The 144,179-nt window shown below is 39.7% G+C and overlaps 5 protein-coding genes across 9 annotated transcripts; 2 read left to right on the top strand and 3 right to left on the bottom strand.

The window, feature by feature from the left end:
• Window positions 1–20,460: 20,460 nt before the first annotated feature.
• Window positions 20,461–36,301, bottom strand: tfap2c (transcription factor AP-2 gamma (activating enhancer binding protein 2 gamma)). 4 transcript variants are annotated; one of them, XM_037772552.1, is made up of 9 exons: window positions 36,239–36,301; window positions 34,721–34,882; window positions 28,552–29,013; window positions 27,043–27,094; window positions 25,595–25,666; window positions 24,825–25,047; window positions 23,573–23,691; window positions 22,191–22,332; window positions 20,461–22,046 (listed from the first exon to the last, which is right to left on the bottom strand). In XM_037772552.1, the coding sequence occupies exons 2-9, from the start codon at window positions 34,748–34,750 to the stop codon at window positions 21,752–21,754; spliced, it is 1,395 nt and encodes a 464-aa protein (XP_037628480.1). In that variant the 5' UTR covers window positions 34,751–34,882; window positions 36,239–36,301; the 3' UTR covers window positions 20,461–21,751. The 4 variants fall into 4 exon arrangements, with proteins under 4 accessions (XP_037628480.1, XP_037628497.1, XP_037628472.1 ...); XM_037772569.1 differs by lacking the exon at window positions 25,595–25,666; XM_037772544.1 differs by lacking the exons at window positions 34,721–34,882; window positions 36,239–36,301 and adding an exon at window positions 30,865–31,276.
• A 1,115-nt stretch (window positions 36,302–37,416) lies between these two features.
• rtf2 (replication termination factor 2) lies at window positions 37,417–63,586 on the bottom strand. The gene is made up of 9 exons (XM_037772597.1): window positions 63,378–63,586; window positions 63,134–63,228; window positions 61,562–61,655; window positions 61,253–61,392; window positions 60,777–60,855; window positions 44,188–44,298; window positions 43,855–43,909; window positions 40,926–40,997; window positions 37,417–38,670 (listed from the first exon to the last, which is right to left on the bottom strand). The coding sequence occupies exons 1-9, from the start codon at window positions 63,444–63,446 to the stop codon at window positions 38,474–38,476; spliced, it is 912 nt and encodes a 303-aa protein (XP_037628525.1). The 5' UTR covers window positions 63,447–63,586; the 3' UTR covers window positions 37,417–38,473.
• Window positions 46,843–57,605, top strand: gcnt7 (glucosaminyl (N-acetyl) transferase family member 7). The gene is made up of 5 exons (XM_037772583.1): window positions 46,843–48,315; window positions 50,270–50,522; window positions 51,909–52,650; window positions 55,062–55,157; window positions 56,311–57,605. The coding sequence occupies exons 2-5, from the start codon at window positions 50,319–50,321 to the stop codon at window positions 56,550–56,552; spliced, it is 1,284 nt and encodes a 427-aa protein (XP_037628511.1). The 5' UTR covers window positions 46,843–48,315; window positions 50,270–50,318; the 3' UTR covers window positions 56,553–57,605.
• Window positions 63,587–103,647: 40,061 nt separating the features above from the next.
• eya2 (EYA transcriptional coactivator and phosphatase 2) lies at window positions 103,648–137,077 on the top strand. Of its 2 annotated transcripts, none has more exons than XM_037782333.1 (16): window positions 103,648–103,815; window positions 115,952–116,031; window positions 116,877–116,918; window positions 117,398–117,523; window positions 118,072–118,188; window positions 122,286–122,362; window positions 123,133–123,316; window positions 124,103–124,236; window positions 124,365–124,448; window positions 128,918–129,007; window positions 131,628–131,686; window positions 132,478–132,638; window positions 134,362–134,476; window positions 134,605–134,726; window positions 135,403–135,503; window positions 135,881–137,077. In XM_037782333.1, exons 4-16 carry the CDS (start codon window positions 117,421–117,423, stop codon window positions 135,959–135,961), a joined length of 1,428 nt encoding a protein of 475 aa, XP_037638261.1. In that variant the 5' UTR covers window positions 103,648–103,815; window positions 115,952–116,031; window positions 116,877–116,918; window positions 117,398–117,420; the 3' UTR covers window positions 135,962–137,077. The 2 variants fall into 2 exon arrangements, with proteins under 2 accessions (XP_037638261.1, XP_037638270.1); XM_037782342.1 differs by having other exon boundaries at window positions 117,403–117,523.
• Window positions 137,078–137,314: 237 nt separating this feature from the next.
• On the bottom strand, window positions 137,315–143,305 carry tgm5l (transglutaminase 5, like). The gene is made up of 14 exons (XM_037782319.1): window positions 143,148–143,305; window positions 142,825–143,007; window positions 142,485–142,718; window positions 142,046–142,164; window positions 140,973–141,101; window positions 140,422–140,599; window positions 140,052–140,187; window positions 139,787–139,890; window positions 139,449–139,688; window positions 139,286–139,348; window positions 138,983–139,192; window positions 138,672–138,829; window positions 138,331–138,467; window positions 137,315–137,847 (listed from the first exon to the last, which is right to left on the bottom strand). The coding sequence occupies exons 1-14, from the start codon at window positions 143,152–143,154 to the stop codon at window positions 137,694–137,696; spliced, it is 2,052 nt and encodes a 683-aa protein (XP_037638247.1). The 5' UTR covers window positions 143,155–143,305; the 3' UTR covers window positions 137,315–137,693.
• Window positions 143,306–144,179: the final 874 nt, after the last annotated feature.

Here is a 144,179-nt window from a genome sequence, read left to right on the forward strand (position 1 = left end):
TCAATAGTTTTACAGACGTCTCTTTTATAATGGTGGTCTAAGGGGAAAATGCTTTTTGGGACCACAAGCAACAAACAACACACATGTGTCCTGCTGATGTGCTGTGTGTGTTTACGTTTCTCATCATACTTTTAAAACCATTGCAGTTGGGGCACCCTGGTGGCCTTGGAGTTTAAGGCTGTCCATGAACTGTAATGTCCCTGGTTCGAATCTGACCGGGAACTTTTTTTGCATGTCATTTCACATCTCTCTCCTCCCTCATTTCCTGTCATCTCCCCACTGTTGGCTACCTAATAAAGGCATAACATGCCTACATAATCATAAAAAAACAATTGAAATGTATATCTACAACATGCTATGATGCAGTGTAACAGTAGCACAAGAAGAGTAATACAGGTGACAAACTGACTCAGTAATATTTGTTACACAGCAATATCTATCTAAAGCTTTCATAAAAAAAAATCACAGATTTTCAACCTTACCTCTATCTGAGTTGAAGATATAGTGTGAAAAACGCCTGCAGTTCTTGGCAATGTCCTCTTTGTCTCTGGGGCGCAGCTGCAAAATCTGTTGTTCTTCCTGCATTCAGTGACGTCAAAGTGACGTTGTTCGTGGTGAGGAAGAACTACAGAGTGCTATATTGGGGCGCAATTGGGTACAATGCCATTCAAAAACATCCTTGTTTCCCATGCTAGTTATGTTTCCAAGTGCAAGGCAAGGAAGGGCTGAGCGAAATGAATCAATTGCTGCGTGCAGCACTACAATGTTTAAGATTGAGTCATGTTATGTTACACTTGTTGTCTACTTATCTCTACTTTCTTATGAAACTAAATATTAAGCAGTAAATAGTGGCTTACAAGATTTCTTAAAAACAATCACTGGGGGCTCTGCATTGGAACGAACCTCGTTAAGTGTGTCACTAAAAGCCTGTCAGTCCAACGAGCAGGGAAGCACCCAGTGCTTCAGTGGGAACATTCTCCATGCCGTGCAGCCCGTGGAGCAGTCCATCGCCCATACCAGGATGAGTGGAGTGCATCAGCACGTCGGGCCATCACACGCCACATTTGTCCCACCGTGAGTCCTGCCAGGACAGCGGAGGCAGGGAGAACCGAGGCTGTGCCAGCAGAGCGGAACTCTTACTCCACTCCCCGACGACGTCCTGCCGCCACTATGTACTTGATTGCAGATGCCGTCGTTCTCTTGGACAGATAAAAAATACAAATAAAAAATGGCAAAATAGGTCGCCAAATATACTTGGGCGCAGTGTTCGAAGTGGGCCAGTACTCACCGGTACGCAGTACCGGCACTTCTACAAAGAGTGAAATCTCTTTGGCGTACTGTGACTTTTTCTGGAGTATCAGCACTTCTCACAAGCTGCTAGTACTCTTTCCTGCCCTCTCCATGTCAGGTTCTCCGGGCGATTCATAATAAATTAATGAGATTTAATAATATGACGCAACGTCAGCATTTTTACACCATGCCTCATAAACTGTATGAACATAAAAACAATGTTGAAAGCATCTGGAAGAGGCGACACACGGCATGGAAGAGAGGGGTTGAGAACGAGGGTGCTGTAATTTATCAATAAAATGTTCACGTCCTTTTTGTAAAATAATTAGTGAACTGTTCGTCATAACTTTTTATTTATTTAACTTTTTATGTGTGTATAAATATTATGAATGAAACATTACTGGCAAACATTTACAGAAGAATTAAATGATCAGATTAAGGCTGTGATATGTGTAAATAATAAAACAATTCTTTAACTTGCAATAGTCATTTTCCGAAATTATGTGAAATTGCATAGTTTTGAGTCAAAAACCTACATTCTGAACTAGAAATTCAGAATGTAATAAATTCAGAAAGTAATAATGATTGATGATACCGGCATGTGAATAAGAGGAGTACCAGTAATTATTATTTTCCACTTCAAGCATTGCTTGGGCAACCGTTTATATACATGGGTGGCCCACCCAAGTAAGGTCTATGTGTGAGAAACACTGCGGTGCGGCACGGCATGGCACGGCACGGCTACGCGAGCAGGAGAAATCAGCTTTCTCTGTCAATATAGCACGCACTGGGGGATTTATTTCTTCAGTGGACCATCAGCACTTATTGGACATCCACATAAAAGGTGGCAAATGTTTCCTTTAACATTAGCCACCATGAGCTACCGGCTTCAAATGTTACATGGTCTCACTTTAAAATATGTGCAATCTGATTTACGTAATTGTTTTGTAATTAATGTAATATAATGGAAGTTTTGACTACACTGTAATATGGTGTGAAAATATACAGGTATTACCGCACCCTGCATATTTATGTATTTTTCTATTTGTGTGCGTGTTGAGCACTTTTATGGCTTGACTTTACAACCATGGTTTGGATGCCAGCGTTTGTGTAGTTATGTGCAAGTGTATGCATGCATAGCAGCAGTAGCAATGCAGCGAGCAATACAGCGTGCCTCGTAACTCCTTCCCGCTCCACCGTGGTATGTTCACCAATAAAAGGGGAGTTGCTAATTAGCTTGTTGTTTTTATTTTCCCCAGCGGTTGATAACAGTGTAAGAGGTGCGAGAGCACAGAGAAGATATTGCTATTTGTTATAGTCTTACACGGCTAAATGAGAGTGATTTAGTGATGATAGCAGCAGCTATATTTGATTTCACAATAACAGCCGGGTTTTTGTTACATGATCTTTACTAGAGCGTTAAAATGTGTTTTCCGGTTGTATTTTGAAATGTGTAAATGCTAAATGTTATTTAGGCTAACAAGGTTTTCCTGCAACACAATGTGAAATGTACTATTCGCTCACTATAGAGATACTACTGTATGACTTTTTAACAATATGACATTTTTACAGATGTACAATTGTTTAACTTTACAATCCCCCAAGGGTAACTGATCTGCCGCGTGGGGAAAAGAAGAAACATCCACAAAAAATTACACAAAAGCACCTCAGAGAAACTGAATCAGAAAAAACACAACAATGTACAAGAAAGAAAAAAAAAATTACTTTGTTTTTGTGCTTTATATCCTAACCGCCATTGTGGATGTGCATCATCTCAAAAATGTACATTGGGGCTACGTGGACAATAGGAGACCACAACAACTCTCCTAGGGCTGCTTTGTGTTTCCTCCGGTAGTGAACATGACATCGTAGAAAGGCTCATTTTCTCCTTTTCAGTAACTCTAGACATTTCAATCTTGTGACAGCTATTTCCACCGCAATTGCTTCCCCCAATTATAAACTGAATTAGAGACTGTAAACACTTTGGACGTAAGATGAATGCACAACACTGCCTGATAACACACACCGCAGCAGTCTACCAGTTGCAGCTGTGCTACAACAGCAAATAAATTCTCTGCTAACTCAATTCTTGCAGGCCTCTATGGTGTCACCACCGAAACACCACGATAAGGAAGCATAATTCATCCTTCGGTATCTTTTTCGACGTCTGTATTGGATCCCCTGTAGGGAATCTAAACCTCACAAACCAGGCTGCCCCGAGCCTCGCCCAGGGTGAACCAACGTCTTTATCATGGCATCTTCCCAGAACGATAATTACACAGAAGAGGAAGAGCCTGGCAGGACTCAATCCTGAGCCATGTGGGAGAAGCCAGGAAGTTCTTTTAACCATATTTGACTCTCGAAAGTACTGGTGGGATCTGATCGCAGGTCAGCAAGGACACGTGTGTGGCTCCGATGGCGGCAGACTTAACTGCTCCACTGTCTTTAAGCGAGAGAGGGGTGCCAAAGTATAAGGAGAAGTTGAGGATGCAGACATCCCAACTTCGCCACAGTGTCTTAAAGAGGACCGATTATGCTCATTTTTGGGTGCATACTTGTATTTTGGGTTTCTACTTGAACATGTTTGCATGTTTGCATGCTTCAATGTTCAAAAAACACTTTACTTTTCTCATACTGGCTGTGCTGCAGCACCTCTTTTCTCCCTCTGTCTGAAACACTCTGTTTGAGCTCCTCACCGTGACCTCTGACCTAACCATAGAGAGCATGTCATCATCATTGATCTAATACCATAATATCACCTCAGATGTGACCTCTCACATTTTAAATAAAGGCATCAGAATAAACAGTTAAGGGCATACACGACGTTGTCGAGGGATACAGATTTGGTTCTTTAAGGGAAACCGCTTTCAAGGGGACACTTTAGAGGAAATTGGAGTCAGATGGAGATTAGACAGTTAAGAATATGTTCCCTTAGAGGTAAGGTAAGGAGAAGGGACGGTGCGGGGGGAAAGAGGGGTGTACTGTGTTGTATAGCTCTCGGCACCGGTGACCTGTGAACAGAGGAAATGGTCTTATGTTGTAAGCTCAGCTTCTCTGGAGAGCTAATTTACCTATTTCCCTTCGGACATTTACCTTCATCTGCAATAAATCAGTGCATGCTGACTGGTTTTCCCTCTTTTTCTCTTTATTTAATGACTTTATCCAAAGTCTCCAAAGAGACCTTCAAAACAGATAAACAAAAACTTCAACAGATACTTTACAGTCTCTTTCTTTTCCTTTCTCCCTGTTGCTGGGCGGGTGTCTGGGCTGAATTCTCTGGTATTACTTTCACAAATGCAGAGACTTTTGGTGTCATATTCTTCATACCGACTTGGCTTTTTTGGCATGAGAAATAAAGCTCCATTACTATCTAAATTGAATGATTTTGACTACATATAAATGGGAGTAAATATTATGTTAGGGCTGTCAAAGTTAACACAATAATAACACGTTAACGCAAATTGGTTTTAAGGCCACTAATTTCTTTAACACATTAACGCAACTTGCGATTTTTAAATATCCAACGGGCCGCCAATCTTTCAGAGGTTGTAGCAGGCTCATGTTTAAAGCTAGAGCTAAGACACTGGTATCATAAAACTAGAAAAACCTAAGAAATCTATTGGTACCAACCATGTCGTACTAGCTTGTCACAAAGGAGGCTAAATAGCGCTCCAAACTTATGTTAAATTTTGGCGAAGAAAAACTGTAAGCCATTTTCAAAGGGGTCCCTTGACCTCTGACCTCAAGATATGTGAATGTAAATGGGTTCTATGGGTACCCACGAGTCTCCCCTTTACAGACATGCCCACTTTATGATAATCACATGCAGTTTGGGGCAAGTCATAGTCAAGTCAGCACAATGACACACTGACAGCTGTTGTTGCCTGTTGGACTGCAGTTTGCCATGTTATGATTTGAGCATATAGTTTATGCTAAATGCAGTACCTATGAGGGTTTCTGTACAATATTTGTCATTGTTTTGTGTTGTTAATTGATTTCTAATGATAAATATATACATACATTTGCATAAAGCAGCATATTTGCCCACTCAAGTTTATAAACGTATTAAATACTTGACAAATCTCCCTTTAAGGTACATTTTGTGGACAATCATGCGATTAATCGTGATTAAATATTGTATTCAATCGACAGCTCTATGTTATGTATATGATATTTTAAGAAACTTTTAGATCTTTCCAGTTTTTTGATGAGCTGGTGGTGTGAATTCACTGCTGCTGTCAGGCTGTTCAGCAGACAGCTGTGCTTTAAGTGAGGCGGTTGGCGTAGAGCAGAAAATGATGAGACGTGTCAGAACAGGACTGATATTTTCGAGCTGCACATTTTTCTCTCCGCTTGAGACTTCTGTCCGTCTGTTTGCACAAAGCACTAAATACACACACACACACACACACACATAGTCACAAGCATGTGTACACCATTCAGACTTATACACTTACACACACATGTAATCGTAAACTCAAGGTCTTATTCATACTCATTCATGCATGCACGGATGAAACCACATAGACACACACGCACACACACACACACACACACACACACAATGAGGCTATCAAGGTCTAGTTTCATTTTAAGAGTTTGTCTGTATTACGTTACATTTTTACAGATTATTATTCTGCATATTGTTTTAACAGAAGGGATACAGCAAACATGTCTGAACTGAGGTATCATAACTCAGTAAAAAATTACAATTTACATATGATAGCTCAGAATATTGCAAAGGACTGTTATCCAAGATGTGAGTTGTCAGATTGATATGCTATACTGTATGGAAGGCATGTTACTAGATATCTAGTGTCTCACTCACACACACATGCAGAAACACATAATTCACACACACCCAAAACAGGTGCTTCCATGCCAGGATGTGCACATCGCAAGGTTTTAAGAACTCCGTGTATCTGATTTCCCAACTCCGTGACCGATCCTTGTTTAAATATGAACGATGAAATGTGTCACCAGCATCCTATTTGTCTTTCCCTAGCTTTGGCAGAGCTTCTTCCCCGTTAATAAAAACAAGACTCTCGTGTGGAAAATTATGACTGAGGGATTTTTTTTTTATGGGTTTGACACCCACGGTATGAGAAAACGTGGTGTCATATCCTGGATCCAACTGTACAATGATTTCATCAGAATTTATGAAGGAATACGGATGAAGGGTGTTGAAAGAATGCCTTGTTAACCGTGACACCTCTGTTTCTCACCAAACAATCAGATAGCGGGCCGTACAGCAGCAGTTCTCGGAGTGTAAACATGCTGAGATATGAGCTTTATCGCCCTCATATCACTGACATCTGGGATCTCTCTCTCTCTCCTTCTCTCTTGTGCTCTAAATGTTCCTTTTTGTTGCTCCTTTGACGTGCCCGTTCATCCGGCAGCGGTTGCATCAGCAGAAACGCTGTCCGTGGCAGTCACGCTAATTTAGCTTCTTCTCTTTCTTTATAGGCAGGTGCATCACTCTATCCCTCACACACACACACACACACACAAAACCCATAACTATGCAGGATTGACACCCAATGCTTTTTGAATAACTGTGTTTGGAGTGAATGGATTTACCAAGTTCTAACACTGTTCAAACATAATATAACAATCTCAGCCAGTTCAAACATTTGAGATTTTATTGAAATGTGTGTTTGCCTGAATTAACGCACACACACACATACACACACACACAGTCTGCACTTTAGCCTGGAGACATTTGTTTTCATTCATGCCGGTTCCACATCCAGTCATCATCATATCCCTCTTTTCCTCCACCCATGATTTCTCACTGCAGTTTGGTAAGTCTGTTTAAAGGGGAATTACGGACATTTTCAAAATTCATACATGTTACTCTTATGGTCTGAGACAGTCCAAAAATATTAGTAAACATGAACAACTCTCTCCCAAATCCAAAAACTAGAGTGCTAAAAGTCAAACTTGTGAATGAAAACGGCTTCTATGTTCTACGGTATCCTGTTGGTACAACTGTATTTTATTAAAATGTATCTCATCTATAGGCTACAAAATCTACAGACCATCTGTCGGGGATGTGTCGGTTGTTCTGGTGCTTTGCACGGAGCTGACACCTGCCGACTCGTCCGCTCGCTCCCTCTCATCCCCGGCTCTGAAGCTCTGTATACCCCGCTGTTGCCTGGAAAAGGCGGCAGTGTCGGAGACGCGGAGGTCCCTGGGGGCCGCTGGTACAATAACCTTATATTTTCATGTTAATAAAATGAACCAGAATTTAACAATATGTAGGATATTGCTACTGAAATTCCTCTAATATTACGTCACAACATCTGCTGTATTAGCCGTGTGTTTATTACGTGTTTATTTGCATATAGAGCGGGGAAATGAGTGGTCACTGGAGACGCATGTGGAGACGCATTCTAATGCCAGGTCTGAACATGGCCACTGTCTCCTATTTGTTGTCTATGAAGCAGCTCCATACTTTATACCCCATGACATCACAAGTTTGAGATTTACTTCTCTGGTTTCTGGCTTTGAGAGAGAGTAGCTCATGTTCACAAATATTGATTGAACTTTTCTAGGCCATGGAAACAACATATTGGAATTCATAATTTAGGCGGTGTTCCCCTTTAATGCCTCCTTTCTCCACATCAAATGAAAATGACCATCATCCCTGCACTGATTTGAGATATCTTTATTTTTTCACTTTCCATACGTGGACTAATATCAGAAGGTTAAATCCCCTCTGCATCTTTCACACCGTCTGTCTCTAAACTAAAACCACAGCACAAAATAGCTCCGCTGTTCCACTTTCTTTCCCCTCTCTCTCTTTATCTGTTGTTTAAAGAGGAGGTACGCCAATCTGACAGTGGACACACTGACACTTTTCATCACCACCTTCCCTCTTTATGCAGACACAGCCTCGTGGCCGGATGCCACGGGTAGGTACTGTAAACATCGCTCCCTTTCTCTCCCTCCCTCCAACACAATAGCGTCCAGCATAATTGAGGCATGCAAGTCTGTGGCTGCCATATGCCAAACATGAGCTGGATAGATTGCCGGGAAGGAAGGAATAAGCCGAGGGAGGAGAGGAGAAAACGGCTCTGTGTCTTTGATTAAATCATTCGTGAGAGATTCATTCAAATTTAGGAAGAAAAACGACGATCCTTTATTTATATTCTTTAATTTTGGTTTGTAAATGAAAATGGTAATTCTAAACAATAAAGCCTGGACTGAACGCTGCTTGTTGCTATATAAATATATACAGTATTTCAAACCAGTAGCCATGAGGCTGTCAAACTACTATTCCTATATAAGTGTTACTACAAGTTGTTTAAGTATGGCCTTTCCCTGTCTGAGATGAGAGCATCTCCCCTTCTGTACGCTATTCTGCACAGCACACTGCAAACAAGTCTGGACAGCTTTGTATCTCATCCCTCTTTGGATAAACACAGGCAGGAAATGAATGTGGTTTTACAATGATTCACTCCATACTGGAAGCATTTGCTTTCAAAGAAATCCATTCAAAGCAGCTTTGGCTTCACATGTTTACTATTTTCTCTTGCTTTGGCAGATATGTATCTTTTCATTTGGCTATTTCCTACCTCTAAAACGCACCTTACCATGTTTGGTTTCTCCCCTCGAACTTGGATAGTTGTGTCTGTCGTTTTTAAAGAAGTTTTCCAAGTACTGTTTTCAATCGTTTCTATTCAGTGGAAATTATTCAAAACTCAAGTCTCTCATCCTCTTCCTATGCAACTCATGCCAAAGTGTGTGATAGACACGCTTTGGTCCATCAGAGGATAGTGTATCAGTGTCACGTTTTGCCTTGCCTAGATATGAATATTACACAGGGGGCAACAAAATCACTCACTTATGTTTAGGCAACAAAACCACTTAGGTTAGGTTTAGGAAAAATATCACGGTTGGCCTTAAAATAAGTAAACTAAGTCAAATGCATACGGAAACTGTGTGACATCAGTACAGAAAACACGTCACAAACATCACTAACGTTACTTACAAAACAAAACACCGGTCTCCTGGTTGAAAGTCCTGTGTTTGTTAGACCCATCCTTCTCCCCTCCTGCCCGCCATAATGATCTGCCTGAAGAGCTCAGGATTGCACCCAGTCTCCTTGGTTTTAAGAGACTTATTAAAACACACCTTTTTAAACAAGCTTTTAACAACACCTGTTAGAAATCTTGACGTCTGCCACTGTGACGTCCTGCAACGTTACGTGCTTTTACCAACCCCATTTCACGGGAAGGCACATAAATAGCACGACATTACAAGGACATTCTGCGTGTCATGTTGACGCATTTTAGACTTTTCACTCGTCATTTGTCACTTGTCACCTAGGTTTAGGCAACAGAACCACTTGGTTATGTTTGGGAAAAACATCATGGTTGGACTTAAAATAAGTAAAATACGTATGGAAACAGCGTCACAAAACAGGTGCAAACGGTAATGTAACTTACAAAACACATCCACCTCCCCATCCCGCCCACCATAAGTGGACTTTCTCAATTTTTATTCTACGTCACTAACTCTGAGCGTAGCATATTTACGCGGATGCGTTTATGTTGCAGTCAGTACAGACTACATGGCGTACAAATGACTCACCTTAAGCAAGAATGGCGTTTTTATTGCATGCTAAATGCCTTGCACATTATTGTGTCATTCATACGCCTTGTCGGGCAAAAAGGCTGGCTTTTACGCCAAATGTTTTTGTTTTTATCTGGCTCTTTGGTTCTAGAAAAGCGCTTTACAAATACAATTTATTATCATTATTAATATTATCACTATTATCACTATTATTATTATTATTATTATTATTATTATTATTATTATTAATAGTGATATTATTATCTATCTTTAATTTAGTCCATTTCTTGTTTTATACTTTTGTTCTTTTTTCTCTGTTTTTTTTTGCTTCATCCTCTCCCCCTTTCTCTGCAGAATCCCACATTTCTACATGTTTCTCTTCTGCTCTGCTATCTTTATTAGTGGAAAGTCAAAGTGCCCGAGGCCAGAGCTTAAACCATGCAGTACAGCTGGTTAGGGACTGCCGGAGTAATGAGCTTTACCTTTAGCTGAACCATAAAGGCTGGTGCCTGCCTATGGGCATTCCTGCTCTGAAGTGAGGACAACACACAAACACATGGACGTGTACACTCGACGACGCACCGTCTCCCCGGTTGCTACGACTCCCATTCTCCAGTTTTAAGTGTTTCCCCTCAACACGTACGGCTGAAGACAACAAAACCAGAGTTTGTTTGATTGTTGAGTGACCGTGAAGAATCATAAGAGGCTTGAGAGAGGTCAGCGAGTGCAATCTCAAGGCGTTCACTCGCCAAAATATATGTTATGTTTGAAATGTTATGTCAGTAAAAGCCACATGATGAGACCGTCCAGCCTGATGACATACAGCGGGAGATGATGCATCATGAGCTGCATGGAGGATGAAATGTTAATGGGGAATAGACGTATAGCGAGATCAGCAAGCGGAGCATGACTGAAGCGGGTAGCTGCTTTTGATGTCGTAACAGTCAAGTCTTGTGATTGTTATTGTTCTCTCCCTGTAATTCCATGTAATTCGTACACAATACACATGACACTCTTTCCAGGAAATAAAAGACAAAGGCAAAAGAGTGTAATTATATTAACTGCTTGTTTGATCCAGTTAAGTACATTTTTCTTGCACTTAATCCAGGGTTTTGTGCCTTGTTTTATAACATAACACATCATCATCATATAATTATAATATATTATAATATTTTTTTCATAGTGTTATGTTTGATTACTATTGCCCAGAAGTCAATGTAGATGTTTAAAACAATATCCCCCTCACAAACACACAAACCATACACTTAAACGCACATGCACATTTGCTTATTCACATCATGTACACTTGTATTTTTTTTTTATATATATATTATATTATTATATTATATTTTTTTAAGATATTATATATATCTTGTTCTAATTGTCTGTCATCACTATTCTGCACTATATTCACTTTTTTAATAGTCGTGTATCACAAATGTTACCCTGCACTATATTCAGTTTTAACAGTTTTCTTCATCTCCTTGTATTTTTATATCTGTTATATTTTTTTTTGTACTTTGTACTTTGCATACTAACTTTTTTACTGTCTTTTAACTAACATGTTTTGCACTATGGAACTGTGATGCTGGAAACTTGAATTTCCCTCGGGATCAATAAAGTTACTATCTATCTATCTATCTATCTATCAATCTATCTATGTAGTCATATTATTTATGTATCTTAATCTTGTCTATAGGTGGAGGCTTCAGATGCAGATCATTTTTTTTGCCTCTTCCTGCACTGTATATTTGTGCATACATGTGCATACAACTGATCAATTGTCATATCAATGATATAAATATACAACAGCCTTCCTCAGTGTATATACCCTCACAAGAACTAACCAGAAAAGAGACAAAACTCAGACAATTAAACAAAAATGAGCTACAATAAATAAAACGAGCCATGGATACAACTGTGCCTGAAACTTATTTTAAAATCAGCATTACAGTAGAAGCCAATGATCACCTCCACAGCCTGCAGCCACAAACACTCATAACAGCACAGGTGAGACCGCATAGTTGTCACAAGCAGCGGAGCGCGCACACACAACTGTATGTTGCTAGGAAACGTCATTGCCAGGCAAGGAGGTGGTTGTTGACGTTCTCATCAGGTAAAAGAGCTCAGCAAGGTGTGTTGTTGTTGGTTACTCACCTGTCTGGACTGTAGGACTCAGCTACAGGTCACAAACCTCCTGAGTGTGTCAATTAGCGTAGCTACTAGCGGGCTGGTGCATTAAATCACTCATTTTGTTTAACTGTGCTGAGGTACAATAATGCAAATTATAAGCACACCCCAATATGTGATCTTTAATGTGATTGTGCTGGAAGAGGTCGTGAACTCGGTCCGTGAACGCAACGAACGCATCACGCATAATTTCCGCAGTGACGCCAACGTGACGTCACCACTCTGGATCATGGAGCTCCGCCCCCTAGCGGCCGCACACACACCTGCAGCTTCTTACCTGCTGCAGCTGCTGATTTATCGCCTTTCTTCTGTTCCTTTCTCACACAGTTTAAAGGGACTGTTTGTAAGAATCAGAAATGCTTGTTAACAGCGACACCTGTGGCCGTTAAGTCAACGAAAGTCATCGTCGGGCTCAGGCTTGTGCTCGCTCTACATAGACATGAACGAGCATCGCTCAAAACAGTGAGGCGACACACATCAGCTAAAACCACAATATCACTCTATATTTCACCTTGGTGCTTCCGTGTAGTTTGTGTTGGAGTCTTGTCTGAACAGCGTAGCCACACGCGAGCGCGCATGGGACCCGGGTGATTTATACGTGTAAGAAGTTACTATTAGTTCCTTTAATTGATCAGGATACAAGATGTGCTATAGAATCTTAGTGATTTACCACCTTTGCTAAACAATTTCCTGAAGGAAACTGTTGTGTTGTAGCATGTCCTCCACTGTAGAGTGATTACCACCCGTACGAAAAAGTAGTATACTTCAAGTTTATTTTATGAAGTAAACTTAAGTAAAGTTCAAGTATATTTCCCAAGTATACTTTATGTAGTAAGTATACTATTATCAATGTACTAGTAGTATAATTGTTAGTGTACTTCAATACTTCTTTGGACTAAATTGGCCCAATTTTTTGTTTATAAAAGCATACTTCTAAGTTTACTTTAAGTGTAAGAATTGTAAACTTTAATTGCGCACTAGTTTACATCTAGATTGTATTTTGTACTAGAACTATACTATGAAGTGAACTATACTACAAGTGAACTTCTAGTTATATACTGTTAGTTTAATAGTTATATACGTGTAGCCCACTTTTTGGTTTGTGAAAGTACACTTTAAAGTATACTTTCTGTAAACTACTAGTTTAATAGTTTTTACTGCAAGTATACTTGTCAGTTTTCTTTAACTTATTGTACTTAGCCAATGATTTATGCATTACACCAAGAGACTTCTCCTTTGGATGTTTTGTGATGAGATTAAAAAAAATATATAAAATGTGTTGTTCTCGCATGCCTCCACAGTGAACGGAGAATGCAAAAATGTAAATTCATATCAAAGCATACGTTTACAAACTCTCACACACTTAAATAGGCTACTCTATCAAAAATTAAGCACAACAGTATCAGCGAAATATACTTAGACTTTTCTACACTAAAAAGTAAACTGAAAGCGGTCTCTCTTATTTTAAAGCTTAAAAGAAGTTTACTAATAGCACACTTGAATAATATTGAATAATATCCTCTGATTTAACATACAGATCATGTGTTGTGAGAGTTTCTGAGAAACTCTTTAATGCTTCACCGATGTGACGTGGCCTTTCTGTGGCATTAACCCCTGCTTTAGCCATACAGTCACTCACAGCCGCCATTCACTGGGCCTGGGAATCAACCATGTGTGGGCCAGTGATGAGAAGAACTGATGAACAGCGAGACACAGACAGATCAATAATCCCTGCTAATCCATAATCCCATTAACAGTGACAACAATGAGCAACAAATGTTACTTTTCGAGACTTATCCATTTTCTATTGATCCATGATAAATAACAGTTAAACCTTTTGAGAAACAAACACCTGAGTGAACTGTGGCACCACGTATGTAATCTTTTTGTCATTGTACCCCTTACACACTCGTGATTTCTGACTCTGGTATACGAGTAAAGAGTATACTGTGCGTAAAGCTCAGTACATTTTGTGTTTACAGGCCTGTTTGTTGACCAAACAGCTTGTTCCCATTACTGTGCTCGGGCCTAGGTGAACAAGACTTGCTTGTATGTTGGTTAGCAGGGGGAGACGCCAGATGCTTTTCATTAGGATAGATCAGCGGCAGCAACCATCCTGTGTAATTTATCTGTTTTTGTGTCAGGGTAAATAAGAAAGAAGAAGAAGGGGCTCTCACTGGCGTTGGACTTTGTTTGTGTGCGAACGAGCCTGTGTGTTGGAGAGCATCTTGGCCTCCTCAACAGCTAATCTCTTTCCTGTTAGCTAAGAGTTCTGGGATGTGGCAGGTTTGGAGAGACGGGGGGTGGGGGGGAAGGATTTCTTTTTTTTTTTTTTATTTTGCAGCAGAGGCTGCAAGAGGCCAGCAAAGAGATGCATGTTCCCTGAGAAACCAAGACATCTGTTGTCTGTGAGAAGACAGCACACAGGGAGGAGAGCATGGGGATTGAGAGGTCCCTGCAGTCTACACTGCTGACTAATTGGTAAGAGGCCTGTGCGTGAGCGAGTGAAGGAGGGGTGTCTGGGTGGCAAGCCAAAGAGGAAGGAAGACAGGCCACCTCATTCCCACAGGATGAGGAGAAAAGAAAAGAAAAAAGCAGCGACCAAAACTCAGAAAAGGACAGGAGTAATGGCTGTTTCCCCTCGTCCTCCCCTGTCTCCCTCACCCTCCTTCACTTCCCTCTGTAGCCCTTCCAGACCCAGACTCCAGACTAGCCTCATCCTTGTAATTTAGATTAATTTCTTCCACATTTTCCTCAGGGATTAGGCTGCAACCCACCGAACCCCCCCTCACACACACACACACTCTGCTCACCCCCTACCATAGCTGCTTAATGCTCTCATTATTGAACTACGTTCCCCACACAGCTACGCCCCACCCCACCCCACCCCACCCTACCCCCAACCTCCACACACACACAAACAGAAATACAAAGCTCTCAGCTCTGACGAGTGTTGATCTTTTAAGGTCATTAAATGATTCCTCTCATTATATGAATGAAACAGTTATGTCTTATTTAACTTCTGCTTGTGCTGTCACCAGATGTGTAATTAAGTATTGTACTGCGCTACTTTTTGAAATGGCAGCAATTATCAACTGAAGTGGCATGTTATGGAGCAATCGGGAGGAATTTTCATTTTTAGATTGAGCCTCTTTTCCCTCATCTCTACAAGATTTTCTTATAAAATAAGGTGGTGAGAGCGTCACTGAATGGGACAGGGCAGGGTAAGGAAATGTTTGTCAGGATGTTACAACAACCGATTCACAGTTAACATGTGTATGGCTGGCAGCATCCTCCAGACAAAACCTAACTCGCCGTGTTCTCTGACTGCTGTAAAATACAGCACAGCGGGCAAATACCAGCTCAGTTCACTCACTTTAACTCCAGGTGTGTTTTAATGCCACACAGGAGCGAGTCACGCTGGGAGCAGACACGACTCAAACCTTCCTCACAACAAGTCAACACTAGAACCAGGAAGGTATAAAGCAAAGACAAGGCAAAGGAAAGGAATATTTATTTAGGTATTTTTCTGTTAATTGCATTTTCCTCTTTCCGCCAAATTGAAATGGCTAATTCCCCCTGCATTGCATTCCTTGTTGTGCAGTTAACCCCAGCTGTTGGCCTAGAGAGGAAGTCTCAGATCACATCTTCGAAAAGCCTCTTAAAACTCATTTGTTTTCTTTATATGGTGCATTGTACACTAAATTCTGTCTTCTCTGTCTCTTTTATATCCCCCTTTCCCCATTTCATTCTTCCTGAAAAGCACTTTGTAACTGCTATAAAGTGTTGTATATTTAGTTATTTACTGTGTTATTTATTGTGTAGTACATACAAGTGACCAGCACACAAGGCCATGTAAGACACCAAATACTGTTTGAGTAGTGAAACGAGAATATAACTTATAAATTGCAAACAAAGAACTTCGTCTTGTCTCAAACTTGATGAATAAAATCTGCCACAAAAATGTTCCTTTCCTAAAACATAAGTCGTTTTTTTTAATAATGATCCACCCAGAAGAACTCCTCAGAAATGAAAGACATTTTACTAAAAAGTGTAGTATTTATTATTATATATTTATTATCCTAGAAGTGTATTTTGTGTCTGTTGTAATTGTCGGACAAATTCAACAATTACAATTAAAGATAGACAGTCCTTAAATCATCATATGATGAGCAATAAAACAAGAAATGTACTTTTTTTTTTAATCAATCTTGCCTAAATCATGTAACAAAGTCAAGAGACCATTGGCTGTTTCTAAAGCTAATAGTAAAGCACCTGAATATAACACAGAGATCTTTGATTTTTGGTTAAATTATAACTAATATATGAATTATGTTTGCTTGCTTGCTTGCTAGATAGATAGCCAAATGTTTCCTCTAATACACACTGCATCATTTTAAGGGTGAAATGTATCTTTAAGTGTCCAATCTAAAGTTGGACACAGCTGAACGTCATTCTATGAGCCTTTCTAAATGAATTATCGTGTGTCACCATCCACTTTTTTCACCTGTCAGGGTGATGAACAAGAAACCTGCATGAATGGAGACAATTAAAGCCAAATACCGCAGTTATTTTTGGTCGCAAAAGAGCCTTTTTCACTGTGAAGTTGCACTTCAGAAGAGGTAATGTGATTTCCATCATAAGTAAACATGAGTAATATTTAAGTTGCGTAAAAGTACTTCTCCTTGGGCAGTATTTTTTTCCTCCTGAAGATGCTGAAACTTTTATTGGGTTTCACCACTACAGTTGCAATCATCTCTTCATCTTTCACTCATTTCATCCATTCTTCATCATTTAATTTTAATTCCTGAGTCACAAAAATGGCAAAATTAATTAGCTTGAAATCTCATTTTTTTTCTCCAATCAACAGAGAGACACATATTTTGAATTGAAACGATCATCTGCTTCCTGTGTGTTTACTGATCTGAGAACGGCCTCACCTCCTGATTTACACATGAGAATCAACTGTCGTCTGTATGACTTGTCGCTTGTGACATGGGATGTTAAGACTACGGTTTAACTCATAAAGTGGTTTCAGTGGTTGGGAACTGCAACCAAGCGATTAGTCTGACTGCAAATGAGCCTTAATGTACAACAGATTGTAAAGGCTGTCACTGAAGGGAAGTGGTTGGACTAAACGGAGGGGGTGAAAGTAAAGTGCTCAGTATCTGGGAACATGTTGGTCAAAATGCTGTGACAGTCAGGGGTCTATTGAAGTCAATATATGTTAAGTTTGTTGTCAGAAATTGATATGTAATGTTCTCTGTCTTGATTTTTCAGTTTTTGATATGCTAAAAACAATTATTAAAACAGTCAGGTTGAAATGAGAGTTTAAAAAAGTGAATATAACATCAAGTTTTTACTTTTTGCCGCCTTTTTCCTCTTCCCTGACAGCTTTGTCACGTGACTTGATGTGACCTACATAGAAAGGTCATTCAGTCAGAGCTGGCATGAAATACTACAGTTCAGTGAATCTGGAGTTGACAAGTAGCCCCGGGCGTCCTAATGAGATCAAAAGAGTATATTAGCACGTCAGATATAATCTCTGAAAATAAAAGAAGTATATGAGTTTCGTTTTTTTTTTCATTATGGAAGAAGAGGCGAAGGTAACGGGTAAGCTCAACAAGTCTGCGCTCGCCTCCTTTTCCCAGCTTTATTAGGTGTGTCAGAGGTGAATTACTCATAGTACTGTCTCACAGTTGATAGGAAAATGTTTGACCAGTTACCTTGTTGCTGTGTTTTGGAAAACACATGAATGACACATAATAAACAGACTGTCTGGTAGGATGAAGCTGTCTAAATGTCTAAAAGTTTTTTATTATAGTTGTATACCTGGTTTACCTTGACTGATGGAAATACTCATAAAGAGACGGTTAGCTGTGTCCAACTTTAGATTTGATACTTAAAGGAATACTTCTCCCTTAAAAGGATCATTTGTATATTAATTACATGAGACGTAGTGGAGGAATTGTTTTAAATAGTACGATTTTGGTGAAAATGCATGTATGATTGGATGAATGAGACTTGGATTATACTGCACGAGTTGTGTGAGAGTTCGTAAACAGATTTTTGGTATAGTTTTGCTGTTGTTAAACCTGGCATCCGTTTACTTCAATTCTTTAAGGATTTATTCTGTTTTCGCCCGTTTCTGGCTTCTCCGTTCACCGTGTAGGCACGCCAGAAAAACAATGTTTCCTCAAGAATTCAAGGTAACACGTGGTGAGTAATTAATATACAAATGGTCGCTGCAACACGTTCTTATCCCAACTCCTCACATACTGACGCTTTGTCAGACCCCACGGTGTCACTTTTCAGTCTCAGGAAACACATGCTTAATGTTGTGAATTAATCAAAAACACTTGCTTAGATTTAGGCAAAAAAACACCAAGTTAGGTTTAGGAAAAAACAACGGTTGGCCTTAAAATTCCTACGTTTTTACAGTGAAAATGTGACTGGACGTTGTGAATACGGGACACGAACGAACAGCTGATTGTAAAATGAAAGTGAAACGTAACGCACTGGACACGAACAGCGGCCTCCTGGATGAGTTCCACCTCCCCTCCCGCCCAACCGCTGTATCTCTTTCGCTCTTTGAACTATGTCACTACAGCACTTTCCCTGTGCGTGGGGCGGCTGTAGCTCAGTGGGTAGAGCGGGTTGTAACCACAAGGTTGGCGGCTCCTCATGTCCACAAGTCGAAGTGTCCTTGAGTGAGACACTGAACAAGTTGCTCCCCGGCTGCTTCACAGCAGCCAACTGCTCCTATACAACGCTTTGGATGGGTTAAATGCAGAGGTCGAATTTCATGTATGTACCTGCATGTACGTATATGACGATTGTCATAAAGTTTAAATTTACTGTTGCCGTGGATGGGTTTACATTGTAGTTAATGGAAAGCCCGGTGCATCTCATACTGACGCTAAAGGGTGCCTTGTCATAACAAAGCGTCGCTATTTGACGCCCTGGGAATGAGAACGGGCTGGTCATTTTGTGGGTGAAGTATTCCTTTAAGATACTCATCTGACAAGCTCTAACTCGGCACACTTGCTCAGAGGGGATCTCCTCCGCTGAAATGAAAAGGTGAGGAAAGTGTGTGTGTGTGTGTGTGTGTGTGTGTGTGTGTTTAATAGCTCACGGATGCCAAAACAAAGCGAAGCGATGTGACTGACAGAGTGACAACATGAAAGAGAGTCGTGAGAAAAGGGACAGAGCAAATAACTTCCAATCAAAGCCTCAGACACAGGAAGGCTGTCTCAACCGCGTTCAACCGCGTTCAACTGCATTCAACTGGTCATCAAAGACACTCAAAGTACACCGCCTCTTTCTCTCCCTCCACCAGCCTTCACCAATACCTCCTCCTCCTCCTCCTACACCTCCTCCTTCTATTATCGCCTCTCTCAGGGCCAAAGACGCGTACAAGCTGCAAGTAACTGAAGGCAGTTAAAGTCAACCGCTGTGAGGGCAGCGAGCCACCAGGTTGACAGGTCTGGTTGAACAGGTTCTGAGGGGAGAGGCTGATACTTGTTTAACTGCTAGGTTCGGCACACTGCTGCTGCTGCTGCTGCTGCTGAGGCCTCTCTATATAACATGCAGTCTTTGTGAAACACTGGTTTCACCTACTGACCTCCAAATCTGGATACATGCAGCACACATGAGGAGAAAATGTATATTGAAATTGATACTACCCATAAATCCAGCTATACAGTATGTCACAAATGTGTCTGCACTGGTTTGTTGTCACTCTCAAGCTCCTGAAACACATAAACAGACAGACCACATGAATCAGCAGGAACCGGCTAGGCGAGTGATGATTAAGCAACCTCGCGCCACACATGTAAATCCCATCTGCAGTTTTGCACCATTTTCTTTTTTCTCACAGACATCAAAGGAAGTGTCATCTGCAGCGTGAAACTTGGAGCGCTGCCTTTCAATAGACAAAATACACCTTGAAACTAAAAGCAGATCGACACTTCACACCTACTCCAAAGGCAGGAAATAGGAAAGAGAAAGAGGAAGTATCGGTGAACAGGAGACAAGCATGGGAAGAAAAGATATTAAGTCAGTGTGTGTCAATATTTTTCTGTTTGAACATAGAAAGTCACTTGTCTGCTCTCAGCTGTGCATCTTTGTTCATCACATGATGTACTCTTGAGGTCTCTGCCTTCACTGAGCCACACAGCCTATTTGTGAAGCTAAGTGGGAGCAGATAATGATGACTACTGTTCCTATTAGTTTGGGGGGTTTTCTTTGCTGTTTATTAATAGGAAACTCTTCCAACACATGACTTAACCATCATCTGTGAACTACTGCCGAAAAGGGGGCTACGGAACAATAGCGCACCAAAAAGATATGTGTGTTTGTGCTCAGCCTTGGCAACATCACCGACTCACTGAATCAGGCTCGAGTCTTTCATTTTATTTTTATTTTTTCCTGAAACTTTAAAACATTTTTTTTTTTTTTTTACATATTTTCAAAAAAGTATATCATGCCCACTTCCTAACCTCTACTCGATAAAAAACTAACCCATTTATAAAAGTTAAACATCATATAATCAAAACCGTACACCAGAATGATACCGTTATTTACACAAGCCCATTAAATTACAACATAAATTAGAAAATATTTACATCCAGGACAAGACACTGGATAAAATTATTTGTTTGGAATTTAATGTCTAATTAAAAACATTTTAAAAGAAAGAAATATATACATTTACACATGTTCTCACAACATACATACATACATACACACACTCTGGCAGGACTGACGTGGTTGGTAGGTTGGTGGTAACTTTTTAAATACTAAGAATGGCCTAACGCGGTCACCAAAATGACGCCGCCAGGTTTAAAAAAGATGGAGTAACAATGGAAGCATTGCTATGCCTGTAATCCACATGAACACTGGAGAGGCTGTAACGTCTCTGGTTTCTGACCAAACACAGACTGACAAACCCCCCCCCAAAAAAAATCGTCTTTTCTCATTCGGGCCTACATAAGATTCAAATCATCTTTTCATGAACAAAGCACAATAACACTGGAGCCATTTTGAAGTGGTTGTACAAATCGAGCACACACAAAAAAAACAGAAAGAAAGAAAATGAAGTGGATTTTCTTCTCTCTCTTTCTCATATAAAAATTGTCCTTTGCAAGTCCATTGAGACACAGGAAATCAGTGGATTTGCCTCCAGACAGAGCAGGAGGATGAGGTTGGGAGGTGGGGGGGGAGCTGAGAGGAATTCACAGCCACAGCAACTCATCTTGAAATGATGTCCTTTAGGGAGAAAAAAGACAGTACGCACTTTGTTCTTTTCCTCCTCTTGTCAACAGAGAGCAGGTCCCATCGTTGTAGCATCAGCACATTGGCAACTGCATAGTGGTTAGTGTGATATGGTGCGTTCGGGCTCCCATTAGGACCAGTACACGGGCGTCCACCGTAGGTGCCGGACTGATTTGCAGCCAGCATGTGACAAAATTCTTAGAAATCATCAACTCCTCAAAAAAATATGCTATAAATTCAACGGTGTGAGTAAACACACACGCTCACACTCACGCACAAATTCATCTCTCATAATGACAATACTTATTGATTTTTTTTTTTTTTAAAAGTCCAAAAAAAGGGCAGACAGGGCGGCAAGATGAAGGGGACTCTCAAAGGGGTTTCCGAGTTCGTAAGGATTCTCCGTTCTGAGCTCTCATTTCCTGTGCTTGTCCATTTTGTCGGCAGATTTGCTCCCACTGTCTGAGGACCCCTGGGTGTCGCTGCCGGAGCTCAGGTACATCTTGTCCACTTGTTTGAGCGCCTCGTTCAGGTAGTTCTGGAGCGAGGTCATGGCGGCGCAGATGGCCGGAGAGCCGAAGCCGTGAGTGATGAGGCTAAAGTGGGTCAGGCAGCCCTGGATCCCGGGCTCCATGATGGGGGCCGGCCGAGAGTTTCCCAGAGGCGAGCGGTCCTGAGTGAGCAGGTCGGTGAACTCCTTGCAGATTTGCCTGAAGGTAGAAAACCAGAATGATTTAGGAAGGAACACACGTACTGTATTCTCCAGTAATGAAAGCTCTAGATATGGTGCATTCATCTTCGCTAGAGGTGTACTCCCATGCAAATTAAAGGCACCGTACAGACAAGACACTTACTTGGCAGCAAGGAGCATGTTCTTGCGAGAGTTAACCTCGTTGCGTTCCACGTGCGGCCTGCCCAGGTATTCAGCTATCGCCTTTGCAGGGAACTCTGTCTCACACACGTAGCCAAAGTCTCTTGCTAAATGAACAGCTTCACCTAAGAGAAGAAGAAGAAAACAAACCTTGTAAGAGAAAAGGAAAAAGTCCGAGACACTTGGCTCTTGGTCTCGAACCAAATATATTTATGAAAGAATAAAGATTATTATAATTTGCACAGACATTATCACTGCATGTCCTCCGGCAACACTGGGCAAAGATCAAATAGCAAGCTGGCCGGCTTCGGCAATTTATCAATTCAGAGCGTTATACGATGCAGCGCCGTTTTGGACCCGACACACACAAGCATCAAGGCACATGAAGTGAAGCAGCTGAACTACAGAATAATCAGCTGTGCTCAGTCTCCTAGCTCAGGGGGAAGAGGAGCTAGCGAGATGAATATATTTCCGTCTTGAGGGTGGTTTGACTTGCATGGTCATAATGGGCTTATGCGGATAAATGCTAGCAGAGAGCGCCCGCGGCGCCAACAGCACCGCTTATTGATAGGCACGCACATCACTTGAGGATGCGGGCGGCTATTCAGCAGCGCAATCTTTAAGGTCAGCAGGCCCTCCTGGCGAGCCGAACACAAGATAACAAGGCTTAATTCAGCTTTGAAGGTCTCTAAATAACACACGCCTGCAGTCATTCTCCTGCACAGAATCATCAGCCCCATTTATAAAAAATTAGACGTGTAGGGAGCAAAGAGAGGGAAAATATTCTACCTCAGCCCGCGGCAGGTAGATGTGGTTAACGCGATAACGTTTGCGTGGCGAAGTGTCACTGTCTGGCTACGGTATGATGACTGATGTTTTAGTATTCAAGGCACTGACAAAATGGAAGTGAAGGTGTCGTGCTGTGTCGTCATTATGACTACGTAACTTTCTGATATTATAATAACTGACGATCATGTTACATGATGCAGACATTTAAAGGAAGAATATATCAGACCATGTCAAATAATACAATCGTAACAGTGGTAGAATTGGTGCTGAAATGTTTTGTGAGTGTTGTGCAGCTCACATTCAAGCAAATCTGATTTTGTCTAAATGGACAGAATCACCGTGGGAACCAAAAGAAACAGCTAACATTCCCCAAGAAAGAAAACTTTACTTCAAGTATTTCAACAATGAACAGTGTTTGGAGAAGAAAGAGTTAAGATATCGCACGGTACTTAAAACACACACACATGCTATGTGAATGAGATTGACGTTCTCACACTAATATGGCGACATTCCAGCCGCCGCAAACAGCAATTACACCCGAGAAGACGCTGTGCCCTAGTGAGTGACATGTCCTACCTTCTACTAGTGAGGTAAGCAGGGTGACATTGGCGGCCTTCCTTCTTCCTGCAGGCAGGTTGAGCCCGATCTTGTCCAGCTTTTCTCTCAGAGAGCGACCTCCGTTTTTTGACTTGGCTCTGCAGAAGAAGAACACAATGTTATTGTCTACATTATTTATGTTTGTGGTAAATTGGCAAAGGAGCATTTGCCAATCCCTTCACACATTTCCCTTTGATTAGTATCTGCATAAGGGCATTTCACCCATAAATCCAGACTGCAGACATAACCTGTCAGAGGAGGTCTTGCCCTCACTCCTGCACTCTTGATAACAAATAAATCACACAAACAGGCCCTCCTGACCTAAAAAACACGAACACAAGTGATGCTTCCGCTCAAAAAGCGCGGCAGAGAAATCCCTCGTTTGCAGAAACACTTAAACTCCCCACTTGCGTTGGCCGATCCGGTTTTACGCATGACTGGAGGGCGAGCTCTCCCTCTCCACGGCGGCGGGTGAGAGAGGGAGCATCTTTAAGGGAGGCATATGTGTGTACGAGTGCACCCCCACCCCCACCCCCTCTTCCCCCTGTCCCTCTGCTAACGATCCCCCTCCTAGTGCTATATGACCTACTTAAAAATGTCTGTGATTGTGCATGTGTGTGTGTGTGTGTCAGCATTAACAACACAGGCACATGGGAAGTGGCAAACGTGCACTCCAAGCACAAAACGCTCCAGTCAGGGGTGTTGGGTAGCACATACTGTAACCTCACAGTCCCTCAACAGACTGCCACACTAACATATGTGCCATAAGGTCAACTGCGCTTGCCACGGATAAGCCTACCCACGACGAATACACAAATGCACACACACCCACAGATTGGTACGATTGGTACTAACTGTGTTGATGTAACCTATCCCTGGAGGAAGCAGAGAACCAAAATTGCAGACCACACAAAGAATGTCACGAACCTTACGCAGAAAAAACTGATGAGCCGGAGCAACAGAGCCGAGCTGTGTTTTTAGAAAAAAAGCCTTTTCCCCATGGGCTGCTGAGCTTTAGTCTAGAGCTGCGACTCCTCAGTTTGATGAGTATTTATATCTGAGACGACCTTATCAAAAGCTTGCAGATAACAGATATTTAAAAAACATGGAAATGAATTATGTTTGAGTTAGTTTCCCTTGTTTTTTTTGTGAATCTAGTGTATTCCTGTTATGTTGAAGACTTTTACAAACAGCAACAACAGGGACATATCATTAAATCTTGAGCTCTGACCTGCGTAAAACACCTCCCAGCAGCGATGCGTTGAGGCACTCAGGGGGCGACAGACGTCTCTGGACCTCGGCCACGGTAACCTTGTACTTGGATGTCGAACTCAGCAAGGAGAGGCGGCCCGGTACGGAGCAGAACACCTCTGTGGGGTTCGACACCATGCCCAGGAGGGACTCTTTCTGGTAAGGAAGACCCAGCGCGTTGCCTTTGGGTAGAGTGACAGGCCCTGGAGGGTGAAGGAGGAAAAAAAGAATGTGGGTAAGCTGAAGAGTGAAGAAGAACAAAAGCAAAAAAAAAAGAGATTCTGGTTGTGCAACAGAAGTGGTTTATATGTGCACTTTTCCTGTGTATGTACATAAGCTCTAAATCATCATAATCCTTTCTGTGCAACAGGGAATCTGTGTTTTCTTGTTATCACAAGCAAGAGTGTGTATGCAGCTCTGCACGACTGAGAAAACCAGTAAAGACTTTTGAAATATTGTGTAGTTTTCCAAACATTGGATGCCCTCATGCCAAACACCATCCACAAACAGGTACACACATACAGCCCCTCGTCTAAGCCACAGATGCACCTCAGAACCATTTATTATTTGGTCTCAAAAGGCTATTCTAGACGATGTGTGAGTGTTTTTGCTGCTTCTAAAGTCAGACGAAGTCTTTAACCAAACACCCACCCCCCCCCCCCCCCCCCCCCCCCCCCCCCTCCCCACAAAAGCACTCGGACAAACAAAACAGCACAGCACACTAAAAAACAGAGCTATCTTCATCCTCACCCGCAAGAATGCCCCCCTGATAATAAGTCCTCTGTAAGCGATCAAGGTTCCTGCCACCTCGCAGTCCTAATACTGAGACAAAAAATCACAGAGTCACATGGCTGCTTTAAGGCTCCTCTGGGGCACATGGCTGGGGAATGACATGCCATTGTTTACAAAGTGGAAAACCTAGATTGCCCAGAGCGTGCCCTTGAGCATGGGAACAATATAATGAGCCTTCACTTGTTTCCGTAACAAATAATGAATGAAGACTGGTTGGTTTGTTGTGCCGCGCAAATGGCTTCCTGCATGTAACTAGTATCGTATTATTGTCACAGTTTTTTGCTATAATGCTTTCGAAAACAAAAACAACACAATATTCACTGTAAAATATCACATAAATAAAAATCATTGAATTAAGCACACTGCTGGGATATTGGTCAGGCATGATAGTGAGAAAATAAAGCATGAGGTTTACAGTTTAAAATGAAAGGTAAAACCTGTATTTCATAATACTTTTTATAGATTTTTGCAGCATTTAATCTATCTATCTATCTATCTATCTATCTATCTAACTAACTATCTATCTGTCTAACTAACTATCTATCTATCTATCTATCTATCTATCTATCTGCCTGTGTATGGTTTGAATAAATGTGAAAAGAAAGATAAGCAATAGAATAACGTTGCTCTAGCTGATCTCTGGCTCAAAGTCTGTTTAATGAAGCCCTGGTGACAAAACAGCGGGAATAAGTTCTCCCTCAAAACAGTTCATGTCCCGACAAATAACTAAACTGTCCTTCACATGCGAGCCTAATGCCACACCCTGCCAAAAAGCTGGTTCTGCAGAGCCAAACACTGCTCCAAGATCATCTCATAATTTCCTGTTAACGTGCACTGAAAAGAGCTGCAATTGCACAGCTTAACCAGCCTAAAGATGATCCAAAGCTTTCCTACTCTCTCTCTCTCTCTCCCTCTCTCTCACAGTCAACACCGAGAGTTGTGAGATTGCTCAATTTTCATGTCTTGTCAGCTGAAGCCTGTCGTTTTTTTTTTTTTTTTTGAAAGGGATCAGTTCTTTCCCACTGGGCACCCATTCAAGCACCTTCACCAACAGAATAGGCCAAGGATCACATCCAGCTTAGATAAGTGCATCTCATGGTCTATGAGGATTATCAGTGTGTGCAGTGCAAGTACAAATACAAGACTGTACTCTCGAACTGAGTGCCCTGACATGCCACTATAGAAGTAATTGTTATGACAATTCCAAGTATGTAGAGAGTGAGAAAAAAAAAAAAAAATGACGGTGCTTACAGTAAATTTCCAGCCCTTGCCAGTAATTACTGCATCTCAATAGGCACATGTACCCCAGGCAGCATTTTCCAAAACTTGTTTTTTTTCTTTTCAAATGTGGGTTCTTTTTAGGATTGAAGATTATTAGATTATTCATAAACATGCAATAAACTCACCTTTTTTGATGACTGTCTGATCTGCCATAATAACACTGTGGTCATCTACATGCTGATAAAAAAAAAGAACAGAAATAGCAATAAGCAATCCTATGCATTATTTTAAAAAACACACACACCAATTATAGAGACATAGCTATAGCTGAAATTAATTCATGTTACAATAATCAATGTCTGTTTTGTTTTTTTGCCTCTTTCATGCAAAACAAAGAAAATAATATGGCTATTTCCAATATGGAAGGCTATATTAATATATTTAATGAGTTGATGGTGATTGTTTTTTTAACTTCCAATGTGATCAGTATGTTTGATATACAATAACAATTAATTTTAGCTTTTATTGTATACTTGAATCAAGTCCTAAATTGTATTGTGGTATTTGGCTATACCTGTGTCAGCAAGTAAACTCTGCACACACACACACACACACACACACGCACACGCACACACACACACACACACACACACACACACACACACACACACACACACACACACACACACTGACCTCCATATCCTCTAAAAGTGTAATTTCAAGTATCTCAATGAAACCCACTCACTTGAAAAGAAAATAATATGGCTATTTCCAATATGGAAGGCTATATTAATATGATATCTTTAATGAGTTGATAGTGATTGTTTTTTTAACCTCCAATGTGATCAGTATGTTTGATATACAATAAAAAAAGGAATACAATTTAGCTTTTATTATATACTTGAATCAAGTCCTAGTCCGGCTCTCTATATGGTGGGCGAATAAGGAAAAAGTACCAAGCAATAATAGATATATAGATATTTGTGTAGGTATACACTATATAGAGCCTATATTGAAAACCTTTTTCCTGCCTTTGAGTAAGAGATGTTGTGAATGAGGAAATAGAGTGATTTAATATGACATTTGTGTTGTGTTATTGTGATATTTGGCTATACCTGTGTCTGCAAGTAAACTCTGCACACACACACACACACACAGTGACCTCCAATATGGAAGGCTATATTAATATGATATCTTTAATGAGTTGATGGTTTTTGTTTTTTTGTTTTTTATTGTTTTTTAACCTCCAATGTGATCAGTATGTTATACAAAAGGAATATATTTGAACTTTTATTGTATATTTGAATCAAGTCCTAAATTGCATTGTGGTATTTGGCTATACCTGTGTCTGCAAGTAAACTCTACACAAACACACAGTGACCTCCATATCCTCTAAAAGCGTAACTTCAAGTATCAATATTCAATGTCTGTCTTTTTTTTTTTTGCCTCTTTCATGCAAAACAAAGAAAATAATATGTCTGTTTCCAATATGGAAGGCTATATTAATATCTTTAATGAGTTGATGGAATTAATTTTAGCTTTATTGTATACTTGAATCAAGTCCTAAATTGCATTGTGGTATTTGGCTATTCCTGTGTCACCCAGTAAACTCTGCACACACACACACACACACACACACACACAGTGACCTCCATATGCTCTAAAAGTGTAATATCTCAATGAAACCCACTCACTTGAACATCCTCCAGGCCGTGCCCCATGTCGTGCATCCCCATGTTATCCCCAATAACAGACGCCTCTATGCTGTGCACATGTGGAGGCAGCAGCTCCGGCCTCCGGAAGCCTTCCCTCCTCACCCCGCCGGATCCGCCATCCAGGCCGAGGATCTGACTCGCCAGGCCGCCGCTCCTCCCGTGAGCTCCCAGCCCGTCCTGGCCCTGCCGGCCGGGCCACTGCTGCTGGTTGGACGACGGCGACTGGTGGAGGGAGTTGATGTTGAACGGGTCGCCCAGGTGGGAGTAAGGGTCGCCGGACTGCTGGTAGGAGATGGGCTGGTAGGGAGGAGGGAAGTAGGGCGGCTGGAAGTCCGAGCTGGCCGAGTGAGAGAGGGAGGGAGACGGGCTGTAGAGGTGCTGACTGACCGCTGGAAGGTGAGGCAGCCGGGGGTTCCCATTGCTGCTGCCGTCGTGTCTCTCCTAAAGGGACAGGACGAGAAGAGAGACAGGAGACAGGTCAGCTGATGACAAGAAGGCAGGTAGTGATGACGTTTATTGTCCCTTAAGGGGATATTATACCCACTGGCATGGTGTCCACTAAAGATGCAGATAATGGTTTAGAGAAGAGTGTGGATATATTTAGACTATTATTTTATTATTAGAATCAGAATCAGAATCAGAATCGTGTTTATTGCCAGGTGTAAGAGGTATACACTAGGAATTTGCTTTGGTTTTGTTGGTGCAAGTTAAACAGTATAATAACAAAAGAATAGATACAAACGTTAGAATAAAATAAGAATACACATATTGAATTTCTACCAATATACCATATACAAAATAAGCTATAAACAAAAATAAACATGTAGGGCATATAGGAAAGAAAGATGGCTACTTTATTATTTGAATTGTGATGACATTTGTCCCTTAAGGGGATAATATTACCCACTGGTATGGTGTCCACTAAAGATATAACTAATGGTTTAGAGAAGAGGGTGGATATATTTAGACTATTATTTGATCATAGATAGATGTGTAGTAACTTTATTGATCCCGAGGGAAATTCAAGTTTCCAGCATCACAGTTCATTAATATTTGGTTTAAAAAGAGCTGGAATATATTTGTCTATTAATCAAAGAGCTGTTTTTCAATTTTTTTGTTCAAGTCAAAATCAAGTCACAAGTCATTGAGGACAAGTCCTTGTGAAGCCACAAGTCATAAATAAAGCAAGTTTCTAGTCAATTTCAGGTTTCACACAGACTAGTAGATCCTATTTCAACATTTTCCTTTAAAAGCTGTTAATATTGTTTTTTTTTTTTTGCCTAATTAGAGCTGAAAAGATTTGTCCATCAATCAAATAGTAGACAGATCAACAGGAAAATGTATAGACTGTATAGAAAAAATGCCCAAAAAGGTCATAGGTTTCTCTCAAATGCGAATATTTGCTGTTTTGTCTTAGTTTTTTAGTTATTATTTTGTCATATCAAGTCTCAAATCCTTGGGGGCAAGTCCAGGTGAAGTCATAAAGCAACTTTCTAGTCAATTTCAGGTTTCACACAGACTACATAGATAGATAGATAGATAGATAGATAGATAGATAGATAGATAGATAGAAACTTTATTGATCCTGAGGGAAATTCAAGTTTCCAGCATCACAGTTCCACAGTGCAAAAAGGCAGTAAAAAAAGTTAGTAGTGCAAAGTACAAAGTACAAAAAAATATACACCAGATATAAAAATACAAGGAGATAAAAGTGAATATAGTGCTATTATTAGGGCGTACAGGAAAGAAAGATGGTTACTTTATTATTTTTGAATGAAATTCAGTTGAATTATTTAATTTAATTTAATTATAGCCTATATAATATTATTCTCACTTGTTAGTAAAGATTAATTTGTTTACTTTACTTATTTATTTTTATAAATTATGCTACCTTTGGAAAATACATGTTGTACTATTATAATAATAATAATAATTATTATTATTATTATTATTATTATTATTATTACTACCGTTGTTGTTGTCATCGAAATAATTATTGTTAATTTATTCTGAATTTAATTTATTTTAATTTAATTTATTATTTATTTACATTACCAAACTGACTTTTTAGCTGCTTTTTGTCCACCTAGTGTCGTCTGTTATGCTGACCGTTTATGATTTCCATTTTATCTTAGTTATTATCTTATCTTATCATTATAGCATAAGATAAAAATCAACCTATATAGTCAGTCACCCTTGCTGTTGTTGATTGATACACTTTAGTTGGATGTCAATCATAAAAGGCACTTTTTTTTTTCTCCTTCGTTTTTGTAAACTCTTATCGAAACTCACCTCACAGTCATCCTCGTACTTCACGTTGTCGGCTAATTTCCACAACATCCTCACAGAGAATAAAGGCTCTCCGTTATAAAACAACAACAACAAACAAAAAAAAGAAAAAAGAGTAAAAGAAAAAAGAAATCTTGTCGCCTGCGAGTTAATAATCCAGGTAAGAAATAAAACCCAAGAGCTTCCTGGTGATCATGAACCACCACCTTGTTCTGCAGCTGCTTGAAGAGACGGAGTTGTGTCTGAAGTGACCGACTGACTGACTGACTCTCCAACCTCAGAGAGGAGTTTCACAACAGCCACTATGGGAGAAAATAATCAGCAATATTTCCCCCCCAGTCCGTCCGGTCAACGTGTTGTGTCGTTGTGTTGTGGAAGCGACTGAAAACGGCGCATATAAGAAACTTGACTCCCTCTTATGGACGAAAAAGCGATGTTCAGTCTTATTGGTGCGCATATGAACACTGTACAGCCGCTCCGAGGGGGCGTCGCTCTGCGTGATGACGTCAGAGAGAAGGGAGAATGCAATTAGTGCTGATTGGCGGGACAGCGGACCAATCAGAGCTCTGTCCGTCTGTACACTGTCACACATTTATTAAACCCACTGACTTTACTTACTAGAGCACCACGTTTAGTATCTCAACACCTACTAGTTTGTTTCACTGTGTTTGTTGTTGTTATATCCCCTCAAAGCTCCATCAGTATGAAAGCAGGGCTTTCTTTAAATGTGTAGGAGGAGGACACCTGTAGGCTCTGTTTGGGATTATATTCCTTTCAGACATAGCCTATACTAAAATGATGGTTAACGGAGAGATTCAAAATTATAGTTTTCTTTTTTAAACAATATTCCTCAAATTATTGAAGAAGCAACTAATTTTCACTTGTTTCTGCTTTTAAAAAAATATATTAAAAATTATTATTTACTATTAAATTATTCATTACGAGTGCCATACAATTTGTGTCAGAACCAACACAACTCGGATTAAAATTATATATATATATATATATATATATATATATATATAAATAGAGAGAGAGAGATTAAAATATTCCTCCAATTATTAAAGAAACAACTGACTTTTACTTCTTGCTTTGTAAAAAAATATATATATAATAAAAAGCTTTAATTACGAGTGCCATATAATTATGTCAGAACACAACTCGGATTAAAATTATAGTTTTTTTTATATTCCTCCAATTATTAAAGAAGCAACTAATTGTCACTTGTTGCTGAGTAAAAAAAAAATAAATAAAAAAAGCTTTAATTACAAGTGCAATACAATCTGTATGACAACCAACACAACTCGGATTAAAATATATATATATGTTGTTTGTTTTGTTTTTTTGTTTTTTTTAAATGTCCCTCCAATTATTAAAGAAACAACAAATTGTCACTTGTTGCTGAGTAAAAATAATAATAAAAAGCTTTAATTGAGATTGCCATACAATGTATGTCAGAACCAACACAACTCTGATTAAGTAATGTTGCAGTGATGGGTTGCTAGGTTACTGAGTACCCCACGGTGAGGTTATGACGCTCAGTGGAATGCCTCTCGGCCAATCACAGGGCAGGTGTTCTTAATTTAACAATAAAATAGACGCGACATGTTCTGTTTATTATAATAGAAAAAAAAGGCCAACATTTGTTTCAGAGTTTTTAAGTAGGTTAATAAAACCTATTAATTGTATTAAAGTCAGGATATATGCCTAACAATATAAATAACTGCATTTATTGCAATTGTTATCAATTATTTGAATTGCACGTAATCACGTAAAGTTGGCCTCTTATTTTTATTTCCTGTTTTTAAATTATTTTTTATAAATTATTATTATTATTATTATTATTATTATTATTGTTGTTATTATTATTATTATTATTATTATTATTCGCAGTGGTATTCACATTAACTGTTATCACACGTATAGTAGAATAACAGCCTATACTGTATATATGTTCTTTATGCATGCTACTTAACTTGGCTAAATCTTTGCACTCATCGTGTTTAACGACTCAAATAACATTGGTTGATTTTGAGTTGCAAATAAGCAAGATATTAAGATAATGCACCTCTCCTATGTGAATGTATAAATAGAATCATAGTGATTCAAATAAAGCCCAAACATTGTGATGTCGGTGTTTCACAGTGGTGGTTAAGTGGCTGTTTCAAACCGCATTAAGCCCGAGGCTTTAGCAGCATCATTCTCAGAAAAACCTCTAAAGCTCAAAGGAGCTCAACAAACAACTCTTTCTTAACTTCATTTACATTTTTGGTGGAGACTTTACAATGTACAAAACAAGGCTGCTTTCTTTGAAGCTTTGATATGCATCAAAACCCAAAGTAAGGACAAAAGATGTTTGTTTTTCTTCTTTTTTTTTAATTATAACGAACCAACTGTCCATTTTTATGTTTATTTTATTTTATTTTTTAACCTTTTTTTAAATTCAGCATTATAAAAGATCTCCTTCCTCAACAGAAAACAGGCCTATACTGTAAACGTCCATTATTTTGGAATCATTTCATAATTGGTTTTGTATCATTTGACGACTAAATGTCAGATTATAATTTGTGAGATTAATGGACAGAGCTTTGTGTTTTTAGGATAACAGCCTGTGGCGTCAATGCACCCAAGCTGTGATGATCTGATGGGAACAACAGGACGTGGACGACCGAGAAGGATTATCTCTGTTTTATTGCGTGTTTGGTCCTTGGCTTGTTGTGATGCGAGGCAGAAGTGAAATGCGCGCTGATTAAATGTTATTTTACGTTGAGACTGAGCAGCAGACCTAAAGGGAGTTAGTCACGCTTGGCCTGACTGTGATGATGTTTTCAACAAATCTGATGCTCAGCTTGTCATTTTAATGACAGCTCCACTGCAGTGACAACCCACTCAGCTGATGTCAGGTGTAAAGATTAAATGGATCCATGCCCAGACAAACTGAAACATGTCACCCAAATCAAGGATTTTTCAATTTGGTTTTCCTATAAACATACTGCCCATATATATAAAACAAATAATTGTGTTTTAAGGCTGCTTTTGATGTGGCTTTTCAAAATAACTACCAACAGGGCACTATGTTGTGAAAAGAGAGAAAATCTATTTTTAATACAAAATATACAAACAACAGTTTCTATTTACATAGTAAAACCAAATATTCCCACTAGACCTTTTTAAGATCACTCAGTTGATGACCATTTAATATGAATGGTCTCTTGTGGTTTTTCCAAGCATTATGAAGATAAAACAAAATTGAATTTCCAAAACAGTTCCAGTCAGCAAGTCACTATTCAGATTATATTCACATGATTATGTTATATGACCTATATTATGGTAGGCCTATAAGATAAGATAAGATATTCCTCTATTAGTCCCACAGTGGGGGAATTTGCAATAATATTAGAGTATGTTTGTTTATTATTCAGTGGCATAGTGACTTTAACTGCATTTGAATCACTTATGATATCCCTCTATTCCTGCAGGACTTTTATAATTCAACATAAAAAAAATAAACATGTAGTTATTTTGTAGAAATTATGAGAGAAATGTAGAGAAGAGAAATACACCCATGACTATTATTTTTATTGAAGGTCTATTTCAGTTTAAAAAAAATAGCCTCAATGGTTTGTAATCCAGTATAGCCTCAAACCAAACTACTCTGAGTTTTTGAGATAATAAAGCCTCCTTGGCCTTATTGGCATTAATCACGGGGCTATTCAGACGCGCCATTTCAAACAGGTGATTATGGTGGAAAGTAATAAAACAAATATAGGCTCAGCAGCAATAAAGCGATAAAACACGATGCAGGTTGAGTTAAACTAAGTCAGCTGTATAAGAGTGAAAAACACAGGAATGTACTCACCCTCCAGTCTATCCTCTCCAGTACAGACATCTGCGAGGCTCCGGTCGCAGCAGTAGATCCAGCAGAGACGCAGCAGAATGAGTGAAACCATCAGAGAGCTGCACGTTGAACCACTTCACCTGACGCTGGCGCACTGCGCATGCGCCATCCGGTGTAATACACCTGAGTGGGATAAATCAAAACAATCCATCTATATAGTTCCTCGATAAAAAAAACACGCATTTATGATGTTTTATATGAAGCAAGATGTATATTAAAATGGATTGAGGGGAGAAAAGAAGCGCACAAATGTATTAAAAGAACATTATGTATTTTTTTTAAATAAAACAAACTGAATAAAGATAAAGATAGAATTATTGTTAATCTCATATAATTATCTGCTACTGTTGAGTAAAAAAAAAAGAAACAATGTCATAAAGTGTAAGAAAAGGTGAGAATAAGACGTGGGGAAATTTTCAAGATGAGGTAATTCCACCCACAAAAAGCCACATCGCCTCAGGCTGACCAAAAGAATCTGCTTTCAAAACCACTGAGGCTTTTTAAGGCCTAAAATGGCTCTGGTTATCTGATCTCCCAAATACTTTAGCTTAATCTAATGAACAGATCAAAGTGTCTTCGCTATGTGGTGGAGAATGTAGCTTACACATCTTGTTCTGAGAAAAATAACCTGCAAACACCTGCCATGAAATAAAGCCTCATCAAACAATGCAAATAATTAGGACTTATAATGGAAACAACTGTGCGTGTTTATAGCCTATTAACATTTTCACATTTCTAAAAATAAATAAACATTTTAATTCCTATGTCTAATGTCTTTTAATCTATTTTGCCTTACTTGCAAAAGACCAGCTCTATTTTGTTTCTTGAAAAAAAAAAAATAGCTATTAAGCCCATGATTTCCAACTATATTTGAATTAAAATATTTATGCTATGTATATGGTCTTAATGAATGAAAGTTTAACATCAATGCTATTTAAATGTTATTGTAGTTTGTTACAAATGTTCAAATAAATCTATTTGAAGATGCGTTCAACAACTGCAGCTACTATAGTTCTTTTATTTTTAGGCCATCACATTCGCTCTTGCAGGATTTGGTAAATGAATCTTTAAAAACATCCATTCAAATAAAAATGTATCTCCCAAAATTATAGGGCCACCTTAAAACCAATCCTGTGCTTTGAAAAAAATGTTATTGAAATATATAAAAGCAACGAAAGGGCAGCTAGAAAATGCATCTGTCTTTGCTCCTGCTGCAAAGACAAAGAGTTTATATGATTACTATAAGAGATCAATTAAAAAAAAAAAAAACTTCCATGAGCTTATGTGGTTCTTATTATTGATGCATTATTTCTCTGTAAACCACCTATTCGATGATCTAACGTGCTCAGCAAGACATATATATATCAACAACAAACAGAAAAACAACATGCCATAGACTGCTGCTGGATGAAGACAAGAGTACACAGTGTTTATTTAAATTTGAGCCACAATGATTGGATTATTTATGGTGTAACTTACATTTAATGAGAAGCAGGCAGACTCCCCTTTGTATGTTTTCTCTTTCTACCCTTCGACCAGCTCCAGTCTGTAAAATCACAGAGTGATAAAGACGACTCTGCTGCTGCCTGCTGGCTGCATCCTCACATTACCACAGTTCAGTATCAGTGGATCTAGTTTATCTTAACTCATATAGACAGTAAAATATTCATATATTTTACCAAGTACATTTACTCAAGTGCTGTACTTAAGGTCATATTTAAGGCACTTGTACATTATTTGAGTATTTCCACTGTATACTTCTACTGCACTACATTTCAGAAGGAAATATAATGTACTTTTTACTCCCCTACAGTGAATAAAAGTCAAAATTAGCTGTACAACTGTTAAATGCTACACATTAATGCAAGATGTAGGTGTAATTTTAAGAATACATATCTGTCGTTAAAAAATCCTGAATGTATAATTATATAAATATTAATTTAAAAAACTTTAACCTGACACAAGATGTCACCAAAAAGTCCATTCTCAGTGTTTGTGCCAGAGGTTTCAAGTTTTCAAGTTTATGCAAGTGGCATATTGGACCATGATTGGATTGTAAACTTGTCCTAATGTAACAAAGTCCTGCTCATATACACGTACATGTTTTAAACTGAGATTTACAGTGAGTTTGTAACATTTTCAATGCATTACTTTAACTTGTAATTGAGTATTTTTACAGTTTTGCCATTTTTACTGAAGTAAAAGATCTGACTAGGCTACTTCCTGCACCGCTGGACGATCTGATTATTTTGATCTCCTATATTGTAAGAAGACATTAGTGGACATCTGCCCAAGACTATATGTGTGGCAGCAACCTAGCAACTGTTTTAGTAATATTAATTGATAGTTAGATGCTGCCAGCTGGGCGTCTTGATCAACACCCTGAACACTAAACCTCATAACAGTCGCCGCTTTCACACCTCGTACATGTAAACACGTCAGCTGCCGCACATGAGCTTTATATAGTTTGTTTCTGGAGTGAATTTTCCCTTGAAGGGCACAACAGGGAGTTGTTGCTGCTGTCATCACAGGTAATTATTGCCCTTCCTTGCATGTAGAGCTTTGTGTAACCAAGCTTTACATTACTGGCAAACTTGCTGTGCATTTTACTTGTAATACAGGCTGCACAAATACATAGTGAGGGAAAAAAAATTGAATTGAGTAGGACTGAATAGAAATTTATTTTGGTATTTGCTTGTTACATATGAAAAAATAAAAATAAATGGAGGAACACATTTTGTATCTTCTTTCAAAAAAAAAAAAAAAAACTGTCTGAAGAAGAACATGTAGAATATATGATAATTCAATGTCACTGCATTTTGCTATTAAACTGGGAGCTAACAGAACATATTTTGTTATTTTTCATTTCAAATCTTCCAAAAAGGAGAAAAACAGTGAAGTAAAAATATTGAAGCTTGTGGTGCTCCAGAATGAGAAAGATCACTGATCTAAAACAATGTTCCTATTGTCCTGTCACACTACAGCTACTATGTTGTGTGCTTTTGTTCATTAATGAGTATTAAATGCTTCAATAAATAAGCAAGACGCTTTAATCTGTCTTCATATTGTTAATCTAATTTTTTAACAGACTTTTCAAGAAATCAAATAACTAATATGATGAATACAAATTACTTGATTGTCCTCTCCTAAATGTATTAAATATGTTACATAAAGAACAAATGTGGGAGATTGCTGGAGCTTATAAGGGAAAAAAATAATGTGTTCACAGAAAATAATTACTGAAGACTAGGGAGCTGCTTTAAAGATGTAGAGCTGTTTTGCCTTAACTGAAGAGTGAAATCAAGCCTATATACAGTATGATCCGACACCATGTAGAGATCCCTTTAAAAGCCTGCTCTCTGTCCACTAGGAGACAGCAGAGTGACAGAGATGATAAAGTCACCCTGGCATCAATTCTCAGAGCTCTTGTGACTAAGAACATGCTGAGGGAATACATGGGGGAGTCTGAACAGCTTGGGGAGTCATTAACAAAATGTTCACAACATGTAAACACTGAGCTACTGGGGACTGAGGAGACAAGTTGGGAATGAGTCCACACGTTGGTGACTGTATTAGAGGTCATGTGGGGTAATGTGTGTGTGTGTGTGTTGGAGCTGGGTATGTAGAATTAGGTTTATCAGTAATGGGTCTTTAATGGGTCACAATTTCTGGAGCAATCTAAAAATGGTGAATCTTGGCTCTGAGTGGTAGATACTAGAAGTGATACGGGGTGTGGGTGACCCAGTTGGATGTCTGAGCTTTAGTGCGCTTGGCGGAGCTGTGGGTGGTGAACAGGGATTTGAAGACCTCTGACTTCTCCGTCATTTCCTGGACGGACCTTTTGGTGGCGGCGGATATCAAAGACTTGGCGCCTTTAGAGGAGCTGGAGGATCCGGAGGGTCCGGCCACATCTAGGTGGTGGAATGGAAAATGACAAGGGTGAACAAAAAGAGCAGGATGAAAATAAGAACAAAGAAAAACAAGGCAAAGAATGAGACAAATTTAAGGAGAATAGGATTTTTACTTATATTCATACCAGCATTTTTTTTTTCGCTTTTGTTCTGATACAGTTTTATAATTCTATGTTAATTTTGTTTGATAATAAACAAATGATCTCTCACTGGAGTGATATTTATTCACTGAACATATGACTGGAAAACTGATGTGTTAAGAACAACAGGCCAGCTGGGCACTTGAGCAATTCTGGGGTATTTAAGCTCTCATTAAAGACAGAACCTGATGGACAGCTGATTATATGCACTACAAGGTTATCCTTTTTTTTAATTATCTGGCAACAATTCAGAGAGAAAACCTGTCCATTTGAACCCCCTGAGACCTGCAGGATCCCGACAGACTTTACTGTATTTTAGCAGGTTCCGTTTTAGAGCTGGATTGAAGCTACAGATATCATATGAAACTAGAAAACCTAAGGGATTTGATTAACATTTTAATTAACCTTTTAAAAATCCGACGGACCCGGCTGCTATTCGATTTCCAGAGGTTGTAGGGGTTCATTGGCGTGCCCACTTTATGATAATCACATGCAGTTTGGGTTAAAAAACATGCTGTTTTTTGAATGCAGTATAAATGTGTTATTTTTGCCCATTCTCAAAATGGTGTATTTGAATATTTCTGCATACTGGGGTCCCTAAACAGTCTTGGAATTACATAAATTGGGTATCACTGTAAAGCTGAGACTCTTGTGGATCCAATGAGCCCAACTGTATTCATGTGTGATGATGTCAATCCCCATAGTAGCCATTTCATTGTAGTGAAACCATTTTTTTAAAAGTTTGACCTCACTGTATAAAATGACCTGTGGTGACCTCTAGGATAATCACAGCCTCATGAAACTTTACAGCCACAAACTAGAGACCTAGGGCATTCATAGGATGGATGGCTTTTCAAGATCGATTGACAATAAGAGGGTTTCTGAGCAGTTCCCAGAACAGAAGTGCTCGCCATCCAATCGCCTAAAATAAAATTCTTGCAGAAATCTGCAAATATCAAAATGTTTTCATACCAAATCACAGCATGGCTTTTTCTATGGTGTTCTGTAAGGTCTAGGTGTCTTAATGTGGTATTTTGGAGGGATCGTTGATCATTTTATCAATTCTTAATTGGTAAAAAAAAAGTTAAATTTAGCACCAAATCTGTGTAACAAATGGTATCAACTCAAACATTGCTGCAACAACTTATGAGACATAAGAGCATGAGAATGGCCATCATTTACCTTGATCATAATGTTCTAAACCCTTACACACTTTTACAGTTAATTTTAATTAAATATTTGTTTTTATTTATTTATGATTAATGACTAGAACAACTTGACACACAGTGCTGAGCTGCATCTCAAATTGATCTTCAGGTTCCCAGCTTTCAGATGATGTACACCACTTCTATGTGACATCTACTGTTGAGCTTCTATCTCCCACTAAAGACCCCCTGCATCCCCCCCCTAGAAAAATACAAAAATGGGTCTATGAAAAAGAGAGGTGAAGTGGAAAAGGTTAAACAGAAATCATAGTTTGCCTAGATTTTGTGTTTTATATGACATCCAGCCAAAGCATTTTGAAATGCTCCTTGGTGTTTACGGTCTCCATTGAAGACACAACCTAATGGCCAGCTGATTATATGCACAACTAAGTTATCCTTTTTTATTATCTGGCAACGGTTCTCTTTGAGAATGACTGCCATGCTGTTTGAAGGTGGGGAAGACTTCTTACAGTAATTCTGGCAGACATTTTATGCTCAGCATTATACAATTTAGAGGTTAAAGATGCTAAATTTCAAATTTAGAGCATTAATATAGAGTAATGTCTACCTGAGCAGAGAATGAAGTCACTCTCCCTCTGTGTGTGTTATAATCTGAGCTTCTCTGTGCTTTGTGTGTACCCCACTGGCTAGCTCATGGCCGGCGCTCTGCACTACGCACATACGGCGGTTACCGGTGATGACGCCATCCGGACCCACAACGTCATCACGGAAGCGTAGCACACACCCTCCGGTTCCCTCCCAGGTTAACACTGTTAGCTCCATCAGAGCCGTGTGGTGGCAATCCCTCAATCATACATACTGTATGCTCTGAATTTCTAATTTAGCACATTTAAGTCTACATTAAAGCTTCGTTTGTCTGTGTTTATAAAATAAAAGTGTGGTTAGCTACCTGACTGGCTGCTTTCATCACCATTTTGTAGTGAGCTTCCCGTTACATCCACTTGTGGAGAATGTGTGTCATCTGTGGGAAGAAACAACGAGTCAGACAGTTTGATTAAGACAGGAAACTTCATTCAATGCTTTGTTCAAGTATGAAATAGTTCTGATTTCAGAAAATGTTTATAATTAGATAGAAATCATATATAATAAATCAAAACTTGATAATGAATTTTAAATGGTTACATAAAAGGTTTCTCATTCAAGTTTAATTCATTCTTTTTTTTGTTGTGAACATCCTAAAGAATACATTTATTTTTTTAAATCAACTAGAAGCCGTGTATCTACATGGAGAGTACGTAATAATTATCAGTTTTCCGATGTTTTTATCTGATAATAAACCTTTACAATCTAAAATAAGCTTTACATCAGCCGGAAGAGATAGGCTGCACTTCGAGCTTTTTTTTTTTTTTTACTGTTTCATGGAAACGTTTTGATATCAGTAGCAAATGTCAAGTGTTTCTCAGCAAGCATCCTGCTCACTTTTGAGGTTAGAACTCAGTGCTGTTAGCAGCACTAAACAGGAAACCACACCATCTCCTAGAAACGGAGCACTAGAAGTCTCTGATCTAGGTAATAAACACGGGGCCAGACTAAAACTACTGAACCTGTTCCAATATAACTATTTATAAGATTGGCATTTCTTTGCTTATTCACCAGACTCAGGAAAGAAAATCAAAATTAGGATAGTAATAATACACATTACAGCTACAAAAGAGACCAAACTCTATGATTAATCCAAAACTATTCCCCTAAGGGTGCTTTCACACCTAATCTGTTAAAACAAACTCAGGTCTTTGTGCTCGGTTAATACGGTTTGTTTGGGGCTGGTGTGAAAGCTGTAAATTGATACCTGGTGCGGACCAAACGACCGAACCGAGATCACTTGAAAAGGTGGCGATTGTGAAACCTGTTCATGAAGCAATCTTATAATGCATGTGTATTACGCAATGTCAGTATGCATGTCAGTGCAGGGATTTTGTCCTCAACAAAAGCTGTTAAAACTGCTATGCTTGTATCGGACTCTGTGTACTTTTTCCAGTTCATTAAATCCATTAAAAAACATGTAACAGCGATCCCACGGTAATACGCCCTGAATCAGTACTGAACAGGACGGCTCCTTTTCGTCCTGTCTCTACCTGTTAGTCATTATTCATAACATGCGGTCGATTTGCAGGCTAATAATACTAATAATGCTTATAATCAGTTATTAATCAAATAACATAAATACACACATCAGAAGTGCTGCATAAACGTCTGTCAGTCACCAGAATTAGATTTTCCCACGTGGGTCCTGATGACGCAGGTTGACAATCGGCAAAATAGTCCAATCAACGAGTTACCTGTCGGTCTGTATAACTTCGTTGTTTACTCCTCTTGGATGGTTTGTAAAAAGTCAGTGTGAACAGGAACGGTACCAGAACCAAAATTCAACAATGTACCATTTGTTTCCCCCTTGGTCCGGACCAAATGAACCAAACTATAGATGTGAAAGCACCCAAAGTCCGATAAAAAAAAAGTTATTTTTATAAAACAGTCACTATATCCTGATAGTAATGCATGAGACAGGTAATCTGAAAAAAATCATGTGCCTCCGGTGTCCTCCGGTGTCCTCCGGTGCTCCTAATGGCATCTGCAAGATTTCACAGACCGGAGGAAAACAACCAATCAGAGCCGAGCTGGAGTCCTCCGTCTCTGAGCAGCTCTCAGTCGCTCACAAACTCTGATCAAACGGTCAAACTAGGCAGCGCTTATCAAATATGAATCAATAGTATGTTACTGTAATGCCTATTTCTCACCTCAAATGTTTTCAGAAACATCTTGTAGTGTACCGTTTAGCTGTAAAATGAGAAAGTTTGTGACCTGGCAGCCATGTTGAGATCAGTTGAGGAAAAACCAAGCACCGCCCACCAGCTGGAGCAAACTTTCTCATTTTACAGTTAAAGAGTACACTACAAGATGATTCTGAAAGCATTTGAGGTGGGAAATGGGCATAACAGTAACAGAATATTGATTCATATTTGATCAACGCTGCCTAGTTTGATTGGAGTTTGCGAGTGATTGATAGCTGCCTCCGTTGAATGAACAGCCAATAGGAACGCTCTCTCAGAGCCATGAGGAGGTGCAGAAGTCTAGTTTTCTCTCAGAACACTTGAATTACAATATGCTGAAAGGTTATTATGGGATTTCTGCCCAATGATGCCAAAAACATTCTGCCTACTGCAGCTTTAACAAGAGAGATGATGACTAATTAGCCTGAAAATGTCAGGTTCCCACAACAAGTATGAAGGAATAAATAGATGCAGTGAGCCTATGGTATATGGTCAAACTAGTTTAGAAAGCCACGTCTGACACATCACTGCAAAATCACAATAAACTGAAGGAATGATTAAATGGGGACACTGGTCATGGGAGTACAGAAAGTCGGTTTCCTGTTGGTGACACCAGCGCCTGAAACAAAGAGCGCCTCTGCTAACATCATGAAAAAATGAATATGTTTTTATGAAAAAAAAATTACCTTCAGGGAAAAAGAACAGATGAGACATTTCAAAAAGCAAAACCCACATATTTAGTGTGACTATTACATTCTTATCTCCTGGCTAAGGGCAAGTTACATCATCCACCTCTCAGAGCAACATCTAAAGATAGCTGCAATATCTACAGACTCAAGTAGTTACAAGTTTTTATAGTAGACAATGGTGTCACATTCAGCAGTGTTATTCTAACACAGTATAGTATTTTTCCATCTAAATATTTAATACATATGCAAATTAAATGTTTGAATAACCCTGCTAACTCCACTACAGCACATTCAGAACATCATCCAGATGAACTAGTAAAGGTTTTGTTACTTGTTTGGTTTTGGTAGGCTTTACACCTACCTTTTGATTCTGATGGTGTGGACACAACTTCAGCTGCTTTGCTCTTCTTTGATTTCTAAAAACAGGAGGGGAAATGTATTGATTACAAAACTTTCAAAACGTTTTTTTTTTTAACTTGAAAAATTATTCCAAAACAAATATTTATGATTGGGTGTATCAGTTTACAGTAATAACACATTTTGTCCCCGTGAAGACAAATACTATTCAAAGATAACAAGTCACTCTCAAGAACCCAATAAAATATTGTATAGTATTATTCAACGCCAACAACAAACCCACTCTGTCACATCATCATTGTGGATTAGTTGTAATTGTGTTCAGATTAAAACCCACCTTGGTTTTGGCTTTGGTGCGCCTCTCTCCCATCTTCTCCCTTAGCTTCTCCACCTCCTCCTTAGTGCCATTGAGCACAATGAGATCCTCATATTTAAACGCGTCCCCACACTAAAACACAAACATGACAGCCCAGATAAGAGATACTGACTGACACAGGAGAAAAAAAAAATCCAACAACTGTAGAAACAGATCATAGAACCTAAAAACTCGACAGGTACGAAGAATGATTATTGAAGTTTGTGTTATATATGTGTTAAGAACTTTGTCTGAAGTAATGAGCATCAACTTGACCCTTTTACATATTTTTATGCATGTATTTGTTATAGTGTATGGTATACATATCGATACTGAATATTTCTAATGGTTTTCGATACTCTTTTCAGTATCGATACACGAGTACCAGCTGCACTTTCTGCTCTCTCTTCTCTCTGAGAGCGAGTTCACAAACACACATTGCTATTTATCTGTTAATAACAATCTAAAATTGTAGTGCCCTCAATATTGTGTCAATTTTTTCCCATGGTATCGAAAATCAATATTTTTACTATTAATACTGTTACATGTTGATAAGAGTATTAAATACTTAATCATGGACAATCGTGCGATTAAACATTTTATTTTTTTCTGAGCTGCGGTCTGCCCGCTGCAGATGACATGCTGGAATCAGTCTGCAGAGCCCTTAAGCCCCGCCCCTGCTGCTGCACAGAGCGCTGTGTGCTTGTTTATTCAAAGTTTACTGATATTGAATGTGTCGCATTTACAAATTGCACCAAATTCGACAAAGCACTCCCTTGTGTCCCCAGCAATACATCCGCCAAGTGTCAAGTTGATCGGATGAGCAGTTCTTGTGATATGCTTATTTACAGTTTGTGACTGAGAAGGATTCTCCCCGTCCCCTACTTTGACAAATACATTTCACAAATATAGATTTGGGCGTTAGGCTAGTTTAACGATGTATTTCTCTGAAGAAGTTAACCCAATTTCTAAAAGGCATGATCCGGATACATCTACACCACATACAAATGTGTTAAGCCTCTAAAGTTCATGACATGATTAGGTGAAAAGTCCACAAAGCCCGCTTTAACAAGGTTCAGGTGCACAACAGATGAGGAGATGTTGCTTTGACTTGCAAAGCAATGTTTTGTATATCCAGCTTGATGAAACTCCTTAAAATTGTTTGTACCTTTGGTTGAGGTACCTGTGGTAGGAATACATAGACTGAAATGGCAATTAGTAAAATAAGTCAAGCTATTTTCCATACCTTATGAACACATTTATGAAGGATCAACATCCAGACTATCTCCCTGCCGCTTCACTTCTATTTTCACTTTATTTGCATGCAGGCTGCATTGGTTTACTCTGAGAGCGAAACCAAACTCAAAACACAGCGAAGCAGATGGAAACAGGCAAATTCAACTTCAGATTCAGTCAGACAGACTCACGTCAATTCATGGTGTATAGGGATGCAGTAACTATTTTCAAATATTTTAACCTGCCAAACATCCAGTCAGGATCGTCGATTCTACTGATTCTACTGATTCTACTGTTAAATCCACTTTATTGGACCAGTATACAGATTTTTAGGCATTTCCTTTTTAAAAGGGAAACTATGACATTAGTAAACATGAACAAATCTCTCCCAAATCCAAAACCTAGAGTGCTAAAACTCAAACGTGTGTTGTCATAGGGTATAAAGTGTGGAGCTGCTCCATAGATAATGAATGAGGAGAGTGGTTCTAGTTGATACTGAGAGCACCCAGGGGGATGTTCTGAGTATATAAGTGCATTTTCTGTTTCACAACTGAGATCACTAAAATAAAATAAAGCTCATTTGTGTATAAAAAAAGAAAAACATTCTGTGAGTCCACAAAGTCAGCCTCCCGTTCATTGGCTTCGTCCGAAATCAAATAATATGTACTACATCCCCAATATACAGTATGTACTATCGTTCAACATACTTTTGTGCTAATAAACAGTAGTATGTGTCTTTTCGGACGCACTGAGCAGTAATTTACGCCGTCACTTCCTGAGGGCCTCCTTGCCGGTTGGAGACATGTAACCATGGTAACCCGTGGCAACCTCATGTGAGCACAACAACGGTTTGTGAGAATCGGAGTCGGAATTAATTTTTAATATATATTACGCCTAGCAAAGTGAAATTTTATACTCACACTTATACTTACTAATGGATGTTACAAAGCTTTCCATCTGTTATGAACGTTGTCGTCACTACTGTATTGCATTGTGGGATATTTATGCTGCCATAGTGTCCAGCGTTGCATACTGTAATATTTCACCTGAAATAGTATGCAATTTGCCTACTTTTGGTTTCATACAAACACAAGGTTTTGGACAAACTAAAACATCTCACATGCTGTTTTAGCATATAAATAGCATGTTAGTGTGGAATTTCGGACGCAACTTTCTCTAGGGAGCAGCTCCAGACTTTTTTGCATCATTGTGCATGCGTAAGTGTGGGAAAGCATCAATACAGAGGAATTAATAGTCCCAGAAGCATGAGATGCCAAGGAACTGGACAACTGAGAACCCGTTATTAATGGGAACCGGTTCTCTAATCGCATCCCTAGCGTTTTCCCTGTATGCCAAAGTGAGACTTTGAGACTTCCTTCTTTGGTTTCTGGCTTTGATAAAGAGGAACTCATGTTCACAAATATTGACTGAATTTATAGGCCTTGGAAATAACATATTGGAATTCTTAATTTAGGTGCTATTACCCTTCAAACATAAACTGATAACGCAACTATAGAGTACTTTGTTTCACTAAATCAAAACATGTGTTTGTTGAAGACCTAACTGAATTATGGTGGTTAATTTATCATTTTTCACAGCCTGTTAATTCAGCACTAAAAATGGTAGATATGTTACGTATTTGATTTTCCCAAAACATTTTGTAAATTGTTAACAGAAATGGAATATAGCAGAGGGCCAATGCATCACTGGGAAACCCTCACTCTCTGAAAAAACAATCATTAAACACTGCTGTATTCCTCTAGGACAAGCTAAGTGGATTGCAAACATCTCTATTTCATCATTCACTCAAACGTACTACAATAAGCAGCATGACTGCATCAAAAAAAAAAAGGAAAAACACACCTATATGCAAACACAAATATTAAACCCCCCTGAGCAACCAGCAGGGGGGATCCATTGTGTTGCCGTAATGCAGGCTCAGTGGGTGTGAACTCCGGCCATGTGCTCTGTTCAACACAAGAGGGATAATCTCAGAAGCTGACCAAGCAGCAAACAAACTCTGTGTGTGCTGCTCTGAAGTCAGTCACTCTGCTGCTGCTATTACCGCAAATGACACAGACCACGGACGAGCTGAGAACCGTGTCATCAAGTCAGTGAACAACAAGTCAGAATGAATCCTGCTTCAGCACTAAACCAGCTAGGTGAAGAAGAAGAGTGGTGAACGGGACAGAGAGAGACGGCACTCAGTGGAGAGACACTATGAATAATTCAACGCGTGTGTTTCTCTAATTGGGCAGATGAACTGGAATTCAAAAATCAATTTGAGAGAAACCTCAAAAATAATGGAAAGCGAGCAAGAGGACAAAAAAGAAAGATACAACACACAAGTGAGTAGGAAAGTGTATGGGGGAGGAGTGGAAAAACCTTAGGGAAAGAGAGAGAGTGTGTGTGTGTGTGTGTGTGTGTGTGTGAGGTGAGTCAGGTGCGTGCGTGCGTGGGTGCTACTGCTGGTAACCAGGCAGGGACGGCCCTCGTCTCGTGGGGATGCAGGGGGAGCGCCTTAATCAGCAATGCATACAACAAGAGAAAAAAAACAAACTCGTATGCAAAGCACTCTGTCTCACTCTGTCAGGGTCTCGAGCTCAGAGAGCACAGTCTCCTACTCTCTGTACAAAACCACTCTGTGTCAACCAAGTGTAGGTCATAAATATATGACAGAAACAACCACTACTACTCCTGCTGCTGTTGTTGACAATGGCGCCAATGGACCTGACTTGTGTTCTCCTCCGGACTCTGGATGGATTGTAGTAACAAGCTTGGAGTAGCTGTTTGGGTAACAATGATCAGAACAGGCGCTGATGTCTAATGTTTTACTTCTTGGCCATACGGACTACAGACTGAACTGCCTCGAAGGTAAATAGCTCACCTTGCCCTGTCTTTGGCATTCTTTCTTTACATACTATATCTGCCTGTGTGTGTGTGTGTGTGTGTGAGTGTGTATATGTGTTGCATTGAAACAAGATTTAGATGTTTTATCTAGTGAGCAAACGTTCAAAACAGATATAAACCCAAAATTAATGTTAGAAATATGAAATGATTATTATCTAAAACCACAGACAAAAGAGAAAATACCACTAAAAGCAATCAAGCAACAAGCTATCCCTTATTCACATGCTGGGTTGTAATTGAAGGAAGTGTCAGTGAAGGAAGGTGTGTGTGTGTGTGTGGGTGTGTTGGCGACATCTCGACAGAAGATTAGAAACGTACATATTTCCATGGCAGCCCCCCCCTATGGATATCTGTATCTTTGGTGTTGTTTTCAAGAAGAGCAGACTTGAACAGCTTCACTGACATGGGATTAAGAACAGTCCTCAGAGACGCTGTTATCTGCTCGGATGTTCCTCTAATACTCCTATAGTCTCTAGTCTCTGCTTCATAAAGAATAATCTGCTCACTGGTTCAACTGATAACAACTTTTGAGTTGTTGTATCCTGCATTATGTTTCATTTAACTATTACTATACTACTATAAAGGTACGTAACTTTCAGTAAAATGAGAACTTTATTACAATAAAAACACTTGAAAGAGCAACTTGTGATTCACTTTTATAAAGAAAGCGAGATTGATGTCAAGTATTAGGAAGGTTTCGGGAGTTAAGCATAAACATGTTAACCTTGGACAGCTGCCATTACCCAAACTAGTTTGTTTTAATAACTGCTCTGTCAGAAACAATTGAGAATGCCTTATATTAAGAAGATAGTAAAAAAAATAGGCCTTTTTGACATACACTATAGTAGTCCATAATAATAGTAATTAATTCTCCTTCCAAAATGGTAGGCTATTTGTGCCTCTATATCAAATACTACTAAGCAGTTTGGGAGGTTCAGAGTGTCCTTATGATTATTGTGTTTTATATGACAAACCGAGACTGCAAGGCATCACACCAATTACTCGGGTACTGCCCTTCTCTCAACTATTGTCTGGTCTGTCTAAAATCTATTCTCAAATCTCTCAAAACATGTTGTTTGTTTACTTATTGCAATCTGTTGAACCTTGCACATGTGGCTCCTGAAGAATTTCTGAGTTTTCGGACGATCCACCAAAGCTTGTTCAGAGAGTCTGTATAGCATGTTTCAATTAAAGCTGCATTTGCTTTCATTATTTTACTGTTTTTTAGTGAATGACAATTAATATAAATTATTTGTTTAAATCTATGGAAAAAAATATAGACATTTTTTTTGTCTGCAAAATGTATCAGCTAATTTCATAATAATATGAAACAAAAGAAAGCAAACCATAAATTGTCTGTTATTTGTACATGATAACTGTCTCAAAATTATAAGTAATACATTTTCTATTGATCAACTAGAACACTGCAAATTTCCCCACTGCGGAACTAATAAAATGAATATGTTATCTTATCAACTAGCTAATCATTTCAGAAATAGTTAATGCATGTTCCTGAAATGAAAATATAGTAATAAATAACTCATAACTAAATAATTAAAAAAAAAACATGACTGAATTTAAAAAGATTTAAGTATTCTACACTTTGTCAACTGGTGGAATTTGTTACTCTGCACCATTATAAAAAGACTAAATGAAGATCCTATATAATTTACTTCAGGAATGCTACTTTTAAATGTTGTGTTTCAGAAAGATGAACCAGAGACAGTGTGTTGCCAGTTATGCGTCACATCTCAAATAACAGTTATTAATAGACTAAATTCGGTACACTAAACTACATTTCTTGATCTAAAAACTGGCTTCATCAATTAGTGCTAACCTACATATTTAACCCTATTTAATATCCCTCAGGGGTTCAACACCCGACTGCAAATAACCAATGTGGATGTCTTTATTGCAGGAGTTTTATCTGTGGTGGTGCTGTTTGGATACGGTGAAGTGGGGCTATTATGCGCCAGCTTGAGGGGACGAAATGCAGCTTCTTGTTGTGCCTGGGGATGAGTATTATTATCTGTTCAGTCATTTACATGAGGACTAGGACGCCAACAGAGCCCAAGCCAGAGCCCGCAAGTTGCAGGCCCTTCTCCGCTGAATGTAAAGCTTTGCTGCCCGGCATGGAGGAAGAAGAGGAGTGGTACCGCCGTGACTGCCAGGTATGTTTATTATTATTATCGATTAGAATATTTAATCGCGATTAATCGCAAATTAATCTGACATTTTTAATCTGTTCAAAATGTACCTTGAAGGGAGATATGTCAAGTATTTAATACTCTTATCAACATGGGAGTGGGCAAATATGATTGCTTTATGCAAATGTCTGTATATATTTATTATTGGAAATCAATTAACAACACAAAACAATGACAAATATTGTCCTGAAACCCTCACAGGTACTGCATTTAGCATAAAAAATATGCTCAAATCATAACATGGCAAACTGCAGCCCAACAGGCAACAACAGCTGTCAGTGTGTCAGTGTGCTGACTTGACTATGACTTGCCCCAAACTGCATGTGATGAAAGGGGAGACTAGGGATGCACCGATACCGATACCGGATCAGATATCGGCTGATATTGACTCAAATAGCTGGATCGGGTATCGGTGTGAATGGGGCTGTAATATTTCATTCAAATTCTATATTTATATACTATATACACAGTATATACTGGAATTTTAATTCCTGTTTTAGTTTTGACCAATTTCTTGCTGCGTTAAAAAGGTTTACACTTGAATTATAATCCCTGTTAATTTCTAGGATTTTTTTACCAAGTTGCTGGTGTACAATTTATTATTTTAATAATGAATTACAATTCAGTAAATTTATATCTATGTATTTATTTCTTACATTTTGTTTTACAAAGTTAGGAAAGCAATGTTTAATTCAAGCCTGATGTTGCCTTACACATAAAAGAATGATCCCAGTCACTTCCACACAGTGAGACATACAGCTTATTTATTAAAGACTCAAAATTTAGCGTAAGTTTGGATATGGTTATTTAGCCTCTTTCGCGACAAGCAAGTGTGACATGGTTTGTACCAATGAATTCCTTAGATTTTTCTAGTTTCATATGATACCATTATCTTCCCTCTAGTTTTAAAATAGCTACTGGGTCCAATGGATTTTTAAGAGGTTAAGGAAAAAATTGCAAGTTACGTTAATGCATTGAAGAAATTAGTGATGTTAAAACAAATTTGTGTTAATGCGTTATTATCACGCTAACTTTGGCAACGTTAATTTTTTATTTATATATATATATATATATATATATATATATATATATATATATACATATATATATATATATATATACATATATATATATATATATATACATACACACACACATAAATATATATAACTTATTTGTATTGTCTGTTTGTTTTTTAAATTACTTTTGTTTTTGTAATGATATTCGTAACCGACCCTGTAATACTTGCTTTGCTACCTCAAACTTTGTCTCGTTGCCCCGTGTCTTTTGATTGCTTTGTTAAAAAAATGACAGGCATAGTGTTAATATATCTTTTTTTTCTGTCTATAGGTGGAAAGCTTTATTCTGAATAGTCGCATGCAGTGTTCCAATTTGACCAGAGACCTACACTTCATCACAAGACCTCTAAGTCGCGAGGAGGAGGACTACCCTTTAGCATTCATTGTGACTGTTCACAAGGAGCTGGAGCTATTTGTGCGTCTGTTGCGGGCCATTTACATGCCACACAATGTCTACTGCATTCATGTGGATGATAAGGCCTCGCTGGAGTACCAGGCGGCTGTACTGAAGCTGGTCAGCTGCTTTAAAAATACCTTCCTCTCCAGCCGCAGCGAGACAGTGACGTACGCTGGGTTTTCCCGCCTGCAAGCAGATTTGAACTGCATGAAGGATCTAGCAAAGTCCGAGATAGGCTGGAGGAAGGTGGTGAATCTCTGTGGACAGGATTTCCCTGTCAAGAGCAACCTGGAACTGGTGCGGTACATGCAGAGCAAAGAGTGGAGGGACAGAAATATGACGCCCGGGGTCAAGCAGCCAGTGTCTATGAGGCACAGGACACAGTTCCAGCACAGCGAGATAAAGGGCTCACATGTAGCTCGGAAAGGGTTCAGAGCGAAGAAAGGTCCTCCTCCACACAATCTGCAAGTTTATTTTGGAACAGCCTACTATGCTCTCACAAGGGCTTTTGTAGACTTTGTTCTGAAAAGCCCAATAGCCCAGGACCTCTTGGAGTGGTCCAAAGACACGTTCAGTCCAGATGAGCACTACTGGGTGACACTCAACCACATCAAAGGTAAACTTCCTGTTTCAAATGGGTACACTACATATGGTGGGAAGTTCTGCAGCACAAATCCTAGAATACATCTATTAATTATTAACTTGTGTGATTATAATGTTTAAACAAAAGGAGATGTGAGATACAGAAACACAATCAATGCAACAAGGTCAAACAGCATATTTGGCCTCAAACACAGGCTCATTGACTGGGCTTTTATGGCAGCATTTTAACTGCGCATGAGCTGTGTGATCCAAAACAACAGGATGGTAAGGAAGAAGACCTGTGTTAAATTCCTTTTTTTCGAGGGGCAAAATTTTCTGCTGAAATCAGACGTGAGAAAAGTTACTGGTAGCAGCGTCACAAATGTAAAAACTGTGGAGTTTGGAGTCTTAGATTGGCCTTAAAGTGAGCCACAGTGTGACTGAAGCCATCACACATTGTAGCACGGGCACATTAGGAAAATATCAGAGCTGTCAATCAATTAAAATATTTAATCGCGATTAATCATATGATTGTCCATAATTAATTTGGAATAATCGCAAATTAATCGCACATTTTTTTATTTGTTCAAAATGTGCCTTAAAGGGAGATTTGTTAAGTATTTGATACTCTTCTCAACATGGGAGAGAGAAAATATGCCTGTTTTATGCACATGTTCTGCATGTATAATATAATATATGTATTATTGGAAATCAATTAACAACACAACACAAACTAATGACAAATATTGTCCAGAAACCCGCACGGTACTGCATGTAGCATAAAAAATATGCTCAAATCATAACATGGCAAACCAAAGCCCAAAAGGCAACAACAGCTGTCAGTGTTATGACTTGCCAAAAACTGCATGTGATTATCATAAAGTGGGCATGTCTGTAAAGGGGAGACTCGTGGGTACCCATAGAACCCATTTTCATTCACATATCTTGAGGTCAGAGGTCAAGGGACCCCTTTGAAAATGGCCAAAATTGAGTGAAAGTTTGAAGCGTTATTTAGCCTCCTTCGTGACAAGCTAGAATGACATGTTATCAATGGATTCCTTGGGTTTTCTAGTTTCATATTATACCAGTATCTTCACTCTAGCTCTAAAACTGACCCCCCCATCCGGTTTTCCTCCTACACTAAAAAGACAAGCATGTCAGTAAGTTATTAGGAAATACTGGCATTGGTTTTTCCCAACTAACTGCAGACAGGAAATTAGTCAGCATGGTGGTTGAAATGCATTGGGCTTATTTCTCCTTAGGTAAATCAGTAGTGTACCAAAAGGGTATTCTTTTGGTAACATATCTGTCATGAGGTGGCAATAAGACAACATGTTGTTGCAACCAATGTAAAATGAAATTATTTTTAAGAAATACTACAACTTGAAAAGATGGCACTATTGTTTGCTTGAAGTATTTCCTTCATTTTTATCCCACACATAAGACACAAAGGAAAGCTACAGCTTAAGAACTTATTGATCACATATTGTTTAAAATGAACATGATTATACTAACTTTAATACTCATGATAAACATCTATAGTGATCGTCAACAATATTGTATCAGGAGGTCCCTTCTCATTCCCTGAATTATTACACAACCTTGGATGCTGTCATTTCTCACACTTGAGTTAATGATTGAGTCAAGTCTCATGATGTCAAATTTCTGGTAAACTGAAAATGACGGTTTTCCTCCTACACTAAAAAGACAAGCATGTCAGTAAGTTATTAGGAAATACTGTCATTGGTCTTTCCCAACTAACTGCAGACAGGAAATTAGTCAGCATGGTGGTTGAAATGCATTGGGCTTATTTCACTTTAGGTAAATCAATGAAGTGTAACAAACGGTATTCTTTTTGTAACATATCTGTCATGAGGTGGCAATAAGACAGACTTTATCTTAGGAAGGAGGGCCACAGGGTGGAAGAGAGAGAGAGAAGCCTATTCTTAATGTCTAATCTATGGCTTTTACATTGAACTCTCACAGACTTTAACTGATATTTATATTCATATTGATCATTTTGTCGTAAGTAATTCCTTAAAAATCTTTGTAATTTTTCCAGTATTTAGGATCGCTAGTGTGAAAATAAGGCTAAGAAAAATGTGCACTGCTCTTAATAAGAGGTAGGAAGGGCAACAAGACGTGAATGAGACGGAGAAGACACCACACTCGAAAACAAAGAGGCCATTTATGCTTTAGGAAGTGTTTTCAAACAGTTCTTTTGGATTTGGATTTTAGATTCTGGCTGGCAGATTCTTTCCCCCACCTCCGATAAAGAGCAGCACACAGTCGCTTCTCTCAGCTTTTCTATGGGAAGCATCAGCCCGGGACTATCTCCCACACAGTGGATGTGACAGTTCCAAACAGGGCTAAGTAATAATAATACTTATAATTCAGTTAGATATCATCATTATAATATTTTTTTTTCTGGCTATGTGTTTGAAGAAGCTCCAGGCAGCCACATAGAAGGAGGTTGGTCAGGAGAAATCCGGGCACTCAAGTGGAGGGATCAAGAGGGAAGGACACACAATGGCTGCAAAGGTACAGTACAGAAGTGCATGTATAATAATGAGGTGTGTGATTAATTACTGTACTACAGAGCTTATCTGTGATCTAGCTTGAATTCTGTTCTGTCTTATTCAACTGTGTATAGAAAGTGGTGCAGGGATGACGTATTTTTGTAGGCCAACCCGGAAGTCAGCATCACCCTGGTTCCCTTGACAAAAAGCCAATGGGACTTCTCTATTGGGTTTTGGATTATTGCAGAAAATAAGCTCTGTGGCAAACAAACGTTTATGATACTTACACGTTTTGTTCAGCAAGTTATTATCACAAATGAAAACCACTTTTATAGTTTTTGAAGCGTAAATGCAATCGCCAGAATTAAAAAGGCTATAAATGAACTACACCACAGTCACATGACTTCACGTCGCCACTAAGCTTAAGGCGCACTGGTGTTTGGCGTGGTGATATTTAGTAGGCTCATTTAGCCACTTGTTAGCAACCACTTTTTTTAAGACACATAAAAGCTTCAAAATTCACAAGTGACGTATTTACTGGCATATTTTATCTCGTAGAACAAATCGTAAAAAAATCTCTTCGGCTTGTGTTAACCACAGACCTTATTTCAGGCATTTAACTAAAAACTGACTTCGAGACGAGGGAACCGGAAGTGCTAAAATGTTAACTCATTTCCGAGTTTTAGCACTCTGTTGTGAATTATTGATACTATGTACTGTAAATGTCATTGAAACAGAATATGTTATGTAATTTAAGACAAATTATCAAATCAGTACATTTGTGGGCTAACTCAATAACACATATACAGTACAAGTACTAATAACTATTTCTTAACATTAACCTACCTTATACTCTATCTCTGTCCTATGACATAAACATTGTCTGCTCTTCACTCTGTCTTATGTTTGGCTCTCTGGCTCCAGACAGGATTACAGGACTAATTACTGCCTACGGCAACACAAGATTCACTCAACAAAAGATTATAAGAGGACAGATATGAGGCTTTATCTGATATGACGTACTCTTCAGTGGGTTTAGTCTGTGTTTTATATGATCTTTTATTGGTTAAAGATTCAAAATAGGATTTTAATGAAGCAATAAAATGTTTGGCAAAAACAGACTCAAGACCTGAAATCTAATATACAAGGCCTAAATTGTTGTTGTCGTTTTCCAGGGCATTACGTACGAGACATCTGTATCTATGGAGTGGAAGATCTGCCATGGATCGTCAAGACGAACAGCATGTTCGCCAATAAGTTTGAGAGTAACACCTTTCCCGAGGCCCTGGATTGCCTGGAGCAGTGGCACAGGAACAAGGTGTTGAACCAGGCAACTGTTCCCATAGAGCCGTCATGGCTGCTGGCCACACAGGGCAACTCAAGCAGCAGCTACTTCAACAGCATTGCTGGAGCATGAAATCGCTGTTGGTGTACACCAACAAAAGTCGGGCTGCATGTAGTTTGCAGATTACTTGCACTCTGAGAACTGAGAACTGAGAACTGAGAACTGAGAACTGAGAACGGCAGGAGGAACCACGGTCCACTTCCTCTGCAGCCCGGCTACGGTTCACACACGTGTTTATCTATGAAACTGTAATGGCTGCTCTTTTTCGATAATCATAAGACAGACAGTGTGGACCAAAATAACTTTACAGTAAAGTACAATGAATTCTATTTAAAAATATACAAGTATATAACAGATACTATTTAAGACAACTGCACTACACAAGGTATTGAATAAACAACCGAACATGCATTTCATATTGTTTAATTTAATGAAATATTTAATATTTTTTAATTTAATACTGTTCAGTGTGTGATCCAGTTAAAAAAAAACACTTGTAAAGCTATTGTCTGTTTTTATTTTTAATTTAATTAATTAAAGAGTAGCAGGTGTAAACAAACAAATAAAGATGATGATGAAAAAAAGTCTCCCTTTTTCCCTTTTTAAAAACAAGACCCGAGTCTATAGCCATGAAAGCTCACAGCGGCTCTGTGAGGCTGCTCTTTGAGCAAAAAGTTAACATCGGCATGCTAACATACTCACAAGGACAATGCTAACATGCTAATATTGAGGAGGTATTTTGTTCACCACCTTAGTTCAGCGTATTAGCACACTAACGTTTGCTAAATAGCCCAAAACACAAGGTACAGCGGGGGCTCAGTAAAGAGAAAAGTGCTTGCTCATTTGTTCCTAAAATACATTTACAATCATTTTAAGTTCTCGGTGGGTCGCAGGAGACTTTATTAGGGTGGCCAAATAAATTTATAGAATTTCTTACAGTCTTTTATTTGAGATTTATATCTGCAGTACACCTTTAAGCCACATGGGAGAGCCTGAATGTTCGTATTGTTCTGATAAGTGTAGCCTACTTATAACAATAAATCTAACAGTAAAGGCTAGCGTACATTGTGTTTGTTTTACTGATGAGAGGAAATAAAATGACGTTGCCTGTTAACTCCTCCTAAATGCATTTATAAAGTATATAACGTGTATATGTTTTCAACACCACATGTAAAATATTAAGTTGTGATTTATCAAACATATATCTCTTCAAAATGGTTGTTTTAACTATTCAAGATAATAAGGTGATGTGAAAATGGCAGTAAAAAATGGTCAGGAACGTTCATTTACGCACAGATTCGCTGTACTGGCGATTTATAGATAAGGCAGGCCTATTGTGAATTGGGTCACGATGGTTTGTCCTTTTCAAAAAGTGGGTCCCCAGAAAAAAGTTTGGGAAACACTGACCCATAAAGTCAAGGTCAAACGAACTTGCTCAAGGTTCGTCTTATCTTAGACAGGCTGCCTTGTGGCTTTTAATTAGCTTAGCTATGGTTAGTGTTAACAGGGGTTATTCAACATTTGGATATTAATCCCTACACTTTCATTGGCAGATCAGTTTTACAAAGGTGACCTGCTTAGACAAAGAGCTGCAGGTTCTGATCAGTTTAGGTGAACTTCAAACCTCTAACACACATAAAGAAAGTAAAACACACTGCCCTAGTGTATTCAGACCACTAAAAACACAAGGGGCTGATTAAGTGTGGACAAACTGCTTCAAGGTACAGGTAGAAGATGAAATACGAACCAGGAAGTCTACCGTGAAGAGTTATCAAATGCATGGAAATAAAGCAGACTTCATATTCAAAAAGAGGAACAGGGAGAAAGAGAGGCCTGATCTCCATAGCCCTGTTTCGACCACAGATCCAACTGAAAACCTTGGTCGGGGGGTAGTACTTTCTGAAAGTACCAGACCTTTCGGGGTGGAGTTTGCAGGGATGATCACCACTGATTGGTCAAACACACACAGCACTGCTGCTTCAACTCGTGTACCGCATCATTGATAAAACAAGGAAGTACTCTAGTATCGATTAGGGACCATTTCAGGATGAGGGGGGAAGTATTCTTCTTTGTTTGATTAACATTAAAAGTAAAGTTAGACTCTGCTGTCAGCTTCTCGACTCATTTAAAGAAAGACAGAGATAAAAAGAGAGAGATATCGTGCGAGCGAGCTGAGAGGGCGAGCGTTAGAGCAGAGAGAGATGTAGCGTGGCGGTGCTGTGAATGAGAGAAAGAAAAGATCTTTTCTGATTGTTTCACAGCGTTAATGTTCTAAAGCACAAATAAATAAGCCTCAAACACTCAACAGATGATTTACTGTGGAGACAGACACTCTTAGTTTCACTTTCCTCTACTGCATTTCATTCATTACATCCTACAGGCATCAGTAAATATCGTCGCAGTGAGACAAAAACGTTTTTTTTCCAGCATGTTTTTTAGATGAAACAGGCGGACACACTGAACTGCAGGCTGCAGAGTGTGTTGACTGCTGCAACCAGCAGCCATTGTCCCATGTCATGTTGCTTTTTCATACGTCAGCGGACTAATTTGCCTATTATTCACAGGTCTTTAGACCGTGGTGGAAACGCAGACAACATTGGGCTGAAGAAACCTTTTAGGTCCTTGAAAAGAAGTTCCAGGGACTAAAAGTCACAGGAACTTTTGGTGGAAACTCAGCTTATGACATATATGCTCTGGACCCTCACAGACTATTCAGGCCTAGGCCTGTCCAGTAGTTTACAATTATATGTGTCATTTGATGTTACAGATCACTATAGATGCAAAAGTGGCCCTCTAAATGCAAGGAAAGATAAAAAAAAAACAAAAACACAATGGATATCTCCTTTACAGCACTGGTCCAAAAAATTTAACAAACTGTTCATTGTGTGAGCTAAACATAACCATGTTTTTTTTTGCTTGGAAATGTGAAGTCCTATAACTATATTCTCACATATTCAACAAATTTGCCAACAACTTTCTACACTATGTCAGCCAAATGAGAGATTAAATAAGAAGCAGGCAAAGCCCGCCTAAATGTCAGTGGCTATAAATACTAATAAACTGTGTGTTTCCTAATAAGTCTATCTAAGGAGAAATCTCTGTAGACATAGTAAGTTTCCCACAAGAGGCACTGGGACTTCTATTATGGTTTCAGACCCTATTTCTGGCAAAGTCAAACAACTGATCCGTGCCAAGATGCTTTCACCTCCACAGAAACAACAACAACAGACTGGATATGATCTGCTGTCTTCTACCTCATAATAGCATGTGCATGAGAAATTACGACCATTGCTTTAAGGTTACTTAAACCATGTCAAGACCACAAATTGTTTATAGGCTTGCTTTTGATTCTCATGTGGCTCCATTTGGGTCATTTGTCAGAAACGGCTCAAAAAGAGGAAAAATAACCTTATCATGCCATTCCCCGAAGAGTGGTTGAATATTTCCCAGAATATATATTTTTACTGGAAATTCCCATCCCTAGTCGCTACGTGTTTTTTTATTACTTTCTTTTATGGTAATTTGGGATTACATATAAACACTATTAACACAAAACTGATACGATATTCTATTCATCTATTTGTATCATAAACCTGTAAACCATTTGCAAAATTATAAAACAAAATATTAAACATTAGACTTTAAAATGACAGGTGAACCACCCATCAATTACCCCCAAGCTAACAGTAAGATTCTTAAGATAATAGTCTGCCGTAGTGGTCAGACTGTCTTCACAAGTATGTTTACTGATTTGTACAGTTCATAATTTAAAAATTAAATTAAACACGATTAGAAGTATTTCTAGTCTACTTAAGACCTTATATAGTATAGATAAAACTGTTTGGGGGGCTGTGTAAATGGTGCACATGTTAAGTTTTTATTTTAAGCTACACAGATTTTCTGGATGGCTGACAAAAAACTAGTGTAGACTGTACACTGTGAGATTTCCCAAACCTCCCAAGGGAGCTTTAAAACATGACATTTCAGATTTTGAACACACATTCTTATCCATCTGAGCAACAGATTGTGCATCAGGAACCACGCCGATGCCAGACTGCTAGTGTGTTATCTACATTGATAACAATGCTGCGTATTTACCCAGCATTAGCAGTGAGAGATCAATGAAGCAGAATCACTGCCAAACATTGAGAGATCAGCGATGGAGAGGTTTAGTGGGAGGAAAGATTCAAAATCTCTAAGATAAATGAATAAAGAAATCATAGTTTTGCAGACCATTGGTCCATCAAAGAAAGTTGGAATACAGTGATTGAGGAAAAAAGATGAAATTTTGCTCACCTTGTGGCAGATTTCTGTCTTGACCTCCTTCAGGGCCCTGTCAGAAAAGACGCAGCCACAGGTCTGCAGGTAACAGAACCTGAAAATGGAAACGTTGGGGTATATTACATACATTTGGGCCAGTTCCTACACAAAGTGAACTGTCAATACCTGTATGTGAGTATTGTTCTAACTTTGTTTGATCTAAACATTTGGATTAAATTTAATACCGATGATGTAAAATGTCTTCGTAACACATATTGAACATATATTGAATGTAATAATATGAGATCAAAAAACTTTCCAAAAGTCTTTAAAGTATCACCTGATGTGTATATACTGTACATATTGGACTACAGCAAACTGGATGCACAAAGTTTATCTTTAAAACAAATGGAGAACTTTTTGATTATACTTGATGCATTATACGTGACGCAGTTAAGCAACAGCCTCTTTTTTTTTTATCGATGTGGACCTTTTTACTTATTGCTTGTTACCTGTGCTTGCCATTCATCTCCAACCCAACAACAGGGCAGATGAACATGCCACAGTGGATGTCCTCATATCGGTCTCCTTTAGTAGTCCTTCTCTCTCCCTCCCACTCAGGGTTATCAGTCAAGTTCAGTTCCTTTATATCCTGCAGAGGGAGTAGATGGATAAACATGCAAAAAATTCAATATGAAATCAAGTGCACACGAGTCTCAACACCTCCGTCACATACACACACAAATAAAACGTAAACACCTGCATGTGCTCCGGTTGCACAGCTCTGACTTTGAACGTAGAAAACTTCAGTGTCAACATACCTTGATCCCACGGATGTGAGTTACAGCCTCAGTATTGGGTCTCTCAGCAGTCTTATCCAGAAGGTATTCAATGATAGCATCTTTGTTATAGAGCCTGAAACATAACATGAATCAGACTTTTAAGACATAGTGGGCTGGAATAAGCGGATATTTAAAAAATGGATAGATGGATGAACAGGGTTAACTGGTCATGAAGCTTATTAGTTTGTGAGATGTACTGCAAGTACTTAACACTAGCTGTGACACAAACACAATATCTCATGTGTTTTAACCAAAAAACTGTGAAAAGCAATAAAAACATGAAGGAAGAAAGGCAGTAAATGAAGCCAGCTCACAGAAGCTGTTTGCTATTTCACCTTGCTTTTCCACTCCTTTTATTTATCTTCATTTCATTGTAGAATACAAAAAAAAATTTAAAAAAATAAAGCAAAAGAATGATCATACCAACAAGTGGACAGTCAGAAACAAGTAGTATTTACATACAATGAAAAGCATAAGAAAAATAAATTGTCAAACACTTGATGCCCTAATTTACCTATTCGAAAAGGAGTGAGAAGAAGTATAAACTTATTTAATCCCACCCCTTCTCCTTAAGTCAATTATTAATTATTAATTGACTTGTAAATTATAATTATACTGTAGGTTTATGGACCAAAAGTCTATGTTTGACTTGGAGACCAATAAGGCTATTCTATACATTCTTCACTAAAGATTGCCATTCCTTGATTATTGCAAATGTTTTTATTTGTGTCATTATAGTAATAGAGTGATCGGGAAGGCCAGCTCTGTCCTGAGATGCCCCCTCGACACAGAGGAGGTGATGGGAGAGAGGAGGATGATGGCTAAGCTGTCATCCATGATGGAGAATGACTCCCACCCCATGCAGGACACCATCTCAGCACTGGAGAGCTCCTTCAGCGACAGGCTGCCCCACCCAAAGAGTGTGAAGGAGAGCTATAGCAGGTCCTTCCTTCCTGCAGCTGTCAGACTCCACAACCAGCACTGCTCCCAGTAGACCACAACCAGCACTGCTCCCAGTAGACCACTTACACTTACACATAAAAAAACTGACAAGAACTGCACTTTACTGTACACCAACTGTCTATCAGTACTACTCACACTGTGCAATATCATTTTCCACTTGTGCAATTGTGTTAATAGTATGTTTATTGTCAATACTGTATATCCTGCTCTTATTTTTATACTTCCTTCTATTTAAATGGTTCATATTTTGTTACACTTTGTTTAGCTCTTTTTTTTTTACTGTGTTAGCTGATGCATCTTGTTTTTTGCACTATCCCTTTGCGGCTGTACGCTGCAAATGTCCCCACTGCTGGACTAATAAAGGAATATCATATCTTATCTTATTATTCCCCAAAAATACAGTACATTGTCTTTATGTTTTCGTTTTATACACTATTATATTTAGTGTGAATTCTCAGTTAGCAGCTTTCACATGTAAATGCAGTTTCTGCTCACACAGTGCCACACATCATCAAGTCATCCTGTCTCCTTTTTGCAGCTATGTTTTACAGCTGATTGATATAAAACAAACAGAGAGCAGACTCTTACCTCCCCAGATCACAGGACACGATGGGCCGTCTGAGTTTCTCCTGGCTCAAGGCACAGTATTTCCATTTGGCAGCCAACTCTGCATTTCTATCAACCTGAATGTAAGAGCAGAACCATACACAGGTTATAGTAGTTCATTCTCAAGGCAAATAGACATAAACTAGTAATACTGTTAGCTGGCTAACAGTTAGCATCATACAGCTAACATATGAGGAAGGAAGAACAAAATAACAGAATAACAAACCTTCTCCACTTTTTTGGGACCTTTCACCAACTCGTGTCTTTTAGGAATCGTGCCTCCATCACATCCCATGTTGAAAGCAGACTTTGTAAAGTTTAATCACCCAGTTATCTTAATATCAAAGATGAACTAAGCTACTAGCTAGCATGCAGGAAGTTCCCAGGTTGTAAACAAACAACGACAGCGCCGCAGCTCTCGCGAGATGATGCGAGTGATGTGATCTCGCCCTCTAGTGGCTGAATGAACAGTGTATTTTGTAGCTTCAGCCACAGTGTGGCAGCATCACCCCAAATATTTAACTTTAAACATGCACTATCTGCAACCATCTTGGACTCTACTCACTTTACACTTACTTTACACTATACATCCTATATACCACTTTATTGACTGCACATATGTACATATTACATTTATTTATTGTACATACTACATTTATTTATTGACGGACTGTACGTTCACCCAGTCACTCTGTATCTTTTATATCTCTATTATTGTTTTTATCATTTTTGTATACCTTTACCTCTCCTGTGTTTCACTCTGTTTGCTGATGTTGCTGCTTTGACACCTGAATTTCCCTCCGGGGATTAATAAAGGTTCATCTTATCTTATCTTATATCTGTTTACTAGTTTCTGTTCAGCAAGCAACTCCAAATGTGAGCTACCAGAGGAATGAGAAGCAAGTAGAAATGTACCTTTTGCCATAAAAACAAAAATAAGAATATGAAAACTGTTCAGTTTAGCAGAAGAAATGTGGAAAGATGGACACAATAGGCTACTTACTAAGCAACAAATTACCAATAGGACTTTTGAAAATGCTTTATCAACATTGTTGTTTTTTTTAACAGTGCTTTTATTAAGTTTTCTAAAGCACCATATGTAAACATGAAAAAAAACAACTTCACAGATGACTTCACTCGTTTGCTGCTCATCCATCTATTAGACATTTTTCAGTCAGCCATTAAACCCAGGACTAGTAAGTGACATTAGTCTGGCTTTCAGGCCTGTTGTCAGAGTGGTCTAAAGATGAAAGTTTCCTTGGAAGATAGTTCAATGAGTGCTAATTAGATCTGTTTCCTGTGCCTTGCAGGCTGCAGATTAGTTTACTATCGATGGCGCTCCAAGAGCGACCATTAGTTTGGGGAATACCTCAGTGGAGACATCTCTGGCGGCATGACTGATACTCTGTGTGGAAAAGAAGACTGAATAAAAACACAGCATCGGACTTCATTTTGGCTGAGAAAAATAGATTTCAACCTCTTTAGGCTCACCGCACGCAGGCAGCGGCCACTGTGGTTCCCAAAATGTAGCAAAATTAACAAATCTAGACACAAAAACATTTCTCCACTTTGCCTGTTGGTTCGATTGGTTCTTCCTGTAATTTATAAATTGTGTTATGTGTCTTATTGAATTTCCCCCCTTTCTCACACAGAGCTAAATGTTTAGTATGGATTTTCATTAGAGGCAATGGAGTAAAAGCTCTGTTAGCAAACTATCTTTGAGAGAGTGGAGCGCCCCCGGGCTGATAGTGCAAACCAACACCTCAGGAACATACAATGCACAATAGCCACTGGACAAAAGGAGACTAGAACAATGGTCTCCTATCCCTGTCTTGCATGTTCTGCTGGCAGAGCCAGATAGAGGTGTTTTCCGTAATTTATTATAGTTTTGTAGATTCATGCTGGCTTGTACCTGATGCATGCTAATCATAAAACATACTGCAGAGATCTCTATAGAGAAAAGTGGTTCAAGTCTTAGTGAAAAGTGACACACAGGTGTATTTTGCTCCTGTGCTTTAGTACATTTTCAAGTTCTAAATCAGCTATGAATACAAATTTAAGTCTAGTTTTAATTACTATACATCAGGTAAAATGCAAATATCTACAACCACATAGCTCTAGAATCATCTTAGAGTATTTGGCATGACAAACGTAATCTAAAAATGCTTGTGTTGAATCTTTGAGTCACTTGAGTGGATGGATAAAAGCGTGTTATTTATTCTAGTCATACAGTCCTTATCACAGCTTCCTTGTAACAGAGAGATGTGTGTTGTCACGGCTCAAATACCACAGAGGCAACCTGAAATGACAACAAAATGAGAATGAGGTGACGGTTTTGTTTACTTTATTGCTTGTAAAAAAAAAAAATAGAGGTGATTTCACATTGCAAACTGCATTTTAATTTCAAAATGAATGTGATCCTGATGTGTTCAAATACTAAACAAAAGTTTGCAGTTCATTAATTTTTTATCAGATGAGATTTAAACCACCTTAAAATTGCAGTAGGCAAATAGCAAATAAGTAACCTGTGTCATTTCCGATCTAAAGTGACTGCAATCCAAAGCCAGAATGTGTCACTGCCAGTACCTATTAGATCTCCACTGTGTTGATCTCCATCCTCTCCTGTTTTACAGTTAAATCTGAAGAGTTTGCACAGCTGAAATGCAGCTTCCTCTTCCCCCAGATCTCCCCCTCCGACTGACCTCCCTACCACACATATCTTCCTGGCCTGCTGTGGTGCTACCCGGCACGGCTGACCCAAAGAAAACCCCAACCACCAAGCGCCCCATCCAACCTCATGTTTATACTTGCATGATGAGTCCAACCTGCCCAATCAGACTTCCACTGACTGGCCTTGAACTGAAACCGTATACATCTTAACCATCCCAGCCATCCGAAGCAGCCAGTGGAGACCGAGGCCGCATTAATTGCACGGACCGGCCCTGGTAGTGCACCGAGTCCAATGCATTTAGCGTTTCTAATTGGGAAGGAATTGCTGTGTTTACATTGGCGCTAGTTGATAGAGCTGGACCCTTAGCCCTGCAGCCGACCGAGCTAAAGCCCTCTGAAGGAGGAAAACCAAACTGCGTAGTCCCTGAAATCTCTCTGGACAGATCTGGAGGGAAATTATTTGGAACAGAGTAGAGGGATATTTACTCAATTAAGGGGGATGGTGAGGAGGTGAATCTTTTTCTTTTGACATAAACAGTCTAATTGGGCGCCTTTGTATTTCTTGTTCCCATGGTTGTTAATGCAGTAGCTGACAGGAAGTAAAGTTGGACCAAAGCTGTTGCCCTAGCAACAGAATGGCAATAAAAAGGTCTATAGGGCACTAATTTGATCAGTGCTGTTAACAAGAGTAATGCCATGCTGTGAGGAAATCTAATGACTTTTTTTTAGTGTGTACTAGATAAAAAATATAATCTTGAGCATTGTTGCAGCTAATAAACATTTTCAGCAATTAATCTGTTGATCTTTATTTTGAAAAGTTATTAATCATTTACTCCATAAAACGTCATGTCAATAAAAATCAATAAATATAGCCCCATGTGACCCATGATGTGTTTGTTTTTTTCCAGCTAGCAGTCCAAAACCCAAAGAGATTGAATTTATAGTTATATTAAACAGAAAAAAGCAGCAAATCCTGACATTTGAGAAGCTGAGGCAAGCACTTTTGCTGGATTGATTTGTCAAAATTACTGACAATCAATTATATTCTTAATTATCTATATGGACAAATTCATTAATTGACTTTATCAACCCTAATCCTGATCTCCACATGTCATGTGCAACCCTTTTAATTTACTAGTATCATGAATTAATCCAAGTATTACACTAATAGAATTGTCAAGCCCTGGAGCACAGAAATCCTATGATCCAAAAAGGGATAATATAATAAAAAAGGCTGTCGGGAAGACCTGTCGTAATTTCCTGTAACAACTACAGTGGATGAAGTGACACCATACCACGCACAAGTATTAGAATTTAGCTGCAAATTTGACCCTCGCCACAACATTTCCCCTCAATAAAATGCCTTCCATACGAACAAATATTTTATTTGTGATTTTAAGTCGAATAGGGAACACCGCCGCCGCTGCACTCAGTCAGCTCTAACACCATGTATCGAGCCATGTGCAAGTTCATACCTAACATATAATGAGAAATCCAAAACCCTGGAAAAAGCACGCCACATCCAACATGAAGACTGCAACGGGCTACCACACACACCAGTCGACCACAATTATTTTCTCATTCCTTTTTCTGTTTATGTTGAAACTCGCATAGCTGAAATTATGTCAGTTGGAAACATTGCCCGTAACTAATTTTTCTATCCTCTTTGTCTGAGCAGTATACGAGTGTGATTAACTCACCAGAGCTTTTGCCACTTACTGATACAGGTTTTTGATAGCTCGTACTGTAGTACACCCCATGTAGTCTGGCATTAAGCATTAAAGAGGGAATTTTATTTTTATTGTCACTGTTTATATCATGATCAGGATAAAAATTCCAAAGAGGATTATGATTTATTATTTTAGGTGATGCCAATTGGATTTGGAAACGCTTTAGATGAGTCAGCAGCAAGGAAATCAGGTTGTGTCTGTATCTCCACCAGCTTCCAGGGTCTGACTGTTGAACAAAAACATGCCCAGTGTTGCCATGATTCCTCCAGCAGATGATTGCGGGCTCGTTGCACCAGCCTGCTGTGTGACAGTTTTAATCCACTGGCTGCTACTGAAGTGTACAGCTCAACATTTTATTTACCACAAACTTCACGAAGCACTGGGACCTTTTATGATCCCAGCCAAGCCGAGGCACAGACCCATACACCAGCACACACACACACACACACACATAAAATCCACCTGGATGCATTTTTACCATCAGCCAGTTTATGATTATCTTTTCCACTGTGGCAAACCAGTTCTGAACACCCACAGGCACAAACCCACTAACAGATAAATGGATACATACACGCACAGATGCATACTGTATGTATACATTCAGAGTCTGTGTACGCAGGCAACCATATGACACACACACACACGTGTCCCTCGTTGATGGCTGTGACATGGGGAAGGAAAGTCTCCATACATCAGTGGAGGCTATATGAATGGAACAATTGCATGTGCGCTGGCAGCACAGACTCAGTCACATCTCATTAGCTTGACGGGATACCCGAAAGGTTCTGACAGCCTGCTGGCTGTGATTGGTGTGGCCCGGGGTGATGGGGACATACCTGTGGCTGCCTTGTGTACTCTGTGGGCACGTGGTGAAGACTGAGCACACGTAGCAGCTGAGGCCTGGCAGCGGCGGTATAGCTAAGGTTCTGGGTGTCCACGCCAGCCGCCGCCTCACCGTACACGTCTTCAGCTATAATAAAACTCACTCTCACTTTTTTTTGTGCTGTTTCTCTCACTTTCACCGTCTCACGCCCTCTCTCACTCTCTTTCCTGCCCACACACACTCACATTACACAGACATGAGGGGAAACAGTGGGTGATTCTGTGCACCGCCGTGCCACGATGAGCTCAGTGCTAACTTTGAATGCTAACCAAGAATCAATTTGGAGCGGAGTTATTATTTTTTAGTCTGTTAACCTGACTTCATGGTTTAAATTCAGAGAGTATTTAGTTTTTAAAAGTAGGGTTGGTAGTGCTGATTGACTACATTTGATCTCGGGAGCAATTTGGGGTTAAGTGTCTTGCTCAAGTACACATCAACATGTGACCTGGAGCAGCCGGGGATCGAACCACCGACCTTCCGATTGGTGGACAACCTGCTCTACCCTCTGAGCCACAGCCGCCCATCCCGACAGCAATCAATAAATCAAATGCTCTGACAAAAATATACATATATTCGGTATCTGTGGCTTTAATAAGTCCGTCCAATCATTCATTCAGGCCGAATGTAATGATTGGACGGCCTGCCTGTGTTCCTACCAGCTATGAGTGCCTACAATAGCAATGTTAGTTGTTTACATTCATAATGCTAATTTTGGGGAAGTGGCTTTGGAGGGAGGCCTGAAGCGACGGGCTGTCTATGTTGCCAACTTGGCGACTTTTTTGCTAGATTTAGGGACTTTTGGAGCCGGTGCTGCTATAGCTACTTTCATTCGAAAAGAGCTGGCAACACTGGGCTCGGTTTTTCGGTTGGATCATTTAAAAATTGAGTGTACTCTTTCTAGTTTCTCACCGTTAACGACCCGACCTTTAAAGGAATAGTTTGACAATTTTGGAAAATAACCTTAATCGCTTTCTTTCCGAGAGCTAGATGAGAGGCTCTGTCTCAAGATAACAAAAAATCCACCTACCAACACCTCTAAAGTTCACTAAATGGCCCGTTTTATGTGGTTTCTTAAACAAAAACTGTAGTGTAAAAATGACACGTTGTGGTTTTACGGGGGGTTATGTGCATGAGCTTTTCATGGCTGGGAGCAATAACTTCCTGATATCTTGCTGGTTGCCTGGCAACTTCATGGTGATGACAAGATTTGAGGAAGGTATTGCTCCCGTCCAAGAAATAGTCCGGCACATTAACCCTCGTAAAACTTGACGTTTTCTACTCTTTTGTTTTTGTACGGATTAAACAAACGAGACATAACGTGTTCATTAGTGAGCTTTATGTGAGCTTGTAGGCAGATTTTTGTTTCCAGTTTTTTCCCTAAACTAAACTAATCAGCTGCTGGCTCCAACTTCGTATAGAACGGACTAGGGCTGCAACTAACGATTATTACAAGTAAGGTTACAAGTAACCTGTCGATTATTTTCTTGATTAATCGATTAGTTGTTTGGTCTTTAAAATGTAAAAAAATGTTGATCAATGTTTCCCAAAGCCCAAGATGCCTTGTTTTGTCCATATAGCTCAAATATATTCTGTTTACTGTCATAGAGGAGTAAAGAAATCTGAAAATTACATTTAAGAAGCTGAAATTTTGACTTTTTTTTCTTTAAAAAAATACTCAAACCAATTAATTATTGAAATATTATTAATTATTATAAATAATTATTATCAAAATAGTTGCCGATTAATTTATTAGTTGACAACTAATCGATTAAGTTGCTAACTGTTGCAGCTCTAGAATGGACGGATATGAGCAGATATAACTCTTGGCAAGAAAGGGAATAAGTGTAATTCCTAAAATGTCAAACTATTCCTTTAGTATTAGAGGATTTTTATGAGCTACTTCTTTTCTCTGTTACAATGTCTGAACACTAATGTTCTTATGCTCTAAAAAATTTAGGATGTGCCATTTTTGGCACAACTATGAGTCTAGTTTAGGATAACACACATTTCTTCAATGATGTGCTGAGAATGAGCCTTCAGGCTGCAGCGTTTTTACTCAGTCCCCTCTATAGATGTCTCCCTGAGGGGTCTTTGGTAGAACACATGTTTTTAATAAGGGTCTTTACGTCTGGCCTTGCATAAATGTTTAGCAGCGTTCCTTCTGGGAACTGGGGCCTGTCTTTACAGTGGACGCTAATCAGCTGTAAATTCTGTTTTAAAAAGGAAAAGGAAGGCATGGAAGGAGTTAATCTCCAAGGCCCATTGAACCCTCTGTCTCACCCTTTATTCACTCTCTCTCTCACACACACACACACATATGCACATACAGTACAGTGCACACACTCCCCCCCTCCAGAAAGTGAAAGGAGGGGATGATGACAAAAAGAAAAGAGAGAGAAGAAAAGCTCGAGGCTTTGACAAATGATCCAATAAACGGGTCGGGAGATTACAGACTGGGTGCCCGCTGGGAGAGGAAGTGGGGCAGTAAATATTTTTTAAAAGCTGTCAATAAATTTCTAGCGTTGAGTTGAGAGAAGTATCCACAGCCAGAGACTGGGCTCCTGTGCTGGTTGGGTGCTTGTCGTGGGAGCTATTGGTTAATAGTCCATAGGCTGAGAGTAATTTAAGTGCTAAAGTATTGTTTGAAAGAAACTGCTGGTGCATGAGACAGAAGTGTGCAAGATTTATACCATAATCAAAATCACCCTGTTTGACAACTGAGCTACAATACATCCATCCATGCTTCCTTTCATCCCCTGGAGCCGATCCCAGCTGACATTTAGAGGTCAATTAAATAAAAATCCATCTTCATGCTGTCATGCTGTCAACATGCTGACAGACAACATCTCAAAAAAGTAATTTATATGTCAATAAGATTATTACGATATGATGTCTTACTGTGTGTCTTTTGGAGAAAATTATACTTACACTTATCAAATGTCAAATCTTATATAACATTGCACAAGGGCAAGGATCAAAAATATACTGATACTGTATATAATTCTGATGATAAAGTCTGAGGAACTTCTTTAGGAAAACACTTTGTTTGGGATGCGAGTTCGAGATTAATAACGTCCTCCGATGTTAAAGCCATTATTTAGTTTCTTTCTTTAGGCAGGTTAAAGGTGCAATGTATACGATCTAGCCAGATTTTGAGTTTAAAACATTCAAAACTTGAACTAACATTATCAACAGAATGTGAAGAGGTTACAGTTGAGATGTTATGTCAAAGACGTCCATGTATTGTTTTGCAGAGATATCTACTGAAATGAGCATGTTAACCAGCTAGCCCCGGCCCGTCCTGTCTTGTAATACCACTTGTACCTCAAGAGGCGATATAGTGAGTCACTGTAGCGTCCAGTCTGCCCTCAGTCCAACATGAGAGGACGAAGAAGTAGAGCTGCACCGAGGACTTGGCAATCACGTTGAAAGTACAGGGTCTGTGTACGTTTTCATAGTTTGCTTATTGGATTAAATCCAAAGTGGCAGAAACAAGAAAACCACTCATATTTTTGTTTTGTCCTCAGCGCCACAAGGAGACCACTTCGCCGGGTGGAGAGCAGAGTTTCCATTTGGTTGAATGTTGCGTATTCTTGCTGTTAGTTAATAGTTGGCTTTTTTCTTATAACCGAAGACTGTAAATTTAAATTGTATGGACCCAATAGTAGAGGTGAAATGCTGCCCCCTATTTGTTTGGAGCATGTGACCAGATCTTACACATTGCACCTTTAACGAGTGATGATAGACAGACTATTATCACTAGCTCTGCCTCCACAGTTGACGGGGGGAGTCTGTCAGAGCCCCGTAAAGTTCACCGACACCAGTCTCACTTTCCCACACCTTTCAACCACGCTTGTTACTCAGCAGCCCAATTAAAGCTGATTTAAGGGTTCACCTGTGTGCCTATTGGCGAATGCTCCCCTCAGGGCGGTGCATCCGCGTGATTGATGGGTTGATGAGATAATGACGGACAGCCACAGGTCTCACCTGCAGTCGCCTGTTTTAGTGCTCCAACACTGATAGGTTAATTTTCTGGATAAGGCCGATCCTCAAGAAAAAACTGTAAAAGGTCGGCCTGACAGTGAGATTACAGCGAAGAAAGACACAGTTGTAATGAAATTTTTACATGGCTTTGTCATCTCACGTTGCAATAAAAAGACTTCTGTTCTTACAGTGTGTTATGATGACATTGTTACCTTTTGACTCACGTTGTTATAATTATCCGTGTTATTATTCTTGACAGGTCTAATTCGCCTTTATTTTGCATATTGAATGTCAAGTTGTCCTGACATTCACAGTGGATAATTGCTGGATTTGCAAAGGCCTGTGTGTAGCTTGTGGATGAGGTGAAGTAATACATCCGGGTGGAAAATTAAACAATAACTGTGATCCTATTTCTCTTGTTAATAACAACTCTAGCAAATTGATTTTTTAGACCTCCAAATCATCAGTCATAACAATAAAAAAAACATGGATTTTATTCCCCTTTATTCCCTCCAACAGCAGTGTGATCACTTGGCAATAGGTCATTATTAGTGCTGTATAAATAAAAACTCACTCTGTTGCGTACTGGCTATGATGGGCGGTGTAAAATATTTTTCTAAGACCAGGAAATGTTATAGAAATATTTTGACAACATCGAGTGTCATCTTTGCAATCATTACTACCTGCCCTCTCTTACAACCACAACCACACATACACAACCACAAACACAACAGAAGGCCCTGCAGATACGGGATGAGTTCCAGGATACTGATACTTTCTTTAACACCTTCCTCCTCACCCCTGGAACGGATCCTCTTGAGTTTCTGTTTGGTAAGCAGAGGGAACATCCTTGAGTCGCTCCTGTTTTCTGTTCCCCAGCTGGTTTCCCATCCCGTGGATAATGTTTCACTGATCCCCTGACGCTCCACGCTGCTGCTGCTGCTGCTGCTGCTGCTGCTGCCAAGGTGTGGCAGCCAGAGGTTCAAGACCTCTAGGCCAATTAAACACATCACAGATAACAAGCTTGTCCACTGCATGAGGTGTTAACATTTCAACCCTGCTGTCACAGTAAGATTGCTATGGGAGAGTGTATGTAAAGAAGTTTTGTCTTCAAATAGATAAATCATTTTGTAGCGATGCTCGGGCTGTCAAAGATAAGTTTACGATAATAACGCAAATCCGTTTTAACGCCACAAATTTCTTTAATGCATTAATTTCAACATGCGATTTTTAAGTAACCTCTTAAAAATCCATCAGGCCGCCGTCGGGCCCGGCTGCTATTCCATCTTTCGGAGGTTGAAGCGGGCTCAGGTTGGTGCAAAGGAAGTTAAATAAAGTTCCAAACTTACGCCAAATTTTGGCAAGGAAAAACAGGCATGGCCATTTTCAAAGCATTCCCTTGACCTCTAACCTCAAGTTATATGAAATAAAATGGGTTCTATGGGTGCCCACGAGTCTCCCCTTTACAGACATGCCCACTTTATGATAATCACATGCAATTTTGGGAAAGTCATAGTCAAGTCAGCACACTGACACACTGACAGCTGTTGTTGCATGTTGGACTGCAGTTTGCCATTTTATGATTGGAGCATATTTGTTATGCTAAATGCAGTACCTGTGAGGGTTTCTGGACAATATATGTCATTGTTTTGTGTTGTTAATTGATTTCCAATAATAAATATATACATACATTTGCATAAAGCAAGCATATTTGCCCACTCCCATGTTGTTAAGAGTATTAAATACTTGATAAATCTCCCTTTAAGGTACATTTTGAGCAGATAAAAATGTCCAATTAATTTGTGATTAATTGCAATTAACTATGGACAATCATGCGATTAATCACAATTAAATATTTTAATTGATTGACAGCCCTATGTAATACCCTTCTGAATTAAAAAAAATACCAATTATTTGTCTGAAGAATTAAGAGAAATATAAGAGAAATGTTAAGTGAGTTTTGTCCCACGTCCCACCAGCCAGTCCAGCTTGGTCTAATGCGCTGTTAAAGTAGCATTCTTACCTGGTTGGCCTTAAGACAGCATTGGCTAATACACGCCACTCTTTATCATTCTTCAATCCCTCACACACTTTTGAGTTTAAGCTCGCCTAACTGTGCCAGAGACCAAGGTTCAAACCCCTCCGACATTTATTCAGCTGCCCTTGAAGCAGAAGCAGCAGCTACCAAACAGACATCACTTCCAATCATCATCACAACCTCAGAGCCCTCAGAGAACAAGCAGGCTGTCTGAAGGTCTCCAGTTTCACCTCTGAAACTCCTCAAAACCCCACCGGCCTTTACCGGTATTCCCTCCGATTCCCATTCACTACAGTATCTAAAATGCATGTCCTCTCACTATGACGATAATTGAAAATCAGAGAGCAGAAAAGAAATCACTGCAGGATCTTTTTTAAGCCATTATCTTTTTTTTGATGGGCAATTGACTTTGGGAGCGGGGCTTTATGGCGAGGGAGGGGCGGCGGCGGCGGTGGTGGTGGTGGAGTTCGTCTGTGCTTGCCAGTTATAGCTGCAGGGCCTCCTGCCCTGTTCTGCTGTGATGCCTGCGTGCTGAGTTTGGCTTGGCTTGAGTCTCTGCACTTGATGGTTTATTCATATTCAGCGGTGCAGGACGCTGCGCCATGAGGTTCCTCTCACACTCAATATGTCTGCGAAAGAAGTAACAGAACGGAGGTCTGAGTCGCAGTTTTTCAAATGTTTTGCTCTCGTCTTAAGATCGGAACAACGATCGGTTTCAAAGTCGACCAGCACCGCAGATTTTCTCTACTGAAATGCAGATGTTTAACAGCTGTCAAACAAGGATTTTTTAAATGTAACTCTATTGTGTTTTACTCTACATCTAAAAATATGTAGTGTGATCTTGTCTGTTTGAGTTTATGGTTTTTGTTTTATTCTCTTCAGTTTCTATTCTTCATTACAGCATCCACTCCGTGAACTCCTGTGGGGTTTTTGAGCTTCTAAGACTGGGAAAAAGAATTGTTAACAAATAGAGCTCATTTCCATCTTACATCAGACAGCCGTAACTGAAGAGAGGTTTGGCATTTCGAGGAAAAATGTATGCTTTGTATATATTCCAGCTTCCCCCGCAGTCATCACCCATTCCCACAAATACGTAGTGTACTTGTACACATGCATTAACTGAAATATGCCACCACTCCTGAAATGCCTAATCACCGCTCCGTCATTGTGTCCGTGGCTCGTGTTCATCAATTAACAAGCCACTTGCTATTCAAAAACAAACAACATCAACTTCCCCCCGAAAAGCCCAGTCAAAACAAGAGGCAAAGGCTGGCTTGTCCACACTGCCCCTCTTAATCAAAGCCAGATGTCTCCTCAAAAACTATTTCTCTCTTTTCCTCACTGCACCCCTTTCTCCGATCGCTCATTCTCCCCGTCTCTTCCCCCCACATTCCCTTTCCTGTCTGAGACCGTGTAGACGACGGGTCCTCAGCAGTCGTGATTTGGCACTCTTGTCGGCTCTCTGTCTCTCCTTCTCTCCCTTTCCTTCCTTTCTGTTTCTAGAGTCAGTGTCTTGTCAAGCAAGGCATGGACCTGCCTTGACCCTCCGCTGCATTCACAATCATTCAAGGTGAAAAATTAGACCCACATGACAGATGCCGCCAAAGAAGTGCCTCTACTTCCAGTCGATCTGCCTGCCCATTTGATGTGATGGCCGATTTTGAAATACATGCCACGGCCTGCCTGTCTCACTAAGAGCTCTAGACTCCTTTCTGTTTACTTTAGCACGAGCCATGTCCCTTTGGTTACAGCTCTTTGAAGAGAGCAGTCTTGTGGCTGTCGACACACCATTCTCAGTTCGTTGCAGCCGGAGCCAGGCACAGAGTGAACGCTAATTTACTTTTCCACCTCAGTGCCGAGAGAAAACACCCCTTCCCGGAGATGCTAAACAATACAGGCAGTCCTTTTCTGCTAACTGCTCTTTAGGGGGGGTATGGGGGACCTCTGGAGCTCGTTGTCGTACTGCTGCTGCTTTCAGCCGGCTATCTCGCCCAACCTCTTTAATCTGAGAAGCAAATAGCCCCCAGTGTTGTCCTTAGAGCTCAGGCACAACTCTGGGAGGCTCAATGGGTCCTTGGAGAGCATAGCAACAAAAGCACAAGTTGGTGTGTTTGAAGTCTGCCTTGTGATTGGCACTAATTTACTGGCTCTTTACCCCCTTTGTACTTTTGAACTTTCAGAATTACATTATGTTGTAATGTATTATAGAATTAGCTGTGATTTATTCTGCTCTGGAAAAGCAGGAACTGCTTTGTCAAAAGTGTCAAATGTTCTGCGTAGTGAGTAATTCATTATGGAAACCACAGAAAGTGTCCAACAAAATCAGAAATTTCCTAATTTTCTCCCCTCATTTCGTTATAGTAGCAAATCACAACAATGTGCCTAAAGTACTAATTTTGTCAGGCTGTTCTCATGCACCGTTCGGAGATATACCTATGAAAAGTGATGACACTAATTCATATACATCCCATGATGTCAATTCATATGTAATCCACATAATTTGGAAACTAGGAAGTATAAAGAGCGAATAATGCCACGTAGGGAGGAGGTTGGATGGGTGGGTCAAAAGGTTCGCTGAATTATTTGTCACGTATATCTTCCGTACTTAATTTACATCACTTCCGGAGTTATTTTAACCCAAACCACGATCAAGTAGTTTTGTTGCCTAAACCTAACCTAGTTGTTTCCTGTGAAGACGGAAGTTTATTTTGAAAAGACTGGAGTGGACATTGACATGTGCAAAATTAGGAATAACATTTCGTAAGATATCATACGAACCATTGTATGAAGATACGTTGATTTAGTAATGGCCTTAATTTTAGAAACATATGCAAGGATTTAATGCAGATTGTTGAAACCCTACTTTTGTAAAGCTTAACATATTCATCACCAGTCCGTTGCCTCAGTTTAGTTTTGCGCAACAAACATAATCATAAATAATAGCTCATAATAATAATAGCTTCACTTTACACTCATTTAACGTTATTGAGTAGCAGATCTCCACATGTGCCCTTCAGTTATTTTTTACTCACCATTAAAATGAATGTTGACTACAGTATATTACCAGTGTTGGCCTTGGAAGAGGAAACAGGCTGATGGGGGCCACTTCAAATACAAGCAGATTGGCTTCCCCCAGCCTATTCCTCTATCACTTCCAGACTCTGTTTTTCTCTGCAAAGCATAACAACCATCACGTTTTCAGAAACCGCACCATTCTCTGCAAAAACAGTATGGAAACATTGTCAGAATCAGCTATTGTAAACTATAGCTGGACCTAAAATTCATGTTTCAATTTTTATTTTGAGTATTTTAATCCTTAAAGTTGTGAAAAAACAGAATAGTGCAATTAGTATACTTCTTTTAAACTTAAAATAAGAAAGTATACTTTCAGTTTACTTTTTATGTACTTATCAGAGATATACTTACCAAAAATACAGTATATATAAGTATGCTTGGCTTATACTGACAAGTATACAGAAAAGTCTAAGTATACTTGGCTCATACTGACAGAAAAGTCTAAGTATAGTCTGAGGCTTATAGGCCTACTTGTACTTAATCTTTTGATCGAGATATACTTAAGTAAAGTATAATTAAGTATTCAAGCCTTATAGGCCTACAGAATAGGATTCTTGGCTTGTAGTTGTGCTTACTTTTTGATGGAGTGGCCTATTAAAGTGTGTACAAACTCAAAATGTTAGTCTACTGGTGAATATTACTTCACAATGACACTGTCCCTCAATCCTGGCTCTTATCAGATAGGGATGTATGCCTGACTTGCTGGCTGTGGACGGTGCTTCACTGCTTCACTGGTTTTGAGGGGATGGAGGAAGGGCCGGCAGATTCTTGAAGGGGACACTTGTGGGAAGGAAAAGAGTCTCATTGCGAGAGATCAGCTTGTGTAAACATTCAGGTTAATGAAGCTCAGTGGGCCTAATCCTCAGCCCTCTTTCTCACTCTCCCTCACCCCGGCCTCAAACCCCTTCACCCCTCCCCGAGACCTCCACCCCCCGGTTTCCACCATAATCCCTTGCAGGAGCGGGCACTGTCAATCAAAAGGACCCCAGGGAGGGAAGGCAGCGTAAGACGTGTGCATGTGTGTGTGTGTGTTTGCATACAGTACATTTGGGATTGGATATGCGCTTGCGTGCACAAACCACAAACACAACGTACCTGTGCACACGCATGCGGGTACTTTGAGGTGGGAGTCGGTCAGGGGATTTCCATTGTGGGAGCCGCGCTGCTTCAAACCATATGAGCGGAGAAGGTGGAAGCTCTGGGTCCAGACCTGGACTTGGGGGTAATCAGCAACACATGAACCGTATATGACGAAGGGGAAAAGGGGATGAAGGAGAAAAGAGGGGGAGGACGGGAAGGCAGGTTTCCAGTCTAAGCTCTCCAAACACTGACATCACACATTGTGGTCGGGCTATCAGACGAAACACTCAGAGCTTGAGGATATGTTTTTATACCCTGAAACAACACCACATGATCATAATATATTGGGCCTGTGGAGAAAGATGTGTTGCACTAATGTGGAAGGATAGCTGCTCCTTCACGCCTAAATAACATTTAGGCTACAGGTTAACAAGTTTGATAAACTTTGGAAGGGATTGTTATATTTCACGCCGCTATGATTTTGATGAATCATTCAAAATTCACCATTCAAACAGTGACTGTCCAATCATTTAGCAATGGTAATAGGCACAGCAGGTCTGAAACGCTTTAGGTTTGGGTGCCAAAGCGCTGTGTATGGGGCTGTAGGAAGAGCAACAGGCCTACTCTGCATCTAAAGAGTCTAAGTCCGGCTAAGAACTGGAGCAAATCTAATTAAAAAAAGTTAGGAAAACAACCAATCAGAGCTGATCTGGAGCCTGCCGTCACTGAGCAGCTGTCAATCACTTACAATCTCCTATCAAGCGGTCAAACTAGGCAGCGCTGATCAAATATGAATCAATTAATATTGAGAAAGTTTGTGACCCGACAGCCATGTTGAGACCAGTTGACAAAATACCAAGCACCGCCCACCAGCCGCAGCACTCTTTATCATTTTACAGCTAAACAGTACACTACAAGATGCACATTGACTTCAATGTTCCAGCCACATTGCATTTCTTGTAGGAAAGATGATGTCAATACTATTAAGTTTCAGAGAGTAAATGACTGTAAATATGACTCAAACATAAAGAATGCTATTTTGTTTGCTGAGTGTTTATTTGTGCTTTTGTTCATTCAAATACGGGAGAAGTACGGTGGCCTTGAGGTGCCAAGCACAGCCACATGGACAACACATGAACAAATCACAACACAATGAATCAGAAAAAAACAGTGTTAGGAAAAACCCAATGGGATTTCAGGAAACATGATAGCTTTTACAGAAAATAAACACACTATATTTTCTTACTCTCAAAAAGATAACTGGGATGGCCATTTTCAAAGAGGTCTCTTGACCTCTGACCTCAAGATATGTGAATGAAAATGTGTTCTATGTTTACCCACGAGTCTCCCCTTTACAAACATGCCCACTTTATGATAATCACATGCAGTTTGGGGGCAAGTCATAGTCAAGTCAGCACACTGACACACTGACAGCTGTTGTTGCCTGTTGGGCTGCAGTTTTCCATGTCATGATTTGAGCATATTTTTTATGCTAAATGCAGTACCTGTGAGGATTTATATATATAATTTATATATATACACTGTATATATACAGTCTCCAACTGGCATAGAGGCTCTCAGAAAGTGACGACGTAAATTACAGTTCAGTGCGTCCAAAAAGATACATACTACTGTTTATTCACATAAAAGTATGTTGAACGATAGTATACCTATTGAGTATGTAGTGCATAGTATGCGATTTCGGATGAAGCCAGAATGTTTGACAGGTATAGCAACAGTAACTAAGAGGGGCGGTGCTCTAAAAAGTCTACCTGAATTACCGGTAAAGGGCCACTCAGTGCATACTATAGGCATCCATGTTTCTTCCTCAGTCACAGAGTTTTCCCTGAGGAACTGTAAACAGTGTTAACTAACTAACACCTTTTCTCCCGCCCCTCTCGAGCAGTTACACACCAGCTGGGTGGTGGCCACCACATCAGGAAACAGATACCCGAGAACAACGTGTATGTGTTGCTGTGTATGTACAGCAGCTTGTGTGTGGATGGATGTTGTTTTCACTTCCTCCTTGGCCAACTCCCTGTACTGTCTTCACAGCAACAATACCATCACAGCTCAAGGACAGAGCCTGAACTGGCCATTCAACTCCACTGTTGCCATATCAGTTCCAGCTCTACACCAGGGAGGGGAGGAGTAAATACCTCAAATGTCTCAAATGAAAAACTTAATTCACCTGAACACCAATGCAAAACTGAGTGGAACCATAAATGTAAAATCTGGAGGGCCCAAATAGGCTACTTACAGAACTTGCATCCGGTACCTCACACACTTGGTTTGGTATCTAATTTTCTGTGGAAAACTCAACAACAACAACAAGTAAAGGATAATGTACAGCGAGCAGGTCATCGTTGTGAAAGAAACCTCAACAGGGCGATGCCGCCCTCTCTCATCGCCCTGAAGGGGATTCTTTCACAACAATGACCCGCTAGCTGTACATTATCCCGCTTATGACGGAGCTACTTACTTAAGAAATCAATAATTTGACAAAAAAACAGTCCGCCAGACTCCGGCATCAGAACTGCACCCATAGCAACGGTCTGTTATACATAGCAACGGTCTGCTATAAAGAAATAACAGACCGCAGAACGCCATGATTGACCAATCAGAATCAAGTATTCAACAAAGCCGTGTAATAACACTCAACATTATATAATGGAATTAAAGGATTTTTAAAAATTAAATTAAAGTGCAACTGTTGTACTCACTATGGCAGCTGTTAATCTATTTCTGTTTGTCGAACCTTCAATCCTGCTCTCAGCATTATATATTAAAGCTGAAAATAAATCGTAATGTTCCCCCCTTTGAGTCCACAGTATTCTGGTTAACCCGCTGTTGTAAGAGTTAGAGTTAGAGTTAGGATGCAATCTGACTCTGGTTATACCCGCAGCATTTTTACAAGACAACTTTAGGTGATTAGCCTATAACTCATGCTAAATTATGATCTTAAACAATGACTATGGCATTGATATTAAAAAAGGTTGCATCTTTATAGATAATTTAAAGTAATTTTCCTGAAAAATGATGTATTGACTCTTGCAAAAATCCCTCTCAATCATCATTTATGACCCACTAGGTGCGTGGCGGTGTCTGTATCTGCAGTGACCATGCCCTCTAACTGTATTTTCTTATTTCGCTGTGTTGCCGTGTCATCTTCTATAAAAACATAGCGACCATGTGCCAGATCATGAACACGCATCCAATTGAAAGCTACAAAAATGATGGGCACAGAGACGAAAAAAACACGAATATAGCAAGGCGAAACGACAGACAGAAAGACAAGAGTGTTTGCGTTTCACCCACTGCTGAGCACCGTAACCCTAACCGCGGTCAGGGGACGTGCACTTCTGGTGTTGTTGAGCCGGGGAGGAGGGGCCAACTTGAATGTTGTGTTTACAAACTTCTACCGACAAATCCTACTCGTTGTGCCTTTAAGCTCTGAGAGGATGCAACAGAAATCTTTTCATTGATCCTTACTGAAAGATTCAGAATGGTGATCTGATGAAAAAAAAGACTTTCAGTGTCAATCTGAAACATGATTCTCCGTAGCCTATAGCTAAGAGGAACTGCATATTTGGGTGACATAGGTTTCATATACACATTTGAACCCTTTATTGTTATCAGTTATGTTGTAATATTAATATTACAGCTTTAAAGATATAATTCATTAGTGCTCTAATAACTCATTAAAGCAAAACATTTCAGAAAATATCTCTAGCTTAATTTAAATTAAAAAGAATGAAAAGACAGACTCGTCCTTCATTAGTAGATAGGTGGTGTGTCAGGCATGCAGGGTAAATACGAAAGGTCGTCGACGGCATGACTAATCATGGCCGTATTAGTTTACTGACCATAACTGGTCTTTGGTCTCTCTCGTTTTTCTCACAGTTCTCATTTTTCTGTCGTCTTATGGATTTCCCTCTTGCCTTCACCAAAAGGGATGGCTGCTGTTTTATGATGGCGTATGCTATTGTGGTGATGATGATGATTTATGTTCTAATACGCTTCTCTCTCATTTATTCCTGCTCCCTAGGTTCCCATAAATCAGTGCAGATATGGAGCCCAGCTTGGCTACGTGCCACTCGTGCCACAGCAAACACTCCTCAAGGGACATGCGAGGGCTAAGAAACACGGGGGGCATAAAAGACAAATCAAACGGGAATATCATCAATGTGCAGTCATTTGTTTTTACTTTAAATTCAATGATGATCTGAGATTTTTGTACTCTTCACTCGTAAATAAAATAAGAATTAGGATTCTGCAACTATTCATTGCTAAAGCTGTTTTTGCAGTGAGATTTGGGGGGATAAAATGAGCCCCGTTAACGCCACACAGACCGGTATGACTGAGCTGTCTGAGCGCTTCTGTCAGAGGTCTGTTCACTGAAGCCAGATGGTAGAAAGGGAGAAGGGGTGAGAGAGAGACAGATGACAGAAATGGCTAAAAAGAGTAAGTAAGGAGAAGGACATGATGAAAAACTGGGTGGTTTGGGGGTTCCCCTGGCATTCTGCATTAGGAACACAACCACACACACACAAACTAATGAACCCTCACATAAATGCTGCAGTATTCAGCCCATCCAACTGCTGGCTCTGATCCAACATTAACATGGTACAGTCCTCGTGTGGCACCGCGGAGTAAGAACAGGTCATCCTGCCAACTTTCTTCTTCTGTGGTGAAGCTGCTGTGTGGCACCAGAGAATGAAACCAGCAGCATCCCAGCGCCCCTGCCAACTCCTTCCCTTCTCTCTTCTTCTGTGGTGGCGGTGACAAGGGCAACCTGCGATGCAGCGAGGGCCCCTCACTTGACTGAATTATCTCATCAGGGTCCCTTTATTAGGAACTCAGCAGGCTTATTATTTTTATTATTAACGGCCTGTGTTTTCATCCTCAGGATGCCAGGCTTCAGTGCACACAGCTGTTTCTCCTCAACTCCTGTGTTTTCTTAACTTAAGAGGTGCTTTTGCAAAATGCCGTTCAGATATTTTTCTTCAGCATCCCCCCCTCCTCTCTATGCCTATCTTTTCACTGGTCTGGCTTTCTCTTTTTTTCCCCTCTTCCTTAGGCGGGATTAGGCCAAGTTTAACAGCCATGTCTCCAGGCCGGAGTGACAGGCTAGTAAAATTATGTTGAACACAGCGAGCCAGATAATCATTAAAGTATGAAATAATAAATCCAACTTTGCCTGGTTTGTCTCAAGCGAGGCACAACAATGTGCCCGAACATTTAAAGTGACAGTAAGAAAGCATACCTTTCTCAACAGCATATTAGTAGAAGCCTTTGGTGGGAATTCTTAGAGGAATTTGCAGACACCAATTATGTAATGATGATTAAATATACATCATGGAAAAGAAATAAATGCTCACATCAGAAAGAGAGTTAAAGGAATTACTGGTCATGAAAATAAAGTATTTAAAGCCATGTTCCTCAGAGAGTCTAAATCCTACTGGGAAGATTTATGTGGTATATTTTTTGTCTATCATTCATCCCACCCTCACCGTCTTTTAGGAGAGGGTCATGAAGTGAACATGGAGACATCAGGCTGCTAGCTAATAACCTAGTAGTGGACGTCTGATCAATAGCATAGCTCAGGTTTCCCAGCTACATCACAGAGAACAGAAAGTGTAGCAGCAGCTGTTTAGAGCTTCAGTCTGGATATGAACTGCAAAGCTCACAAAGAGTTTGAGGTTTAACATATGGACACTTTGTTCATGTAAAAGATGACAATTTGGCTCAAAGGTCAAAGGTGCTTTGTTTTTTGTGAATACTGAGGCCTTTGTCACTTGAACGTACACATATGGTGTTTTGGGGCCCTGCTGAGACAACTGATTCTGTCGTTTTTCTTGGGAGGACAGTCTCCTATTTTAGTCGTGGATTAAATGTTCTAGTTTTTGAAAAACAATGGATGTCTAAGGGCAAAGAGGAATAAGCTATCTCAGGCTTTAGTTAGACAGGAAATACTTCAGTTGGTTATTATAAAAGAGTTTGAATATTACCAGATTTATCCAACCATAGACTGTGTATATGCTGGACAACATGTCTCTATTTCCTACCACGGTACAAAGGTGAAACCAAAATATCCCGGATACGGGAGCTGCCACTTTGAGATTTTGACGTCTTCATGTCAAGCCAGAGTCTGCACAATAGTGATCGGGAGGGCTGGAGCTGCGGTATCGAGGTCCCGCCCACACACCTGCCCGAGCCAATCACGAGCCAAGCACAGCCGCAGCTTGTTAGCGTGAGCCACCTAGCTGATACGTTAGCATCACGGTAGCTGTTTGGCTAGAAAGTCACAACTAACCATAATATCTCCATAACTGCATTTATGATCAAATTGACACATGTTCTGTTACACAGACTCGTGACAGTTATGGAAAGTTAAAGTTACATCTCCTCTCTCGTACAATTCCCGAACCTCCGGCTCCGTCACTACTTCACTCAGAGCAACTGTCAATTGCAGCTGTCTTTTATAGCATTAAATATCTCAAATAAAATAAATTAAAACCAAAGTCATCAGAAAAAATAACACTTGAACATCAGCACGATAAAAACTACCTAAAATGACAGATATAATCTTTGGTAAAAAAAAAAATATTTTACGTGTACTTTGACTTTGGCTTTATGACCTATACTGCAGCCAGCCACCAGGGAGGGACTGAGATGTTTTTGGCTTCACTTTGGGGAGCCATCATGTCGTCCATGTTTATTTACCGTCTATGGTCGCAACAAGACACACATTAACTAAAAGCTATTTATTTTATAGAGATTTGGCCTAAGTCAGTAATAAGTCATTTTAGGCTTCCGTTATGAATTTTCTTAATTATAATTAACATAAAATAGTATTAAAATATATATATATTTTCTTAAGTTTGATTGAGCAGACTAAGCTACTCAAGTAGAACTATTCAAAACACAGAAACACTGCTAATACTGCATTTTACAGCTACTGCAAATCATGCCATTTTTCAATAATTCAGACCATGCAGCATTAAGAGCTAGGATCCTGTGTTCATGAACTCCCTAACACCATCTGAAGACTATAATAAAGACAGAGACAACTGGAAAAAAATTCTCACAAATTCAAACCGTGCAGCGGAGCTCAAGCTGCGTTCAGGAGCAGAAAACATGATTCACACATTGAGACACGCAGACACCCTGCAGCCGTCAGTTTTTATGGATCCCAAAAGTCCCATTATCACAACCCTCCAGTCTGAAACAGACACATATTCTCCGAAGCTTTGTCACTGGGCCCAGTGACTCAGGGTTAATGTTGGCCGTTTCACTGTGCCTATATCGCTCCCAAAACTCTTCAAACTTGTCAAAATCACTGTGTGATTTCACCACCATCTTCAGAGACTGTAGCAGTATTCTCAGTGGCCAGCGCTAAATCAAGGAGTGAAAACACAGGATGAAAACCAAAAATGGAAAGATGGATTGGAGCAGCACAACTCAGTGACTGTTTGAACAAATGATCTGTTGGGATTGTGTTGCGTTCATAGACTGTAATAAGTGGATGTAGTCATCTGAAAAAAAAAGTTTGAAAAATGTCAAAAAAAAAAGTGTCGGAAGAAATAAAGTCTGAAAAAAGTCTGAAAAAAAAAGTCTAAAAAAAAGTCTGAAAAAAAGTCTGAAAAAAAAAGTCTGAAAAATGTCAAAAAAAATGTCGGAAGAAATAAAGTCTGAAAAAAGTCCATAGAAAAAAAGTCTGAAAAAAAATGTCTGAAAAATGTCTGACAAAAAAGTCTAAAAGATGTCCAAAAAAAATGTCGGAAGAAAAAGGTCTGAAAAAAGTCGGAAAAAAAAGTCAGAAAAAAAAGTCGGAAAAATGTCGGAAGAAAAAATGTCTGAAAGATGTCAAAAAAAGATGTCAAATAAAGTCTGAAAAAAATGTCCATAGAAAAAAGATGTCCATAGAATAAAAGTCTGAAAAAAAAGTCTGAAAAATGTAAAAACAAATGTCGGAAGAAATACAGTCTGAAAATATTCTGAAAAAAAATGTCGGAAGAAAAAATGTCTGAAAAAAGTCTGAAAAAAATGTCCATAGAAAAAAAATGTCCATAGAATAAAAGTCTGAAAAAAAAGTCTGAAAAATGTCTGACAAAGAAGTCTGACAGATGTGGAAAAAAAGTCCGTTGTACGCTCAGTGGGCAACCTTCAGGTCTGAAAAGTGGAACCAATGCAGAAGTGCCTTAAACTTGTATTTTTTCTAATAGCCAGCAGGGGGCGACTCCTCTGGTTGCAAAAAGAGTCCAATTGTATAGAAGAATATGATGAAATGACCCTACTTCTCACTTGATTTATTATTTATTCATTATTAGGGAACATTGTAAACATGAGTTTATGCTTTCAATCGCTAGTTTCAAGTCTTATATGTGTACAATCAGCAAAAGAAGTTCAACTGTCTAAACTGACATTAGATGTTGAAAGTCATACTATTCGATTTAGATTTGCATGACCAAAACTATTATTGGATCACCATGTAGTTTAACTCTTTATGCATGCCATTGTAGTTTTTTTCAGGGTAGACTAAACCATTGAGTCATGCTTTACTTCTCCTTCACCACAGCTTGACAGTGGTAAGACTAGACTTGGTAAAACCAGAAAGGGGGGGATGGTCAGAACGGATGCTCAGTCTCAATGTTAAAAACACTCAGCATCCATCAGTCATGGTCCCGAGACAATTGGCTTACTTTCCATCCTGGTGGTTTATCAATAAAGTGATTACCTTAATAGAAAGAACAGTGCCTTTTAAAAGCCTCTTTACTTGTCAAATAATTAAATCAGCCGATAGAGAATCTGTTCCTGATCAGATGCGTGAATTATTGATGAGCCAATGGAATCTTTGGAGGGACTCTGGGGGTTATTAATAATTGATGCACTCCATCTGGATTAATGTGCGTGTTATCTACCATTCACATCCATCTATCCATGGATCCATCATGCTCTTAGACCTTCAGCAGTCCAAAAGCAACAGCAACAATTGGGGAAAGTCACATGAAGTGCAGCAACCGTGACTATGAATGCTCATCTGACTTTGATTGCTCGAACATTTTTCCCTCAGATGTGTGCAGAGTTATTAAAACCAAGCCTCGCGTCCTTCAGTACCCAGCCTGAGTAATAACAGGGTAATGCAGTAAGTAAAACAGTCTTGTTCTAATTAGGTGTGGTTGTGTGCGGTGTTCCAGCGCCTGTCGACTGCTCACAGACATGACCATAAACACGTTGGGCCTCGGCGCTCTGTGGATTCACAGAGCAGTCCGCGGGACATGGATGGATCCAATAAGGCCGTTTCTCTTGTGTTTTCTTTCTGAGAGGAAGCAACGAAAACACAACAATCACGATGTGATTCATGTTGGTGCAAAAATAAAAGAGGACAGACTGAGTGATCAAAGAAGTCCATATGTGTTACTGTTTTATCTTTCACTCCAAGTCGACTTCTTGGATCGCATGTGTGATGACTTCCTCTTTATTTCTAGTTTTTAAAGAGTCAGAAGAAACAGTTCTTTCAAGAAACCTTGAGGAGAAAATCCTTTATTTCTTTTATCTGCAGGCTGAGTAATAGATGTACATTTAAGAAATTACAGGGATTTTCTGCAATTATGGCCATGGTGTCTTACAATTTCTGGTATCTCACAGACTACTGTGGTTTGGGTTTTCATGCGGTCTGCAAAATGACAAAATGATGCACTGGACTGAAGCCTTGAACTGACACTTTGACAAACTGCCCTCAGCTAATGTTTGGTTTACACCCGTAAAACATTTGTTACATCCTCACATTTAAGTGCTTACAGGATGTATAAAGTCAAAATAATGACATCTCAATTATCTCTATGTTATTATTATCTCAGAGTCATGAGAGGTTGCTTTACAATATGGTACACAAAATCCTGATTAGTTACCAATAAATTAATAAAGACCAAATCTGTATCAAACCTGCTATTTAATAATGGCTCTGAATCAAGGACTGCAGATAATTACCTATTGCTACATAGGCCTACTAGTTAATAAACAAACAAACCAAGTTAACGTTCAAGTTTGCATAGCACAATTTTCATATAAAAACGATTCAAGATGATTAAACATTATAACACAGATGCAGAGGACAGGCAAATACACACATTTACGCACAGATAAAAAACATACATATACACATACAAAAGTCAGATAAATGAACATAATAATGACCAAATAATCTCACCTCAACTTCCATTTAGTCGCTGTTCTAAAAGGTACAGTGTGTAACATCTGGCAACGTCTAGCATCAGTTGTTGTAATAGTAGCATGGGTAAACTAGAGAATAGCAGAGCCAGTGCGTAGAGTGTGTGTGTGTACGTGGGATGTGAGAGAAAGAGAGCAGCGGCGAATGTGTGATGGTGTGAGCGAACAAGTGAGCTAGTGGAGCAGAAGACAGAGTTAGTTTAGCTCTGAGAATATCAAGTGAATGTTCAGTGGAAGTTGCAGTTTGTGCAGAAATAAATGCTGCAGCTCCTCAAGACCAACGGAGGTTTCCCGTGTCTTGTTTCCCGGCGGCTGAGTGGAGCGACGGGGGTTAACTCTAGAGCGAGTAACGTTATCGACTCTGGCCCAAGCAGGAAAAGTCAACGCAGCGGTTTATCCGTTCTGGGCTACACTGTAGAAACATGGCGGCCAGCTCCGTGAAGAGGACCAGCTCCGTATGTAGATATAGACGGCTCATTCTAAGATAACAAAAACACAAAGCTTCTTATTTTCAGGTGATTATACACTAAAGAAAACATACTTATTATTATTATTATATTCAATTTCTGCCAATAGATCCCCCTAAATGTAGCCCACTGTTCCTTTAAGATTTTGATCATATCACATGATCTTCATCAGCAGACAAACTTTACCAAGTTGTCCATGATGGGAGTTCAAAGGTTTCTTTTTAACACAAAACCTAATATTAAATATAATGCAATAATCAGAAATCAGAAATAATCTAGTCTAAGATCATTGTGTCTAATCAGTGTGTAATGATATGTTCCTAGATATTCTGTATGTAAATCTGCATACTGATCAGTTTCTTCATGAATCCTTCCTAATTAGCTCAGCTAGAGAATGTCAGAAATCACTTTTTTCTTGTTATGTACATATGAGTAGCTATCTGTGTGCTCCCTGGAGTAAACTGATGCTGTTCATTCATTGGCAGTTCTTTACTCATTCACTACTCAGGATTTTGTGTACCTCTTAGTAAAGTGTTAACGCTGAGCCTTCCTCTTCTCTTCTCTCAGCTCTTCTGCCCTTTGTGGGCGGAGTTTTCACACACTTTGCAGTGACAAGGCAATGTGCAACAAGGTGAGGCCTCAGTGAAAATCCACTGCCTGGAGCCACCATGCAGACTGCAGAGGAAATGAACACATCGCTTCTTTTTTCACACCTTTACCTTTACCTCTCCCTCCTCCCTCTTTCTCTCTCACACATTCACCCCAGGCATCGAACTGATAATCCAAAAGGTCACCTGTGGCCTCCTTCTCTCGCCCCTCCCTTCTCTTTCTCTTTTACAATGAGAAAAAAAAAAGAAAAAACAAGCCAGAGGGAGTTTCAGTCCTGATCACCCAGGGCAGGTAACTCTGGGAGTCAAACAACCGTCTCCTCTTCTCATCGCAATTAAATCCCACATCATTTCCTTGTTAGGTGAGGTACTTTTCTTCATTCATGAAGGTGAAAAGGTGACACAGATTATTTGGCAGCTGAAATATATCAGGGTTATATACAGTTCACTGTACTCTTAAACAACCTGGTCTCCCATAATTTAGTGTGACAAGAACAATGTCTACAAATACAAATACATGCTGCATGTACCAAAAAGGGAAACGTCACAAATACAAATGCAACATTTTAGTTTTAGTTACCATTTTTAATTTTTTAGCCTTGACCAATTCGACTTTTAGACTTGGTAATCAAAGTTAAATTTTTCCTATCAAGAAACGTCCCATAATCCAATATGTGGAAGACAAATATAATGTTTACATACAGTAAACTGTGTCCATGACATGTAATTGCCACTTCAGAGTTAGTTATTATCTCCACCAGACTGGGAAGAGATTATGTGTCTGTCGGGCGTGTGTGTGTATCTGTCTGTCCGCAGCTAATCTTGTATACTACTAGACCCATCAGCCTTATATTTTTTTGTGCAAATTTATGACCGTATGCTCAAGGACCTCTCATGGTTGTGGTGAATCATTGGAAAATCATTTTCATTGAGTGTTTTATACTGTCATTGACTATCTCCTCATAACCGCCCGCTATGGGCCGCAAGTGATCAACAACTGCCTCAATTTGGAGTCTTGTTTCCTGCGTGCTGACTACAACGGAGGGTGTCTTCTCATGTCGGCAGGAGGAGAGCTAGTTAGCTGTTAGCAGCCGGTGGGCAGCAGGTGCGTTTCGCGAACAGAGCTAACAGCTAACAGGGCGAATAGAGCTATTAGAGCTAACAGCTAACGCAACTAAACACACAAGACTGGCAGTTTCTGTTCAGAAGAAGCATTAAACATCAACATGAAGCGTTACACAGTGAACTGCAATTTAATGTGACAACACACAAGTTTACAGTAAATAGATGTACTGAAGTAATTCAGCTGAGTGCAGTTTGAAGGTAAAACGTATTTAAGTTTGGAGTTACAGACACTTTACATCGTGCATACATGCTGGACACACAACCTGCCCTGCACTCCCCATTCCCCGCCCACAACACACCTGGCGGATATCTGCAAAACTACTGAGTGCACTTTTCTAGATAGTTTATTGTGTTGACCTAGCAACTTCCACGTAGGCAATTAATGTGAAGTGATGTCTTTAAGCATGCTTACTACTCCAGTCCGTGATTCCTCTTATCAAATTATACCGAGAGAAAAAGACGTGCAAACAATGGAATGCAGGTAAGTGACACACTCGCTCACTGCTCAACTTTTAGGTTTTCTTTCTTGTAACCAATATGTCTTTCGTGTAAAAGGGCCAACTTAACAGTGTCTCTCATTCCTCCATTAGCTTCCTGTTCAGCTATCACTTTTCAAATCATTGATTTGCAGCGATAAATCCTGTGGCTTTCAGTAAGCTTTTGGTGGATCGAGGGATGAAAGGTCAAAGGTCAAGGGTATGTCACCATCCTACATTTCATTTGGACTCAATCAATATTAACACAGTCAAAGCAGACGGGTAAAGCAGCGACAGCAATTTGTCCAATTTGGTTTTACTATCAATAATCCATTTATAGACATCGTTCCTCATTGAATAAATATTAATTAAGTTTCTCATCAGACATGAAACATGAAGCAGAAAAGTTGTGTGTAAACCACAATGTTGTGTAAGAAATTAAGTTGTTTTTTTACTGTTTGTCTACTTTTTCACCGCATTTCTGAGATGTAGGCTGCAGCCTCTCTGACTCAGACATTACAGGGTCTTATATTACTCTCATTAAAATAGTCTGTTTCCATATTTTTCAGACAGCCACGTTGTAAAAGTACAGTTCATTATGCATGGCACCAATGAACAAAAGGGATGTGAAAATAAATTATATGTCAGTTTTTAACTTTTTGATTGTTTCAAAATTGCCTGTGGGTGATATTAATTTCAACTCACAACCACAAGCTCGAAACAGTATGTTAATGAGCATATGCTTGTAAAAGAAAAATAGATTTTTACATTAAGTTCAGGGTGTGTCTCATGACCGCTTAAATTATATGAGTCTTGGTGTTGATGTTATTTTTGACCTACGGTTTTTTATTATTTCCCTGACCTTTGACCTTGGTACAGTACGACCCAGTTGAGAGAAGGAGCTGTCGCTCCGACGGTTTTCTCTCTCTTCTAAGACTCAAACCTGTTTCAGATTGCGAGGCAGCGGGGCTTCTGCAACTCAGGAAGCCATGAGAAAGTATTTGAGATTGTCCCCTTTCATACAAAAAAGAACTCCTTCTGCTTGTAATCTTTCACTTTTACTCTCTCTGTTATTGAACCGCTCTTTGCAATTCATCTCCGTCTTATTTGTTTGTATTCTTGGTCTTTATTCAGTGAAGATGTGAGGTGTCTTAAAAGCAGAATTTTGTCTCTATTGACAAGAACTTGCTGACGGTCTTGCCAAGAGCAGGTGAAATCAAGAAGACAGAATCCATTTTTTGATGGCTCCTGTATCTTCTTTTTCTAGCATCTAATGAGTTCAGTTCACTTAAAAACTGAAAATTTGTTTCCTTTTCTTTCTTTCTTTCTTTCTTTCTCGCCTTCTCCCCGGATGTTATTGCTCTTTATCCCCTATAACTCACTTCCTTTTGCTGACAGTGATTAAAACATTATCTTGCCTTCTAATAAAAAGGCATAAATCAGGCAGACATGCACATGCAGGTCATGTAATGAACCCTTGCTTCCTTCAGCCTTCCAGCCATGGGAATCCAGCACAACATAGGCAGAAATGACATCATACAGTACCCTCACAAGTCAAGTATAAACCCTTCATTATCACTACCATTATTTTGTTTTAGCTCTGTGGGTATTTGATCATGAACTTATGCAACAAAAATGTGTGACAAATAGCAAATTAATGAAATAATTTCTGCTTTCAATGCCAGTTGTGTGTGTTTTTTTTTTAAAAAGAACAGCTGATCTTCTGCTCATGTGATGTCATTTAAGGTTCCTTGTTTACTGCACATTAATCATATCGCTGATTCCTTTGTTCTGTTGTGTTGCCACAACAGGACATAACAATGGTCATATTAATAAAGCAGATGTGATTGTGCTTGGCAATACTTTTCATTTCACTATAATGTGATGAGTAAGATGGAGGAGATCCAATAGAGAAACTGTCCCTTTGTCATATTTAATACGACTGCCACAGGGCAATTATACAAATGATACATAATGAAACTGAATATTTGTGAGAACTATGTTTTAAGATATGGTAATGATGAGAACCATCCTCGCACTCATTTTATATTTACTGACGCAAGAGCATCAATGAACTTCCTTTTTGACACGCAGGAACCTTCCTTTACTGAACTACCACAGAAACTATTATGGACTGTGTGAAGTTCAGTGTTCAGCATGGTCAACATGTGCTTAAATTTATCCTACTGCAACACAGTTTTCAGTACTTATCACAGACTTTATATAAGAAGTGGACGTTGTCACCGTGACATCACTCATTGGTTTGTAGACTGACGTTTTGAAGCCTCGAGTTCAGCATTTTGGCCGTCGCCATCTTGTTTTTTTTGCAATCAGAAGTGACACAAGAGGGTGGAGCTAAGTACAACCGAACGCTGAATAAGACATTTTTAGGCGACCAAAATGGTTACAATTAACTTTCATGAACTGAAAACACACTGTGAAAGGGTTAAAGTTGTAAGATGAAAACGCAGATAACTCCCAGACCGCACAACGCCGTGGCAGCGACCTGTCAATCACAAGGTCTAAAGCATCCCCTGCTTTATGGTCTATTTGACTCTGAATGGGACCATAATTTACTAAATGGACATCATGCTGTATTGAAAAAGACTTGAAACTAGCGATTGAGACCATGAACTCATGTTTACAATGTTTACTGAGGTAATAAATCAAGTGAGTGACAATGTTCACTTATTTTATTTTAAGTCCTTAATAACGTAACAAACGTAGATTTTTTTTTTGTTTCAATTTTGTAGTCATTTTAAGCCACACCATTATGTTTTTTTTTTAAACTTAATCAAGTAGTTTTGTTGCCTAAACCTAACTAAGTAATGTTGTTCCGTTTTTTGTTTTGTTTTGTTTTGTTTCACTTTACAACGTTTAAAACTGCAACCATAATCCAGAAGAAAATGTGTTTCCCTCAAAAATTATTTGAGAATGCAGTTTAGTTTTATGGGAAAATGGTTTAGGAGGTGTAGGACACAGGGTTGCAATTATCACATAGATCCATAGTACCCAGAAGATTAATCTTAATGACTTTGGTGATCCCCTGAATTTTCACCACCAGGTGAGCTCACATTTTGGTTTGAGCTGTAAATGGCTGTAAGCCTCTTGACCTCATTGACTGCTGTTGTTGTACCTTTACAGTTGAGGTGTAATTGATTCAAGGCTCTTCCTTTTTCCCTGTTCTTCTTAAAAACCATTACCCGAAGGAAGGTATCATCATCACCCAGGAATATCACTCCTCTGTCGCCATCACCATCTCAAAATTTGAACAAAAACACGTACATTGTTAATATAACAATAGGCCGTGTTGTTGTGAAACTATTTCACACAATTCCTTGAGTCACATGGAGAGGGCAGAAATACAATACTTTCGACACACCTCGTCTTTGTGAGAGAGAGAAAAATCCTGACGCTTTCAAACATTGGATCCTAAAGTCTGATGCTTTCTGCTCCGTCGTGGGAACTTGAAAAGCTACGTGTGAACGTATCTGTCTCACCTCTTGGCCTGTGCGCAGGAAATGGAAGAGTTGAAAGTGTGTTTTTGTGTGTACGTTCGGGGTGCGGGAAGGGTTTCAAACAGTGGTGGAATTCTCTCAGGAGATCATCCATCATATGAGAGTAGGAGCCCGACTGAGGTTTTGCTTTATTTGCATTCATGAGGGGATTATAAATCACCAGAAGTGAGAACAAGTGTCAATCGTCTGAGCTGTCGCTTGAACACCAGCTGTGTAGTTTAGTTTTCTTCAGACAGATGGGAGTTTTTAGGTTGTTTTTAAGGGTGGTTGCACTTTTTGTCTGTGTGTAATTGATAGCAATTACAACTGATGAAAATGACATCCTGTTGATCCAGTGTTGACTCACAAAGCGTGTAATACATGGAGCAGAAATGTAAGCTATTTTCACACAGGTTGACACAGCCACTGTTGTGTATGTATGCATGGGAAAACATATAGAAGAGTCAAGTGAATACCTGCCCCGAGGATGTTCAATTTCACATATCCGCTCAGACATTCTTTTAACAGTTTAATGTTGTGTGTTGCAGCTCTTGGATTCGGTTAGAAACACTTTCTCACGGTTCAACAGTGAACCCAGGTGCAGGCACGGAGGATGAGTCTGACAGTCTGATTGTACCTACTGGGTAAATAAACAGACAATATGAATGGGATTGAATGACAGCTACTGGGATGACAGTAGCCGTCATCAAGTGTGTATAGTCAGGATTAAATTGATGAAGTGATTTACAAGTCATGTTTCAGCCCGCTATAGCCGAGGAACTATTGGCATCAGGATGGATACAAAATAAAAATAAAAAATACTACTTTAAATGAAGATAAGGATTATTTATTTAAAATAGTTTTATTAGTTTATTTACAATGGATTCATATTGCTTAGCTTCTTACCTTTCAAAGGAGACCAGATATATGCATATAAGCCTTATGGTTGAGGAGCTATTCCTGATTTATTTTGGGTATTTTATTTTTATTTTAGGTGTTATTTCTTGAGTTGCAAAATCTTGTTTTAAATTGACAAACATCATATGTGTGATTCATGGCACAAATCAAATGGGATCAATGGGATTTTTCTCTCGCCGTTGACTACTGTTCATATTTTTTCCGAAAGAAGGTCCCATGGTGGGCCACTGGAAGGCCGGGACTTCGCCTCTCTATAGCCCTGCACTGTTTACTGAGTTTGTGAAGCGAAGGTTGTGTTCAGCTGTTGAGAAAAGTGTTGACTAATCCATTGATGGCAGTTGTTGATGACATATTTTGTGGTGTTTGTACAGGCGTAGACAAAATACCATGAACACCTCTCATAGTATAATGCAGGCCAACACACCACAAACCAGACTCATAAATTATGATGAATCATCAGCTCCTTGAGACAAAGGTACTATTTATTGCAGGGCGTTGTGGATGGACTACGTAGTATCATGCAGATACTGTATTTATGTAATTGTGTCCACCCTCTAGGTTCAATAGAAGTACTAATACACTTACATTCCTATATTGTTACATCCATGTGTCATTATCTAAATATAACAACAAGTACAGATTGAACATCCAGCATCTACTATGATGGGTATAAAGCTGGGAACCTTCCAGACTGTATTGTTACATGTGCGTTTCTAATGCTATTTCTCATGCCGCACAAACATTAGTCATTTTATACAGTATATCACATCAGTGGAGCAGCTCCTGCAGGCTGAGGTTTCATCCCGCTGTGGAACCAACTCTGTCTGAGGCTTACAGCCCGAAACATCTGTTGTAATTTCTGTCAAATTGAACTTTTATTACCTGGTCATTAAAGCCGCAGCAATGGCAAAACCAGATGGGTTCTTGCTGACCTTACAACTGCTTCTTTTTTATGGTGTTGGTGAAAATTGAACCAAAGGAAGCCGTGCGCTTTATAAAATTAAGGCAATCATTCCCACATTCCTGAGACATGGGGGGCACTGAGGAGGGCAGAGAGAGCTGCAGCTATGGAGGGGGACTATATATGAGTGTGTTTGTGTGAGCGTGAATACAGTACATGCACTTCTTCATGAGTAGATTCCTGTGCAGAGTGGGAATGGATTGCTCGTAATGGGTTTATAATCATTTGGTTATATAAGACAAAATCTGTAGGCTAATTATCTGTAAAATACATGAGAATACACTTGCAAAATATTCAGTAACTATTTCTTACGTGACCTATTTGAATAAAAGTAAGGAGTCTGAAGGCAGAAAATATACTTGTTTTTCAAGAATGGGTATTGATCTGCGTCTGTGTTTCCATACTGCAAATTGGAATTAAATGTTAATGATCTCAGAAGTTCGATTATGCTATTTATTTTTGGATTGTTTTATCAAATAGAGAATATGCAGTATATAACATGTGAAAAACAACCCCTTCCCGGCCTTGCACATGCGTGTGTTCCTGATGGGCCTCCTCGCCGTACGGTTAGAGGCCAGGGTCAGTTAAATAACACGCACAGCATATAACCAGCCTGGGTGAGAGCTGTCTCACTGGGAGGGAGGGCTGCTCCATCACTGGTCCCAGTGGGGAAGAATGGAGGGATGCTGGGTGTGTTTATTAGAGACAGAGGGAGGGAAAAATGCTTTCTAGAAGAGTGGAGGGGGACTTTTCGTCCTATTCCCTTGACGTAAAATCTGTATTTGTACTGGAGAACCTCTGCTTTTTAGATGTTTTATTTTTATATTTTTGAGATAAAAAAAACATAAATATTGGTTAGCAATCCTACGTCATGATAAACAATACATGCTGGATTCAAATCCATTGGAGAATGCTGTAAAAGTTAGAAAGATGTCCAAGAAATTGTTATCAAAGTAATGTGACTCATTTTCTTAAATTTATAAAACAAAACACCCTTAAACCATCTTGACCATTAACCATCTTGACCATTAAGCTTACACTTCGTCAGAACCGTTTGCCGGATGGAACAGCTTCGGTAAACCCCCTCCCTTCGCACCTCCAACAATTTCTGTAACTTTCCGAAACCGACATCTGACATTCACACCCACTTAACACAGTGATTAGCCAGGCGTGCCGAAATGAGAAAGAAAGCAGGCTCTCAAGATCACTTTTTCCATTTGTTAACCAAATACTTCTGTCACTTTTTATGTGTACAGCCAAGTGCAGCACTATTAATGCCTTCCAGGCAAATGATCATCATTATCAGCATATTTAAACAATACTGTGTCTTTGTCACGCCCCTCGGCGTGTGATAGCGACGCACAAGGCACCCTTTAGAGTCTGTATGAGATGCACAGGCTTTCAAGTAACTACAATATAAATCCATCTGCCTAAATATTAAACGCTCAGAGAAAGTGGTTGGGGAGCGCGTGATGTAGTTTAAAGAACAAAAAAACACACACAGGGCAGTTGTGAGGGGCGGTGGATGGGTCCAACAAACGCAGAGCTCTCAATAAGGAGACCGCTGTTTGTGTCCCGTGTGAACCCAACAAAGTGTTGTTTGTCTTTGTGTTCACAATCTTTAGTTTCACTTTCACTTTACAAACGAAGTAATTGTAAGCCAAACCTAACTAAGTGGTATGGTTTGAACTCACAACCTTAAGGCGCCAAGGGATTGTGAGAAAGCGCCAGTATGTGACGGTTTGGCATGAGAACATGTTGTTCTCACCTCTCTCTATGAGGGCAGGTTTGTCACCGCGCCTTTGACTGTGGCTGTTCAAAACAGCTGTAAACACTTTTGCTTCAGACGTGGTCGAACAATACATCGTACTAACTAGTTCTTTTTAGAATAATCCGGCCCTTAGTGTCATATCTGCCTGCCAGTCCATCTTAAACCACATTTCCCAGAATGACTTTCAGCACCCTCCCCCAATACTGGGAGTTTAAACTTGTGGCTTCCAGTCAAGAGTGGACAGATACCGTAATTGAGATACCTCCTGCTCAGAACACAAATATTGTGTCTCTTTCCTACATTATGACAATAAAAAAAGCAAACAATAATTGCTTTTTACCAAGTCAAAAAAGCATTTGTGTCTGCTGACCAATTATTAAAAACAGAAAAATAGAGTAGTGTCAACGTAAGTGATTGGCTCAAATATAAAGTGTGAGGAAATGTGAATTAAGAGGAACTAGTGGACAGATGTTGAGGGATGTTTTGGAGTCATGACTTTTAGGGAGGTTTTCTGCAGACAGAGGTGTGTGATTTTGAAGGTGGAGGTGATGCCATGGGGCAGATGGGATGTTTGTCCCCGGTACGAGCTAAGGTTTATGCTGTTGGGGGATGGATAGGAGGGCATCTAAACGCAGATGTGGCGGTTATAGGGCTCTTGCTTCCTTTCACATAAGCCCTGCAACGTATAATATTACATTCATTCGCTCCTGGAGTTTATATTCTCTCTCCCTCCCTTTTTCGAGTTCTCTCAGTATCCCTCAGCGTGGGGATAGTAATAATGCTTTCACATCAATGTTCCACACAACAAAATGTTCAACTTCAAACCTGCTGAGTTATAATTCAAGACAGATCAAAATCACAGCTGACACCTTCTTCTCTGTGATTTTTCATCGAACTCAGAGAGGCACCATGTTCCATGCGTCCTGACGGGAGGAACGCTGATGACACACCGTGACAGTAACTGTGTGTCAGCGGATGCCGCCAGCTGGCAAGAGGATAGACAGACAGCCAGCCGAGCCCATCAGAGGAAGAGAGAGACAATGGCAGCTTTTATTTCTCCACCGCACATTCCAGTGGAAGAAAGGAGTTGGCCTGCCCGCCTGCTGTTTGAACCTGAGGCAGACTAGTTCATCGTGTCTGGGTCACGGTACTTCCCAGAGCCATTGTCATTTTCTACCTCACTGCTGTACAGTGTTGTCACAATGACAGTTTTTTTCCCAGCATGTCTGTTTATTTTTCAGTACATTTTTCCTTCAATAAACACCATGAGACCACATTTCTCCTCACTTCTATGAGTGTGGTATCACTGGCAAAGTGTAACATGTTTGGTATTGTTATTGACGAAGCTCTTGCGACACTGCGGGTGATCATCAATCATCATGTCATTGAAACATGTTCATAAGTTCGTAAGGTCACGGCTGTTGATATTAAAAACACCAATTAAAAACAATGGGCTCTATTGTTAATAGCTATATGTTCCTTTGTGCATAATGGTAAACTAAAACTGCTACTGACAATGTGTTCTGGGTGCATTTTGTTGTTTTCTGGCATAATTATATATATTTTTGTTGTTCAGGTAAAAAGTATGTGATTTTGTGTCACATTCTGTGCTGCCAAGTGATACTGCACGAAATATCATTGTTTATTTATTGAATGATAATTGAATTTTTACCAAATTTTGCCACAGCATATGAAAACATTTTCTGAAAATTATGTAATTTTTCAGTGCAGTAAAAGTAACACAAAAAAGACCAAAAAAAACATCAGGACATGTAAAAAAAAATAGAATTTATAAAAAATAAACCATGTGTTTTTGGACATTTTTTGTAAATATTGTAACATATTGATATTGAAATAAAGCTTTAATAACTTTGCTAGATGGAGATTGTCCATGTCACCATGTTTAACAAGAGAGAAGTTTATTTGCAGGTTATATAATAATAATAATAATTAAATTTTTGTTGGCCATTTAGCCTCATCTGTGACCTCAGGACTAGGTGCAGGTGCTGCATTGTAACATCTGAACTCTATACTTCCTGCATCGGCCCGGAACATTGTAATTAAACAAATTATCACTAATGCAAATTAGTTTGTAATCGCCATCATTACGCTTTTGTATTCCTTAACAATCAAAGACAAAGAGCTTATTTCCGGACTCATAATTGTCATGACTCATTACACAAGTTAGAGATATAAGTTTCACCAATGACAGTAGCCTCAATAGACCAGAATGCATTGCTGTTGCCACAAGCCACGCTGTGTGGAGTGACATAAGCCATTTTCTCGACTAGAAAAATGTTACCTCTTCCTTATTGCTTTTGCTATCACTCTTACAGCTGACATGTGCCAAATGCAACAGGTTGAGGGACATTCTTTGGGGGATTATTGAAGTAATTATCGGTGAAGTAGGAAACTACGCTGAAGTCATTCTTAATAAGTTGGCTCAAGGAAATAAAGTAGGAAATTACAGCATTTCAGCACAAAATAACAACTGGAATTCATCCAAGGTCACCATTTTAGTATAAGACGGTGGATCTTTCACTTAAATCCATAAGAGGCCTCCATCTTTATAGTAGTAATATTGTTTGTTCTCCTTTACTAGTTGCACCCATCTGACTGATGCTTATGAATGTTTAACAGATATTCATGATGTACTTTTCCTCATATGCCTGCAGCTTAATGGTAGCAGCAACCATTAATTTAGTTCCTCCATCTATCTCCTGCTTTTGTCCTTTTGTCCTATTCACCCAGGACACGTGTTGTATTCCAGCTTTTTTTGGAAGCCCTATTACCGTCAAGGATGTTCTTTTCTTTTATTCGGAAAGGTCAGCGATGCCGACACTAGCCCAGATGCAAAGTAGCATGGATCTCCCCCAGGTGCCCTCACGTATCCATGTCTCTGGGTGTTGAGATGGTGTCAGAGAAGGCATCCTGTTGTCCCCCCGCTCAGGAGAACCTGTTTCCTCCCGAGTCGTGGCTCCCAGCTCCGACACACTCTTCCTCATGTTACAGAATACACACGGAGACAATGGGATGGGACGAGATGGGCACGCATAAAGCAGGCACAAACACACATATTCTCATTTTATTAAACAAACAGGCAGGCAGAGGATGAGACACCTGCATCGTGATTCCTTCTCCGTTTCAAGGGGAAATTATGATCGTTGCGCTCAGGCAGACAAAGCTGTCAAATATTGCTTTTCTTCAGTTCAGCAGGTGTTGTTAAGACTACAAGACACATCCACATGACCTGTTTTGGTAACCTTAAAAGATCTTTGACATGTCCCACATACACAACCTGGAGCAGGTGATGTGCTCTAGGCCTTTGGGTTAAAAGTGAGAATCTAAGAAAATAATTTATTCTTGAAATGTCAGAAAATTGGAACATTTAAAAAGGCCTGGGTAGTGTGGGAAAAGGTCTGCACACATGTCTAGGTGTGAGTTTTATGATTATGAGTCTTCAAATGAGTTACAGCTTCCAGACTGGTTTTGAGGCTGTGAATAAAAACACTGAATTTCAAGCAGTTTTTAAAGACTGGACGGATTTAGGTTTACAAATAGCATCGTATGAACATGTATTATGTAGATATGGAACTTTCATAAACAGTTGCGATCAATTTTACAGTATTGTGATATTTGAAACAGCTTTTTTTTCTATATTCAAGAGATATCTTTTGCTTATTAACGCAGTGGAAATACATTTAATTAACTGCACTTTATGAGGCACTTGTGCATTTTCAATTTGTATTACTTTTAATTGATAGATCAGGGAAATATTGTGTTTTACTCCCATACATGTACTTGAAAAACTGCTTAAGATGTTACATACAAAAGACATAACCAACTTTTTAAAAAATTATGCTTTGTTAACCAGCTACAACATTAAAACACTGCTCACAGTATGTATATCAATGAATTAATAATAATATTCCAATAATATATTATATAGCAATACAATTATTTAACACTTTGAGAGGGTAATCTTCTTGTCAGCTGAGGATACTATCATATAATTTTCTTCTTCACTAATTTTCTTTAATTCATTCCAATTCATTGTAAGAGTCATTAATAAACACAGAAAAAACAAACAAATCCACAATCAACATAATGAGTTATTTGTGTCTCACTGAGACCTTTAAAAGGTGTGTGTGTGTGTGTGTGTGTGTGTGTGTGTTTATTTTATTTTATTTTAAAGATGGCAATCTGCAAAACGTGGCTGCATATGGGTTCAAACAGAAGAATGACACCTTTAGTTATATGCCTAGCATTTAAGGAATAGGCTATTAAGTGAGAGGGGAATGGAAATAATGAATCTCCCCCCACACACACACACACACATACATCCACACTTAACACACAGTAAAAGATAACCACCACTGTCAACAGCCTGCAGTTATTTACCACAAACTAACAAATCCTCCTCCTACATATCTGGAGTGCATACAGAGGAGACTCAGAGAGGAGGACCGGATAGTGTGAGAGGGGTCGTTGTGTAAACAAACTGGAAGAAGAAGAAGAAGAAGAAGAAGAAGAAGAGCCCCTTGACCAAACAAAAGATTGAAAGATAGAAAAAGAAGAAGAAGAAGAAGAAGAAGAAGAGCCCCTTGACCAAACAAAAGATTGAAAGATAGAAAAAGAAGAAGAAGAAGAAGAAGAAGAGGTAATAAGTGGTTGAGATAAGGGAGCGCGCTCTGGCGTACACGCACGCACACACACAGGTTGAGGCTGCGTGCAGCGCGCGCAGGTCTCGAGAGGAGGAAGAGGAGGAAGAAGAGGAGGAGGAGGAGGAGGAGGAGGAGGAACCAGAAATCTTTGCTCATTTACTTAACATCACTTCCCCACCGCCGGGAAAGCAAACACGCTCCTGAAGCTGCAGAGGAAGAGAAGTGAGATCGATGTGAGCGACTGAGAGTCTGCAGAGAAAGCTGTCAGCTGGCAGCAGCACCGGGACAAACACCGGGACACACCGGGACACACCGGGACACACCGGGACACACCGGGACACTTCTTCTTCTTCTTCTTTATTTTCTTTCTTTTTTTTTTTTCCTGGTCACTTGTGAGAAGTGTGCGGATCCTCTGGGCATGGAGACACAACTGCTCTGACTGATGATCGGATTTCTTGCTGCACATTCGTCTTTCTGAATAATGGTGAGTGTGAAATACTTCAGCTTCTTTCATTTATACTTTCATTTTGATCATGACATTGAGGGTGTTTATTCTGCTCAAAGCACTATATATCCTTATACATATTTCATCCTTCTGTCTGGGTGAAATATTTCTGTTCAAAGTTTCAGCTCTGTTGGTGTTCAATTTATATGATCTTCTAAATAAACATCTCATTTAATGTTTATTTATATCACAACAATGGCCTCTAAATAAGCACACCCCTGTATGTCCTGTATGGGTTTTAATTAAATTCATCATCAAATCAAATATGAAATCATGGCAGCCTATGTTTACACATGAGACAACATATTTTATTATCAGATATTACCAATTAATTATAATAACTCCACCTAATTATTATTTTTTTTTATTTATTTAACCTTTATTTAACCAGGTAGTACTCATTTAGATTAAGAATCTCTTTTGCAAGAGACACCTGGCCCAAGACAGCAACATTTAAACATACATTAAAGTTTCAGACGCCACAACATTAAAACAAATGCAAAATAAATACATAGCATAATATCATACAAAACACATTCAAATCAAGTGTTTGAAGCCAACGTTAAATTTAACAAATTTATCAATTAGGTTAATATAATAATGACAATATTTTTGAAAAGGTGTGTTTTCATATAAAGCATAATATGTGAGCATTTGAGAAAACATACATTTATTTATTACTTTAATCCTTGAAGGGGAAAAGGATCCTAAAGGCCTCATGCAAACAGCAAACGCTTGTTGAACACATTTGGAATTAATGTTGGCTAAATATAAACTTTATTGTAAAGCAGAAAAAATTAAGGCAATGTAAAAAGTAATATTTTGTTTTTCAGTGTAAATCTTCTTGTCAGCTGAGAATACTATCATATCATTTTCTTCTTCACTCATTTGCTTTAATTCATTCCAATTCATTGTAAAAGTCATTAATAAGCACAGAAAAAAAAAAAAATCCACCATCAACAAATGAGTTATTTGTGTCCCACTGAGCCCTTTAAAAGGTGTGTGAGTGTGTCTGTGTGTGTGTGTGTGTGTGTGTGAGAGAGGCACCTTCTCTCAGATTGAGCTCCTTTGTTTTTCTTGGTGCTGGTTTAGTCGCTGCAACACTTTTCGCTGGGCTTTAAGTACAGAAGATTACACTGAAACCACTGACACCCCCTCAGCAGCCATGCAGGGACCCTCATTAACTAAATTAGGGGAGCCTCGCTAAGCACTTTTCAAAGGCTGGTATTCATATTTTTCAAGGACCCCTTCATGGCTCCAGACTAGAAAAACTCACTCACTGTGTTTTTCCAACCGCTTAAATCACCTTTTTAAACATCTACGTCCATCAGCTGCACAGTTGGAAGAAAAAGGATTTAATGGGGCAATTTGGATTTTCAAAAATAATGTAAATAAACAGATTTGGAGCAAAGACATGTGACATTACATTTTCTTGTATAGAGATTTTTGTCATGATATTTTAAACATATATATAGAGAGGGAGCTGCAACGATTAATTGATTAGTTGTCAACTATTAAATTAATTGCCAACTATTTTGATAATTGTTTAATCACTTTGAGTATTTTTTTTAAGAAAAAAAAGTCTAAATTCTCTGATTCCAGCTTCTTAAATGTGAATATGTTCAGGTTTCTTTACTCATCTATGACAGTAAACTGAATATCTTTGAGTTGTGGACAAAACTTGTAGATGTCATCTTCGGCTTTGGGAAACACTGATTGATATTTTTCACCATTTTCTGACATTTTATAGACCAAACAACTAATCAATTAATCGAGAAAACAATCAACAGATTAATCGACAATGAAAATAATTGTTAGTTGCAGCCCTACATGTATATACATATATATATATATATATATATATATATATATATATATATATATTTATTATGAAATTAGTTCTTTTTAAAATTAGATTTAAATTAGCTTTATTTGAACTATACAGTTTTGTTTTTGCATCTTTATATATGGACATCAGAGCTTTTTTTTATTATTACTATCATCATTGTTTCAGGGCAAACAAAGTTTAACAGTGAAATGTGTTTCCCATATACCTGCTCACACTCATTTCTGCATTTTATAGAATAAACTGGACGCATATCTCTCCTTGTCAGCGTCAGTTATCTGAAATAAACCTGCAGGGCTAATGGCCGGCCAAAGTAGGGTTTTTATTTTGGATAGTTGCTGTATCAGATTCAGGTCTGTGACGGGTTGTAAATCTCAGTAAATCTCCTTTGTGTACCTGCATTTTAACCCCCACAAATACCATCCAGGGGTCGTGATGGAGGGGTGGTAGAGGTGGTGGGGGGTTGGTGTGTTTCCTCAGACCACATACCGAAGGTGTGTGTGCTCGGGCGTGTTTGATTTAACACTGCGGTTCGTCTCTTAATAACATTAGGCCCCATTTCTGGACTCCCTCTCTCTCCTCCTGGGCCGGGTCCCTCTCCGTCTCTCTCTCTCCTCAGCCTTCATGGTTCCTATTACTCGCTCTAATAAATTGTGAATAAGCAGCGGCCCAAAAAGTCCCGGGCTGTGGAGAATTCCCCATCCTGTAGCGCGAGGCACCCCCTCTTAAGAAAACACAAATTAATTCCAAACCCCTCTGTAGCCAAACGTTTGTGGAATGATAAATATTTTCATAGGAAGCTCTGCTCTTCCTTACTTTATCTGCACCAATTTCATTATATTTCTTCTTCACAGCCGCACAGTTCTTGATGCCTTTTAGCTTCTGTGCATCTTTCTCCTCCTCCTCCTCCTCCTCCTCCTCCTCCTCCTCCTCCTCCTCCAGCCTCGCTGACTTGAACTCAAGGTTACACCAGGGCCCTCATGTCGACCCTTATAGTCTGAACATAGAGTCAATCCATCCTCTTACTCTGAAATGAAGGTATTATAGGACTAAAGCTAGACTTATGAGTTTCATTTTGCTTCGTTCGCTGCACTGAGGTGACTCTGGTCAATATTTGGTGCAGAAATGTTTCAGTCTTTTTCATTTAGATGCTGCTTTTGTTTTTGTTCTATTCATTCACACACTGTCTTTGGGTTTTTGCTCAGCCCTGTGTGCTAAATGTTCATGCTCCAACACTGTGCTTCATGCTTGATCATTATATAGGCCTAGTTATAGTTTGTCCTGCTTTTGATAATGAAAGGAACAGATTACTTAAAAGATGCTGTTTAGAAGACCACAAAACAGTCAAAACTAATCTTATGAAGTATGTTAAAAATATGAATGTCTTCTTTAAAGTAAGCACTTGTTCATTTATTCATTTTCATTTTCACTTTTACATTTTTTTCTTTAGTATTTCCTGTTAAACTCCTTTATTTTTGTTTCTTTAGTTTTTCCTGTCTAACTATGTCCGTATATCTCCTTGAGCGGTCGCCGTGGAACAAAGTAAAGTCTTCTAGGTTTTCATGGAACGAATGCGTCTGAACTTTATACAACTTCAGAAGCAGCAATCACGAACGTAGCCTGATATGTGCAGCTGTCTGAAGGCCTGACTAAATCAAAACTCTCCTCAACTATTCTTTGTAAAAGTTCTTCTATTACTGTAAAGAAAAGCATAAAAGTAACAACGGAAGGTGAAACAAAGACAATAAAGTCAATGAATTATTAGCATTTAAAAAAAACTGTTTTGATCTCTCTCATCTAATCCTTGTTGTTTTCTGAATTTAGTGTCTGTTGTGTTGTGAGACCTCGGACATGAATCTGCACACAGTACACGTCAATATGTAACGAGATGCTGGTGATTCTATTGTTGTATAAGTTATCACACTTCCCCCTAAATGTCTTCCTCTTTCCCGCCCTTCTCTCCCCTTTTTAATTCCCTTAAAGCCCCAGAGAGCACCCTGTGGTGGTGGTGTGTGTCTGTGTGTGTGTGTGTGTGTGTGTGTGTGTGTGTGTGTGTTAAACCCTGGGCTGTCAGCAGACAACAGCTGTCTCTCTGGCTATCTCCACTCTCCTTATCTCATCTTGAGAAGCCACACACATCGCAGCGTATAGCCTGCAGTGGCCATATTTCATTTTTTTTTCATGCTTAATAAGGGTACTTTCCACTGAAAAAGAGAATTTAATAATTCTCTGCGGCTCTGGGAGTATTTTTCTTTTGAGGCGTCAGAATTTTTCTTTATTGAATCTTTTCCTGAATATCCTTTTCTTTACCAACCCCTTTTCCATCTTTAACTCACAGTTTTATAATATCTCATCTCATCTCATTATATCTTGCGTTCTTATCTCTCCAAAAGGGCATAAATCACACTGTTGCTTTCTCTTTTCTCTCACACACACACACACACACACACACACACACACACACACATTTACACAGTAAATCTACCAGTAGAGAAGTAATTGGACCTCAGTCCGTCTGTAACGGCTGCGTGCTTCAGCTACCAGCGAGCTCTGTCCGGCCAGCTGTTAGCAACTACGGCGGCCACTAGCAGTCATCTGCTGAGGAGACGGATCGAGGACAAAACCTTTTCGTCCTAATGACTAATAAAGTCTGAGAGTGTGTGTGTGTGTGTGTTCATTAGAGAAAGCAGAAGCAGTCATGCAGTCAGGCGTGTGTCAGTTTTGAGTGTGCGAGCGTGTGCGCGACCGCCCTCCCATCACTGGACCAGATGTTTTTTTACCTGGGAGCCAGACCACCATCTGACTGGGGTCAGCCCGGTCCTCCAAGCCCACACCCGCTCCTCCGGGCTGCTGGGAGGTCTGCCAGCTGTCCCTCACTTTGACCCCCGTCCCGGGGCACTGGTTCTGTGGGAGTCAGAGTCTGGGCCTTGGGGTAGGTGGTCCTTCTCGGATTTGGCAATATTACCGGGGGGAAAATTTGTTAGGGATATTATTAGAGTGCGAAATGCCTGCCGGTTATATGGGCAGTGAAGGAAATATAAAAAAGAAAGCAGAATTCTTTTGAATGTAGAAAGGAGTAGAGAGTGTGTGCTGGAGAAAAGCAGAGATAAAGACACTGGCGTTGTTGAATAAAGAGGTTTTGATTACTGGGGGACAGAAGAGGGTAGCTTCTGGCATTAAAGCAGTCTTGTTGCAGGGAGTTAGTCAAGTGGAAAAGAAAGGCCACCAAGTCTGGGAGGTAAAGTTACAGAGTCGGCAACAGGTTCACCGCTGCCAGAGATTAACTGGAGCCTCTCGTAGAAGGACTTCTGTTTCTTTCAAAGGACTTCTGTATCCGCTATTATGGGACTTAACTGTTCGTTCACTTTTAATTTGAAAGAACTTCAGTATTAGCCAGGTGTGTGTTTTGGTTTATTTGAGAAAAAACATTGCAGAGACTCCAGTGAGAGTTGAATCTGTCAATAAAGTGATTAATGGCTTGCGGCGTTTTTTTAAAACTGGTTGCTCAAGTTTCTTAATTTTTGGTTGATGATGTAAACACACTAGCTCAGGAAGTATTAGCCGGGGACGTCTGGCAATGTGCTGCTGGCTGTGTGAAACCTCCACTGAGATGGGTCACTCTGATAGGAAACATGGAAACATCTTACTCTTGTGTTTTTGCTTTTTACCGTCTCAGCAAGTGTCAGACTTGGTATGCGGAGTCAACAAAAACACGTCAGGTTTACTGTTGACATTAGCATTTTTTCCCCAACATAAAAAAAATAATAATGCTCAGGTTTTTTTGTTTTTTGCTGATGGACGGCTTTATATGTGTGTAAACAGAAATGTTCTGTTAATTGATTGGGGCATAACAATAATTTGTAGTGTATCAAGTATAAACAGATTAGCACAAAAAGGACCTAAATTAGAATACAGCTAGTGTCCTTTATAGACGTTGCTGACTGTAATAACACGTTTCTTACTAACGTTTGATGCTAAAATATGTGGAGAGCACACAAACACGCACTTGGAATGCCTCTTAATGAATTCTCTGGTTGCTTCGAGGTCGTGGTAGGTTGAGATTATCAATCCTGAACATCTGTTAGTGGACCACCAGCGTGTCCAAGCCTCTGTCTCTGTATAGCTAATGTACCCATTTCGATCAATTGGCAAAGAGAACTTTGTCTTTTACGCTGCTTTACACCTTAAACCTTTCCCAATGATGTCCTTATTTTATTAAAGACATGGTCAATTAACTGCTAGTTGTATGATTTAACATTGTTCTAAATATGATGAGAAACTTTTTATAACTCCTTGTGGAGCTATAAAATGATTAGTCGAAAATTAATCGGAATCTATTTTGATAATTGATTAATTATTTAAGTTTCCAAACATTACCTGGTTCCAGCTTCTCAGTTGTTAGGGTTTACTACTTTTCTTTGTCTTATGTGATTTTAAAAAAAAGAGAAAAAATAATATATTTGGTGTTGATTGGACAAAACAAGCAATTTAAAGACATCACATTGGGCTTTTTTGAAATTGTGACGGCTATTTTTCACTATTTTCTAGGGCTGTCCTTGTCCAAAGCAATTCTTAATCGACTAACACTCATTCGATTTAGCGGGCTAATCGATTAATTGATTTAATAACAGATCTGTAAAACTTTGTTTCTCCACAAAGAATCACAAAAGCACCACTTTAAATCTCGTGTTTGCCAGAGATGTGCTCATAAGTTTCTTGGAAATAAGTCATTCAGCATGAAAAATGACTAATCGACTAAAGAAATCTTAGTTGACTAAGATCAAAACGACCGATTAGTCGACTGATGGAATAACTATTTTCTAACATTTAATAGACAGAATGATCAACTGATTAATCAAGAAAAGAATCTGAATAGAATAAAAGATAATAGTCATAATAATCAGCCCATAGCTCTGTGCTTTGATGAAACATGTCAGAGTTCAGACAGCGAGGGGCTTTGTGTGTTTGCCCCTTATTTATATAAATATGTTTTGTGCATGAGACTTAGCATTAGTATGTTATATGCAGTCTGTATATGGATTATTGAAGGATTATCAGGTTTATGAGGACATGAGGAGTTCTCTGTTTTTATCACAAGTTATTTGAAAAAATAATCTTCATCTTCTTTCCATTTATCTTAAGAGGTGTTGGCTTTTTTTTCTACCTTCTGAATATGGATGTAGTTCAAAAGACTGAAGTATAATGCTAAAACTAATTGTGTGCCAAGAGGGCAGTAGCTGGCAGATGGCACATATTTCCACCACCAAGCCGCTGATAATGTCACACAAACTCAAATACTGGGCCCTTGTTCTGTGTCTTTTATCGGCGACTGTGTGTGCGTGTGAGAGAGAGAGAGAGAGAGAGAGAGAGAGAGAGAGAGGGTTTGTGTGCAGCAGTGAATCAACCCCCAACTAAGCCTCAGGCTGTTGGGCAGACTGTCCACATCGAGGGCTCCAGGTGGGGTCCCATATGGCACGACTACAGAGCAGCAAGTCACCTCGTCTGAGGAGTCACAATGTTTCAATAAGAGGTCAAACCATCAGAGGGTCAGCGCCGCAGTGTGTGACCACCAGACCCTCACATGTTGAATGAAGACTCAGACAGACTCTTGACACAGAAACACATATTGATATTGTAAACACGTCTAACCACACACTGACATAGTATTCAAATCATTTTTGACTAAAGACACACCCTTCTTAGGAAATTCAGCGGACTGTGACTAAATCATTCATCAACGGCATCTAATGAAATACACAAATTAGTTGAAAAGTGATGTGTCACTCTGATACACTGATACCAAACTGCCACTGTCATTCAAAGGAGAAGACAGTTGACCTTTTATGTTACAAGTTGTTTTTGATTTTAATTATTTCAGATAGGAAATACAGTAAAATTACTCATTGAAACTAATAATTAATATACAATATATAATTCTTTGCTTTTGTTTGTTTGCATCAAACCTTCTATTAAATATTACTCAAGCTCAGCAAGGTGTAGTTTGGGAACTATTTCATCTTAGCAGTCATACATTCACCAAATGATGTGACTTTAAACTGTGACACATTTTAACTGGAAAGTCATTTGGGTAATCCTTGCTAGTTTTTACTTGTACTACACAGTATACTAACCGCATTACTTGGCCATGTGTGATTTGATTTCTTAGTAACCTACTCATCTTTCCTACTTATCTAGAGTTTGGGGCGCTTTGTGGTCGCAATTGTTGTAACTTGTTTGCAGTGTTTGGTTAGCGGAGCTAAATATGTAAACTGATATTTCAAGCTGTGTTTTTTTTCATTCTTCACACACAACTACTTCCATCATTTAAAGGCAGTGTCGGTGATCTTGAGAAACTAGCAAGAGTACAGTAGATTTTTTAAAAATCCAACAGAAAAACCGAGCCCAGTGTTGCCAACTCTTTTCAAATGTAAGTAGTTGGCAGCACTAGCTCCAAAAGTCCCTGAATCCCGAGAGAAAGTCGCCAAGTCGGCAACACTGTCAGTCTGTTGTTTCAGCCACTCCTCCAAAATTTCCATTATGAACGTAAACAGCGAAGATGGCTATTGTAGGCAGGCAGGTAGCCCGTTCAACCATTACATTTGGGCTGAATGAAATGATTGTACGGGCTGATTGTACAGTTCTCCGACAGCCACAGGTACCAATTTCCTTTTCTTTTGTCAGAGCATTTGCTTTACTGGTTGATGTCTGGATGTTAAGAGAATTACAACAAATATAACAAAAATGTTTCTAAAATCTTTACCAACCACCTTTTAAAGTGCAACACTATGAAAGCATTTGACAAATGATTATTGGAAAGTCCGCTCTTTTATCCCCATTTGAATGATTATTGCGTCTTGACCGTCTTTATGGCGGCTGACTTGTCACCCCACGTCTAGAAACACTTTCCACACTTTTTCGGTCGGACCGTTAAATGAACTAGTCGGCCCACATGGATCAATGTCGTGTCCGTCGTCCGTTCCTCACTCAACAGTTTACTTGAACTACAGGTAAATCTGCATAAACTCAGCGTAGTCCTTTAACTGTATCAAATGACATTTCAACTTAAAGCACAATCCGCCATCCTGTGATGTAATCCATCAGCACAAAGGCTAGAATTTGATATCCGTGAAAGAAGCAGTGGTCTAGCAGAACCCTGGGACCCAGGTGAAGCTGGTGGGACTGGCCTTGTGGCCCCGCGGCCCCCCGTGGCCCCGCTGGGTTTGTTTTAGCTTCGGTTTCAGCCCTCGGCTCTCCACATCTCTGCTGAGCTCCGCTCATCTTCCCTCCGGTGTCCTGCAGTTCCCATGGCCTTGTGCGCCCTCCTCCCAGGCCTCACCCTGAACCAGGAAGTGCCTTCCCTATCGCACGCAGTTTTTGTGTTTGTGTCTGCGTGCGTACAGGACTGTTGCAGGGATGCAGCTGAAGTCAAGAGGACTCTGAACAGGCGTCACTCTCACTTTTGATCCCTGGAAAGGGCGAGGAAATGCTAAGCACAACAGCACTTTCCTTATTTTCCCCTCTGTGCTGCGGGATCAGTGTTACTCTCCCAAGCTTCACACTCGGCCTGTGATAAAGGTCAGATCAGGATCTCTGATGGCTGCGAGGTCTTCAGGGTCATTTCAAGCGGAAAATAATAGGAAAACCAAGGAACACATGGTTTAGATTAAAAGTATGAATTTCTAATTGAGTTAAAGCTAAAAAAAATAAAAAGTTATAATTTAGTTTAGTTATAATAAGAGTTTTCTTAATTTGGAACAATTTAAATTACAAGTATCTCTAATTTGTGTCTTGTTTATGCCTTTGTCTTTTTACACAATTAGTGATATGACAAACAGTTAATCACCTCCTTTGTGTCACATTTACATTCTGTTGTATTTACGTTTATTTTACGGTCAATAACACAGATGTGCAGGTGGATTTTTTGGCTGCAGAGTCTTCATGGTTGAAGTATATTTATTTTCTCAGAAAACACCACAAGCTGTCTTGGGTGTTTTTAAAGCCGGGAGGGCGGCTCCATCAGCTGGAGCTGACACAACATGAGATGTGTTTTCTCTGCTTTTCTGTCAAAAAAAACACTCTCGTTAATGACATGAGAACAACACAAAAGATACTGTAAGTCGTCTGAGGTTTTGTGATGCCCGGTGGAGCTTCTGTTGATCAGCACACTGTCACAATTTCTGTCACTTTTCTCAGACAGCTTGTACTTTTTTTTTTCTCCTCTCACCTTCATCTTCTCTGCTGCTGTAAAAACCCCGCTGCCCCTATAATTCATGACTGTCATCTGTCTCTGTCGTTGTGTTGTCAGCGAGGTCAGAGGTCAGGCAGTTAGCTGCAGCTTTGCCAGATTGGAATGGCCCAGAGGCAAAGAGAGAGACAGAGAGAAAGAAAGAGAACGAGAGAAATAAAATAGTTCAGCCTGTTGTGCATTGTCATACAGCACAAATAAACAAGAGTAGTCGTTATGTTGCTGAACCAAAAGCAGGTCATGTCACTATGATCAAAAGTGTGTGAACACTGGAACATTACACCCACATGTGATTGTTGAACATCTCATTCCAAAACCATTAGCATTAACATGTTGCTATACCAGACTCCAACCTTCTGGGAAGGCTTTCCTCATGATTTTGGAAGCTGGATTCAGGGATTTAGCCACAAGAGCATCAGTGATGTTTGGTAATAAGGTGTTGGATGAGGTTGAGGTCATCGCTCTCTTCCGGGCCTGTCAAATTCTTTCATACCAAACTCAGAAAAAACATCGTTGGTTATGTTTGTGCAAGTTGAAACAGGAGGGGGCCTTCCCCAAATTGTTGAACAAAGTTGAAAGCACAATGTTGTCTCCCAAATATTGTTGCATGCTGAAGAATTATCATACAAAAATAAGAGAGAAAGAGTCCAAAAGTGCAGTGTGGATATTGTTCACATACTTGTGGCCCCCTATGGTGTTAGTATGACTTGATTAAGTTTCCCAGTACAACTTCAGTTGTCCACAGTACATCATGCTTTAGACTGACTGGCACCTTGTGTGAGTTTTGACTTTAGGATCTGCTGTCAAACAGGCTGACCTCATTCAGCTTCCTGCTCAGACTAATTCATGTGGCATTGACCTTTTGACCTCCAGCTCACTGAGCCGGGACCCGTCCCTTCCCTCTCTTCTTATTACCCTTTTCGCTCTCACTCTTTCATATGGAGTCAGTCAGATCAGTCTCAGTATAAATGAATGCACACAGAAGGATTCACAAATGTATTTTGTGATATATATATATATATATATATATACTGTACATAAATGAGTCTCCACGAAAATATTTTTCGATATACACAAAAGTAGTTATCGTTGTATATAAATAATTAAAAAATCCACATGTAAAAAATAAGGTTTACAAATATATTTCTGATGCACACACAAATAAAATGTATATGACAAATAAATCAAATAAATGTAATAGAAATTCACAAATATATGTATTTAAAGGTATTTTCAATTTTCATCAAAAGCATCTTTGGATGTTGTTGCATTTATATACAAATTGTTGAACCTTTTATATGTATTTTTTTACATTTATATACAATTATAACTATTTTTGTGTGCATTGAAAATATTTTTGTTGAGGGAGTCATTTATATATTAATCACAAAATACATTTGTGAATCCTTCCGTGTGCATTCATTAATATTGAGACCGATCTGACTTCATCCTTTTTATCCTTCCATGGAACTGTTAAAGGGGAACTAATACAACCTGAGGAATTCAGTAAAGGAGATGGCAACCTGTCAAAGCTCTATCGTCTCATCATATCACCCAACGACGTACGTGAGAAATTCTGCTGAACTGAAAATACTGAGTAAACTCACTGCTATTTTTTTTATTTTGGACCGCAGCCCTGCTCTGGTCTTTCTTTCCTGGTTTATTTCCTCCTAATAGCTACGCACAGTGTGCACAGCGCCGGTGCCAAACAGCAGAGTGAGTCAGCATTAGTGGAGCATTTTTTTTAACATTTTCCCTAGACACAATGTTACCTGTCAGGTTACTGTAACTCGTCATTTGACTGTCAGAGTCTCTAATCACCACGCTCTTCACATCAATGCCGCATTCATTGTGTTCTCTTTCTCCTTAAAACTATTCACCTCATGAACTGTGTGCAACAGAGAAAATAGCTTTCTTCCCCTCCTCCTTGTCCCACTGCAAAGCGGCCCGAGGCACGTCGCCATGTGTCAGTCACCTGCATACCTGTGTCCTGATGGTGTGTGTGCTTGCTATTGTTTCCACAGGAGAGTTGACGGCTCGAGAGGAACCTGACTAACAGCAGTGAGACGGGATAAAGAGGATAAAGCTCTCTCTACAGAGCCAGGTGAGAGGGCAGAACTACAAAGAAAAAAAAGTGGCTGCTCGCTGGAGTCAATAAACAGATTATAAACTCTTAAAAAAAAAAAACTGCATAATAATAAAACTGGTCATCAGGACTGCACACACAATTATTTTTGGAGCAAGGAGATTATTTTTTTTAGGGCAACCAATGATTTTAATCAAAAGCTGCATTCATTTCTTTTTTTTAAATCCTATCACATTTTTGTTGGAGTTGGAGGGTCTCCTGAATTACACAGTGTCTCTGGAATTGTAAAAAGATTATTAGGAAATAATGCTGATGTTGATTAAATGTCATGAGCTATTATGCTTATTTTCAGGTTTTCAGGCTTTAATGTTAAAAAAAAAACTCACTTTATTTTTCTTCACCGGCTCTACCCACCCAAAAGCCCAGTCTGCTCTGATTGGTCAGCTGGTCCACTCTGCTGTGACTGGTTAATTGAACCAAACTCCGCTCCAGCTCCGCTCTAACTGGCTTTGTTTAAAGGGCGTGCCAAACTAGCCGCTAGGCAGGTATTGTGTTACTTGGTGACATCACCACGTTACGGAAGAAAAGGTGGGACTTCGAGCGAGGCATTTCAGGCAGTTCAGGAGCAGTGTTTCTCCCTTTGGCGTGGACTTTGCAGACCTTTTACATGCACAAAGAACTATATAACAAACTACAGGAAAAGGAGAAAAGGAAAAAGTCCAAAAGCATAATAGGTTCCTTTTAATGTTGTGCTAATATGTGCAAAGCACTTAATTACAACAATTTAAATCTCATTGTTCATTTCCTAACTGGTTTCACTGTGAATTTTCTGACGACGGTGCCCGTTCTTGCCTCATTCACAGGGCTTCTCATCATCGATTACAAACTCATCGTACCTACTGCGGGTGAGTTCTTCATGACATTTTGGCACTGAAATTGAAAGAGGAAATGCATTACTTCTTTTTCATGCATGTCACTGCATGTCTTTGTGTTAACTGTAGGAATAAAAGCTAAAATGTGGCGTCACAAGGAAACTGACACATCATTGTGATTCAACCTTAAACTGTGTGATGTTGATTATGAACTTATTTACGTTTATTTGACCAAGAACTGTAAGGTTTTCTTTTCCTTTAATTATGTTTAATTTAGGTTCATGTGGTAACTGTTTCATGCTAGAAGTCATAAAAAAATAATAAATAGATTTTACCACTGTGTGCATCCCAGCAGAGTTCAGTTTGTTCTGTTTGTGGCATTAAAAGAAAGTGTTTGCATGTTTAACATGTTCTTCCTGACACTGACAAAAAGAGAGATGTTCTATTGTAACAGATGACGAGAAAGAGAACTTGTCAATAAAAGTGTCCTCATTATTTCTTCCTTCTTTAAGATCAGCTGACGGGTAGAGGCGTCATGGCTGCGTATGGACAGACTCAGTACAGCCCGGCCCTCCAGCCTGCAGGGCCGTACGCACCATACACCCACCACACACAGGGCTACAGCGTGCCCTCTTACAGTGAGTACAAACAATAATACAGTCATATAAATGCATGCATTATTTTGATAATCATCTCAAAAGCAAAACATGTTTGTAATGTGATGGCAAAGCGAACACGTACGGCTATAAACTCATGTTATTTACATCAGATTCTCCAAGTCAGTGCAGCGCTATCTATTTCTCTAAAGTGCTCGTCTTCCTTCTTTATTTTGTGGAAACAACAAGACACAAAAATAATTCAGCACATTGGCCAACATCAACATTCAACTGGAAACTAATTCAGTCTCATTACAACACAATGGAACAAAAAAGGAAGACAGAGGGGGACACTAGGGGGAACAAGACAGTTTTGTAATGTATGCAAGAAACGAGCACATCGTGTTACAGAGATAGATTGTTATACATTCTTAATCGATCCTCCAGTGGAAATACATAAGTCAGTTAACATAGTTAATACAAAATCTAAATGATTTACAAATATTTCTCCTTTGTTAAAATGGCTATAACTGTGCATGTTTTTTATGAAACCAAACAAATTCATCCTGATGGCATCTCTCCATACTTAGACATTAAAACAGAAGACGGCCTGAGTCATTCTCCAGGACAGACGGGAATACTGGGATACTCCAACTTCAGCAGCACTCCTCCCAGTCAGAGTCTCTACAGCTACTCTCACACACACGGTGAGTCTGAGACACTCTATGTACGGACACACAGACCTGACAGTATACTGTATAATACACCATCTTTGATTTCAACCTTCAACTGGAAGGCTCTTCCATCTTCGTGTTGCCTTCCTCAACTCTTTTACTCCTTTTCTCCTCTCATCTGCTCTGCTTTCCTCTCCTCTCTTCTCCTTTGCTCTCCTCTCTCCTCCTCTCCTCTTCTCTCCTCTCCTCTCCTCTCCTCCTCATCTTTCTCTCTTTTCCTCTCCCTCTCTCTGCCACACCTGTTCTCCATTAGCTGCGGTCTGGACTCCTGGCGTCAAAAGTCTCTCCACCCCTCCTCTTTTCTCGGGGTCAGGCCCCCTTTCTCCACTCAGACCAACAACACAGCATGCAAGCGCTTGTGTCTGTTAGAGAGAGAGAGAGAGAGAGAGAGAGACAGTGAGAAAACATAGAGACAGAAAGGATGGGAACAAGAAGAATAACAGAGAGAACAAGAGATGGGCAGAGGGTCTTTGCCGAAAAACAAAAAGTCAAACAAAGTGTGTGCAGCTCTCTGCCCACGCATGGTGTGTGTTTTTTTTGTGACTGTGTGTGTGTGTGTATCTGTGCTGTACACATTCCTCAGTCGCCCGGCGCCCAAAGCATGACTCGCTCAGTGCGACTTTATGGCTTTGAAAGCAGCGTGAAATTGACCTTGTGTGTGAGAGGGGAGAGGTTAAGGTGCATTATACGGAGGAGTGAGTGGGTTTAGTGTTGCAGACTGGGGGATGACCCGGTTTCCACTGTATGGATGAAACAGACAAGAGACAAAACAGGATTAAACTGTAAACAGATGATGTTGGTGCTACAAACTGTACAGTACAGCTCATTCACATACAATCTTTACTACCTTAAGAGATGGTATTTTCATACTTTTACATGTTTTTGTAGGTTTGGCGTTAGTTTTGATTGATTGTAACATTATTGTACTCACTAGGGTTGAACCGATTCAATTTTTTCAGTCCCGATAGCGATACCTGGGCTTTGGGTATCGGCCGATACCGAGTACCGATCCGATACCAATAATAAGCGATAATTAATAAGCTGTATGTCTCACTGTGTGGAAGTGACTGGGATCATTCTTTAATGTGTAAGGCAACATCAAGCTTGACTTAAATATTGCTTTTCTAACTTTGCAAAACAAAATGTAACAAATAAATACATAGATATAAATAAAATTAATTGTTATTTGTGATTGAAATAATGAATCGTACACTAGCAACTTGGCAAAGAAAATCTCCAAAACATGAATTGAAATTCAAGTGTAAACCTTTTTAATGCAGCAACAAATTGGTCAAAACTTAAACAGGAATTAACATTCCAGTATATAATGTACATAGTATATAAACATAGAATTGAGTTTAGTAGATCAGCCCAGATATGTCACAGATATCCGATCCTGCTATTTGAGTCAGTATCGGCCCGATAAGTGATCCGGTATCAGGATCCGTGCATCTCTAGTACTTAATTGCAGAGATCTGGCAACATGATGACAACGCCAAAACAAAGTCAGACAGGGCAAGAAACAAGAGTGTTCAAACAATCAGACAGATTTTCAACAAGCCAATAATCTATCTAAACCACTTTATTTAGAGGTGGAACCAGAAAGTTAGGGCATTCACAAAGTTTCTAATTTCTCAGGAAAACTGCGCACAAATAGAGCCGAGTATGGCAGGTCAAAGTTAAACAAGCCGTCTATGTTCTCTCTGTTTTCCAGCCCTTCCCAGATATTTCTAGTTTTCCATATCACTTCCTCTTTAAGAGAATATTCAGATGTCACACATTATACGGGAATGTAAATATTCATGTAAACGCGCTCATGATGAAACTTCTTACAAACTGCTAAGCCCTCGTTGACTGTTGAACCAACAAACAGTTTTTTTTAACAGGGTGTAGTTTGAGTTTGAAAGACAATTTTTCCTAAACAAAACAAATTTGTTTGAATATTTTTATGCATAAATCATTAACTGCCAACTTCAAACGGTAATAAACTGCCACAACAACCAAATGTTTGTAGGATTTGAGAATGTTTCCATGTCATCCATTATACTGTACACAATACGCAGGCACACACACACACACACACACACACACACCACAGAAAGCCATCGAAACACGTACTGTACACTGTGCGTACAACTGAAACCAAATGGGGACTATGGGAGCCTTTTTGTGTTTACTTGAGAGACCTCCTGTATTTTTCCTTCAGTCGCTTTGAAGATTGTTGTGTTGTCCGGGGAGGTTTCACTGTGGTTCTTCCATTGAGTCATTTTTCTCCTGTTTGTCATGCACTGTGGAGAGGAGAAGAATAAACGGGGTGCAAGAGGGAGCAGTAGTGGACGGAAGAAATGATAAAAGGTCTACTTGAGGAAGTGGATCTTTAAAAGTATTTAAGGACGGTTCAGGTCATAAATCTTTATTATCCCCAAAGGGCAACCTGTTGTACAGCTAGCAGTAAAAAAAAAAAAAACAGGTTAGGTCCTTCACAGAAAAGAACTGTACCTTCCTAATGTACATAACAAAAAACACCCATTCAATAAACAGTACAGTTGGAAACAGTAATTGTTTGCAAAGGTTAATTGCAATGCACACAATAGTCTGCTCAAGCAACTGTCAGGTCTTGTCACAATAGGCCCTTTCATCCACAACACGTTGCCAGGCAATATTAATGCTGGCAGTTTAGAGTCACCTATTAACCAAACCGTTGACTGTGGCAGGAGCACCCGGAGGAAACGCATACAGTTTTCACTTATCTAGTTTGATATCTCAACATCTTTCTGATGGATTGGCACATCATTCTATTCATGGTTCCTAGAGGATAAATTTATTTTTAGCAACACTATGAGATTGAAATTTTGAGGGAAATGTTGGACGGATTGCAATGAAATTTGGTTCAGACATTCATATTCCCCTCAGGATGGATTGTACTAACTGGTGATCCCATCACTTTTTATCTAGTGCCATCATCAAGTCAAAACTTTAATTTGTCCAACACTTAAAGTGATAGTTTGGGTGTTTTGAAGTGGGGTTGTATGAGGTACGTATCCATATTACCTACAGTAGATGACAGTCGGCATGCCCCCAGCATTGGGAAACAGACAGGAGCACCGGAACAAAGCAATACAGTGCTGTGGACGTGGACAGTAGGAAAACGTATTTTAGCCACCTAAAAGAAAGGGTCACCTAAAAAAAAATGATATCTGTTTAAGTTTACGCTATATTTAGAATGTTTTCTGACGACGAACTGAAACGTATGTATACTGTTTTTCTCATCTGAGCCTGCTGGCTTTGGAGAGAGCATAGGGAAGGAGAAGGAAAAGGCTGTCTGATGGCAAAATAAAGCGGTGAAAATATTGTAAATATAGCGTACACTTAAACAGACATCGATTTTTTTATTTTCTTTTTAGTTAAGCCTTTCTTTTAGGTGGCTAAATTGTGTTTTTCTGCCGTCCCATAGCACTGTATTGCTTTGCTCTGGTGTTGGAACTCCTATCTATTTCTCCAAGCTTGGGGCATCACGACAGTCAGTTTTCATTACAATTTGTAACCTTTTGAGATATCCAGCCAACTCGGCAATTGGTGGAATGGAAAGATTAATGCTGTCCAGTGCCTTAGGTGGAGGTGATACAATTGCAAGAGATATAATTCATCAGACAAACAAACAGCATTGACAGACTTGACAGAAGGATGCAGGGCGAGGCAGTGTCACTGTGGGGGGGAAATTGCTTGGAGGAAGACGTTCCTGCCCCGGCTTGATTAGACTGAGAAGATTCCCAGAGCAGCAGCAACAGCAGCAGCAGTAGACTTTCCCACCTGTATTGTTATGTCAAACATAAATCTCCCTCCCAGCTCCTGCAGCACTGAGCTGTCAATGAGGAAGGAGTCAAAGTTTACTGCTCATTACTTCCTCCACGCAGTTTCACAGATCAGATGTTGTGAAATTATATCCGAGGTTGATTCATCAATACAAGATGTAACGCAGGGAAATCTCTCACCAGCTTGTGATTATTCTCTATCCTGCATGATGAATTGTTTCCTGAAGGTTTGACCTTTGTCTTCACATCATTTCTCAGGTGGTGGTATTTCATCTGGAATTTTTCAAGGCACCCATGCAATCTCAAGTTCAACCCCGTTCAACTCTACCCAACAAGTGAGTATGATTTAAATGTTTATTCTCATTAATATCTACCCAAGATATTCCTCGTTGTCAGTGTTTTGGTTCAATTTAGTTTTAATGAAATTTTAAGTTAAGAGGTAAAAAAGAAACACCAAAGTTTGGTTTACATTTTGTACTACCTTATCATTTGCCAAGTGACGTCATTATTTCAAGTGTTAACTGTAAAAAGAATGTTATTTCTACACAATTGTTTTACTGCCAAGACATCTGAAGAGTTTCCACAATAGGATATAAAAAAATATATCTTAAACTAGAGACCATCTTGTGATGGGATCACACCAGCCCCAATGTCCCCTTTCCCAATTCCTAGCCCCTACCGGCGCCCTTGCTCGGACCACGCCTATCTTCAAACTCTGCCTTCCTTTTGATATCAACTACACACCTGTGACACCTTTTTGGTTGTGATGCTATCGTGGTGACAAAATCTATCCACAGAAGGACATATAAACATCTGGCAAAGTACTTAAAACCACCTCTGTGGTAGTTCTTGCTACAGTCGGTCCCTCCAGGACCACATTCTGCCATAATGACACACACACACAGACTAACAAGGTGAAAACAATACCAGCCACATGCTGTTGCGGCTGGTAATTATAGCAATCTTGACAATATCATAAATAAAGCTGTCATAAAAAAACAGTCATATATCAATCATACTGTATTGTTGACTGTCTAAATGCATGAACACCTCAGGCTGGAATGTTACATGACACTGACTAAAGTCGTTGTTTACGTTTTGACAGGAGTTTTCAGCGTACTCTAGCTACAGTCAGAGTCAGTACTCTCCGTATTATAACTCACATCACTACAACAGCCCCTACCTAACCGGCAGCAACATCAGCCCTGCCGCCATCACAGCTCCAATAGCCTATCAGCATCCAGAACACCCCGTCATGCTGCCCAATCACAGCCCAGAGTCACACACAGGTAAGGAGTGACAAACCACTATTTATGATGTTTAAGTTCATTTTTGTTTTTTGTTTTTAAATGGACATGTCATGCCACATACTAGCTTGTCGCGAAGGAGGCTAAATAACGCTCCATATGGCCATATTCAAAGGGGTCCTTTGACCTCTGACCTCATGATATGTGAATGAAAATGGGTTCTATGGGTACCCACGAGTCTCCCCTTTACAGACATGCCCACTTTATGATAATCACATGCAGTTTGGGGCAAGTCATAGTCAAGTCAGCACACTGACACACTGACAGCTGTTGTTGCCTTTTCGGCTTGAGTGTGCCATGTTATGATTTGAGCATATTTTGTTTATGCTAAATGCAGTACATGTGAGGGTTTCTGGACAATATTTGTCATTATTTTTATGTTGGTTATTGATTTCCAATAATAAATATATACATACATTAGCATAAAGCAGCATATTTGTCCACTCCCATGTTAATAAGGGTATTAAATTGGATAATCATGTGATTAATCGCAATCAAATATATACAGTATATAAGCTAAACTAGGTGCCTTTTTGAAGAATGTCCTCGCTTCGTTTGAGTGATTTGTGTTGCACTTTATTTATACAAAAAAAAAACTGGATCCTTCACTTCCCATAATGCAACTCAATAGCATCTGTTGTATTCTCTGTGACTTGTAAATCGAGTACAAAGAGTTCCCTTTTAATATGCTCTTGAGCTAATAAATCAAAGTCTGAATCTTTGATAGAGACAACTTTGTTTTATGTGTGTGTGTGTGTGTTCTTCCAGGAGAGTACCACCCGCCGCCCAGCCCCCCCACACCAGGTAAAGAGGAGGTCCCAGCACGAAGGGGGTCAGATGGGAAGTTGAGAGGGAGGAAAAGAGCCAGTGACCCCGCTCCACCTCTGGACTCTGATATAGAGGTAAACACACTCACACTATGCTGAAAATTATCAGCATTTCTCTACAATATTTATCTTTTGCTCTCTCTCACACACACACACATAAACGTTCATGAGGTTAACATTACATATCTGTTATTTCACTGCAGCGTGTGTTTATCTGGGACCTGGATGAAACCATCATCATTTTCCATTCGCTCCTCACGGGAACCTTCTCCTCACGATTTGGCAAGGTACGGCAATACGACCCCTCCCTTTGTCCTTTACTGTAACGAGTACGTGCTGTAGCTCATCACACAATAGTTAATCTGACAGTAGGTAGGCACAGTTTGGCACAAAATCCTCACAACAACAAACTAATCTCGCTTTAGTCAGATCACCCTTTGTCTCGAGTGCTTATTTGACTAACAGTCAAAGGTTTGGCCGCCTGAGCCGAGTCCATGACCTTTGGGTCTCATCCCCGAGCATTTTCACACGCTGGCTGTTTTGCCTTTCTGCCCTCTTGTTTCTTTTCATAATGCACCGGGGCTGTTTAGCTACCCCGGCATCCTGCGGCGTGATTGACAGCCGGTGGGACCTTTACATAACAGACAGGCAGCTGACGAAGGGGCGGACAGCGGTGCGTTTCTTGGTTTTGGCCGGGCATGTGTGTTTTGAATTCTCACGGTCCCCCTGCGGGTTGACACAAGGCTGATGGGAGTTTGAGAGCAGCGTTTCTGATCGGTTCAGCCCCCCGGCAGGCCATGCATGCCGTTGTTTCTTTTTCTTTCTTTACTGCCACGGAGAGGAGGGGGTGAAGAGAAAAAGAGAGGAAGAAACAACGAGAGAGAGAGAGAGATAGAGCGACAGAGTGGATGTGTTGAAATGTGACTCATGTGCCAAACATTCCTGATTCCTCCCACCACCCAAACACCCCGCTGCTGGAGCACAGTTGGACGGATTCTGACATCAAAACTCAGACATGCAGCAGAGGAATTGAATGAGTGACATCGGAAAAACAGATTAACAATCCAAGGCGGTTTACAAGCTATCAACGCTTGTTTTTTTCTCCCTCCCAAATTTGCGCTTAACTCATCCTACTCTGACAACCATAATGCATTTTTTTCTAGCACAATTTACCACCAGTTTGTGTCTATTTTAAACAGCCCAGGCTCTTCCCACTATGGTCAGCCTATGAAACTCTTATCATAAACAAATGTTTTGGACCTGTGAGTGAAGGCATGTCTGGGCCCAGCGTGCAGGAAAGACTAATGGGTGTGTTGAAAGACAGTTGTTTTCACCAGCTTGGTGAGCCAGAGGTGAACGGAGATCCACATGAGGAGCTGATTCCCTCCCCTGTAACAGCTCTTCTATTATCTCATCTATCATACAGCACCCCTCTCTATCCTCTAGTGTGTTTTCTATATCAAACATCCTGCATAGAAAGGTGGGAACTAGATGTTTTAGGTGATTTTTTTTTGTCTTTTCCTTCCTCCTCTTTTTGTCTCTTCTCTGCAGAAAGAGGCTTTTATTTAGCAGCCCTCGTTTTTTGGAGGAAGGTGATTATAGATAATTATTTCAATTATTAGACAAGCAGAACAATCCCTTCTTAAGCCTTTAACCGCTCCTTCTTCATCCGTTCTATTCATCTCTTCTTCTTCTGTCCAGTGTTTCTCAATCCTCCCCTCGTCTTTTTCTCATCCTCCTCCTCCTCCTACTGAACTTTTTCCGCCCTTTGTCCTCAATTACCTTTTTCTCTTTACACCCTTTTTTGGAGGAGGGGGGGGGTTGTAATTGTCATCATTAACCCCGCTTGTGTCATCAAGCCTGTTTCTACCATTTTGAGCCAGGAGGCAGCTCTGCCTGTCATTTCAGATGCACTAATCTAACATTCACCTTTGGCTGACACCCCTCTGCTTCACCCGTCTCACTGCCAAGGACGAGCCAACGCTGCCATCAAAACATTACGCCGCTCATTACATACACACACCTGCCTTTGTAGTCTCGAACAACAACACGCCCGGGCTGTTTGTCAGCCCGAATTAGGATTTATGTGTTTCTGTGGGAGATGATTTATGGGCTAATTTGCTTATTAAGAAACAAAGGTGAAGTTGGTGTAACGCAACACCTGTGTATTTGTGTGGGGTTTTTCCAATGCGAGAGAAAAAGGACAGGAGAAGAGAGGCTTTGTCGGGCGGTGTGAGGTGTTGATAGGAAGAGAAAATGCTGTCTGCTGTTGTGTTTTAGATTTTCGTTTGTATTTTCCCAATCATTCCAGGCAGTCATTCCCATTAATTTATATGACAATCTATGTGAAAATCAAATAGGAAATTCTTGAAACTTGCTAGAATTGTGTCCATCGATCACAGCGTACATCAAGTCTGCTATTATTTTTAGCCGTGCTAGCAGCTTTAGATGTCAACGCCGGTTTGATGGTCGGTCTATCACATTAGACTGAAATAACTCGGCAACTATAGAGTGCTGCAGCCATTGTGCCATTGGCTTTTTGTTGAGGGAACCAGGGCGATGCTAACTTCCGGGTTGGCCTACAAAATACGCCATCCCTGGAGCACTAAGGGATGGATTGACATGAAATTTGGGACACACATTATTTTGATGGTTCTGGCGTCATCATCAGGTCAAAATATGTATTAGTCCAATACCTTGGTTTATGTCTAAATACATGTCAAATCAATTTAATTAATTGTTCTATTTACGCAGGGACAGCGCACAATTAAACAGTAATTGCACCAGAGCTAGCTATAGGAGCTCATTTGCATCTGTTGTCCCTGCGCAGACAGACAAAAAACAAACACATGACAATAAATACACAACATAAAACAACACAATACATAAAAGTCCATCATAACCAACGTTACGACATTCCCGTCAGCCTCAGTTGTACCTTGTGTTTAGTGCTAGTTCACAAATGTTAGCACACTAACAGGCTAAACTACGATGGTTAACTTGGTAAACTGGTGCCTTTGAGTGAAGCTTGTGTTTACTACATGGAAAGTCGTGTACACCATATGTTCGGCGTTCAAGTGGTTTAGTCGCGAGAACACCGCTGCAAAGCAACGGCAATATTAACGTTACTGTCCAGCTAGAAGTCGCAGAGGCTAACAATTTAGCAAGCTAGTAAGTGGGTAACGTAATGCAGGAAATGCAAAGGCACAATGACGGAGGAAAAAGATGAGGCCGTTGAGAATATCAACATTTTCCTTAGACATAGTAAAAAATTATGAAAAAAACAATATACACCTAAAATTACAATATATTAATTTATTATGCACCGAAAAATGTATTTCCATGGTCTCCGCCATTTCTGACAACGTCAACAAACACGTCACAACTCGTAAACTATCCACTGACGAGGTTGTGAATACTAGGGGGGGCGTTCATATGGACTCTTCTCGTGAACCCGGCGTAGTCTAAGCGTTGTAGGTACGTTAGCATGATCTTTGCATGGTAAACCGATTAAAAAAACACATTGGTCAGCAAAGAATATTTGTGGTTTAGGAGCTAAAACTTGCAACAACACGGATACACTTGAGATGATTGAGTGAGTTTAATAAAAATGTGTTCCTAATGGTTTTTCACTAAGTTTAATCAAATAGTCAGCAGTGAATTAAATTGAATGAATCTGTGCATAATTTAGTGTAATGAATCAGGAGGAAAAAGAGCCAGTGGGGAGATTCGGGGTAAACTGTTGAAGAGAGAAAACATGTAAGTCAGAAAAGTGTTAGTGAAGATAAGAATCAGCAGAGAGTTTGATTGACAGATAAATATTCACACTTGCCTCTCCCCGAAACCTGTTTGTGTCAATCCAGTTGATGAGTTTGTAGAGGAAGTGACAGGAACGCCGTTCAGACAGACAAGCAGGCGGCTGCACTGACAAGGCCAGATAATAATCATAATAATCCAATTTGACTGATCATTCTCTGAATACCAAACCTATTGGGCCATCGGTCTCAGCCTGGGCTCATGATTGTGTTATTTATTCACTAATTAATGAGGGTGCTTCCCCTGTTATGATAGATGAGAGATGTTGTTCTGACATCATTTGTATTAACTAGGTCAAACCACAAGCTGTAGGTTACAGACGAGTCGTCTTTCATTGAAATGTGTTGAAATGTGTGTGGCTGAGAGGGGATTTGTTACCACAATATAAATACACTGAACATGCCTCAAGACATAAATACATATATATACAGTACACCCACGCCAAGACACATTTGATTGATAGGAAATAAATTGTGTTGGGTGATTAATTCATTAATTTGATTTATTATACCTCATTTGTGACAAATAACAGATGCATTAGTGCAGTGATTCTCAAATTATTATTTATTATTATATTATTTATTTTTTTAACAAAAGGCTTCATAGTCCAATGAATAATATTTTAGTTTTTAAATCTACATTATAATAGTTCATCGATTACGTTCTAATCTAACAAATCTATAACTCTGCGAATATGTTTACTACATGTCTAATATCTTTGTGTAATTTAAAAAAAATAGGCTACGTCAAATTAGTCCAGGGACAAACATGAGGGGGTTGTTGGTATATTCTTTATCTTATAAGAGGTCCTTATCTGCAAAAAGATTGAGAACCTCTGCAGTAGTGTACACAGCAACTTGTAGTAAAACTGTGTAGTGTGACTTTCAACGCAAGTTAATAATTCTGTGTGTCTGTGTGTTTGTGTGTTTGTGCGCGTCAGGACTCCTCAAAGGCAGTGTCTCTTGGTTTGTGGATGGAGGAGATGATCTTCAACCTGGCCGACTCGAGACTCTTCTTCAACGACTTGGAGGTGAGTTTTTAAATCTGAGTGATAATTGGCTCATAAAGCAAAAAAAAGTGTGAAGGGAGCATGTTTAGAAAATTGCAGGATTCAAATTGGTTTTGTTAACTTTTTATCACCACTTACTTATTTCATATTCCCGTCGCAGCACTCTGCATTTTTCTTTTTTAAACTTAGATTTATTTCCAGTAAGATGGAAAATGGCAGCAGTGAGAACATATCCAACAGTATACGCTGGCATACCAGAAATCCTTCCCTGCAACAGCCTAGCAAGAGGTTTGACATTTGGGTGCTGTTTTCTTACCTGGCATAAAGCACAGTAGCACTCATTGTAGAAACCCCCTCACACAGCATCTATCCTGTATTAATTCTTACTACAGCATTTTCCAAACAATTTGCCCTCCTCAGTTGAGCAAGAATATTAAAAGGAGAGGTTGTTAACTGCTGGCATACGGGCTCTTACCGTTAGACCTACCAACCTGCTGCCCTAAAAATCCACCAGAGTTTACATGAACTTTGGTGCAACCTCTAAAAACGATGACTCCTCAAGTGGTCATTAAAATGCAGTTTTACTACCTGCTAGTGACTGAAAAGTTCATGTGCTTTTCATCTTGAATTCCTATGGCCTTGTTCTGACAAAGAAAAAAAAAGATTAGAGAGGGACAGAGAGAGAGAGAACAAGTACACTTTGTGCTGTAATTATAGGTGTGTGTCTGAGCATCCGAGAGGAAAATTAGTCAAATGGGAGGAGGAACAGTCAAGAGGAGGGAAAGGAGCCAACAAAGCCATTTGCAAACCCGGTTCTTATCCCCTCTTTTGTTGTCAGGGCTCAGTAAATCTGTAAAGCAGCAGGCCAGAGCGGGCTGACAACCGCTGTTAAGTCTTGAGGGACAATTATCTTGTCCTTCCTGCATGTCAGTAGCTACATCAGCAGCTACGAGGGTTATCGCTGCTGTCATAACTGTAATACCGATGATCACATAATTGTAATGGGCCATGCAGGCCTGATTAATCAAAGTCAGAATTTCCAGTTGAAATTTTCCTATAGAAAAAAACAGATATATTCCATTTAATTTCCAGCTCTTAAAACTGGATTAGGGCTGCAACTAACGATTATTTTCATTGTTAATTAATCTGTCGACTATTTTCAGTGTTTCCCAAAGCCCAAGATGACGTCCTCAAATGTCTTGTTTCGTCCACAACTCAAAGATATTCAGTTTACTGTCAAAGAGGAGTAAAGAAACCAGAAAATATTCACATTTAAGAAGCTAAAGGGAACTTATTGATAACATTTTTATGTAGACACATTTTTTATTTTTTTTAAATATTACATCGACAGAGCTTTTAGAAAGGCGCTAAATAAAAGTATGGCTTCTCCTACAAAATTTTTTTTTATTGTAAATTAATCATTTTAAAAATTTTGGCCGGTCCAAAATGAATGTTTTGTTTATCTCTGTAGGAGATATCTGAAGGCTTGTTAGCCAATAATAAAACAACGTTGGTATCACGTGGTGTCTCTGTGTCGTCAGTTAGTGTGTAAAAAACAAATAAACAGCTGAGATTGACGGTACGTGCCTGGCAACAACTTGTTTTGAAGTAAATGCAACGGAACGGGGGAGGGAAATGCGACATCTCGTGGCTGAATGTTATCAGTAGCACCTTTAATTTAATAGTTGACAACTAATCGATGCAGCTCTAAACTGAATTAAAATGAGAATGGTCTCACTGAGTGGAGCTGCTCTGAGTTTCAGTGTATGGTATGGTCAGTCAGTATAGTAGCAGCTTTGCAGGGGCGGATGGCACCTGAGTGGGAGGTGGGTTGCAGCCCCGGGGAATTGAGTTATGTGGAGATGGAGGAAGATGAGGTAGCGTCTCCGTCTGGCTCACGATGGCTGAAAGGTGATAGGAGACCCCGTCTGTCGCGGGTCGCTGGGTGACAACTAGAAGTTCCACTAGGACTTTTTTTTTTGTTTTTTGCACTAATGGTTGTGAAAGATAGAAGTTTGTGGGACTTGGAGGCTTGAATCTGGACTAAAGACAAACACATAAGAGAGATTTCAGTATTTTTTAGGAGACAGTCATTGTTAGATATGATGAATTTATGCTCCCTGTTTTTATCCTACATATCCAATCTTAACAGCTGTTTTCATGTTTCTGATTGAACTGCATACTGCTGAAGGTGTTTTGGCCGTAACTACATGTTTAAGCTCCAGTGTGGTTTGAATCGCTGCGGTTTGGTTGCTCGCTTTAACGTCCAATGGAGAGGAACAACATGCACACCAACTGTGCTTGTCAAAGACAATGGGCCTTTCTTCAGAGGAGTTTTTTAACAAAAATATTGGACGCACTATAAAAAAAATGCAGATTCACTTTACTTAATTTACTACGTGGTTATACACCAGAATGCACCGCCGTGTCGACTGTCCTGTATCTCCGGCGCCTCGCCGTCCCGCGTCCTGACATCTTATTTCCTCCTTCCTTGTTTTTTATTTGAGCTCTTTTTTTTTATTATTTCTGTAGCTATTGCTGTCACCCCGCAGGCTCCCCTAAAGGGGAGAGACCTGCCTGTACAGGGCTCCAGCTCTGAAATGGATCTCCTCACATATCCGCTCTCCTTTTCATTTCCCAGGAATGTGACCAGGTTCATATTGATGACGTGGCGTCAGACGACAACGGACAGGACCTGAGGTAAAGCGTCTACTGTGTTACTGTACTCAGAGACTCTGTCAGTTCTGCTGTGGCTTGTGAACCAGACTTGCCCTCTGGGTTTTAGTGCACAGGAGGAGCAAAAAAAAAAGCAGGGAGATGAGACAAAGAGTTTGTGCGCGTCTGTGTGTCTTCATGCATGCAAGCATGTGCATGTCTTTTATTTTCCCCCGACTTCCACAGGCATATAGTATGTCACAGGATTATCCAACGCTTTCATTTCTCATCAAAATATCTCTTTATCATTCCCTCCGTCTGCCTCGGTCCAGACGTTTTATTGCATAAACTTGTTGAAGCACTTTAGGACACTTTTAGGAGTGATTGGAGAAAGAGCCAGACTCTACCAAAGTACTTTTTTTGACGTATTTATTTTATTGAACTTGGCCCTTTTCATTCTCAAAGATGTTTTTATATTTATCCTAGCCGTGCTGAATGTATATACTTCATGATTTCTTACCGACAAAGCTTTTTCATTCACGGCTAAAAACTCAATTTTACAGCGTTTCGTGTCCCTGAAATTTTTGCGGTTGCACTGGCACACCTCCCTAAATCTGATGAATGGTTCAAGTGCTGCTTTCTTGTTCATAATAACCCGAATAGCTTGAATCAATTCCTAGAGCAAGAAACTGTATCCATGAATATAGCTGTACCAGTTCTTAGAGCATCCCCCCCTGAAACACCAATGATAGTGCTACTATAAGATGCTCTGGAAAAATGCAGCTTGTGTCTTTATGAGCTGTATCCTGACTGCTTCCTGTATTGTGATCCTGCAGCACTTACAACTTTGGATCGGACGGCTTCCAGAGCCCAGCGGGGGCCGGCTCTCTGTGCCTGGGGTCGGGGGTTCACGGAGGGGTGGACTGGATGAGGAAGCTGGCTTTCCGATACCGCAGAGTCAAGGAAATCTACAACACATACAAGAATAATGTTGGGGGTAAGCTCCGCTAACTGCTGTGTACAGGAAACATTGGTATTTATTTTCTCTGAGGTTTAAAAAGGGTTATATGTGGTTTTCTAGCAACAAAATCTGAACAAATAATGCGAGAAATGCAATGACGGGTCCATCTGCGTTCTCTTCCGGGCTTTTTATAATAGAAACGCCCACTCAGCCGTTAGCAAAAAGCAATGTCGTAGGTTTCCAAAGTAGGCTAATCAATAAGGTTATGAATAATGTGAGCACTAGCTGAGTCAAAAGTAGCTATGCCAAGTTTGGAAATAACTGAAAAAGTTGGTTCAGATTTTGAAGTGGGGTTGTGTGTATACTCCTGTGTTCTAAGAGGTGAAATTGCTGTTTTTGTGAATGTAGTCTGGTGGCTTTGAAGAGAGCGATATAACAGCTTCAGTTCCCCGTCGGAAAGGGCTGTCTGACGGCGAGGTAAAGCGGCTGTGGACGGGAGCAGCAAAGAAATGTATTTTAGCCAAATGTTATATCAGTTTTAATCAATCAATATCAGTTTAAGTGTACGTTATATTTAGAATATGTTCAACGCTTTTCCGAATGGGAACTGAAGCCGTTATATCTATATATGTCTTCAATGCCACCAGACTACATTCACAAAAATTCGCAGAACACGGGAGTTGCTGGTCTACTGCTGCATCGATCGCTTAGTTTGTGTTATTGTGGGACTTTGAGATCCAAACTAACGTGGCGTCCAAACAGCAGTACAATGCTTAGCTTCAGTGCCGGTAATCCTGTCTGCTTCTCCAAACAGGGAACGTGTCGACCGCCATTTAAGTTGCTTTATGTAACGTTAATACACTGACTATCAGGATGTATATAAACTGTATATGTAGCAGCTTCATCATGCAGAAACCTATGTCAGGTCACGTGGGATAATAGCATTTTGACGCTAAAACATACTTACTTTGATCAAATTTGGATTTAAATACATAAGAAACAACACTGGGAAGCTACAGGATGATATAAAAAAAACTTTTAAAAAAGTAATAATAATGGACCTGCCCTTTAAGTAACACAGTGAGATAATGTTGCGATTAATCTCATTATAGACACACACATAAATGTTTACCTGTTGCTGCTAGGCCACTAGCTAGAGTTCATTTTGAGCACAGCTCAGCTTCAGACCACAGTGATTTGTCTGGGTTTTCTCTTTGTTTTTCCTCGCACCGTATCAAGTTATACACGCTTCCTGCTTCGGAAAAGTACATTTTGTATTTTCAAAGCTCCAGTTTGTGCCTCAACCAAACCTCTATTAGTGATGAAAATGCTGTGAGAATATGACGATAAACACCTGCTCCTTCCGAGAGGAGTCTTTGTCAAAATAATTGGGTTCATTACTAACGCATTAAATTAATTGGATCAGGATGTAGTGAAAAAGCTTAATGGAAGGAGACAGGTTTGTTTGTCAGCTAGGATAATGAGTCACAAGTTGTTGTTCAGTATGGACCCTGGTGCGCTGCTGATTACAGCTGGCTGCTGTCCTCTGCTGGAAACCATATGTCTGAGGTTTTGGCTCGAGGATGTTGTGTGAGAATCGTCCAACCAAAGACTGCAGACAGTCCTGCTGTCAAAATAAGGTTTTGCAACCTCTCAGTAAATTAGATTTCTTTATGCATCGCAGCTATACGGGTTCATGTCCTCCATGTCTTTGTTTCAAAGACTGACCATCGAGCTTGTGCTTCTCCCTGATGGGCAGGTTTGCTGGGCAGCCCCAAGCGAGAAGAGTGGTTACAGCTGAGGAGAGAGATGGAGGTCCTGACCGACCTGTGGCTGACTCAGGCACTCAAAGCCCTGGCTCTCATCAACTCCAGGTCAGTTCAGGCTTCATTTACACCAGCAGGTCGATTAGCTGTTAGCTGTTATTCAGTTATGAGTTGAATGAATGTCAGTTCCCTGATGTGTCATAACTTAACCGTAATATAAATGTGTCCTTTTCCAGGCTTAACTGTGTGAACGTGTTGGTGACCACCACCCAGCTCATCCCAGCCCTCTCCAAGGTGTTACTGTACGGTCTGGGCGCTGCTTTCCCCATAGAGAACATATACAGTGCCACCAAGACAGGTGAGGAAACAACGAAAGAAAATAACAATCATGATTAATCAAAATCCAATCATCTTTTTTCAAAGGTGCTATTTTAATTAGGGCTGTAAAAGTTAACACGTTAACGCAAATTTATTTTATTGCCACTAATTAACACTCTAAAAACGCTATATAACGCTCGCTAAATTTTGGCGAGGAAAAACCGGATGGCCATTTTCAAAGTGGTCCCTTGACCTCTGACTTCAAGATATGTGAATGAAAATGGGTTCTATGGGTACCCACGAGTCTCCCCTTTACAGACATGAACACTTTATGATAATCACATGTAGTTTGGGGCAAGTCATAGTCAAGTCAGCACACTGACACACTGACAGCTGTTGTTGCCTGTTGGTGCTTGAGTTTGCCATGTTATGATTTGAGCATATTTTTTATGCTAAATGCAGTACCTGTGAGGGTTTCTGGACAATATTTGTTATTGTTTTGTGTTGTTAATTAATTTCCAATAATAAATAAATACATACATTTGTATAAAGTAATGGTATTTGCCCACTCCCATGTTGACAAATCTCCCTTTAAGGTACATTTTGAAAAGATGAAAAATGTGTGATTCATTTGCGATTAATCACGATTAAATATTTTAATTGATTGACAGCCCTAATTTTAATATTTTCAACACTGATTTTCCCCCTTTTCAAAGGCAAAGAGAGCTGTTTTGAGCGTGTCTCTCAGAGGTTTGGTCGGAGAGCGGTGTACGTGGTGATAGGAGACGGAGCCGAAGAAGAGTCCGTGGCCAAGAAGGTATAACTCAATCTGTTTTTTATGACTGTGACTGCTGAAAGATGGGCCTCAACTAATCAGTTAACTTTAAGACACACTCAATTTCTGCCGCTCCTGTCTCTGAGCTTGTTTTTTTTATATATATATATATAATCTTTGCATTGAAATGTCAGACTTTCTCCTGGTTTTGGCAGTTCAGCAATTTTTTTGCATTAAGCTTTTGTACATTATAGGCCGACATGTTATCCACGTGTACTATGTCACATACTATAATCCGCCTCTAAACCACAGTCCATAATTCACATCTGCACTGCATCTGCAGCTAAAGCTTGCCTTTAAGTTATCATGTTTTACATTAAACCTGCATACATTTAAAACTTTATTTTTTGTTTTCTCAGAAGAACATGCCGTTCTGGAGGGTGTCCTGTCGGGCCGACCTCGAGGCTCTGAGCCATGCACTGGAGCTGGACTACCTCTAGAGGGCACCAGCGGTCACGCTCTCTGCTCTTCCACCTAAATCATGAGAAGCTCCTGAACTCCTGAGTGCAGCTATCAGGTGAAGCCGCCCCCTAGAGACTGATTCAGAGTCAGTATTGCTATTTCAAAGTCTGGTGCAAGGTGTTTGATCCCTGATGAGCAGCATCCAGGCAGACAATTTCACTTTAAAGCCAAAGGAACTGTGAGGATTTCGAAGCGAGGCTGCAGTGTATCGATGACACATGGACCAAAATAAAAGACCAAAGACAAACAAGGGACCAACGCTTCATAACTAACCCCAGGGAACTATGGTTAAAACTGCAAATGCTTTAAAAAAAACAAAACTTTTTTCCTTTTTTTAAACTTCAGTTCATCTCAACTTTATCAAAGGTGTCCCACTTTTGTACAAACAAAAAAAAAGTGATGCACTGAAAAATTGTACATCCTGTTTATTGAACACAGTGTCTGCATGGATAAAAAAGCTCCGATTGTTGTTAGTTTGTTCTGCTGTGTCTTTTTTGTATTTGTCGTGAGACTAAACCCGGTTTCCACTGACCAACACTATTTTAAAAACAAAATTAGACCTAAAATTATGATATTACGTGGGATAGATTTTGCCTTCACTATTATTTTAGAATTGTTTTATTCATGATAAATGTCAGATAATATTCTCCTCATAGGTAGAGGCTATTGAAAATAGTCTGATTGTATTTTACCATTAAAATGTGAGCTATTTATTATTGGTTAAATTCACAACACAATCAGGTATAAACAGTTTGGGAGCTCGGCATAAAACTATCCCTTTCAAAGACCAAAAATGTGCTCTTGTAAAACTGTTTTGATAAGACGTTGTCTTGAAGATGCTGTATTATAGGCTGGTGCTTGAATCCTTCCTTTTGATTCTGGGTTGTATATGTTGTCATGTTTTAACTCTCCTTCTTTTCATTTCCTAATAACCCGTTTGTAATATAGATGAACTGGTTGTGCATGTGCCGATTACACTGCCTGTCAGCTTAGCTATGATTTGTATATAATGCTTTATTATTGTCGATTTGTTTTGACAGACAGTTCAAATAGATTAATACAAAATAAATTAATTGCATCGTTGGGAAAGGTGAGTCGAGTTTGATTTAATTTCACAGAGGCGTGTGAAACGAGGGATTTGAATGACAATTAAATAAATATGGAATGATCCTTGTGTGAATTACATGTAATTAGAAGTATTTCATTCAGACTGAACTAAAATGTACCTTTTTTTGAGGAAAGGTTGCCCTCTTCAGGGCAGGAAAAGAACTGCAATAACATAAATACATATATACTGTATATTTGACAGTCAGAATAAATGTCACACTTAGTAGATATAAACACTTTTTTTTATTATTTTATTTTTCAAACAAAGCAAAAATCACAATTATCCAAGTAGACATGTTTGTTAAAAAGTGTTGATTTTCATGGCTTGAACACATAAATAGCATAATATATATCAATAAATAAATATAATTTACATTCACATTTATATCTAACAAAGCAATAGAAAAACATGAGGGTTGACAATAATCTGAATGTTTCCTCTGCGACTGATGCTGCCACCGGGTTGCCATGTTCTGGCCTTCAGTTGGGTGACTTAGTTTTTACATCATAAATATATATAAAACGAAAAAGGAAAACACTGACATCAAATGTATCGTACCCAAATGTGACACCTGAGCAAAAAAACACATCCAAAAACAGAATTTAAGCTCTGTTGACGGAGACCATCTTGTAGCCTCTGATAGTGGAGTTGACGTGTGAGAGTGACAGGCTGGCCTGCAGCATCTTTGTTCCCACCTTGCTGGGAATGAAGTCGATGCGCTGCACCACGCTGCCTCCTGGACGCAGTGGGAGCATCCTGCAGGAACACACAGAGAAGAAAGAAAAGAGTTCACAAGATGCTCAAGTACTACAGTATGCAGTGATCACGAATAGCTGACACAGGCTCTAATTTTGCTTGCGACAGCTGAGCTACAATTATTACCATGTGAATGTCTAAGCACACATTGTAAGATTATAGTTTTGTCTAATCACACACAGCCTTAAATAACCCCTTTAGTGCCTGTAAATAATTATTGGCCCCGATCAGCTCAAAGCAGTGGAACATTTTGTTGACTTGCCTCGCCACGCACGCCTGAACACAAACATGAGCAGGACAATGCAAGTGTAACAAGCCTACATTCCTCCAACAAAGACACGCTGTGCCGTCATGTCACGGTGACACTCCTATATTTGAGCATTCCTCAGCCCATTCATTGTGCAGCCATTCGTGATGCTGAGGTCATTAAACATTGAACCTGTACATGAAAAAAAATGAAGACAAGAAGTCCTTCATTCTTACCTGAAGTGGACCTTTTTCCGGATCAGCCCGGCCCCGGCTACAGTCAGTACTCCGCTCACCGGGTGAGAAAACGGGTTGGTGAAGGTCACGGCGGCAACCTGCTCTTTGTTAGACACGATGGAGTCTTCATCTGCAATCTGAAGGACACATTTATGTTAGTGAACCCTGATAAGTCCCTTTAATTACCCCTCAAATATCTCTAAAGTGAGTCAATGCATTCTGTCTGTTTCCTATACAGCTATCAAGCTGCTGCACCATCACATCAGAGAAGCAAATATTTTGGATCCTTTGCGAATAATGTATCCCTTTGTTTAGAATATTATTTGGTATCTAAAAGTTACCTCTATGTTGAGCTGAGGGCTGGCGATATTCAACTCCTCCGAGGCCAGGAACCGCTCATGACTGGCTACGTCCTCCAGGACCACTGCGAGGTTGATCAAGTCGTCTCCCACCACGTCCTCATACTGGGCTGGGAGGATCTGCTGCTGAATAACCTTGACTGGAAAGACAGAGGGAAGAAAGAAAAACATTTAAACCACGATTCTCACAATATGTGCCAATTAATTTAGTGACAATTGACTGATCAATTAATTGTCTAATTGTTTGAGGTTGGATGTGAAAGTCTGTATAGATGAGTGAAAGGTGAATTTACCTTCCATGGGTGCCAGCTGCACGACGCCGTGGGTTTCCCAGAAGGTGTCTGAGGGGCTGTTGTTGTATTCTTTAGCCTGGGCGTTGAGATGCACCTTCATCATCTTGGCCACCCTCTGCTTGTTGATGACCTTCACCGTGAAGCGGACGGGCTCCCCGGCAACAACAGCTTTATCCAGGATCAGGACGACTGACACACCCTTGGACGAGCCTGTGAAATAAACATAAAGAAAGCCAGTGCGTGAGATGATGACATTGTTTTTAAACAGATGACGAATAGTCCGATTATTGTATTCAAAATTACCTCTGTGTAACGTTGAGTCATCTGATATTGTGGAACATCTTGATGAAAGTGTTGAAGTCGGGCCTATGTTGTAAAGATTGAAAGAACATTGTGAGTATTTATGCCTTAGAGTGACACTTCTCTAGTGAGCAAATGAATGAATTTCTGTGTTCTGTGTTCATACTTTTGATGTATTTGTAGTCTCCTGTGATGTTCTGGTGTCTGGGGGAGCCCACCGCTTTGGTGCAGATGAGGGATCCCACCCTCTCCGTGTCCTTGCTGTAGCTGACCACACGACCCTCGCTCACCACGATTGAGTGGACGTCGGCGTTTACCTCGGCGTAGACGAAGGGGATGTCGAAAAACAGGTCGATACGCCGATCCTTGATTGCTTTGACTGGGGCCGGGCCACAGCAGAACACTCCTAGGGTAAAAGAAAGGAAGAAAAAGAAGGTTATGGTGATGTTTGTTCAAGAAAACACATTCAAGCATGATTAAAAAAGGGAGAAATTTGTTGCACACCTCTGCTCCTCTCCTGGGGGGTCGGGTCCAGAACCTGCCAGCCATCCATCCCAGATCCCAGATCCCGGCGAGTCATCCAGCACTCCACCCAAACATGGAAGTTCCTGTGAAGAAGAGGCAAAATAAGATATCACAAAGCATTAAGAGGCGTTTTTTTTTTATTTAAAAAGTGATTTAATAAGCCAGGGTCACTTTCACAAAGTACTGTTGATCATATTTGCCAAGTAAACTGAGGTTAAAGGTCAAAGGTTAAATCCCTACTCACCATATGCTGTCTTTGCTGCGGTTCAGCTTCTGCCCTGTTTCGCTGTAGTACTCCTCAATCACCAGGTTGTCGTTGGTGTCGTGGGCAGAGTTGAAGTTTGTGACGACGCGGCAAGGAATGCCAAGAACTCTCATCACTGAAAGACGTGATTAAAAAAACAAACAGATGTTTACACACTGATGAATACGTCTGAACATTGTGTAATGGAAAAAATGAGGTGGTATGTGAACATGACTGTTAAGACATCAATCATTATGTCATAGGTTTAGTACTGGTTATTGAAGATTTGTACAAAAGTAAAGAGTTAAAAGCGCTTGACTGATATTTTTATATGATTTCAGTAACTTTTGCTTCATCATGATATAATCACCTGTGCACATGACGGCTGCAAACACCCAGCACTGTCCATATTTGACTGGGCTGTAACCAGACTCAGCCCACTGTGTCAAGATGTCCCCACTCCCAGTCCACAAGGATGGATTAACTCCTTGTTTGTAGTCACCTTCCCACTTCCCTTGCAGCACGCCACGGTCGTCCTCGCTGTTGATCTGAACATAAAAGAGAAGATAAATGTAATTTTCCATCTGCAGTTCCCAAACATCATAAAGCAAGTTGGGACATCTCATCATCTTCCCAGATGATTCTGATTCAGAGTGGAAGTTTAATAACCACTTTTTTTTTTTATTGCAGTAATTATAGCGTGCCTGCACGTGACATTACGTTTTCTAAACCTGCAGCAGGTGTGTTTTTATCTGCAGAACACAGTGTTCCTGTTCAAGATGCAACATGTTTTTAATAAGCAGTGATACGCTCCTGATGTCATACAAAGTAAATAAAAACATTGATGAAACAGAACACTGGTAGCTAGTGATTTATATTCATATCTGGAAGTTTATGTGTTGAAGTTGTGTTTGTACCCACCATGGCAGACACGACCCGGCTGATGTAGACGGGGTTGTTTCGGTTCAGGTAGTCCATTCTCCTGTTCTTCTGGTGCTGGGGGCTGACTTGGAGCAGATTCAGACACGTCTCCAGAACACCAGGCTCAAACTGCACAGGTAGAGAGAAAGAAATGAGAGGATTAACTAAACATATAGTGACCAATTTGGAGCATATTCTGATAAATAAATACGTGCTTCATGTTTAATCCAATTACTAGTTTTAAAAGTATATACTGTAAGTGGACACAAGCGATACTTTACTGTGAAATGCCACTTATTAGATAACTGGGCTATATAGATAAAATTGACTTGACTTGAAATACGAATGATGGCGAGTGACCTTAAGGTACAGTTAAGAGGGAAAACGCGGGAGCTCACATCTCACATACCAGCTTTGTCTTCTAAAAATTACATTCCCATACAACTAAACTGCATTCTCAATTACGTTTGGAATTATGTTTGTTTTTTTTATTAAACCTACCGCTGTAGTTTTGTTGCATTTTTCATTTTATTTTGTTTCAATTTACAACTGTAACCACGTGTTTAAAACTGTTTAAAACTGTTTAAAACTGCGACCATTTTGATGGAGACAGGATTGCATATACAGAAGGCCTATATCGTGTAGGCTACTGTAGAAAAACATATTTAACACGAAAATATTTATTATTTTAATTTGCCTTAAAATAACAGGCTACTGGAAAATATGAAATTGAGTGGAATGTTGATTTGCATTTGTGATAAACAATTTTAATTCATCAGTAGCTCAGACCGGTAACATCGTGAGTGATATGGTCATGCGATGCAGAGTAAAGACTTATTGCTTGAGTTTACATCAGTGTGAACAGTCTGTTGGTAATGGCATACTGAATCGTTAATTTAGTAGGCAGTATACAGTACATACTGATTGAGTAAGTAGTACACAGTATATTAGTATGCGACTTCGAACACAACCTAAGAAATTACCACAGAGTTGAGTCAGCACCTTCGCTAACCTGATGATTTTTTTCCCTTATTGAACATTTGCAAAAAAAGCTCATCAGCAGATTTTCATACCTGATCGAAGGACCATGGTCTTGACACCAGGTTCATAGCCGTCCCTATAAACAGCAGCCCGGAGTCATTCTGGATGTACTCTTCTCTCTGGTCCTCAAAGGGAATATGCACAACATCCTCTGCAAGAAATAAACCTGACATTTAGTACATCCTCCTGTATTTACATTTCAAACCACAATGCTAAGACTTCAGCTCATTTTTATGTTATTCCCTATATATTTGTAAAGCTGGTGCATATCAGACTCCCATGAAAGGAAGTAATAAGTGATTAAAGGTGATGAATGGATGCAACACATCATCATGAACTCATTCAGCCACACAAACCATGTCTATAAGTACATTTCTGCTTTGGTTTTGCTGAAGCCATCAAAACCTTCTGAGTCTGCAAAACTGTATTTGTATGAAGCTTCTGATCAATTCACTGGGTTGGTTGACTCACCGCGACACCAGGGGTTGCAGAGCATGATGAATTTGCCGAATGCGCAGGTCTTCTTGCCGTTCTGAGTGAACACAAACTGAAATCTGTAGCAGCCCACCGAGGCGGAGGCCGGAGAGGAGATGAAGATGGAGGGGTTCTGGTGTTTCAGGCCCTCTGGGTCAATATAGGCTTGCCAACAAGAGGAAGAAGAAACCTTCTTGGAGAGAGTGACTGGCATCACCACATACAGGCGGCCTGAGGAGAGAAGAGACAGTTAGGCATTTCAAATTGTGGTTCAGAGTGGTTGCATACAACAGCCATTCATCATCATTCATTCATAAAATCTAAATGTAGACTATACCTAGCATAACTTTGACCTTCAGAGAGTCGGTCTTGGGGTTGAAGGCTCGGCCCTTCAGTTGCAGACTGATTTTGAACGGGTCTCCTCTTCGCACCACCAGGGCTTTGGAGCTGCTGAAGCCCTCTGTCCTGTGTCTCTCCATGTTTTCAGCTTTTTCCAGGTTGACATTTTTCATTTTCAAGTCTGCAAATGAAGAAAAGATTAATACAAAATGTAACAGTCAAACAGAAAGATCAAATACAAAAAGGCAGGCTACAGTTAAATGATAAAACAACAAAATAGGCAGATAAAAAATAGCTTGCATTTGTAAAGAGAAACCTCACCTTCCATTCGTTAGTGTCTTATTTTCAATGCAAGGTTTTATGATCCTGTTGTCAACCTCTGCCGCTTTATAAACCCTCTGAAAGGGTGGAGCAAAAGTATTTCACATAGTGTAAAAGTAAAACCGGTTTCCCTCAATTGTAACTAAGGCCCTCAAGTCATGTGTACCAAAAAAACATACAGTTCACCACAAGATGGGACACCCCTCCTTGTTGACAGTTGCAGGTGTGCGGTTTCATTCATGTACAAAGTAAAGCTTGCGTGAGTAATCAGACTCAACCCAGTTCAATGGAAGAATAGAAATGATTACGTTAGTTTGTTGGGGCATGAACTCTGGCAAGAAGCTGCAGAGTTTTGCAATAGAGATGTCAGACCTGTAGCAGGTGCAGAGATACTATTTTGGTGAACACAACTGGAATTGTGTAATTTTCTATTCTGGATGATATCTATTCAGTGCACAAACTCGTATTGTAGTATCTGTTCATAGTGTGTTGTTATAGACCATTATATAGGAGGATTAGTTTGGTATCATGCTACATGTATCTGCCCTTTAAACCTTGTGTGATTACAACTAAAGCTGTTGCAAAATTTAGTTTGAAACGGTGATTCAGATTTTTGTCATCAGTGTCAGATGCTTCCCAGGAATCACAGAAGGCCTTACTGACGTCCTGGGTTTTGTTTCCTGCTTCTAACGTCATATTCTTACTTTACCCTGCGGGTTTTGCTTTGTTTATCTGGCTTCGATCACTTTTACTGATAGTTTTTAATCATTTAATTTATTTTTCTCATGGACACTTTGAGTCTGCTTATTTCTAAATTGATTTAAAATAATTATATAATCATACTGACATACTGACCGACTTTTATGATTAGATTTAAAATGTCACTCACAAACTACTTTGTACATGTGTGTGTATCATATCTAGAAATGGTCATGGCCAGAAAATGTATTAATATTGATTGATTATTTTCCATGATGGGTATTTAAAGAACGACTATCACTTTTTACTGTACAAATCCTGTGACCTTCTATA

Source organism: Sebastes umbrosus, chromosome 1, assembly GCF_015220745.1.
Source record: "Sebastes umbrosus isolate fSebUmb1 chromosome 1, fSebUmb1.pri, whole genome shotgun sequence".
Taxonomy (NCBI): Eukaryota; Metazoa; Chordata; class Actinopteri; order Perciformes; family Sebastidae; genus Sebastes; species Sebastes umbrosus.

Excerpts from the sequence above, each read along its gene's own strand:
- gcnt7 (XM_037772583.1), top strand. The coding sequence starts at position 50,319 with ATGCGCCAGCTTGAGGGGACGAAATGCAGCTTCTTGTTGTGCCTGGGG. Across the intron at positions 50,523-51,908 it reads GGTACCGCCGTGACTGCCAG|GTGGAAAGCTTTATTCTGAA; the intron begins GTATGTTTATTA and ends TTCTGTCTATAG. Across the intron at positions 55,158-56,310 it reads GACACACAATGGCTGCAAAG|GGCATTACGTACGAGACATC; the intron begins GTACAGTACAGA and ends GTCGTTTTCCAG.
- tfap2c (XM_037772544.1), bottom strand. The coding sequence starts at position 30,912 with ATGTTGTGGAAATTAGCCGACAACGTGAAGTACGAGGATGACTGTGAG. Across the intron at positions 29,014-30,864 it reads AGTACGAGGATGACTGTGAG|GAGAGACACGACGGCAGCAG; the intron begins GTGAGTTTCGAT and ends CTGTCCCTTTAG. Across the intron at positions 25,667-27,042 it reads TCAGACAGTCATCAAAAAAG|TATTAGGACTGCGAGGTGGC; the intron begins GTGAGTTTATTG and ends TTTTTGTCTCAG.
- tgm5l (XM_037782319.1), bottom strand. Across the intron at positions 140,600-140,972 it reads GCCGGGTCGTGTCTGCCATG|ATCAACAGCGAGGACGACCG; the intron begins GTGGGTACAAAC and ends TTTTATGTTCAG. Across the intron at positions 139,689-139,786 it reads CCCCCAGGAGAGGAGCAGAG|GAGTGTTCTGCTGTGGCCCG; the intron begins GTGTGCAACAAA and ends CTTTTACCCTAG.
- eya2 (XM_037782333.1), top strand. The coding sequence starts at position 117,421 with ATGGCTGCGTATGGACAGACTCAGTACAGCCCGGCCCTCCAGCCTGCA. Across the intron at positions 118,189-122,285 it reads CAGCTACTCTCACACACACG|GTGGTGGTATTTCATCTGGA; the intron begins GTGAGTCTGAGA and ends ATCATTTCTCAG. Across the intron at positions 124,449-128,917 it reads TCTCCTCACGATTTGGCAAG|GACTCCTCAAAGGCAGTGTC; the intron begins GTACGGCAATAC and ends TGTGCGCGTCAG.
- rtf2 (XM_037772597.1), bottom strand. The coding sequence starts at position 63,446 with ATGGGATGTGATGGAGGCACGATTCCTAAAAGACACGAGTTGGTGAAA. Across the intron at positions 44,299-60,776 it reads AGACAGAAATCTGCCACAAG|TGTGGGGACGCGTTTAAATA; the intron begins GTGAGCAAAATT and ends TTTGTGTTTTAG. Across the intron at positions 43,910-44,187 it reads GCACCAAAGCCAAAACCAAG|AAATCAAAGAAGAGCAAAGC; the intron begins GTGGGTTTTAAT and ends TCCTGTTTTTAG.